The sequence below is a fragment of the Arachis stenosperma genome, chromosome 4, assembly GCF_014773155.1.
Source record: "Arachis stenosperma cultivar V10309 chromosome 4, arast.V10309.gnm1.PFL2, whole genome shotgun sequence".
Classification (NCBI taxonomy): domain Eukaryota; kingdom Viridiplantae; phylum Streptophyta; class Magnoliopsida; order Fabales; family Fabaceae; genus Arachis; species Arachis stenosperma.
In genome coordinates, this window is record NC_080380.1 from 4,174,312 (window position 1) to 4,316,430 (window position 142,119).

General features: G+C 34.2%; 13 protein-coding genes and 2 non-coding genes across 22 annotated transcripts in view; 5 read left to right on the top strand and 10 right to left on the bottom strand.

Annotated features, from left to right (window-relative positions):
- Positions 1-5,287: 5,287 nt before the first annotated feature.
- LOC130977120 (uncharacterized) lies at positions 5,288-11,747 on the bottom strand. Of its 4 annotated transcripts, none has more exons than XM_057902139.1 (14): positions 11,530-11,747; positions 11,355-11,428; positions 10,989-11,107; positions 10,595-10,675; positions 10,290-10,336; positions 9,737-9,794; positions 9,341-9,454; positions 9,010-9,126; positions 8,356-8,449; positions 7,813-7,901; positions 7,086-7,178; positions 6,738-6,934; positions 6,255-6,462; positions 5,288-5,864 (listed from the first exon to the last, which is right to left on the bottom strand). In XM_057902139.1, exons 3-14 carry the CDS (start codon positions 11,068-11,070, stop codon positions 5,812-5,814), a joined length of 1,233 nt encoding a protein of 410 aa, XP_057758122.1. In that variant the 5' UTR covers positions 11,071-11,107; positions 11,355-11,428; positions 11,530-11,747; the 3' UTR covers positions 5,288-5,811. The 4 variants fall into 4 exon arrangements, with proteins under 4 accessions (XP_057758122.1, XP_057758123.1, XP_057758121.1 ...); XM_057902140.1 differs by having other exon boundaries at positions 5,289-5,864; positions 11,355-11,487; positions 11,688-11,704; XM_057902138.1 differs by having other exon boundaries at positions 5,289-5,864; positions 11,355-11,727.
- Positions 11,748-13,047: 1,300 nt separating this feature from the next.
- Positions 13,048-15,715, bottom strand: LOC130976724 (vesicle-associated protein 2-2-like). 2 transcript variants are annotated; one of them, XM_057901644.1, is made up of 8 exons: positions 15,545-15,715; positions 15,397-15,467; positions 15,239-15,320; positions 15,046-15,161; positions 14,616-14,798; positions 14,009-14,230; positions 13,674-13,751; positions 13,048-13,301 (listed from the first exon to the last, which is right to left on the bottom strand). In XM_057901644.1, the coding sequence occupies exons 1-8, from the start codon at positions 15,591-15,593 to the stop codon at positions 13,191-13,193; spliced, it is 912 nt and encodes a 303-aa protein (XP_057757627.1). In that variant the 5' UTR covers positions 15,594-15,715; the 3' UTR covers positions 13,048-13,190. The 2 variants fall into 2 exon arrangements, with proteins under 2 accessions (XP_057757627.1, XP_057757626.1); XM_057901643.1 differs by having other exon boundaries at positions 13,048-13,304.
- Positions 15,716-25,938: 10,223 nt separating this feature from the next.
- Positions 25,939-26,631, bottom strand: LOC130974428 (secreted RxLR effector protein 161-like). The gene has a single exon (XM_057899315.1). The coding sequence runs from the start codon at positions 26,629-26,631 to the stop codon at positions 25,939-25,941; it is 693 nt and encodes a 230-aa protein (XP_057755298.1).
- A 10,147-nt stretch (positions 26,632-36,778) lies between these two features.
- Positions 36,779-39,321, top strand: LOC130973317 (acyl carrier protein 1, chloroplastic-like). Its single transcript, XM_057897793.1, has 4 exons — positions 36,779-36,967; positions 37,850-37,963; positions 38,263-38,385; positions 38,924-39,321. The coding sequence occupies exons 1-4, from the start codon at positions 36,779-36,781 to the stop codon at positions 39,050-39,052; spliced, it is 555 nt and encodes a 184-aa protein (XP_057753776.1). The 3' UTR covers positions 39,053-39,321.
- A 3,204-nt stretch (positions 39,322-42,525) lies between these two features.
- Positions 42,526-43,362, bottom strand: LOC130977040 (classical arabinogalactan protein 25-like). Its single transcript, XM_057902038.1, has one exon. The coding sequence runs from the start codon at positions 43,206-43,208 to the stop codon at positions 42,717-42,719; it is 492 nt and encodes a 163-aa protein (XP_057758021.1). The 5' UTR covers positions 43,209-43,362; the 3' UTR covers positions 42,526-42,716.
- Positions 43,363-44,353: 991 nt separating this feature from the next.
- On the bottom strand, positions 44,354-50,935 carry LOC130973354 (serine/threonine-protein kinase RUNKEL). The gene is made up of 10 exons (XM_057897837.1): positions 50,838-50,935; positions 50,638-50,727; positions 50,392-50,444; positions 49,862-49,937; positions 49,168-49,229; positions 48,942-49,020; positions 48,779-48,832; positions 47,053-48,690; positions 46,004-46,873; positions 44,354-45,591 (listed from the first exon to the last, which is right to left on the bottom strand). Exons 1-10 carry the CDS (start codon positions 50,883-50,885, stop codon positions 44,494-44,496), a joined length of 4,068 nt encoding a protein of 1,355 aa, XP_057753820.1. The 5' UTR covers positions 50,886-50,935; the 3' UTR covers positions 44,354-44,493.
- A 3,623-nt stretch (positions 50,936-54,558) lies between these two features.
- On the top strand, positions 54,559-73,727 carry LOC130973788 (chromatin structure-remodeling complex protein SYD-like). Its single transcript, XM_057898453.1, has 35 exons — positions 54,559-54,627; positions 55,248-55,362; positions 55,469-55,530; positions 56,330-56,424; positions 56,513-57,094; positions 57,666-57,820; positions 58,386-58,546; positions 58,636-58,700; positions 58,789-59,496; positions 59,623-59,840; positions 60,000-60,097; positions 60,181-60,366; positions 60,529-60,709; positions 60,813-61,007; positions 61,099-61,142; positions 61,346-61,402; positions 61,734-61,830; positions 62,268-62,440; positions 62,527-62,740; positions 62,874-62,999; positions 63,100-63,189; positions 63,834-63,950; positions 64,057-64,137; positions 64,579-64,686; positions 65,051-65,220; positions 65,588-65,666; positions 65,754-65,828; positions 66,681-66,778; positions 66,859-66,966; positions 67,601-67,658; positions 67,770-67,997; positions 68,328-69,552; positions 69,651-72,052; positions 72,128-72,205; positions 72,289-73,727. The coding sequence occupies exons 2-35, from the start codon at positions 55,258-55,260 to the stop codon at positions 73,453-73,455; spliced, it is 9,606 nt and encodes a 3,201-aa protein (XP_057754436.1). The 5' UTR covers positions 54,559-54,627; positions 55,248-55,257; the 3' UTR covers positions 73,456-73,727.
- A 17,671-nt stretch (positions 73,728-91,398) lies between these two features.
- Positions 91,399-111,179, top strand: LOC130974429 (chromatin structure-remodeling complex protein SYD-like; the record flags this gene model as incomplete). Its single annotated transcript, XM_057899316.1, is given in 38 exon segments — positions 91,399-91,538; positions 92,403-92,517; positions 92,624-92,685; positions 93,374-93,465; positions 93,553-94,146; positions 94,716-94,913; positions 95,407-95,527; positions 95,617-95,633; positions 95,636-95,679; positions 95,745-95,894; positions 95,896-96,156; positions 96,191-96,470; positions 96,657-96,814; positions 96,974-97,071; positions 97,162-97,347; positions 97,514-97,694; positions 97,810-98,004; positions 98,090-98,133; positions 98,336-98,392; positions 98,732-98,828; positions 98,977-99,149; positions 99,238-99,451; positions 99,583-99,708; positions 99,809-99,898; positions 100,518-100,634; positions 100,745-100,825; positions 101,300-101,407; positions 101,755-101,924; positions 102,299-102,377; positions 102,470-102,544; positions 103,415-103,512; positions 103,593-103,700; positions 104,272-104,329; positions 104,432-104,659; positions 104,992-106,216; positions 106,315-109,376; positions 109,454-109,531; positions 109,638-111,179. Coding segments are annotated over 38 exon segments (10,533 nt in total), but the record flags the coding sequence as incomplete, so codon positions are not given.
- Positions 111,180-111,985: 806 nt separating this feature from the next.
- On the top strand, positions 111,986-116,183 carry LOC130974006 (uncharacterized). Of its 2 annotated transcripts, XM_057898711.1 has the most exons (3): positions 111,986-112,158; positions 112,892-112,932; positions 113,017-116,183. In XM_057898711.1, the coding sequence occupies exon 3, from the start codon at positions 113,064-113,066 to the stop codon at positions 115,905-115,907; it is 2,844 nt and encodes a 947-aa protein (XP_057754694.1). In that variant the 5' UTR covers positions 111,986-112,158; positions 112,892-112,932; positions 113,017-113,063; the 3' UTR covers positions 115,908-116,183. The 2 variants fall into 2 exon arrangements, with proteins under 2 accessions (XP_057754694.1, XP_057754695.1); XM_057898712.1 differs by lacking the exon at positions 112,892-112,932.
- Positions 116,184-118,948: 2,765 nt separating this feature from the next.
- TRNAP-UGG (transfer RNA proline (anticodon UGG)) lies at positions 118,949-119,020 on the bottom strand. The gene has a single exon. It is a non-coding gene; the product is annotated as a tRNA-Pro (tRNA).
- Positions 119,021-119,363: 343 nt separating this feature from the next.
- On the bottom strand, positions 119,364-123,227 carry LOC130973859 (uncharacterized). 3 transcript variants are annotated; one of them, XM_057898544.1, is made up of 3 exons: positions 123,089-123,224; positions 120,195-122,590; positions 119,890-120,111 (listed from the first exon to the last, which is right to left on the bottom strand). In XM_057898544.1, the coding sequence occupies exons 2-3, from the start codon at positions 122,486-122,488 to the stop codon at positions 120,099-120,101; spliced, it is 2,307 nt and encodes a 768-aa protein (XP_057754527.1). In that variant the 5' UTR covers positions 122,489-122,590; positions 123,089-123,224; the 3' UTR covers positions 119,890-120,098. The 3 variants fall into 3 exon arrangements, with proteins under 3 accessions (XP_057754526.1, XP_057754525.1, XP_057754527.1); XM_057898543.1 differs by having other exon boundaries at positions 119,364-122,590; positions 123,130-123,227; XM_057898542.1 differs by having other exon boundaries at positions 119,364-122,590; positions 123,089-123,223.
- Positions 123,228-129,277: 6,050 nt separating this feature from the next.
- Positions 129,278-129,349, bottom strand: TRNAP-AGG (transfer RNA proline (anticodon AGG)). Its single transcript has one exon. It is a non-coding gene; the product is annotated as a tRNA-Pro (tRNA).
- Positions 129,350-129,451: 102 nt separating this feature from the next.
- On the top strand, positions 129,452-135,130 carry LOC130974165 (uncharacterized). The gene is made up of 8 exons (XM_057898921.1): positions 129,452-129,632; positions 129,814-130,215; positions 130,486-132,761; positions 132,847-133,116; positions 133,759-133,839; positions 134,194-134,305; positions 134,389-134,455; positions 134,647-135,130. The coding sequence occupies exons 1-8, from the start codon at positions 129,512-129,514 to the stop codon at positions 134,741-134,743; spliced, it is 3,426 nt and encodes a 1,141-aa protein (XP_057754904.1). The 5' UTR covers positions 129,452-129,511; the 3' UTR covers positions 134,744-135,130.
- LOC130974166 (uncharacterized) lies at positions 135,077-139,221 on the bottom strand. Its single transcript, XM_057898922.1, has 7 exons — positions 138,705-139,221; positions 138,143-138,292; positions 136,875-137,015; positions 136,721-136,795; positions 136,453-136,566; positions 135,851-136,344; positions 135,077-135,731 (listed from the first exon to the last, which is right to left on the bottom strand). The coding sequence occupies exons 1-7, from the start codon at positions 139,195-139,197 to the stop codon at positions 135,099-135,101; spliced, it is 2,100 nt and encodes a 699-aa protein (XP_057754905.1). The 5' UTR covers positions 139,198-139,221; the 3' UTR covers positions 135,077-135,098.
- A 1,475-nt stretch (positions 139,222-140,696) lies between these two features.
- Positions 140,697-142,119, bottom strand: part of LOC130973436 (uncharacterized) — a 5,828-nt gene continuing 4,405 nt past the window's right edge. Inside the window, exons 5-8 of the mRNA XM_057897942.1 lie at positions 141,874-141,946; positions 141,651-141,741; positions 141,496-141,575; positions 140,697-141,027 (exon numbers count right to left, since the gene is read on the bottom strand). Of these exons, the coding sequence (XP_057753925.1) occupies positions 140,890-141,027; positions 141,496-141,575; positions 141,651-141,741; positions 141,874-141,946 (382 nt within the window). The 3' untranslated portion in view covers positions 140,697-140,889. The remainder of the gene's footprint in view (positions 141,028-141,495; positions 141,576-141,650; positions 141,742-141,873; positions 141,947-142,119) is intronic.

A 142,119-nucleotide genomic window follows, 5' to 3' on the forward strand; every position in this document is an offset into this window, starting at 1 on the left:
AAAATTAAGATTTTTTAGTATGAAAAAAGAAAAACCTAGAAGCAAAAAATAGAGTTAGTGAGATAAACAACAAAAATCATTTGATTCAAAACAAAAAGGAAAAAGAAAATAAAGTGAAGGAAGTATTTTTGTTTGCATATATATGACCGAGTGGTTGTTTTTAGTACACTAAAACTAAAGTTACCAGAAAATTTTCCTATATATATATATTAGTTGACTGGTATATTTTATTTAACTATAAAATTACATGGATATGCAGTGATGAATTTTTAAAAAAAAAATTAATAGTAACATCAAATAAAATAAAAGAGAAAAGATAGTAAAGTCAAATTTAATATTATAATAAAAATAATTATATAGAATTTTTATGTATTATTTAAGATATTTTAAATTTTAGTGGGAATATTTGTGCCCACAAGTACCGGAATGTATTTATCTTTAAACATATATTAAGATTATTAAGTAAAAGAAATTTTGTCCCAAAAAAACCACAAAATTTATGTTTTTGATATATCTATCATACATTAGTTGAATTAAAAATTTTATTAATAGTAGTTTTAATTTGTGTTTTTAAGATATATTGCTAAATTTTAAAGTTGGACTAAATAAAAATGGCTTTTGACTTGCCAAACTCGAAAAAAAAAAAAAAGAACTAACTATAAGTATCTAGGATGTTGGAAGAAAGATATTATTTTTCTTATAAATTAAATAACAAGTTTAATTATAAAAGAGAGTAAATAACTATTTTTAATCATAAAAAATTTAAACGCTGATAAATATATCGACTAAAAAATAAATTTGATATTATATCTATGAATGAGTTTCGATCAATTGACAAAAATATTTCAATTCCAAAATTTTTTTTAAAATTTTTAAATTATCCATAGTTTGTGCGTGACCAAGACAATAATTAACGGAAATGCAGGGAAGCTTACATGAAGTATTGAATAAATATTGGAGTTATAAAACAAAGAATTAGAAATTCTTTGGGTATTATTAAAAAAATTTATTTTATTTTTTAATGTATTTAAAAAATTTTAATAATAAAAATAAAAATATTAATTTTTTTAAAAAACTTATAATTCATATTTTTTTTAAATATTTTTTCATTTAAAAAATTATTTTTAACATAATAAATAAATAAAAAAATATTTTTATATTACTATGTTCAAATATAGTTATTAAATAAAAAATATTTTTATATAAAATATTTAAATATAAAGTTATTTTTATTTTTTTATTTTTTTAAAAATTTACACAAATAAATTCTTACAGATAAAATTTTGTGAAAATAACGTTAATACGTAGTTGATAAATAAAGGTTTTCTAATAATAATTAAATAATACTAAAGAAAGCAACATGTTTTCCACCCTTTGAATTGCACAAAATGGTGTGTCAACGTGGGACGTGGAGAGTAGTTGAATAATAATTGGAGATTTATCAATTTATATAGAAAACAAAACATAGTGTTATTTAATTTTGAGAATTTAATTTTTATATATTATCAGTATAAAATAGTTTTATACGTGTATCTAATAATGTAATATTATTTTATCAATGTATCAAAATTAAATTATTAATTTTAAATAAATAAATATAGGAGTCAACACAATTCTAAAAGAAATAAAGACCTAGTATTGTATATTTTCTTTTAACTAGCCTATAACAAATTTCACTTCTCAATAATATATGAGAAAGCCGAGATTTGGATCCTTTCACTACGATAAATAAAAGCTTTTTTTTTTTAAATCATTTTCCTTTAGTATTATATATATAAGTTTTATGGTATTTTTATAGTTTGGATAATTTTCAATAAAAATGAAAGGCAAGTTGTGAATTCACGTCGCCACCAGCATTGTATCATAAACTCGCAACAAACTATTTATTTAAATTAAATAAAAAGACATGATAGAAATACAAGTTACAGACTTCAGAAGGCTCTCTTTAGTTTTTAATGTAAAAATAAAAAATAATACATGTAATTTAAATAATGCATTAGTTCAGTAGTGGTTATTTGAATTTGAAATCCGTGTTTGATGAATTGATGTCATCTTTCTATGCTAATTAATTAATATTGATAAATAATAATAATATTGCGTTATCTCATTCCTTTAGTTAATTGAAATATACGTGAAAAAAAAAAAGAGAAAAGTGACGTGTAGAAATTGGTAATGGACAATAGAAAATTAAAAAGAAGATACATACACATTACTATTCAGAAATGAACAAAATAGGAAGCAGAAAATATCTTGTGACATGGTTAAGACCAAAACTATATTCTCACTAAGGTCTGAACATAGCTTCTATGCTGAAAATTGAAATAACATTATTCCTATAAAAAGACAAGTTCCCTATATTATCCAATCCAATATTCTAATAATAAATTAAATTAAAGATATAGTTCGTTTTAGTTTGTGTTGATCAAATTGGAGATAAGTTAAAAGAAGCAAAGGCAATGAATAACAACTAAAAGAGAAGACAAAAGGATGGAAAGGACCACATACATGTGTATATATATATGTAGGGGACAACAGAGTTTCATAAGTATCAAGCTGATCAGAAAAGAAAGGGAACGCCATGCAACAGTTGAGACAATAATTCTATGGCGGCAATATAACTCATGAATCAATGTATCTTTCTCCCAAACCATGATGATATCTTGTCCCTCCTCTAACTCCTACTCATAGAATAATAAAACAGTATAATGTTCCTTTTTGTTTTTCGATTTTCACCGCATTCTGAATTTCATTTAAGCTGTGTTTATTTTTTAGTACAAGACATAACATTAAGACAAAAATAATAAAACGGAGACACTAAAAATTATTTTTTGTGTATTGTATTTAATACGATATACAAGATACTAATGTAATATTCTTATATTCTGTATTATATTTATATAGATATAGACAGAACTAAGATATTATATGAAATGACTAAAATAGTCATGTGATTCTAAATTTTTTTACATCAAGTACAAATTATTAAAGATTTGTTTATAATCAATAAATTATTATATGTAAAAATAAAATTTGATTTTTAATACTTATTTAACCAGAGAAATCAACTAATTATTTTGACCGATAAATTTTTGCGTATAAAAAGGTTTTCTATATTTGCTTTAAGAGACCCAACATGTGAAGCATTTACGTGATGCTATGTGGTTATTGATGCTACCTTAGAGATATTTTTGGACTATGATCATATGCATGTCCATTTCATTGCGTTAACAATTGAGTTATCCTTTTCTGGTTGTTTATAGATATATTCTATTAACTCGAATCCACTAACTCAACTCGGACTTGATGACTTCTCCTATTTTTTATTTTTATTTTTTCTCCAAAACCACCAAGTATCTAGTGTTGCTTTAAACGACTTGATATTAGTACAGTTAAACTTTTCTTGTTCATCTTGAATTATAATTATAAATATAAAAAATAATTTAAGAATTAAGGGAAAGCTTCTAAGACACTCATTCAAAGGTATCTATATTGTTAGTTTTACTTTTCCAAAAAAGACCAATTTATTCACTTTTTTCATTAGAGAAAACTCTCTAGTGCAGCAAAATCAAATCTAAATTGTGATTAAAAAAATGCAGATAAGAGGGTGAAACGCACGAAGGCGGCAGAAAGAGAAAAAGTAAGCACCATATACAGCACCTACTACTCTTCACCACCATTGGAGACGCCAGGTGAAGTAAAACCTACCATAATGTTGCATTGTGGTTTGTGGAGTGGTGTCATTATCCTGTATTCCTGTGATGGATATGGGTCAATTTCTTAATAGATTAATTTTCATGTATCAGAATGTAAATAATCTTTCTACTATCATTAAATAAAAATTATGAAAGCTATCCTGTCATAACAGATAGTGAGACAGGTACGTAAATAAATTGGCCAATTCTATGGTGCCTATGAATTTTGCCTAAATTTTGTCTAATTTATTTTTTATAGTAAATTTTGATTTTTTAAAAATTATTTATTCTTATATTTTTTAAATTAAATAATAACTTTTAACCCCTTTTAGTAAATAGGCATTACTTTTAGGCACCATAGCATTCACCAAATAAATTACCCTGACAGTTCTTTATTTTTCATTGGACACTAAACAGTATATATTGGAAATGCTTTCTTCTTTTTCCCCCAAAAAGCAGGGTGAATAAAGAGCAAAACTGGTTTCCAAGATAATAAAAAAGATATGGATCATGATCAACATATTCCCATCACAACGGACAAAAAGAGAGTCTCTTTCTGTTGTTATCACATACCATAACAGGGCCACTAATTATAATTATAATTGCTATTGGCATTTTGTCACAGCAACTACTTATCCCACCAAGCTCCCAAAAGCTTGAAAGAAGAGGAATAATTGATTCCTCATTGAATTGGAGCACCAATTCTCCACTTCATTCGAATCTTCCATGAGTAACCAAAATGTGAATATACATAGCATTTGCAGATATGCTTCTTGTTCCCCTCAAGCATGAAATTGCGCAAAATATCAACGAGCTATTGTATTATGCTTGCTTAAAGATAAGAAATCTAAGTTTTTAAAGAACTGTTATTAGTAATAATGCGTTTGCACGCATGGAGGTGTGGATGGAGTTGTGGGCTCCATTTCGGGAAAAAGAAAAAAAAAAGTAACTATGGTTTTAGGAGTTTGATTAACAAATGCCCTTTGGTACATTTGTGAAAGAAGTACTTGTTTAAGCAGTAAAATAAATAAAATAATTACTGAAAATTCAAGTTTTTAATATTTCTAATACACTTAATGCTTTAAAAATTTTAAAAGTTACTATGTTTTTTCTTTTGATGACTTAACAAATGTCCTAAAGGCACTTATTAATTAATTCCTTGTTTAAACTATGTTAAAATTAATATCAATTGAAAACTTACATTTCTTAAATACATATACAAAAAGAACTTTTTTAAATTTTAATATTCTATCTTTAATCCAAAACATCTACTGTATTCATTTAGATAAACTAATACATAGTAGCCAATTACACTGATTTAAGCATGACAAAGTGTTTGAACAACACTGATTTTATCTTTTCCTTAAATTATCAATAACCTTTTCATTCCTTTCAACAGTTTTCCATATATGGTATATATCATTCAAGCTAATGTTTATTTATCTTTTGTCTCTGAATTTTATATCTTCTGTCACAATACAATTTCCACAAAAAGCCTTACTATCTGTGCCTTGAACTGCTAATACAAAGAATGGAATCTTAAAAAGAAAAGGGGGGGGGGGGGGGGGGGAATGAGAGGAGGGGGCGGAAGGGGGAAGACAGAATCCTCCTAACAGCTCATTTAGGATATACTTTTCTGAATACTCGGAATGGTTGCAAAATTTGCTGTACTTGCAAATTTAGCAACACTTGATCCTGGATAAATCACATAGAGCATATCATCTAAAGACATAATCTTGTTTTGCTTTTGAGAATACTCTAAAAATAAGAAAATTTACTTATATTGGAAAATCTTGTAATAACATGAATGATGTCAGCGTGCCTGTTGCCACCAAGCATTCTGCCTTCCATTTTATTAAAAGGTCCAAAGTGTTATGAAGTTAATCAGATTAGAAAAAGAAACCCAACTTTCGGGAGTCAGCAACAAAATCACGAAATTTGAAGAATTAATAATTTCTTCATTTCCAACCATTATATAACAAAGGTAAGTTTCATTTACAGAGTAGATGACAGGATGCACAATTTGAGTAATTTACTCTATCAACTTCAAAAATGGAGCTAAATCCTAACCTCGTATTGGTTACCTGTACCACCTAGCAAAAAAATCCCATCGAAGTTACTAAATCACAGGAACACTCCCGTTTGGTTGTTGTATTGTTCCGAGAGGATTTCCTACAAAACCAAGCCCACGTCACTTCTATAGCATCTAAGTTTCCCATAATATTAATACAACTACTACAACTATCAAAAAATTAAAAAAAACACACACACACTCTAACACACTCTCTCACTCAAACACACTAACTATAACAACTAAATGTTATGTGGCTTATCCAAATGCAACAAAGGTGCTGCAACATATCTGTTTGCTCCTTGTCAAAGTTTGTGCTTCAAAACTAGTTACGTAATAATTAATTAGTACCAAAATGCTGTGAACCCACTTATAGCTAGAGATACTCTCTTGATAATTGCCGAATTGACTTAATTTAGCACATGTCATGATCAGCATAAGCAGCTTGGTATAACAGTAAGACCAAATAAAACAACTTAATAACATATTACCTGTGTTGCTAGCAAAAGAATAAGGTTTTGAAAGAAAGTTGCTTCTTGTCAAACCCGTATGGGTAGCTGCAGACCTTGAAACATTATCAACAAGAAACTGATTCGACAAGCCACCACTTGGCGGACCTTCTTTAAGCATGGATATTTCTGAGCTTTTTGCAAGAATCTGACAAGAATTTTGTGCCTGACACAAGGCTGGTGAATTGCTCTGTTTTCCAGGGGGAAAAAAGGAGGGAAAAAAAGAGCTTTTGGTCAAGAGCATGTGAAAAGAGAGGGTCTTTAGCATTCAAGCAGGAAGTTACAACCAGCAAGTGGAGCATACAACATAATTCCTCCTTGCTTTTAGAATGACCAAAAGATAAAACAATGATAAATGTTTACAACTATGACATTAGATTGCACCTAAGCAACATTAAGAACACAAGATTCAAAACCTGTAATGAAAAAAAATCAATATTAAATAACAAGTGAAGAAACGCACACCTCCTTGTTCGGCACATTATCCATTCTTTCAAATGAAGGGTTCATTTGACTTGAATCTTGTACTGGTGACATATTTTGACTTACATCATGATGTAATTCCTCACACATGTTCTGGAAATATAGATGACGAATTGAAGCACGCAATCGATTTCTCCTTTGTGAATAATATATCTTTGTAGCAAGGGGTGCAGGAAAATCTAATTGAACACAATCATATAAGAATAAATGGAAGCATTCAACACTGAGGAATCTCAGAGAATAAATGTTTCAGGAAAGGGCTTCCTTCCCACAAGCTACAATAAGGTTCATGAATTGGTAAACTAAAATATATTTTGTTAGCCTCTATACCATTCTTCGCCGTGAGTTGCTCATGGACCAGCCCAAGGTTTTTCTGGTTGAGGTCTTCATGTTCAGAAACAGTTCTGTCAAGCAAATCCTTGCCTGAATGGATTCAAGGAGAAAAAACATTAGGCTATCCTTCCCATGGCCAGTGTCCATATAAAAAGTTTTAGAAGGAAATGAAATTTTAGATTTGAGGGAAAATTACATAGCTAACAGATACTTTTACAAGAGACTTTTTGCAGAGTAAATTTAACTTTGATGATATTTATTGATTTTGAATAATGATTCAGGCTCTGGCATTCAATGTATTGAAGCTTGATCACATCTACCTGGCGAAAATCTAGTGCATCTAATGATAATTTGAATTCTACTGAAGCACAGTCCACATCCATATCCTTCATCAATGATTTCATGCATCACAGATAATACATTCCACAACCCCTTCCCCATGAATGGTCTCATACATTTTTAAAAACTATCATTTTCCTTGTTTGCACTAGTAGATTGAACTTTTAAACAAACTATAATAATGAAACACTGGGATGAAAACTAAAGACTTTCAACAATGCTATACAGTGGAAACAAATTTCTTAACTGTATTCTAACATCAAGTACAATTTAACTTTAAAATGATAATTTTTAGTCAAAAGCTTATGATTCTTATTGGAAAAAAACTCATTTTGATAACTATGGCAAGAACAAATGACTCCGACATGCATAGTGGCACACTTACATGTAAATCCATCTGTGAAGCTCGCAGTTTTTGTCACTCCATATTCTGTTACATGAGTTTCGGGTAAAGGTAGATATGTGCTGGCTGTCCTGCAACCAAGGTAACAATACAAGGTAATGAGGTGAAAGGAAGATGTGTAAAAAGGTAAAAGAAGAAATACTGAATTCCAAACTTAATTTTTAAACAAACATGTGAGTTATCCTTTATAGACAGGATTTTATATTCAAGGATCAAAATTAAAGACAGTTAGGGTAAAGAAGTCCCATTAATTGTAGTTTATCACTTTATGATGTTCCAAAAAGGGTGGCACACTGGTCATAAACATGGAGTTAAGATGTAAGACATGTTCATCTAGTGGGAAAAGGCTTTGCTGCTGCATTTCTCTCATATGATCCTTTTATGCCAGCAAAGATGCTCAAATTCACAAGAGTCCTCCAAACAGCATTATATTTTTGGGGCACAATATCAATTTCAACGATATCAAAATAATCAAACTGCCCAAAAAAAAAACCTATAAATGTCAGAAGAACTAAGAAAGCATACGCTTTACGACGTTTAGTTGGAGGATTCATTACAGAAGCTGGGTGATCTCTATTTCCAGGATTAGTTCTTGTATCCTCCATCATAGGTGTCGCATCTGCAGAATATAAGTGCCCTATGTAAATTGGATCTAAAATGAAGCAAGCTTTTAGCAAATCAATATTATGGCAACATAAGAAGTTAATTGTCTAAATGACCAAAATTGTAACAACTAGAGGAAAAGATATCTATGTTAAAAGATATTACCAGAGGTTTTAGGTCAAATTTTGAATGCCAAGGTAAAGCTCTTAATGCAGAAACATATTTTCATGGGAGAACACATACAAGAAAGTCAGGAGGCTAATTTTTAGTTTCATAAAAGCATTGAAATTAAAGTGCACAAGTGACTTTATTTGTTCGTTTATCGGTTCAAAATTCAAAGTGAAAGTCAACATAAGAAGTTAAAACATCAAGACATACTAACTAAAAATTGGAATAACACCAGCGTACCCTTATCTTTTCCAAACAAATCATTGATAAATTGACTTAACCTTAGGAAAACTTATTATAGATAGCAACATGGCCAAAATAAGTGAGAATCTTCGAAAAACACAGGTCAAACTATTTGTGAGAATTGCACAAAATCAGAAAAGTGGAACTTAATACAAGGGGTTTTACCTTTCGCTACATTTGAGAAGGCAGTCACTCTGACTTGACTGTTCAAGGGTGATTGTGATGCACCAGTATCAATATTATCCATAGATTCATATTTCCTCTGCTCCCGAACTGCAGCAGCTTGGTTTATTAGGGTTACGAGGCACAAAATAACTTTATGAATACCTAAGATTAGAATGGGGGCAAAATAACTGAAAAGCTCCCATTAAGAGGAAATCACATTCAAGAAATCCAGAATGCAATTTTTGAAAGATGCAATTTTGAAAATAACTGAAAATCAACAGAACATTAAGCAAACACTAAAACAATACAGAGAAGGCAAATGTAAGGATACGTGCACATGAAGTTGATAACTTTTTCTTTTCTTTCCTGGGAGGTTTTCGATTCCCTGTGCTGCCATCAAGCTCCAAGCTAGTTTGTTCTGTAAGCTTTAATGACCTACAAAGTTCTGAAAAAGAAATGAGGAAAAGGGGGTGAGAGTAAAACATAGAAAAATCAATATTAGCACTTCTATAACAAAGAGAGACCAAAAAACAAAGCGTAATTAAACAGCCAACACCATATGATGGTCTTTGTAAGTCAATGATCTAGAATTTAGAAATTAATTGCATAATATTATAAGCATTCAACAGGGCATTGTAATGTTCTGATTGCCAATACTCATCCTCATATATAACATAAAGAAATAATGAGAAGTTCTAAAACAGATGGAGAAGAGAGACCCCCAGACCTGCATGACTGGCATACTGGCTATCCTTGATTGGTTTCTTGCAAAAGTTACAGCATACCTGAAACAGGATGCCAAAATGTTAATCGAATAATTTGATATACTTTTCAGACAATGCTTGCTTATGAAGACATCTAAAAAATACACGAATAAATTCCACAATTTAGAAAGTTGGCATAAAATGGAGAAACTGTTCCATCAAACCATGTTAGATGAGCTATGTGCTTGCAATGAATAAAATATCGTCCTAAAACCATAGCAACAGCATCTTAGAGGAATTCCTAAACAATAAAAATACTAATGACTGAATAGTCTACAGCCCATAAGGCCCAAAGGACATTAACCAAAGCAAACAGTTAAAAGACAATACTGTATCTTATTGACTTAAATTACTTCAGGAATATAGAGTACTCCTAATCAATTCATACAATGCACATGCACAGAAGATAAAAACAGTTGACAATCATAACATTTTCAGGAAATATTATATATAAATGGCAGTGGGGTCATATAGTAATCAATAAGACAACACGGAAAAAGAAGTGGCAAACCTCACCAGCTGCAATAGATCAGTCATAGGACTCTGACCATACACATGCATATCTGTGCCATTAAAAAACCTTTAGGCATCAATTATATTTTTAAAACAAAAAATAAATAACTAAATAGTGAACAACAGGAAAGGCAAACAAATTATTGATTGTCATCATGAAAATAAACCAAAAGCAATAACGGAAAACTAAATTAGAACACCAAAATCAATTCAAAAGATATTGCATAATGAATTAAGTAAAATATAAAAAATAAAAACTAATATCTCTCAAGCCAATCCACGAATTGAATTTAAAAGGTCAAGACAACCTTCTTCATCAAGTAAATTTGCTTCATCTGCCTCACGTAGTTCTCTGCAAATATACTCAGCAGCTGACCTGCCAAAGTCATCTTCCAAAGCCACGCATGAACAGATGACATTGATCAGAAATTGAATACATCAGCAATACATAAATAGATATCTGAGTAAAATACATTTACACTCACCTACTTTTAGAATTGTCCCACCAATGTGGATGGTTACATGAATCAAACAGCACTACAGTACTTTTTAAATCATACTGACACATATATCCATTTTTTGTTTTTTCTTGCAATAATTTAAATTCTTGATTAAGCATATTAATTCCAACAACAAACAATGCCCAAGCATAAAGCACAATCACAACAACTATAAAAATTCAAAGGTAGGGTCTTCTTCTACCTGCAATGGTTTGGGAGAAACTCCCAGCAGCTAGAAACTTTGCCATGACTTCCATTCTTCCAATCCCAAGGGAACATACCATCGAGAATGAAAAAGTATAAAATAAAAAAGCCGCAAATCTGAACAACACAATAATTCAAATCAGTTTCAGCTTCAGCTCGTAGCTACTCTTCTGATCTAACAACAACAACGACGATAGAACAATCGGTAAAAACAGAAAACCCAACGAAACGCGAACGTCAAATGCGGAATGCGCCAGATGCATCGCCAATCAACGAATCCCTCAAGACGCAGCAAAAACAAGCGTAGGCGAAACTAACATTCGGAAATCCAGAAACAATGATCTTAGAAACAGAAGAAGGTTACCTGGATCGACGAGAACCCTAGAAACGACGGAATCGGAGCGGAATTGGGGAATGGAAGTGATCTGAGGGCAATGCCTGTGGAGAAGAAGGGGCGGGAGCTTAGGGTGATGCCATCAATGGCGGAAGAGAAAACCCTAGTAGAAGAAAAATAGAGGAAGAGGATTTTAGTATTTTACCCTCTTTCGTAGCTATTTTTGGGGGAAGAGGGAAAAAATCGCGTTCTCTCTCTCTCTCTCTCTTCTCCGCGCGGGGAGGAAGAGTGGGGAGAGAAGCAAAAATAGGAAAAACGATTTTTTATGAGAAGCGAGTTTTTGAGCTGAGCGTGGCTTTTTACATTTTCTGAAGCAGCATTCGTTGGTCTTTGTGCAATGCAATGCGATGCGATGATTCGTACGTACTACTTGCTATGCACTCTGCACCATACTCTTGCTATTTCTTGGTTTCGCTTATTTTTTTTATGGAAAAGCATAAGTAACCAACAATATTTTTGAATAATGTGAATTAATAAGATTAAAAGAGTTAATTTAAATTAATAATATTAAATTAAGATATAATATATCTTTATTTAATTGGTAATTATTCATATTGTTTAAAATAGTCATTGTTTACCTAACACTCTTTTTTTTTATTATTTAGAGATTTAAAGATAATCAAATTAAGAATTATTTTTTGGATGTATTCAAGCAAGAGATGAAGAGAAAGAGGAGCTATATACAAGAATTTTAGTTCAAGTGCTTACGTATATCGCACTTCTTCTATCTATTTAAAATTTTTAGATTATATAATTTTCTAATATGATATCAAATTTTTAATAATAAAAATAAAAATTTATTTTTTATTCATTTTTAAAAGAAATAATTAAATTTTAGATCACATTGTTAATCAAATTTAAAATATCTTAAATTTAGTTTATGTTTACATCTTCTTATATCTGTATTTAATGTACCAAATTAACGTCGAAAAAAATAAAATTAAAACATTTTAAATTTTACTAGACAAAACTAAAAAAAATTATAAAAATAGAAAAAATATTTTTCATAGAAATAGAAGTTTATTCATGCCAAGAATATTTTTATGAGATATTTTTGGGATTGTATATAAGATTTTATATGAAATCAGACAATTGACTTTTAAAGTTTTGGGCTTTTGGGTTTGGGATCTGGATTTGACTTAATTTCGTTTGGGCTTTTTTGGCATAATGAAGCATGGCTGGTCTCCTGCTGCACCATGTGGGGCTTGGTTCAATTATAGGCTGGAATTATGAGTGAGTGGTTCTTAACAATATTAACATTGGTTGGATGTAAATACCCCAAAAAAAAAATATGGTTGGATATTTTATATTTGATAAATTAAAAAAAAAAGATGTATTTATATTTTTAAGATTTTTTTTTGTGGCTACTTTTAAGATGTTTTTAAAATCAAGCAGATATGACCAAAACAAAAATCAAACAGATACTCTTTCAAAACTAACTTTTGTTTATTAAATTACCATGTAATATCATATATTGATAAATAATTAAATACGAAAATTTAAAATTTATATTCACTGTGATTATGTTTACCAAAGTCATGCGTTTTTTTTAAAAGAAAATACTATGCAAAAAGTTTGTTTGGACAGTTTGGTAGATTGTCTCCCCTCTGATTTGTTATGATTTCAAGTCAAATAAAGAAACCTATATTACAAGGCAAAAATATAAAATGAAAAAGACCTGGATAATATGATAATGTAATTCAGTTTACAATTATATTACACAAAAATGATACAAATATGGTTTCTCTTTATAATAACGTCTATTATATATACTAATATTGATATAGACAATTGCACATGATATCGTTATGGATGCACATAATATCCCACTGTCACACTGACAAGTGCAACCACGCAAACAAACAACAATGGAAACCCCACCTGAGGTCTTTTCATATTCCTTTTCCTCTTCAACATCTCCTGACAAAATAATCATGATTAAAAAATTTATTCGGTATCAAATATAGCAAGATAACTACTAACATATTTTACTTTACTTTCATGTAACACAGAGAAATTAAGCATTCATCAGAAACCTACTACATTTCTGGCAAGTAAAATGGTGTCTGCTAAGTGAAAAACAGTTAACCAGTGATCATATGTCAAGACTGACAAGTGTGTGTTGTAGTCACTTAATATGTCACGTTACTAAATTTTGACACCGTTAATAACGGAGATAAAAAAAAGGACTAATGTGACTAATTTAAAATTTTTAAAGAACAAATTTGATTAAAAAAATCTTTCAAGAGAACTAATTTGAAAAACATGTGATTTTTTCATACCACCTACCAACTCTAACTTAAGCAGATTCTTTTCTCGAGTGTTTGTGCACTTCTCTTCAGTTAGCTTCGCAATTGTTTCGTCAGCCTGAAAAGATGATAACTAATTGTTCATTGCATCCATCATTGAAGTTTCAAAGTGTTTAAAACATGTCAAAAATTGCAACCCAAGAAACAGGTTTCAGGAATTGACTATATATGCTCAAGTAAAATTGCATCAAAGTTATGTAAAGGAATAGAGGATTGTATCAGAATATAACTGAGCAACACACAGAATAGTATAACTTCAAAGCAAAGTTACTGTGATATAAACAGGTTATCTGAATTGATGAAAATTATTCTGACCTCTCTTAGCTTAGACTCCATTATACTTAGCCTTGACTTCAATTCCTCATAATCCTTGGCTAAATTCAACCGCAAATCATCCTCCCCTTGCTTCATGCCAATCTCAACCTCAATTTTACTCTGAGTCCGAGGGTCATTCTCCACATGTTTCGAAATCATGTCCTCACCAGTCGTGTCCTCCTCCATATCCTGTGTTGGTTCCAAACTTTTCTCCTCAGCAACCTATTGGAAATAAAATTAAAAAAAAAAAAAACAGATGTACACAAAATCAAAGATTCAGCACGGTACCAAGGTTAAATAATGTTTAATTTTCATTTCTAATTCTTAGTAATAATGCAGATTTTCATTTCTCAATAACTAATGTACTAACCATCTAACCATTTTCTTTATGGATGAATTTAGAGGGTTTATTAAGGCATAAAAGTATGAAACTATTCATGTGCCTTTAGTTAGCAACTTAAGCTTTTGGCAAAAACGATTCACGATTCACGATTCATGATACATACATGTAGTTATCAATGATTACACTACAATTATTACAAGATAATAGCATATTATTCCAGAGAAACTGCTACATTTCTTTAAGTAACTGAGGAAATGAACTTACTGTAAGAGAGGGAGGTAGGTTTTCAAGTCCATCCACAGTTGGAATCCTATCCTTGTAGCCAGCTAGCGAGTCGTGGTGGTAGAGATCTGAGTTCACCGGAAGCAAGACCGGCGAAGAAGGAGGACTGATGAGAACAACCCTGAGCTTCTTCTCCTCCACATAGTTGCCGGTCTCCTTAGAGAACTGCCACGAAGACACAAAGATGATCATCAAGAATGACATTATTCATTCAGATGTGCATATATATATATTTAGAAACTCACATATAGTTATCTTCATGTGAAATTGATAATTGAGAATCCTTAGACGATAATTTAGTCAAACCTGTCAAATTATCTAACGACTATCAATTATCAACTTCACGAGATTACAACTGCACGTGAGTGTTTGCCATATATATAAAAAAAGAAAGATAAAGAGAGTAGTATACGAATTGAGAAGAGATTTGATCGGGTGTTGTTCCAACGGGAACAATGGTGCTCTGAATGAGGAACTTGTCCTTGCATTGGAAATCCGGTGGTGCTGAGCGCTGAGGCTGCATAGTAACTGCATTTGCATTGATCCAAATTCAAAATAAACGAATCGGAAGAGAAAAGAGAAAATAAAGAGAAAAGAATCGTAACCGGTGAAATCACAGGAAGCGTGAGGCTTGATGATGCCAATGGTTGGTCTAACGCAGTATTTCTTAGGCGACGTCGTTTTAACCTGAATCAGAATCGTTAGTAATTAGTGATAATGACGGTGATTATGAAGAAGGTAGTGAGAATCAAGTGAAATGAACCTTAAAAGCAACATAATGAGAGGCGTTGTTGGCAAGATGCACGAGGCAGGAACTCTGTTTCTTCAATTCAACTGAGAGAGGAAACGAAGGAATATGGTGAGAGAAATGAATGCAGAGAGAAGAATGAAGAATGGAAAGAATGACTCACAGACAAAGGTGAGATGAGGGGGTTCGATTTGGAGAAGCTCGGTATCCATCGTAGAAGAGAGGGAGAGTGTGAATTGTGAAAGAAGGGAGAAGAAGAAGAAGAAGAAGAATAAGAATGAGAAGAAGAAGGAGGAATGAAGGATAACAGCGTTGGGTGGTGTCAGTTACAACGGGAGGGTGAGTGAGAGCGACTTAGTGCTTGTATTTGCCGTATGTGTTTCTTTATCAACTACTTTTGAGTGAACTTATTTAACCGTTTTTAATTAGTTAGATACTCAGATCCAGTAAATTTAATGTGAAGTGATAGTTTAGAATTTTTATGGTTGGGTTTATTTATAGTTATAAAATATCGAGATAAAAATATATAGACATAAAATATAAAAATATTATATATATATATATAGATATTGAATTAATATATTTTGTGTTAAGGAAAAATCTAGGGGCGAGTAATTTTTGTATCATCAAAATAAAAGTGAGTGATCTCCCACCATTAGATGTAATCTCACATCATTAAAAACACTATTGATAGCCAATTGATAGTTAAAAAACACCAAAATTGCTGGCCCCTGACATTCCTCATGTTAATTTTGATATGAAATATATTGAGACAATAATTATATTTTTAAATAAAAAATTGAGAATAAATTAGATTTTAATCATTTATTTTAGTTTATTATCAATTAAAATATATGAATACTAATTTTTTTGTCTTTGTCTTAGCCTATTTTTAGAATCAAATACAACTTAGATGGCAATTTAGTCAACTCTGTCAAATTATTTAACGATTTTCAATTTTTAACTTCACATGAAGTTAACTACACCTGATATGAATTTAATTTTGATACATGAATAATTTGGTTGTATTTTTTGTATAACGAAAAATATTAAAGGATTATCAAAATTTATTGTTTTTATTTTTAATTAGCCATCAATATTTAAAAGTATAGGTTAATAACTAAAACTAATAGTCAAAAATAATAAATTTTGATAATATTTTAATATTTTTTTATAACTATTTAATCATACTTATTTTTTTAGATAATTATTTACATAATTAATATATAACTAGTAATTTTTTTTACTAATTTAATGTTTTACATTTCGTAAATCAAAATTAAATTGTATATTGAAAGATAATATATTTTTTTATCCCATATATTTAGAGCACTTAATTATTACTTATTTTCTAATTTTATTACAAGAGGAACTGCACCCTTGCTTAATTCGTTCTATCACCTCTCTACCAACATTTCTAGTGGTTATCTTAATTGTGACACTTCAACCCCTTCAACTATCTTTATAACAATTTTTTTAGTATGTATTTCTTTCTATGTACATTTTATAATATCATTTTATTGCTAGATATGTTTTATATAATAAGTAAACACTATTTACAGAGAAAGATAAATATATATGATTTAAATTATGAAATAATATTAAAACAAATGATCATGTAACAACACTCGTATCATTCACACTCCAACACATAAAATGGAACCACATATTTTTTTTTACGGTTAAATATTACATCGCAATTATATATTTAACATTTATATTAATTAGTTATTAAATAATCTTTTGTTATTCTCCAAATTTATCCTAAATATCATGTGTCATTTACGGGAGATTAATAAAGCGTTTACACTTCATTTTGAAAACAAAAATAAAAAATTAAAATAAAAAATACACTTCGTTTACTTATAATGCTCATACATTAATAAGAAAAAAATAATTATTCTATAAATCTTTATAGTTTTACTAATTTAAAATTATATCTTTTTATTTTAAAAATTTATAATTAAATTCTTATAAATTTTATAAGAATAGCTGTTATTTAAAAAAATACTAATCTAAACATATTTTATTTTAGAATATTTTATAGTTTATCTTACATCAAGCACCAAATTGAATTAAAAAAAAAGACCTAATTTAATTTTTTTTATCCAATATAAATATAGGTGTATAAATTCAAATATAATCCATAAAATTTACAGTAATTATTCGTATTTGATATAAAATTGAGGATATAATTGATCCAGAGATAAATAAGATCGCATATTTTAAATATGTATTTGCAGTTTCGCAAAACATATATATAAATAAAAATATGTGTACCCTCTTTAGAATGTTGAGGTATTAAAGTTTGTATTATTACTTATTTGTTGTTGTTTGAATATTGGATAATTACAGTTGATTTTTTATTTGATATTTCTATTGTTATTCATATACATGTGGTTGTTTTATTTCTATTACTTAAGAAAATACCATTTATAGTATTTTGGAAGTAAAAAGATTAAAAGAATTTTTTGTTCTTATTTTTTTCAAATTCTTGAATTTTTTTAGTTTTTAATAAGCAGAATTTGATACCCGAATTGTTCCACAAAATTGTGGATGGAATAATATCCAAGTAAAAAATGTGAATATTCTATTTAATTCGATTCAATGTCTTTAATGTAAATCAGATTAAAATTTTTGTCATATCTAATTTAATTCGTATGGTACATTTTTAAATATAGAGATTCAATTATAAAATTTTAAATTATAAAATTTAATTATAAATTTAATAAAATTATAACCATTAACGTAGTAATTAAGTGAAAAAAAAAAGCTCACGCCCAAACAATCAAAATGCTCTATTAATATCTATATGTTTTTTTTACATACTTTTTTAATGAAGTAATTAGCTATTAAAATAATAAATTTTATAATAATAGCTAAATTTTTTCATAGATTGTAATCAAACTTGTAACCAATACAAAAAATGAATTTCTAATATTTTTTAATATTTTTAGTCATATTTTTATTATATATATAAAATATTAAAATATATTTGATTATAAAATTTGATTATATTATTTCTATATGAATACTATACGTTCATATATGTATCGCCCTATATATAAATATATTTTTCAGTAATATTAGTGAGATAATAATTAAAATTATTTTATTTAACTTAAGATTTATAATTTTATGTATATAATATCAATAATTACATATTTATTATATTTGAAATTATTTATTTATTCAAATAGTAATTAAAAAATATAAGATAAAAAAATTTAATGCTAATAAATTAAAATAATTTTAGACTGTTTTAGACTAAATTTCTATTATATATATATATATATATATATATATATATATATTGTTGAGTAAAAGCAAGTCAAAGACCTGAAAAAAAAAAATAGAGACTTCATAGTTTATTTTGAGTGTTAAGGTTGCTTAAATAGCTACATAAATTCACAAGCCAAACATGTAAATTTAGTCAAGGCCACCGAAAGGTGAGTGTGACCCTTTAAAGAATTTATTTGTACAATCTGTTATATGAGTTATAAAATGAACATCACTTATAATATTCAGAATAACCACTTTTTAGATTTAGAATTATAATACCATATCATGATACTACTCATCCTAAAAGCTTACATTGATAAAAAGATGTAACACTAATAATTATATCTCACTTTTCTCCTTTTTATTATTTCTAATTTCCAACTTTCCGTTTCATAAGTCAAAACCATTAGGGCCGAAACTGCACACGAGTCGGACTTAAAATAACTAACAAAATATATTTGTAATGTTAAAAAACTTTTAAATATTCTCTTAAATTATGAAACTTTGTAGGAAACAAAAACTTTTAAATATTCTCTTAAATTAAGAAACTAATAAAATATATTTTTAATGTTAAAAATTTCATAAAAAAAATTTAAAAACTAATAGTGACATGATATTTTTTTTAATTTTGTAGTATAAATTAATTTTTTTTCCTTCTAGAAATACTATACCTTCTTCCACTATCATTGTCTTCTTTTAAAAAAAGACAACATTTCTAATTGTGATGACAGTAATAATAGTTGTAGTTATTTAAAAGTGAAATTGATAAAAGAATAAAAAATAAATAATAATAAAATATATTTTTTGAAAAAAAAATTGATATTGATAAGAAAATAAAAAAATTATTATTAAAAATGAGATTAAAACTTAACTCAATATTAAAAAATTATTATAATTATATGAGTAAGGCATATGATAGGATGGAATAACACTTTTTTTTATTTATATTGGAAAAGTTTGGTTTTGGTTCCCGGTGGATCATGTGGATTCGAGAATTAGTGACAACTGTTTTTTATTCTATTATTGTGGAATGACAACCCTATGTTTCTTCAAACCAAATAGAGGTATTTGACAAGGAGATCCTCTATCTCCCTATCTTTTTCTTTTCTGTGCAGAATGTCTCTCCTTCTTGCTGCACAAGGCAGAATAAAATAGACTAATTCAGGATCTTCGGTTATATAGGCGATGTCCCAAGGTCAACCACCTCCTCTTTGCTAATGATTCCATCTTATTCTGTAAGGCTAATCTTGAAGCATGTTCAAACATCCTGTATTTATTGAATTCTTATAAAAGTATTAGTGGCCAGAGGGTAAATCTTAATAAATCTGTTGAATTCTTTAGCCACAACACTCCCTCCACTACTCGTACACTACTGACTAACTCTATGACTATTAATCATATTGGGGTTAAGGATAAATACCTTGGTTTGCCTTCTACAGTTTCTAAATCGAAAAAGACTTCTCTTAGTATGATTAAAGAGAAGGTTCGGAAAAGAATCCAAGGGTGGAAGCGCAATCTTCTATCGTCAGGTGGTAGACATGTATTGCTTAAGGCAGTGGGAGAAGCTATTCCTATTTATACATTGTCTTGCTTCAAGTTGCCTGATGGTTTAATTTCAGAAATCCACTCTCTACTTTCTCAGTTTTGGTGGGGACAAAAAGATTCTAAAAGGCGGATGGTTTGGATTAGTTGGGACACTATGACTCGCCCACGAAGAGAATGAGGTCTTGGATTTAAAGATCTCAGAATCCAAAATCTGGCGCTTTTAGGCAAACAGTTTTGGCGACTCGTAACACAGCCTACTTCCCTATTATCCAAAACCCTAAGAGGTAAATACTTTAGCAATGGTAATGCTATAACGGGAGAAATTGGAGTCTTACCTTATTGGGGATGGAGGAGCATACTGGAAGGTCGAAAGATTGTTGAAAAAGGTCTTAATTGGGTTGTGGGTACTTGAGAGAATATCTGAACTTTTGAAGATCCTTGGCTGCCTCTTCCGTATCCTTTAGGTTGCGTTTGTTTCTAGAGACAGGACAGAACATGACACTGAAACGGAGACAATAGGACGGAGATACTAAATTTTTTTTTGTGTATTATGTTTAGATACGATGGACAAGACACTAATATAATGTCTAGTATGATGTTTGGATACACATGGACAAGACTAAAATATTATATGAAATGACTAAAATATCCCTGTGATTCCAAATTTTCTACATCAATACAAATTAATTTAATAAAAAAGAGAGTACGTAGGAGTACAGACAGAACTTGAAAAAAATATTTGAAGAGGCAAAAAATTTTAATAAAAAAATATATTAGTATTTATATTAAAATAAAATTTATAAATATAATTATTTTATTTTAAAATTTATTATTAATATGCACGAATACATAGGGTTAAGATTAACAAAAAAAATAAATTTGAGTTTGATTAATAAAAAATTTTGTTTAAATTAATAAGCCAAATTAATTTTAAATAAAAAATCAATTTAAAAAAATCCATTTTTACATGAAAAAATAATTAGTTTTTGCATATAAAAATCTATTTTTATTTAAAAAAAAAACTAATTTTTTTATCTAGAAACTAATTTTTCTTTATAAAAAACTGATTTTTCTTTAAATTATATAAAATTTATTACAATTTATAAATTAACTTTTAACATTTTAAAAGATTAATTTTATTTTTGATAATATTTATCTTTCAAATGTTTCAAGATTAATTATTTTTGTTATTATTTTTATTACAAATCAAATAATATAATATAAGGTTAAAATGGTATTGAAGTAAAACGATAAAAAGAAAAGAATTATCTACCCCCAATAAAAAATTCTACAGAAAGGAGAGAGTACCTGAAAAAGAAAGAGATAGAGAAAGAACAGGAAGAAAAAAATATCTCTGAACAACGCAATAGAAAAAATAAGAAGGGGTAATAGTGGAAAAAAAGGAAAACAAAATTTATAAAATTTTGTCCGTGTCCACTCTTCCAAATCCCGTGTCCATCATTGTCCTTCGTGAAAGAGTGGACACAAAAGTATAAAAAACTGTTTCGGAGACAATATGTCTACTGTCCATGTCTCTACTTCCAAACACTTTTTAAACAAGTGTTGTCCATGTCTCCGTGTTCTGCCCTCGAAAACAAACGCTACCTTAATGATTTCTGATATGTCAAATAGACAGGCTATTTCTGAGTTGTTCTAAGAGTTAAAGTTCTGATTACTGAATATAGGAATTGGAATCAGAATCTCATTCAAGAATTATTTTTTCAAGACGTTGCAAACAGGATTTTGTCAGTTAAAATTCAGAAGAGTAGGGACAAATTGCAATGGAATTTGAACAAATCTAAGCAATATGATACAGCTTCAGGTTACAGAATTGGCTATTTATTTTACCATCCGCCTTTGGAGCTTTGCCCTAATTATATGCAGCAGAAAAAGCCGTAGATTGATCTATGGAAGTTGAACTTGCCTCACAAAATTAAGCTATTTATCTGGAAAGCTCTCCATGGCCGGCTTCCGGTGCTTGCTCAGATTCATCACCGCATCCCATCTATATCACCAATATGCCCCTGCTGTCATGAAGCAACAGAAACAGTTATTCATTATTTGATCGATTGCTCTAGAATTAAAGATGTATGGTCTCAGAGTTATCTTCGTGATTGTCTTCCCCCTCAGAGTCCTAACGACCTTTGGACATGGTGGACTGCATCAACAGAGATGCTTAACCCGTTGAAGAATGCTGACCGTAATCCTCAATTGCTTGCCATCATTTGCTGGAACTGCTGGAAAGCTCGCAACCAATTGATTTTTGAATGTTATACTTCAATGCCGTCTGTCATTCTAGCAAGCTCTGTCAAGTTGTTCCATAAAATCCAAAAAACTCCTAGTTTAGGTCGTCTTCTCCATGAGGCAAACTCTTAATGTCATTCAATTTGATTTATCATTCTTTCTTCGAGTAAAGACCCAATCCGATCCTTGTCCATTTTCACGAATGACAAAGCGATCCCTATAAAAAAAGGGACATTTCGGTCCTCAACCTTTTTATTTTGAGACAATACGATCCATCTGTTAAAAAAATTGTTAAATAATAATAAAAATTAATTTTGTGAAGGTTTTATTTGTATTTTGTGGGGGTTTAAAACCCCCACAAAAATCTTTTCAACAATATAACCAATTACAACCACTACTACCACCACCTTTTTCATCCTCATTATTATCACTCCTACCTCTATTATTTTTATTGTATAACCATACTTTATCATCATCATTATCACTCCTACCTCTACTGTCATCATCACCAATAATAATATTATCAACATTAAAGTTCTCTTCTTTCATTTCTTATTCGATGTTATTTTTTTTTCTTTAAAGGTATTACAATTACTTTTTTTTTGCGACATCATTTTTATCAATGGTTTTTCTTCATTTAACCATCATTGGTGAAGGAATTTTTCAAAAACAAATTTATTAATAGTTTGTGGAGGTTTAAAACCCCCACAAAACTAATTTTTGTTATTATTTAATAAATTTTTTAACAGATGGATCGTATTGTCCCAAAATAAAAAGGTGGAGAGTCGAAGTGTCCTTTTTTTTACAGAGATCGCTTTGTCCTTCCTGAAAATGGACAAAGACCGGATTGAGTGTTTACTCTTCTTTCTTCTTTAAGAATTTTCTTCGTTTTTGGATCACCCACCTTTTATTATAATGTCTTGCTTTTGTACATCTTTATATTTCATTTTTCAATAATTAATGAAATATAACCTACTATTTAAAAAAACAAAAAAAAAGTATTACATTATTTTACGCTAATTTTTTTCCTTATAGCTCGAACTTTCCTTTCTTCAATAAGTACCCTTTATGTGTATAGCTCACGAGAATAACCACCAAATAGAGATTGTTGGTTTATTTCTTTCATGGTGGTTGGGGTTTTAACTTTTAACTTTTTCAGAGTCAATTTAAAAAAAAAATTAACTAATAATCAATTAATATCAATTTTAAATTTGTAGTAATTAAATTTTGAGTTTAGCTATTAAAATAATTATTAATAAAAAATTTAAATATTTTATTTTAGAGAAAATTTTATTCTCCTCTCTAAAAGATGCTAAAATAACACTTTCTTCCCTTCCATTTATAAAATGTGCATTTCTATGATGCTTCAAATTTTTAAAAATTAAATAACTAATTATTTACAAGTTATTATATTATATTGAGATTTTATTTTTTTAAAAAAATTATTCTTATTAACAAAAATAATTAAATAGAATTTTATGATAATTAAAGTTTAATTTAATTATAACTTATTCTATTAGTTTAACTTATTTATTAAAAACTATTTTAGTAAATAAAATTTAAATTGATTTTTATAAATATTATTATTATTATTATTATTATTATTATTTGGCTTGCGCTATTAAAAAAACAAAGTTCAAAGAAAAGCCAAATATACCTTGCATGTATATATATATATATATATATATATATATATATATATATATATAAAGTATGACACCTAGGTAACTATATTCCTAATTCTTTTCTATTGGATTTAATTGGCCTTGTTCCATTTGGTTTAATGGGCCGAAGCCATAAGGAAATCAAAGGAAGAAAAATAAAGACTAATTTATATGTATACACATGTACATATATAATCATGGATCATTTTTAATTATAACACCTAATCACTTCCATTACATTAATCATCAACTTTACCTTATCTTTCGTTTCATTCACCGAGCCTTTGAAAAAAAAAAAAGAGAGAGACCGAAGCTTTTCTTGAGGAAATCGTGGTCTTCACCAAGACTTTCAACTTCGATTTCTTGAGATTCGTAACTCCAATAAAAAATTTAATCCGATAAAAATGTTCGTATTCTCCTTCTCTACATGTTAGCGTTACTTTTGTTTGGTAGAAGCTAACGGTGACGTAGTTCTCCTTCTCCTTGAATTCAGCCAATTGGAGTTCTAAGAGGTACAGACGATTTCTGACGTTTTTTTCTTCAGCAACTCAGTCAGAAAGCTTTTCCGAAATTTTTGTTGTAATTTTTGCACAGAGGTAGGATTTGGTAACTTTATAATAATTAAATGTGAATTTGATAAGTGAATGTTTGTTTCATTGATTATTGATTGAATTTAATTGAATTTATGTCGAATTTTGTGATATATTGATATTTGTGATTAGTTTGGAGTTTGGTCAGTTTAAGTACAGCCAAGAACAGAATTATTTTGATGAATTCGGGGCTGGAATGTTGTTGGTAATCAAGTGGAATTGGGAGATTTGATGATGACATTGAGATTTAATAAGAAATGAATTGATGACATACTTTGAGATATGGAAATGATTCGATTTGGGAAGCGGTTGGATTTTAATTGGTTTAATTTTATAATTTCTTTTATATTAGAAATGGTTTTGATTTATTGGAAACAATTTGAAAGAATTTGAGAATTGGTTTGGATGGGACCCAAGAAGGGTGGTAAAGCTCGAGTTTTAAGGGAGATGCTGTCGAAATTTTGTTATAAAATTTAAGACTTTGTTTGAAATATTATTTTGAAAAAGATTAGATTTGAGAGGTTCTATTATTTGATTTTTGATTTATTAAGAAAATAGTTATGTTTCGAGTTTAATTCATTTTAGAAAAGTATATGTTTTGAGTTCGATTTATTTAGTAAAGAATTATTTTACGATTTTAAATTATTTAAGAGAAGTATTATGTTTTAAAGTTGATTTAAATATAAAAAGGGCTTTGTTTTGAATTTGACTTAAAAAAATTTATTCGGAGGAGTTTAGTAAATTTTAAAAGTAATTGAATTTTGACTGAATAATTTTGTTTTGCGATGTTTTAGAAAAAGTTAAAGAATTAATTTTAAGGATGGAACTGGGATTGGTATTGGCTTTGACATTGGTTTATGTTAAAGGTGCACAAGGGGAGTGTGAGAACAGAGTAGTAGTGGAAACAGAGAGAAGAAATGAGGGTTCTTGTTTTCTTAGTGTACTGAATGATGAACCACACTTTACACTGTTACACCAATCAATCAGATATATATATTGTTCATCTAACCAACTGAGTTAGAATAATTAGGAGCTAACTAAAAATTCTGTTATAGGCTACTTGTCTAACTAACTTGTTGCTACAACTAATGAATCAATTAACTAATTGCTAAGTTAGTACATCAAGTAACACCATCCCTTAAGTTAGGAGCGTGTAAGTTGACCAGTCCTAACTTGCCAAAGAGTGTGGAGAACATAGACGGAGGCAGCGGTTTGGTCAAGAAGTCCGCAACCTATTCAATGGTAGAGATGGGAAGAAGATGAATAAGACCTTCTTGGAACTTGTCGCGTAAAATGTGACAATCGGCCTTTATATGCTTCGTGCGCTCGTGGAACACCGGGTTGGAGGCGATGTGAATTGCAGATTGCCTATCACAGTAGGTGCTAATGGGCTTAGTGAGAGGCATTCCCAAGTCCTTCAAAATGAAACTGAGCCAAATAGCCTCCTTAGTAGCAGCGGCAAGCGCTCGATATTCAGCTTCGGTTGAACTACAAGCAACTGTCACTTGCTTTTTGCTCTTCCATGAAACCAGGGCAGTGCCGATGTAGAAGCAGTAGGCTATCACAGATCTTCTTGAATCAGGACATGCTGCCCAATCGGAATCAGCAAATCCAGTGACACAGAGATCAGAGGTGGCCGAGAACATTATGCCAGTGGCAGGTGAAGCTTTGATGTATCTGAGGATTCGATGGACAGCACTGAGGTGAGAAGTAGTGGGGTGGTCAAGGTATTGACTCAACTTTCTAATGGCAAAGCTAATGTCAGGCCGGGTGTTGGTCAAATAGAGCAATTTGCCAACTAACCTTCGGTATTCTGTAGAATCTGAGAGGGGAACGCCTTCAGTTTTGCTGAGTTTAGTACTGTAGTCCATAGGAGTAGAAGCAAGCTTGCAGTTCTCAAAACCAGCATCCTTCAAGATGTCCATAGCATACTTTCTTTGATTAAGAAGAATGCCCTCTTTTGATCGCGCAACCTCCATCCCAATAAAAAAATTTCAAATCTCCATTGTCCTTGATTTTGAACCTATCATCCAAGACTGTTTTGACAGCATTAATTTCTCCCAAATTATTTTCAGCCAATATCAAATCGTTAACGTAAACCAATAATGCAGTGAATCCAAATTCAGTTTTCTTAGTAAACAAACTATAATCAGCCTTTGACTGAACAAAACCCAACTCAACCAGAACAGATTTTAGCTTTGTATTCCACTGTCGACTTGCTTGTTTTAGACTATAAAGCGACTTTTCAAGCTTGCACACTTGGCCAGCTTTGACGTCCAACCCTTGAGGTAGTTTCATGTACACCTCCTCATCCAAATAGCCATGCAAGAATGCGGTATTGACATCAATTTGCTTGAGGAACCATCCCTTTGCCGCAGCCACAGCCAAGACAACTCTCAAGCTACCGAGCTTCATCACAAGGATAAATGTGTCCCGATAATTAATCCCAGGGACTTGGGTGAATCCCTTTGCCACTAATCGTGCCTTGTAGCGTTCAATGCTGCCATCAGGGTTGTATTTCACTTTGAAAACCCACTTGTTGCCAATTGCCTTCTTGCCGGGTGGAAGTGAAGTGTGCTTCCAAGTTTGACTTTGCTCAAGATCTTAGAGTTCATTCTTAATAGCATCAACCCAACAAGATTGAGTAATTGCTTCACTGTAGTGCTTGGATTCAATGTTAGAAGATATGGCTAGAGAATATGTTGTATGTGATGCAGAAAATTTGTCATATGACAAATAATTCGATAAAGGGTACCTTTCAGATTTTCGGAGTGGAAGCCGAGGAAAGATAGCATTTAGACAATGATAGTCTTGCAAATGTGATGGTGCTCTGCGAATTCTTGTTGATTTTCTTAACAGGGGCAGTGGTGATGCATGTTGAGGTGCAGGTGTGTGATTTTGTTGCATATTTGTTTGATTAGGTGATGGAGATTGAATTGGTGTATGTGTTGAATTGAAATTTTGTGGGGCATCATTATTATTGTTGGAAGTCTTAGTGTGTGAGCGGGATGCATGTGATGCTTGATGATTAGTGTGTGCTATGTGAGTTTGAAGAATGATGTCATATGCAAAGGGGTTAGTTTTGAACTGAATAGAAGATGCAGTATGTGTGCTTTGGTCAGGGTGTGTGCTTAAGTATGGAAAATGATCTTCATAGAAGGACAAATCTCTTGAAATAAAGATCTCTCTAGTCTTTAGATCAATTAAGAGATATCCCTTGGTACCCTCCCTGAAACCCAAAAATGCACACCTTCTGGATCTTGGATCAAGTTTCTTTCGATTTGCTTAGAGTGTACTGGCATATGCCAAACACCCAAAAACCATTAAATGAAATATGTCAGGTAAAGAGTTATGCAAATCTTGATAAGGTGATAAATTGTTCAAAAAATTTGATGGTAATCTATTCATGATGTGAACTGAATATGAAACTGCATATTGTCAAAAACACTTGGAGACATTTGAGTGAAAGAAAATTGCTCTAGTTATTTCAAGAATGTGTTGATGTTTTTGTTCAACAATACCATTTTGTTGAAGAGTTTCAACACATGATCTTTGGTGTAATATACCAGTTTCATTGAAGAAAGAGTGCATCAAAAATTCAGTTCCATTATCGGACCTTATACATCTGATTTTGCTGTCGTACTGTGTTTAAACAAAATTTACAAAGAATTTAATGAGATTAGCTACTTCAGTTTTGTTTTTCATGAAAAATACCAAAGTAAACCTTGTTTTATCGTCCACTATGGCTAAGAAATATCTATGTCCTCCCGTAGAGGGAATGGCCAGCGGGCCCCAAACATCCACATGAATTAAATCAAAAGAAGTTAATGAAACTGTGCTACTATTATTGAATGATAATCTCTTTTGCCTTGCTAGGTGACATGAGTCACAAGGCTGTACATCAGTGTCACAATAAATGAATCTAAAAATTTTCTTCATTTCTTTCATTCTATGAAATGGTGCATGGCCTAACCTAAAATGCCATAACTTTGTGTTTGAAATATTCAGTATTGGCATGTCTACATGAATTTTATTTGATACCTGTGTAATTTCTGATCACGCAGCATCATAGTTCAAGGTATAAAGGCCACCACACACTCTAGCTGCTCCAATCGTCTTCTTCGAGAGTAAATTCTGTATCTCACAATCGTCATCAGTGAAACTCATTTTACAATGCAAATGTTTTGTGGCTTTTGATACTGATATCAATTTGAAATTGAAAGATGGGACATATAATGCATTTATGAGGTACAATTTGTTTGAAAATTTGATAGTTCCAGCTATATTGCTAATGGTTTGTGCACCATTAGGCAACCGAATGACTATAGGAGCTATCTTGAAATGAGTTTGAAAATCTTCTAGGCAATATGATACGTGAACAGTAGCTCTTGTATCTATTATCCAAAAACCATATTTTGATGCAGAAATGTTTAAAGCCAACACACTTGACTTAAAATGCATGATATGCACTAAGTTACCTTGATGAGGTACTTGTTCCAGGGTTTTGATTTGGTTAGCATTATGGATCTGCTTTGCCTCTCCCCTGTTGAGTAAAGCTAGTAGGGCTGATTTCTGCTCTGGAGTAAAGTCAACATTGGAAGTTCCATTTTCTTCCACACAGCCATAATCGTCAATGCCATCGCCATTTACTTCAGCACTGAAATTCACTGCTCCCAAACCTCCGTTCAAGTTCAGATTTTTCTGTTTAAGATGAGGGGAAAAACCATGTTTCTTGTAACATACTTTCACTGTGTGGCCTCTTTTACTACAGTATGAACACTGCATTCTACCTCTTTCCGTTTGTCCTCTCCCAGAGTCTTGGAATCTACCTCCTCTACCTTTTCCTCTCCCTCTGCCTTGTGAGGTCTCAGCAGTGTTGAAGGAATTGGTAGAGTGTAATAAGATCTTAGGGTCTATGGTATCATCCATGGTCTGGTTTTACCTTTCTTGTCTAGTCATCATGGAAAACACAGCCTTTAAATCTGGCAGTGGCTCCATTAGCATGACCTGAGCTCTAACATTCGCAAACTGTTCATTAAGTCCTCTTAGGAATCTAGTTGCATGATATTCCATTCTATGTTTTTGCATTTCTTCTAATCCACAAGTACACACAGATTCACAATTGCAGGGTGGAATTGGCATGAAATCATCAAATTCTTCCCACAGTGACTTCAGTTTTGTGAAGTATTGTGTCACACTCATTTCTCCTTGTCTTGTTCCGTATAGCTCCTCCTGCAGTTCTGCAATTCGAAATCTATCACCCTCATGGTACCTGTGTTTCAGGTCCTCCTATAGCTCATATGCAACCTTGTTCCACATCACGCTTCAGGTGATTTCAGGGTTCAGCGAGATTTTAATCCAGGCTAAGACATATGTATTACATCTATTCCACAGTTCAAACAATGGATCATTCTTATCAGGTTTCTTTAAACTTCCATAAACAAATTTCAGCTTGTTTTTCGATTTTAGGGCTAACAACATCGCATTGCTCCAACTACTGTAATTCTTGCCATCAAGAATGGTAGAGATGAGGGAAATACCAGTATTTTCGGAAGGATAAAGGTAGAAGTGGCTCGATGAATCTTGGCTAGGGTTGCTGCCATTCCTATTGAGGTGAGCCTGAATCGATGATATTTGGTTCAAGAACGCCGGATACCTTGATGATCGAGGCCTTGGAAGGAATTGCCTTGGTTCATTCGGAATTGCTCTGAATTTTGAGTTGGATCCATCACTAGGTTTCAGATCGTGCACTTGATGTGTGCTTCGATTTGAATTCTGAGCTTCTCTTTCCTCAATCGCTGTTCCTTCTATTCTCACCTCTTTGGGTTCCACGCTCACCGCACCATGTTGAAGGTGCACAAGGGGAGTGTGAGAACAGAGCAGTAGTGGAAACAGAGAGAAGAAATGAGAGTTCTTATTTTCTCAGTGTACTGAATGATGAATCACACTTTACACTGTTACACCAATCAGATATATATATTGTTCATCTAACCAACTGAGTTAGAATAATTAGGAGCTAACTAAAAATTCTGTTATAGGCTACTTGTCTAACCAACTTGTTGCTACAACTAATGAATCAATTAACTAATTGCTAAGCTAGTACATCAAGTAACAGTTTGGAACCTCCGATTTGTATGGTTTGATTTTGATTTGATTTAGAAACTTTATTTGATTAACTCAATTTAAGAAAACAATGGTTGTTAAGGATTTCTAATGAACTTAAAAAAATGAGATTGGTTGTTGCTCCCCTAAAGTTTAGAGCCTTTGCCGAGGGGTTTAACTAGTAAATGATTTCTCTTTGTCTTTTGAAAGAAAAATTAGTTTAAGTGGAATTGTTTTAAAGGTTCTGAAGAATGTCATAAAGAGGTGGTTTTGGTTTTAAAAGAAAAAGAACATAAAAGAAAAGAAAGAAAGAACGAGTTGAGATAATTGTCTACCTGCTAAAAACGAGCAGAAATATGGTGGTGAGTCCACCGAGATTTGATTTCCAGAAATACATCGGCCAATCCAGGGAATGGTCACACCTGTAAGACAAAGGTTGCTTACAGAGGTTATCGATACATACATTGGCCAGAGAGAGCCTCACCTGTAAGACAGAGGTTGCTTACAAAGATTATGTTTGCATACATCGGCTCAAAAGAGTCGCACCTGTAAGATAGAGATTGCTTACAGAGGTTATGACACTGGAAACCAAACTCAGACAAAGGTTGCTGAGTTATGTCGGGAATGGGTCGAAATCGACAGATGAGCTCATTACCTACACTAGGGATAGACATGCATCATACTTGTTTGCGCATATTGTGAGTGTGTTTTCTATGATTGTGTGTGCTTGTGATTGGATACTGTGTTCTATAATTGTTGAATTGGGTCGTACTTTGTTGACTGTTATTGCTGACCAAGTATATATAAAATGGATATAACTATACACCCCAACCCTACTAAGAACTCCCAAGTTCTTACTCCTTATCTCCACCCCTTTCAGATATAGGTGCGAAGGCTTATTGTGAAGCGGTGAGAGTACAGAGGAATATGTTTACGAGTTGAGTTGTTAGAATTTGTTTTCCCCTCGCCTCATTAGTTAGAGTTTTATTCAGAGGGGTAGATTCTGTAATTGCTTTTGTATATAATACTACAATGTATTATCAATATTAAGTATGTGAATATGTGTTGTTTGTTGTTGTTGGAAAGATTATAAGTTTTAGCAAAAACCATCGACATATTTATGCGTAAAGGCTCAATATTACATAGATAATAAAAGGTACTAGGTTAGTAACGCCTTGCTTTTAGTGCGATAAGGAGGTACTAAAAGTTAAGGTGTTACAATTTCCTCCCTTATAACTTTTAAAATTTTTTTCTTTAATTCATTTTAATTTTTTGTGTGTTAACTAATGTTAACTTTATCCATTTTTTAAGAAAAAATAAATTATTTTTTACAAAAATACTCTTTAGCAAAAAATTTATTTTTGTCATTAAATTTTGCTTACTAAAATATCATTTAATAGATTATTTTTTATTGATTAAATTGTATTGTTATCAAAATATTTTTAAAAAATTTTGATAATTAAATTATTTTTTTCTAAGATACCTTTCAATAATTTTTTAATTATTAAATTGTGATTTTACCAAATTTTTATTAACAATTATAGTTATATTTTACTATTAATATTTTGATATCAATATATATTATTTTAATATTAAATAAAAAATCTTAATAAAATTATTTTTCAATATTAATATATATTAATGATTATACATATTATCGAAAAATGTTGCACTTTTAAAAGTACAACATTTTCATTGACAAATTTGTGTTATTCCGCTAGTTAAAATTTCAAAGAACTCCATCATTTTATATGGTTTGAAAATTTAAAGAGATTAGAGGAAACATAATTTTTTTTTCAAGTTAAATAGTATGCATTTTTTAGTTGGTTTTGCTATTTGATTAAAAAGTTAATGCTGTTTTGCTAAGGCCTAGTTTGGGTAAATAACTTAATTAAGTTTTTTTTAAAAAAATAGTTTAAACAATAAATGACTATATTAAAAGTAGCTTATAAATAAGTTATTTTGTATTTGAGTTTTTAGTTCTAAAAGTATTTATTTTATAGAAATGTAATAAAAAATAATAGTATTATGAGAGAAGTCATTTTTTTTAACTTCTCTATAAATTTCTAAATAATTTCTTAAAAACTACAATTTGATTTTAAAAATTACATCAAACATTAATACTATTATTTTTTATAAGTTAAAAACTAAAAAAAGTTACTTTTGACATTTTTCAAACGGGCCTTAACTCGACAAGTTACTTTAAAAAAAATTCCCCTTTTTATGAGTTTTAATTTTTAGTTAATTCTTAATTCTTTCTCAGCACATATACGCACAAATTAAAATTCAAAATTGATAACAATATTAATTGGTCTAAAACCAAATCTACATTCACCTATTTGCACAGCACCAATCTGTTAGGCCACCGAATATAATGGCAAATTAGAGTTTCCAAATTAAAGCATTGATGTAGTAATGGTATTTGGTAGACAACCCAGTTTGATCGAAGGCAAATTAATTAGATAGGTACACCAAACAATCCCAGATAGTCGTTCAATAACTATATAAGTATGAAAACAAAAAACCTTCATTTAACATGAAGAAAAACTGAAAAACAAGAAGAAGTGAAGAACAAACATGTGGGGGAAAGAAGAACAGAACAAAAAAAAAAAAAAAGAATTGCGTAATAAACACGATGAGCTGGAGTTAGCCAAATCCAGTTACCCAACAAGCCAACAACGAGCGAGTAGCTAGATATTATTACACCTAATTTCATTTAAATCTGTGTCGGCGTATTTTTTTTTATTAAAGATAATGAGACTCAACCCCGCGAGCTCTTAAGTGAGTATGAAAATATTATGTCATTTGAGATATAATTCATTAGCTGTGTCGGCGTAATTTTATTTGTTATTTTTTGGGTTTATTTATCATGTATCATGTTCTAAATTTAAAAAATTAAAATTTTTTATATATTTATTTTGTATTTATTAAATAAAAATATTTAAAATTTTATAGTTTTCACTAATAATAAATTTATTATGTGTTCTAGTTAAATATTTGATTTTTATATATTCGCAATAAATACAAAAAGATTATTATAGTCATGTGGTTAAAGAATTTCAGGAATAGATATAAATTTTACGAAATTATCTATTGCAAAAATTTATACTATTATAAAAAAATAAATAAATTAGTATATATCGATATTAAATCCATAAAAAATGTCAATCATTTTTCATAACTAAGAATATCATGTATTTTAAAGATAAATATATTAATTGAAATTTCTTATAAAAAATATATAAATTTTAAATTTTTTAATATATTTATTATAGATTTATAAAATAAAAATATGAAAACTTTTATTTATAATAAATTTAACATGTGTTCTAAATATATATATATATATATATATATATATATATATATATTAGCTAAAATTTTAAAATTAAACAAGTGAATCTATGACTAACATAATTAACTTTAATTAATAGTACAACATTATACAGTATACATTAATAGCAATAATGTTGAATTTGTGCAACACGGCAGTTATATGATCCAACTTGAATTACTCGAATGGTTAACCATTAACTCATTCATCCAATTATATAAATATTGGTATTTAAATTTGTTTTGTACATATAGTAATTTATTAGTTAATGATAAATTTTTAAATTAATTACATTATATTTATATTAAAATTAATTATTAAAATTAGTTATTAGTATAAAATATATATTAAAATATAAATATATATTAAAAATAAATTATACCACACATATATTTAAAAAATATATTTTTTTATTTTTTTCAATTAAAAAATAAAATATAATATCTAATTCTTAAATATTTTTTTTTCTTATATTTTTTCTTTGTTTTACTCCTAAAATATACAATAAAAAATCACATTTTATTTTTTTAAATATAAAAAAAAATTAAGAAAATTCTATTCTATATACTTATATATAAATATATTAATAGTTGATTTTAGCATATAAATAATATTTTTATTTTTAAATAAAATTCTGATTCGTAACGAAATAATTGTTGATTTATCGAACTAAAAAATAACTTACAAAACAAGAAACAAATAGAGAAATGCTATTTGTACACTAAAATTAGCGATTAATATATTTATGTATAAATACATGTGTGGTTTAATTTATTTTCAATGTGTATTTATATTTCAGCATATATTTTATACTAGTGGCTGATTTTGATGTACACGTAGTATAGCCCAAACAAATATAGTAAATGACAACAGCAGCACTTGGACGGCGGAAAGATTATTGAAGTAAACCAAAATACACGGAAATCTCCGCTCACTGCTCTTTGTGTGTAAAGTGCAAAAAACCCTTTCTCTTTGTTTCTAACGTTGTTTGGGAACCCTATGAAGCACATGCTGCTCAATATTACAGCTACATTTCCCATCCTCAAACTTGTTTCACCTATCAATTACTACAAAATTATTTCATTATAATATCTTTGTCAAATATTACTATATATAAAATCTTACTAACTACAATTTTTTTTTTCTCGTACAAACACTCTCCCCTAAAGATGTGATTGGAGTTTTGGGTCAATTTAGAGAATGTCAAAAGATATTTGTTAAGATTTTTTTTTCCTTGTATATAGAACCTCATTTGAACCGAATTATTCAATTTCTGTTTGAATATAAAAAAAGAAAAACCTTGCAAGAAAAAAAAATGAATAATTTATCAGTAAATATAACTTGTAGTTTGAAAAGGAATTGCACTAAAAAAATATAATATGGAAAGACTCTAACTTAATTCGTATTTGAGTGTATTAATTCTGTTATAAAAATTTTTTTTTGAGTTTTTTAAATGTGCAAGTAATTCTCAACAAAATGCTTAGATCAGTTTGAATAAATAATTTAATTAAATTTTATTAAAAAAATTAAAATATAATATTTTATATTTAACTTTAGTCACAAAAAATATTGATTTTTAAAATTACAGTGATAAAGAAAAAAAACCTTATGAATCTTCCTAAACTGATTTTTAATCAATTAAGACAAAACAAACAATACAAACTCCGAAAAGAACTTGAAGCAAAAATAAATGTCAAGTAATATTCTTTGATAAAAATATTATGTACAAAAAAACTAAACCAGTAACTACAATTTATATAAATTTATGTGTTATATATATTATTTATATATTTTAATATATTTATAATTAATTTAACAACTGATTTTAGTTGAAGCAATATTAATTATTTAAGAATGAACGATAAACAGGTAATTTTTTATCTCAAAGACAAATAAGTTTTTAACTAATAAAAATATAAAAATATCATTAATTTTTTAAAATACGAAACATTTAAGGGTGTGTTTAGCAAACGCGTTATAAGAGAAGAATCACATTTAGCTTTTTTGAAAGCTTCAATTTTTGATTTGGCAAATTTTTTATTCATGAACGCAGAAGTGAGTTTGCTTTTAAAACCACATTTACAAAAGCTACAATTTTAAATTTATGCGCTTCACCAACGGGCTTTTAGCCATCAATACTCCATCTTTATTTACCTTTTACCAACTTTATCATTTATGTATATTATTATATTATTTATAGAATTCTTTTTATTTTTGTTCACATGAACTCTCTTTTTTTATTATTTATTATTTTTATTTTTTATTAATTATTTATTTGATATTATACACTTTTATAATTATAATTTTTTGTATTATTTTTATTATTTTTTATAATATGATTTATTGATTATATTAGATAAAGTAAATTAAACAAAAAATTAATTGTAAATAATAATAATAATAATAAATTATAGCATACTAAAAAAGAGTACTAAGAGTACTAAATTTATCTTTATATATTTTTAAATTAAAAAATTAGAGACTTATTTTTATTATTATTTATTTATTTATTTATTCCTTTTACAGACCAAAAAAAAAAAAAAAGAAAGGAGTAATTGGATGGAAACAAAGAGGGTGTTAAAGTCACGTGGGTGGTGTAATTGTAACATCGATAATAACGAAGGCGCCCTAACGAAATGAAAGTGCCGCTAACTCCGTCGCTATATAAAACCATTCTTAACTGCGCCTCATTTCTTCATTCTCATTACCACAAACACTCTTCTCGTGCTCTCCGTCCAAATCTCAGATCTCTCTTTCTCCCTGTGAAAATGGCTTCCTTTACAGCTACCTCCATCTCAATCATCTCTCTCGCCAAGTCCTCACTGGTTCGTAATTTTGTCTTTCATTTCATATACTTCATCTTTGCATGTGATTTTTATTCGTTTCCATAGTGTGTGATTTTTGTCTCCACTTCGGAATCAGTGTTTTTTTTAGGATTCAAGGGAAGCTTTGTTGAATTGATTAATCGGTTTAAGTGTTGTCATGTTGAGCTGGTTGAGCAAGTTGCAAAGAAAAAAGATTGTTCCTTTTTTTTTTGGTATTAAAGCACTGTAATTTGAATATTTGGGGTTTTATGATTCGTGTTTTTACTTGCATGTCTGCTTTGTTTGAAGATTTATGACATGTTCATGCTTGGAATTTGATGATGCTGTTTTCCTTCTCGTGATTTGTGAGATCAATTTTGAATCATATGAGATTGCACTCTTGTAAGGGTTCCTCCTTAGGTTTTGCCTCGGTCCGCAAGATCTTCAGCTGCTAAACGAAAAATTGTCCTTATTAAATTTTTTCTGGACCAAACCTCTAATTATCTTGTCAAAAAACCATCATAGTGATTTTATGATTGACTTTGCTTTTTTACTTTGTTTGCGACTTACTAAAAAAATATGTTTTGTATTTTCATGATTGTTTATTATTATTATTATTATTATTATTATTATTATTATTATTATTATTATTATTATTATTATACTGTCCTGATTCATTCAGTTCTCCTTGGATGCAAGTACAGGTTCCTTCAGCCAGGATCAGTAGCCCGAATTCAGTTTCCCTCTCAATCAAAGGAAGGAGATTTCCATCAATTACATTGCAGCCTACAGGACGTAGGTTCAAGTTACATGCGCGGTAGATTTTCAGCCATAGCTGGATCCTTAAACATGTTTTGCATGGTGGATGTTTTGTCATTCAGTTCTCCTTGGATGCAAGTACAGGTTCCTTCAGCCAGGATCAGTAGCCCGAATTCAGTTTCCCTCTCAATCAAAGGAAGGAGATTTCCATCAATTACATTGCAGCCTACAGGACGTAGGTTTCAAGTTACATGCGCGGTAAGATTTTCAGCCATAGCTGGATCCTTAAACATGTTTTGCATGGTGGATGTTTTGCCGTTCACCTCTGGTTCATGCTAATGAAATTTGACATTGTATTATACAGACAGTACAGTGGATAAAAACCTCTGTTCATTCTGCCTGAATTATAATTTGGTTCCTTCTACTTGTGATTCTAGATTATGTGCCTAGAATTACAGGAAGGTAGAACAAATATTAGAGACAGTACTGATGTGGTGTATGAATTTCCGTTATATTTAACAAGATTTAACTACCATGGACTTTATTATTTTGTGCAGACGAAGCAGGAGACAGTGCAGAAGGTCTGTGACATAGTCAAGAAGCAATTGGCACTGCCAGAGGGTTCAAGTGTCACTGGAGAGTCCAAGTTTGCTGCCCTTGGAGCTGATTCTCTTGACACAGTACTTTCACATTTTCTTAAACTTCATCTCTGAATTTATAATAATCCCCATTCTTGATTGTATCTTTCATCTATGCATGTCTTTGTTGAAAATGTTATATGTTATCAGTCCTTTTTATGGTACTCTTTCTCATTATGGAGGGATGAGAGGTTCCTTAAAATAAGTAACTAGTGATGGATTGATCGAGAATAAGAGGGGTTTTTGAGTACTAAGCCTTCATATTTTACAAGGGAGATTATTTTGTGTGTGTCTCACTTGATAGTTGCTAAGAGCTTCCTTTTGGATGCAAAATTCCTCAGTTTGTTTATTATGTTTGCCTTTTTAATGAAATGAGTTGGTTTGTTTAGGTGGTTTTTCTCTTCTGTTGGTTGTGTTAATCCTTTTGACATTTGACCCTGAACCTTTTTGCACCGAGACCACACTAGCAATGTTTGCTTGTTGAATTAGCTTTGAGTGTTTGCACTTACCTGGAAAGATCATAACACACAGTTTTACCATGTTTTGTTTGGTTATTTAGAGGTTTTCAAATTTCGTGTAGGTTGAGATTGTGATGGGACTGGAAGAGGAATTCGGTATCAGCGTCGAGGAGGAGAGCGCACAGAGCATCACCACCGTTCAAGAAGCTGCTGACATGATTGATAAGCTTCTCGAGAGCAAGACTGATTAAGTCCATTTTGTAGCGGTTTTCTTTTTTCCTTTTTCCTTGTTTTTTTTTGTGTGCGTGGCTATTTTGATGTCCTAAGTTTAATTTATCTTTCGTATTTTGATGTCCTAAGTTTAATTTATCTTTCGTATCTCAGTTTGATTGTTACCCAAGTAATTGCGAGATCTATCTTGGAACTGAAGTAGGATTACTATAATACTAGTTTTCTGTTTCTTAAAACATGTATTTTTCTCCTTATCATTGAAATTGGTCTTAACTCTTAAGTCTTTAAATTCGCCTTCTAAAGATTTATCATGTTGGAATGACATTTCAATAAGGCTTCTCCTTTACTTGAACACTAAAATATGAATTTAATTTTGATGGACTACAATAACCAGTTGTGTATTTACATTTTTTACTTTATCAATCTCTTTATTTTAGTTAATTTTTCCCTACATAAGTATTGTCGTTTGTACCTTAGCTATGGAGGCGACATTTTTTAAAATATTTTTATCGGTATCATAAATTAGGAGCATTTTTGGTTAGTAATTTTTAGTGGTTTACTCTTATTAATGGACATGTTTGCTTTAAAACTATATTTTTTTATATATTTTTATTCAAACTTTTTATTTATCATATTGTTAATTATTACTCCTTACTTGTTAGCAAGAGTTTAAATATAAAATAAAATAAGAGTATTCTTATTTCTCAGACCTTCTACTGTACTCTCCCTGAAATTGACAAGTGACCGATAACCTCAGTTTAATTTTAATAATTGGCTTTGTTTGAATCGGGTTAAAGCAAAAGTTGGCACTCAAACTAATTAATTATTGAAATATCAGGTTAATATTCGAACTGAATATGAAGCACAAGAAGCCAATTTGTTAATTTTTATTATACTTATAATAGTGTTTATTCATGCAAATTATCATATTCGTCACATAAACAAAATAAGAGAACAATTACATCATTATTCATTTCAGTCTATTCATCCAAATTATGGCCGCTTTAGTACCCATAATTTTGGCTTTTGAGTTTTGGTGAACCGTTGATAACTCTCATATCATATGTTCTTTTACCAAATGGAAATCACAACCAAGTGAATTAGTTAGTGTTTTTGTTCTCATAAATTAGTTGTCTTCTATTCAGAATGATAGGTTTACTATTATTTTTTATTTAAATTTTAAAATATTAATAAAATAAAATTTTAATCTTAAATTCTAAAACCCTAAGCTCTAGACCTTACAATAAAACTAACATTAAGCTAGCAAAATAAATGACACAAAATAAGAATATTCATTTGCTTTTAGAGTACATAAGAAATTTTTGTATTTAAATATCACAACTATCAAATAATAAAGTTGAATTTCTCACATTGTTTTCTTTTTCTTTCTCCAAAAAGAAGTGCTCTAAATTGTGTTTCTTTTTTTTTTTAAATTTAATATCAAAATGGACAAATTAAAAGGGGGTAAAAAAAAATTGAGTTAAATAAAGATGTGAAACAAGCATGCTGATTAATGGTGACATTAATTAATCCATAGTGCTAATATCTTAGTATGTTATTAGCACCAATCGCTTTGCACTTTGCAGGCATAATTAGCATATCCTGAACAACCATATATCTGAACAAACTAGAAATGGTAAAGAAATGAAGAGTGCCATATATTCCACCAACCTAAAAAGTTGGCTGAGAAAAAGGAGATATTAAATTGCACATGCTTTTGAAGAACTTATTGTTAGTAATTTGTTGCGGACCACATTGAACAATCACCGAAGTATCCGGTAAAACTTAGTAATTTTCTAGAACATTACCATGCATCTTCAATAAATTCTCCAAAAATATTGATGTAACATAGTTAATGGAATTGTTGACAACATCCACCTCCAGCCATAATATTTAGTAAAGCCTTGGTTTTATGAATTGCTTGGTTCATATTTTAATTTTGGACAATGTTTGATGCATCTGCAAAATGCTGAATACTATAAAAGCATGTTTAGCCTAGGGTTAAAGTATTTGAATTAAAGTATTTGAATACCTTAAATATGTTATTTAAATAATCTAGAGTTGCCTAGTAAGTTTATGTTGAACTAAGTAAAAGTGTATATTGAGACTATATATAACTAAATGTTTATGTGATTAGACACCAAAAAAATGTGTTTATGTAACTTTTTTTTAAAATTTATGCTGGCATACAAATTAAATCCAGAATTATTGTATATGAAATAAACTACTAAGTCAGTTCATACCAAATAATGATAATACAAAATATTCTATTTATACTAAAAATCAGTCCAAAAATTCGTAATTATGTATTTATAAATATTTATACATATTGATTTATATTTTTTTAACTAAATAATTAATCATCATTATAATCGAATTTGTTATTAGAATAATTAAACTTGTTTATAATAATATAATAAAAAGTTTTTTTTTATAAAATATCAAATACATATTTCTATATACTGTGACTGGCTAATTTTACACTAGATTGAATAACAATAATAATAATAATAATAATAATAATAATAATAATAATAATAATAATAACAATAATATTGCCAACAAATTATAGTTCAAATTGCATAATTTTTTATCTTCATCTAGAGGTTTTGGATTTGAATCTTACTCCTAATAATAATAATAATAATAATAATAATAATAATAATAGTGTTAGGTATATACTAAATTCATCCACTAAAATCAATTACTAAATACTAAAATCACCTACTAAAATCAATCACTAATATACAATATATATTAAAAATAAATTAAACTACATATATTTATACGTTGTATAAACAACCAAACAAAAAGTTATGATGATATTAGGAGGAAAAGTATATAAATACTATTGAAGTTTCTGATTTGATTGGCAACATATGGTTAATAATTGGAGAAAAAACAAAAAAGAAAGCACCTAATTCAAGATTATTAGGTGTCTGTCACGTGCACTTCAGCTGCATCTACAGGTGGAAAAAAATATTAGCACTTGCTTCAACCATGTGACACCACCTTACTAGAGATGACAATTTGACATGCAAACCTGACAGAAGCTGTAAGATACTCTTCATTTCAATCTTACCAGCCATGGTTCCAGCTATTGGAAGATTGAAGTTGGAAAATCCTAAAAAAGAAAACACAAGAATGGAAGAAAAGAAAAGAAAAGATAAAAAAAAGAAGGCTTTTATAAAGTTAATCATAGGTCTCTGATTAAAAAGCTAAAGGGACTTTTTTGATGCAATAGGATAGCAGAAAGAAAGGCACACCTTAATAATTACAACAGTAGAAAAATGGAGAAAAAAGAAACACAAAAAGTGTAAAGTGTAAATATATTGATTATATTGATTTCATATTTCTTTCTCTTAAAAAAATCTCAAATTTGAATTTTGTAGATTAAGCTAAATTAGTTTAAGTTCAGTTAATCTCAGAAACTAGTAATTTATAAGTTAAAAAAAAAAAATCTCAAGTCATTCAAGAGATTGATAATGTTTCATTATATATGATATGGTACAATACAATCAAAGAATAAAAAGTTTGACATACAACAATGAAGAATCTGCCTCATATACTTATTTTGCTTCTCTCATTTTCTTGCATATGTCATACCAAGTTTCTTGTTCTGCATGCTGAATCCTCTCTACTGAATTGCATATCATAATTGGAATCTATCACACCCCAGATCACTCAAACTCTCATATGCTGCATAGAACAATAGTATGCTGCTGCTAAGCCTGCAAAAGCTGCAATGGCTGCATTAGAAGCAAGAGTTCTTGGAGCAGTGGAAGAAGATTGCATTGGTGAGAATGCAGAAAGTGGGCCAGGGGCAATAATGTCATCTGGGTTTGGAGTGCTTGGGGTTGAAGGAATTGTGGGGATTTCAGAGCCAGAAGCAGGAGTAGGGAACACACCACCACCAGGAGAAGGAAAGAGTGGAGCAATATCTGGTGACAACGGTTGAAAAGGAGATTTAGTAGAAGAAGAAGAAGAAGAAGAAGAAGATGTAGGAGGATCTGTTGATGTTGCTGATGAAGAAGAAGATTGAGTTGGAATCTTGGGAATGTAAGGTTGTGAAGGTGATGAATGGAGTTTTGAGGGCATGGAGGCCATGATGATGATCATTAGTGAAATATGAACACTGCATGATGATGATGATGATGATGATGCTGATGATGCCATTTGTGATGGTGAAGAAACCAAAGTTTTGCACACTAATGCTCTGAGGATTTTGTGAAGGGGATGGAAAATGTGTGAGCTTTTTAGTGGAAATAATGATGGGAAAACCTTTAAATCTTCAATACCTTAAACACTGCAGAGGGAAAAATTCTTAGTGTTAAGGATCATGTGTATTGTGGTTACAACTAAGAAAATATCATTTATTTACTATCTAAAGATGATTTTGAAAAATGTTTTTGAATAGAAAATATAAAAGCAAAAAACAAATACATGATAGAAAAATTGTGTCTTTCTGTCTCTATTGTTTCATTTTCCCTTGCTTAAAACTAAATGGGATCTTATGTGGGCATCCATGTGGCAAGTGTTTATTGGATGATGATGAGAGGATATAGTTGGTTTGTTTGAGGTAGAGACAAAGATTGGAACAGGTTTCCCATGTGATGCGTTTGGTAAATGGTGAGAGAGAATCATTTTTCTGTCTGTGAATGTGCCCTACAGCTCTTTAATTTTGGAACAAGTTGGTAGTAATTGTTAATTGTTGTGATTGCTTTTACAAAATCCATAATTATTGTGCTTTGATCTTTCAAAGGTGAATACTAAATTACCCACCAAAAGGTTCAAAATTTTACTGCTATTTGTAGCTATTATGACAGGGAAAGCATGTACCTAATCATTGAGTGTGAGTATGTGACAGTGACACTAACATTTGACTTCACAAGAATATTTGCTAAGAAATTCAAGCTTGCACTATAATTTTGATGATGGATTAAAAGATTTAGCAGTGAGTAGACCTAAGAATATTATGATTTTAGATTGAAATGTGAAACTGATCTACTTAAGATTTGTGCTGCTTGAGCAACATTATTGGCATGTCCTTTTGCCATTTACATAACTGGCAACACTTCGGTATTCTAAATTATTGGAGAAAATGAAGGGATGGTTTGTGCAGGAATCTAATCATGCAGTTTCTTCGTTATATATGCTTGAAGTTCTTTTGTACTTGTGTGCATGTGTTTTGTTAGTTAGCCTTATTGAATTAATCAAGTATGGAGGTTGGCAATTCTATAAGAATCACATGGGCATAGAAAAAGACGAAATGAAGCGTATGCAAATCAATATCTGCCAAATTGGAGAAAATTCCTTGAATTAATAATAATATTATATTGTGTGTTTATGATAGAGTACAAATACTATACATAGAAGTACACTGAAGCCTGAGTGGAATTCACCACAACTCTTAAACTTGAATCTGAAACAGGCAATCATCAACATGATACCTACAAATTATTCAAATGCAGCGTGGCAGCCGCTGCAATTCCAAGGCAGCCAGTGCAGCAGTTTTGGCTAAACCAGGAACACCTGAACTCTTTAGTTCAGAAACAATCACTTCAATTCTTGAAATCTCTGGCATGGATATTGACAATATCATTGCATGTAGTAAGTACTGCTTGCAAGCATAACCTAGAGCATGAAGCATTCGCTGCACAATTAGGTGAGAGATTCCTCTATTCCATGATTCGAGGATCACACTGACCTTGGGGAGATTCGTTAGTAGACCGGTGGTGGCTTCTCGAGGAGCTGCCTTAAGAAGTAAAACTACGCATTTGGAAGCTATGTCAGCAATGTTGGTTTTAGCAGATGCACTCAAGGCTAGCATGACACCAACATTGCTTCCAAAGTCCATTATGTCTCTAATGCATTGTTGGGGATCAACAACACCACTCACCTCAGGAGGACAGTCACCTAAGAGTGTTGGTTCTTTTCCGCAGGTGACTGAACGTGCTAGAAATGCCATGCACAGCCCCAGAGTTGGTTCTAACAAGTCTTCCATCTCCTTTGCACATACGAATTCTAGAAAGTTGCCAATCCTCCTAACCACTTTCAATTGAGAGAGTAACTTGGTCTCCATTTCAGGAGCAGAAGCCAGAGCCAGACAAAGCTTAACATTATTCACATTTGCATTTGACAGATCACCAAGCAAAAACTCAAAGCATTGTGAAATTATCTTAAGGTGTAGAATGTCTGGAATTGTAATAAAGCTGAACTCTAGTAGCATGACAAGAAGTCTCTGCGCAAAGATGGGAATAGGATCTTCATCTTCAATAAAAGTTGGATAAAGAGGAAGAAAGCGGGTGTTTGATATGGATTTCAGATCCTTCAATCTTTGCTCTTCTTCAATTGGTTCACTTAAAAGAATAATCATGGCATCAAAAAAGATTTTAAGACACAAAAATCTAGCATCGCCATCCTTATTACCCTTATAGAGAACTGTCAAACTGGGGAGTATTTCACGTATGAAAATATCCGGATTGCCGAAAAGCACGCGAGATTCCTCTGTGACAGACTCCAAAATGCGAAGAAGGGTTATTTGGAAGTCATCTCTTCCCTGAAAATCGACAAAGGATGATGATATCAAGAGTTATTAAAATTCAACCTTGAAAACTACCATCTTACTAATCCCTATGGTAGTCTCATCAGTCATCACCAGCAAAATCATTATGTATTTGACAGACATTTTATGAGACATTAATTAGTCTAATTAATCATTATGTATTTAAGAATTTGTTAATTTGATTTGATCGAGATATATAGAAGGTTCCTAAGACCAAAATCTCATGTTTTCAGATTAACAAGTATATATCAGCAAATCAATTTATGACTAAATTAGTGACTGTGGTCAGTCAGCCAAACACCTTTATTTTATTTTTCAACAAGCAGCGAGTCAAGGTCCATGAAAACAATTAAACAATAAAACATATCATTAAAAGGATAACAGCGACAATGGTTGAGTCACTAACCTGAAACGGTGTCTCAATGAGTTTAATTAGATTGGCCAGCTGCCGTAGGACTTGAATTGTAACCACTTTGTGTTTAAATGTTGAACTGCTAACAAGATGAAGGACAACCGGAAACAAATGAATGTTGGTTTTTGGAGCAGATCTGCTGGTAAGAGCCGAAATGTGTCCATGGCGCCTTCCACCCATCATTTGTTGGATGTCTCCAGTTATTATATCTAGCAAACCGGGAATAGTAGATGCCACAATGTTGACAAATGCATCTAAACACTGCCGCACATATGTATCCTTTTCTTTTCCTAGCCTGTCCACCACAGAAAGTAGCTTTTGGCTACAAAAGAAGTGTGGAAGCCACCTCCTACCATGCTTACAAAGTAGAGCCACAAAGAAAAGTGCCTTTCCTTTTAGAATTTCACTACCCTGCTCAACGAGAGACAAAAGACTTGGGATCAAATTTTTGTCCTCTGCAAGAGGTATGAGGTATCTTCCAATATTTGTCAACATGTGACTTCCAAGCATTGCCATGTTAAGGAGATTTAGGCTGACTTGCTGCTCTCTTGGACTACCCTTGACAAGGGATGAAGCAAGGTCCTTGAATGACAGTTTCTCCGCAACCAACTGAATGCTAGGAGGGTTAAACCGAACTAAGCGCACTAAGCATGATCCTGCAGTAAGCCTCATGCTCTCTTGTTTCCCTGCTGCCCTATAGATATAGCAAAGATTGCTAATGACATCTTGACTGCTTAAACGTCCCACCCACGACCCTCCTTGACTGAAAATATTCTCAATTGTTCTCAACGCATACAGTTGAGTTATATCATCCTCACCCTTCCTCAGCATTGATGACACTAATGATAATAATGCATTTGGAACCTGCAGAAAGGTAGAAATAGTTTAACCATGAAATTTTTTGTACATCGAGATATGATACCATCTTGCAAGCAACATATCTAGGATGAGAAAATTGTAGAATTTAATATAGTAAATTAGGCTTCAAATGTTCTTGGCAGATGGACAAATGAAGATCATAAGCAACAAGAATAGAAGCTAACCTGCCAGCCACATGTAGTCCTATTGTCCTTTGATGGAGATTCAAGTGGAATGTTATCCTTACTGCAATCGCCATTTTGAGTGGATATGTAGAATAGCAACTCGCCTAAAGCAGCCATGGAAAACCTCCTCACTTTTTCCTGCTTGTCTCTAAGGCCATCAGTCAATGAGCCTAAAATTCCAGAACTTGCCAAACTGTCATCAACGACAGTAGAATGCCGAATCAACAGACCAATCAGTGAAGCAAGTTGAACACGAAGAGCTGATGCCTTGGATTGACGAAGAAATTTCACAAGCATGAGCATTATCGGGCCATTGGTCAATATATTAGCTGCATCAGCATTACTACTTAACCTCTCAAGATACCTAATCACATTCTGTTTCTCCCCAATGCTTGTATTCCCGTTCAGAATGGTTATAATTCGGTTTTGGACTGCCTCCAATTGCTCTTTTGGCATCTTGACAAAATCAGCTGCTTGCAAAGTTTCAAAAGGAAGTGAGGGAATAGTTTCTGAGACTTTATCAACTTTTCTGCTCGGCATTACTGGTCTAACTGAGAGATCAGATGCATGCCAAAGAACCTGGGAAAGGTTGTTAGATGGCCTTGAAGAATCTGAGTCAAGACCAGATCCTGCGTCATCTTTAACTCTATGCTTCTTCACCTGAGGGCTTACACTAGGAGAAATAACAGATATGTCAGGATGCGCAGGGGTTGACTCGTGATCTAATGATCTTGGATCATTTGAGACAGGTGTGTCAACAACGGGTGAGGCATCCAGGTGGTTAATATTGCTCTCAAACTCCTCTGCTTTCCCTTGATTCTCATCACACACAGTTGTATGTTCGGAGCCATCTGCTTCTTCCGGTGCATCTTCTTCTGTACTCTCATTAAAATCAAGTTCCATGTCAGTGTTCTCAATTTTGACTTCAGAATCATTCTCAGCATTATTAGGTAAGGGACGCCTGTAATTTTCCTTGTCATTTTCTTTATGTAGATTTGATTTTGCTATTCTTGACAACCTCAAAATATTCACTCTTTTGCCAATATTGGAAGGATCCTTTTGCTTCACCTCAACTGTTCTGCCAGAACCCTTTGTGTGTGTTCTATGGCTATTAGGTGTTGCCCTATTTGGTGTTTCCATGCCTCTAGACCCTGAAATTGAATTCTCATCCTTCTTCACCGCCCCCTTTACATCTTTTTCACGATATTTTGGAGGGGTCCTGTTATGAGAGGACTTATCACCGTTTCGCTCTGATAAGCATGGTTTAGCATGTAGCTCTATCATATCATCAAATGCCGGTTGAGCAGGCAAGGGCATCAAAGTGTATTTGGTTCTCCAAAAAGCGTGTCCACAAAGCTCAGGCCATTGTATTCTCTCAGCTGGATCTTTCACCAGCAGAGAATTAATTAAATTGACAAATGGTCGACTTGGATTACCAGGGAGAGGAGGAGTTGGATCCAAAAGGATGGACTTTACAAGCTGAGTGAATTCTCTTCCCACAAAAGGAGGTCTCCCAGCATAACATTCATATAATACACAGCCTAGGGCCCAGAAATCAGAAGCATAAGAATGGATTCCGCCATCCTCAAAAAGCTCTGGAGCCATGTAAGAGGGTGTTCCACGTTTGGCTTGAGGCAACTGAAAATGTATAAATAACACATGCACATTAATAAATAAGTTATGAAGCAAAACAACCAGTGCAGTAAAAAAAAAAGGTCTTGCATACCGCAGAAGCAACTTTTATATCTTTCACCTTTCTAGCCAATCCAAAATCACATAACTGCATCAATGAAGTAGAAAATACACAGTTACAAGCTCCCTCTCAGTTATAGTATTTAAACATCTAAGAATACCAATCAATATAGCAAGATGGCATGATAATTATATACCTTTGCACACCCATTTTCGTCTAGTAGGATGTTTGATGGTTTAAGGTCACAATAAAGTATTCCATTTGAATGTAAAAACCTGCATTGTGTATCTGGTTTCAGTGCATATAAGAGCAACACAACTGATAATAAGAAGTCTCTTCCCACTAGGTGGTGTCACCAAGTAACAAGACCAAATGGTTGGCTTGAAAAAAAGAAAAAGTGAAATTAAGAGTAGTGGATATACTGCAAAGCCTTGACTAGATTGTAAGCAAGATCATGAACTGAATCTTCAGGAAGTCGGTTATCCTGCAGGTCATCCACACAATCAACATTAAACAAGAAACTAATATTGTGTAAACACTGCACAACAGCACAAGTTCACAAAATGAAAACATTTACAATTATTACAGATACATTAGACATCACAAGAAGGAAACAAAAATATTCAGAGCATAGACAAATGCAATAACCTAAAAAGTCAATCACTTAGGTTTTTAAGGCAAACAAGAAATTTTCACTAAGCAGTCAGAGAACTGTTCTACACATTCTTATGAATTTTTGGATGCCTGACTAGCAGAAAAGATGCCATCCTGCCACAAATGAAATAGTGATAGGTAAAAGTACTCGGTGATGACATGTGTATCATACTACTATGTTGTCAATCAGTATCCAACAAAGAATAACCCCAATTCCCAACTTAAAAAAGATTTCTAGATAAATATCCATATATCATCTCTAGTAGTGACATTGACATATCAAGATCCAAAGAAAAAGTGTGATCAGTTTTGCAAAGAAGTTACTGTTATCTGAAAAGACAGCATATAATTGAGAAATTTTACAGAACAATGTCCCACAGTAAATGTAGACAACCATACCTCTATGCTCACAGCTCAATTAAATAATGAAGGTACAATACTAGCAGTGCAAGTGCTGGTTACCTGCCGTAATATAGAAAGTAAATCTCCTCCAACGCAATACTCCAAGATTAACCATAAGTGAGCAGAAGTTTCATACCTATAATGACTAAAAGCATAAGTTAACAACCCTTAATATACTTTTAAGGAATTAGAGCATGTAAGAGTGAAAAACTACAAAGGAACAAAAGGCATAGCCATCCAAATCATCAATTTAATTTAAGCAGATAAAATATTTGTATTGCATTCCCTCCCCTCCCACTGTCTCTTTCTCTACCTTTTCTTACAATTATTAATCATTAATGATCATTGTTTCCAAAATTGAACTATGTGAGTTGCATTAAGTGCAACTATCATTAATCTTATGTGCATAATCAATAATAACCACTTCATTCTTTTAATACAAAGTATAACACTTGTTAGCTAAGCATGCTATCCTCGTTTTGAATCTCCATTTTTCCCATGGCATAATTAACAGGTAAACAGGGTTTCCTCATATTTGTATCATCCCAACCCAATTAGGCAAAATTAATAAGTAAAAAAATAGACCTCACCACTCATAAAACTTGAGCACGTTTTGATGATCTAAAGAGTGAAGAATCTTTACCTGCAGAAAGAGAAAGCAAAAAATAAAATCACACAAAAACGAACAAAAATAAATACTAATTATCTTAAGATTCCAATCCAGTTCGCACGACACAGCTCGGATAGAATCTGCTAAAATGGAGTAACTAAAGTTACTATTCTTAATCATATTGAGCTCATTCGATCTATTTTTTGAAACAAACGAAAAGACTTACTTCGTGAAGAACCTTGCTTCTCTGCGACTTGTCTACGCTTTTGATGGCGTAATACTCAATGGTCTTCTTCTTCCTGCCTTTGTACACGGTCTGCAAATCCACAAGAACAAAGAAAGATTAATAAATCTGCATAATTTAGTTCGATTCAAGAAAAGTTTAACACGAAAAAAAAATAGAAGAAGGAAATGGAAGAAGGTTACTGAGTATTTTCCGCGACCAATAGCTTCGTAAATATGGTACTGGTTCATGGTGACGGTGGATCTTGCTAGGGTTCTAATTTAATTTTTATTTTTGTTTGAAGATTTAAAATGTTTGCTCTGTGCAACGGAGGAACGGAGAGAAAGAAGGGAGAAATGAAATGAGAGAGAGAGAGAGTATCTGGGGAACTGTGCTAACGGGCGGGATGTTGTAGTTCAAATTTGTAGGCAGTATTGCTATTTTTGTATCCCAAACAGAACTTTTAAATAAAAAATAAAAAATGAAAAGAATATCATGATCTCGGGATGAAAATCAGAAAATGCAAAGGGGAATATACTTTTCACCTTTTAGTCCAACTTTTTCCAATATATTATTCGGCGAAAACTCAATTACAGTCGACTTTCATTTGAAATTGGTATTTGAGAGTCATTAGATGATTTAACTGATTTGACTAAATTTTTATCTAATAACTCTCAAATATCAACTTGACATGGAATCACTTTATTTAAGTTTTCACCGTTTTCTTTTTTTGGTTTTTTTTAGAAGTTGATACTTGATAGGGGTTGGCAAGTGGAGAAAAATAATTTGACTAAAAACAATTTTTAATCAAATTTATTTTTAAAATATTTTAAGTTAATTCACGTTAGTCCTCTTATATCTTTTTACCGCTTATGAAAGCAAAATTTTTTGAGACATGAAACGAACTTTTTTTTATATTAGCCCATTAGGTGCGATTGTCTAAAAAATGAGTCTATTGGCGTGATTAAGCGTTTTTGACAAACGAAAAAATAGTGACGTCGTTAACTGCAAAACGTCGACGACATTTTGTTGTCTCATTTTTTTTTCTTTGATTATTTTTAGCTCTTCAACAACAACAACAACAACAACAATAACAGCACTTTTAAAATTTTTGCTCGTCACTTTACCATTGAAAAAATGTTCCTGCTGGAATAAATTTTTTTTTGACATTTTTCTTATTTATGGCTTACAAAAGCTACTTTCTACCTGTTGACATATGAAACAATATCGTTTTTAAGTTAGAAGGAAAATTAAATTAAAAATTGAAAAATACTTTAAAAAAAAAGGGACTTAATCACTGAAAATGTTCTCGAATTATTTAAATATTGACAAAAATATATTCGAATTTTACTATCGATAAAAATACCTTCAATTAATTTAAAAATACAACAAAAATACTTAATAATAAATATATATTTTCAAAAAATATCTTAGAGATTGAATTTTGATGCAATTTTTTACAAAAATAAGATATTATTAACTTAAAATTTGGTAATTTTTTGTTGAGTATATATTTTTTTATAATATTTTGTTGACAAACAATGATACTTTAAAAAAATTACAAAATAATATATACTTAACAAAAAATCACCAAATTTTAAAAATAATAATATCTCATTTTTTTAATCATGCTTATAAAAAATCGCATCAAAATTCAATTTCTAATGTATTTTTTGAGAAATACATATTTAATATTAGTTTTTTTTGTAAGATTATCTAACATTAAATATGTATTTCTCAAAAAATATATTAGAGATTGAATTTTAATACAATTTTTTTAAAAATATAATAAAAAAATGAGATATTATTATCCTTATAATTTAGTGATTTTTCGTTAAGTGTATATTTTTTTGTAATTTTTTTATTACTAATAATACTTTTAAAAAACCACAAAAAATATATACTTAGAAAAAAATTACCGAATTTTAAGAATAATAATATCTTGTTTTTTCAATTATGTTTGTAAAAAATCACATCAAAATTTAATCTCTACGACATTTTTTGCAAATATATATTTACGGTTAGATATTTTTGTCGCATTTTTAAATTATTTAAAGACATTTTTGTCGATAGTAAAATTCGAATGTATTTTTGTCTGCGTTTGAATAATTTGGAGACATTTTTAGTAGTTAACCCTAAAAATAATAGAAAAATTAAACATTGACTTTGGGGGAAGGATCTTCCTTCTTCTTATGGAAAAAACATAATTGAAAATTGATCTTTGTTCTACTGCTCTCTTGTGAAATAAATCAAAATTTTCATCATTTACTCAATTCCATTTTTTCTTTTGCCTCTTCTTTATTTTGGTTTCTCTTCAAAGTTCAAATTTCTGTGAGGCATTCTCTTAAACATTTTATCGCATCAGTAATCTACCTACGTTTTGGATACTAGCTAACAACAACGGTCATGACAAACAAATTGTTTTCACAATCATTAGCAATCATCAATCTATGAAACTCTATCCATTTTAAAATCCGATTTCTCACCATAAAGTAACAGAAAGTAAGTGAAATAGTAGACAATAGCCTTAACCTAATTAGGCCTCGTCATATAGTAAACTCTCAAGGCTTCATGCTGAGAAGAATTTTTTTGGACATTCTTTGAGCATGGTGTGGTAAAATATATCGAATTTGTCGTGGTCATCAATAGTGTAAATTTTAAGTAATTTTGGTATTATTTTATTTTATAAAGTCAATATGGTCTTTTAGTATGTAATTCACTTTTTACATTTCAAATCATTATATTTAAATTCTAGTATCATTTTAAATAAATTTCGATACTATTTTTATTTTTGACAAGTATTCAATCTAATAACTGTGAACCTATATTCATTTAACTAAATAAGATTGTAATACAGTACTGACATGTTCATTAAAATATAATATAAAAAGTAATACTTCTTAGAAGATGTAAGAGTAACAGAAAAAAAAGGAAGAATAATAAGAAAAAAATACAGTATTAAATGAGAGATTTACATATTTTTATAACGAAATGTCAATATCAAAATTAAGAAATTTTTATATTATTATTTAAGAAATTTTAGTGCTATTTTTTTTTTCATTCGTATTCTTCTTTTTTATCTTCTCTTTCTTATTTAATTTTTTCATAATTTTTTTATGTTACTCTTTTAAGAGGAATAAAAAAATATCAAATTAAAAAAATTAACAACAGTAATAATATATGAGGAAGAGAAGAAAAAGAAAAAATAAAAATAAAACACAACAACACACATTACCAATAGAAGAAGAAGGAGGCAAAAACATCGAGCGAAAAAAGAAAAAAGAAAAAAAGAAGTAGTACATGATTTTATATCCATATTATGTGAATGTGTTTTATTGAACTTGAATCAATTTAATTAAATTTATCTGTCAAAAAGACTTAGATGCATAACAAAACTAAAAAGATTAAACTTAAAGTTCAATACCACCTTAGGTACATAACATAAAGAGAATCAGGTGTCGACATCTATCACCTGTACCAAAAGTAGGGGCAAATAATAAGTTGTTAAGATATTAACTTAGAATTTGTTCTTAAAATAAAAAATATTATTTATTTATTAAAATCAGGCTAAAATTAGTAATTATGTATTTATATAAATACATGTATAGTTTAATTTATTTTTAATAAATATTTTGTATTCTAATATATTTATATATATTTTTAGTGTATATTTTATGGTTGTGGCTGATTTTGCCGAACACATGGTTCTAAAATGAATTATATATTTGTTTATTTTTATATTTTTGGTAAGAATTCTAAGGGTTTTTTTTAATTAAGAATGGATTGGGCCCAGTTTCACCCAAAACCAAGATGTAGGATCCAAAAAAATTCCCGCAAGTATTGACCCAAAAAAAGAAAAGCCCAAAAGGAAAGCACCGTAAGCACGTGCGACGGTGTAGAACCGCGTTTGAGGGGTTTCGTTCTTTCATTGCTCAGTGCAAAGAACGGAAAGGGAGCGTTTGGAGTACACTCTTCTTCTCCTTCTCCGATCAGGTATTTCAAACAATTCCTATCAAATTAAATCTAACATTATAAAACATAGTCTTTGTTTTGTTTTCCAGAATTTTGTTCCGGATTGATTTTTCATCTCAATTTCAGGTTTCAGCTTCTTCAGCTGGCATTCTCGTTATCTCTATTCTATTATGCTTGTTCCCTGTAGAAAGTTAGGATTCCCAGTTAGATTTGTGGGTCAAAGTATTAATTTAGTTGTTAGTGTGTTTCTCACAAACACTGGATTTCTATTTGTGGGGTTTTATTTTCAATTTTTTTAAGTCGTGGAATAACTAAGAAAACAGGCTTAATATATTTGATGGTAGGTTGGTGGATTAACAATTAGTTTTGCAATGTTTATGATTCGGTACATGGGGGAAGGAAAAAAAGTTGGAGTGTAGGGTATTAGTTACTTAAATGCCTCGTGATGTTGTTGTTTGGTGAATATATTCCTTGACACCGTGATATAGCTTATTAGTTTCTGATTGTGATCTTATTGGTTATGCCACTACTGTAAATTGGTCCAGATAATATCTTAATTTGCACTTAGACTGTTTAAAACGTTTTAGTGATTTTGAGTTTATCCTGGTATGATAACATTAGCTTTTTCTTGTATGCTTCAGGATAAATGAGATGGCCTCGTCGCAAAATGTTGAGTTGGAGGCAGCTAAGTTTCTGCACAAACTCATCCAAGATTCTAAAGATGAGCCAGCTAAGTTGGCTACTAAACTCTGCGTGGTGTGTGACATTTTCTTATGAACGGACTTTTTTAATTAGTCCTCGTCACTCCTTAGTTCTTGGTACGGATTTAGTATGCTTGTAAGTAACTTGGTATCTGTTTCAGATACTACAACACATGAAATCAAGTGGGAAGGAACATTCAATGCCATATCAAGTGATATCAAGGTAGAATACCTGCAATATATAGTGCTCAAATAAATGTATACATAGATATCCATAGTCAGTTATTGAGCCCCTTTCTGCTTGAGGTTGATTTTGACAATCATGATGTGTGCCTTGTGGGAGTAAGAGTAAGCTGTGGCATAAGAATATATGGTTTCACATGTACTCCTTCACTTATGGTAATTAAGATATTAACTAGCACTAGCATTCCTGTGATGGTAATAAAGTAACAGGAAGATCATATTTATTTAATTATTTGTGGAAGTGGATGGAACTTGGAAAGATGATAAGCATTTGTTGCGTTTTGGTGCCACTTTCTGAGCAGCATGGCGGGGCCTGTTTATGTGCTTTTAGTGAATGGGTTTGAGACATATACTCATATGCACCATGCTGAAGTAGCTGAGGGTATAACAACCCGAGTATTTCTAACAACTTAATTTGTTTATGATTTTAGTTCGTGACAGTGTTATAGACTCATCCTTACTCTTCTCACTCCTTCTATTATGTTCAATTTACAAGGGGATTATCATGCTTTTTGTGTAAGGTTTATCCATATAGGTGTTGGTTGCTGATTTGTTATTTTTTTGTTTGGATTCCTTAACTTCGTTTATACTGTTATCTTGCCTTGTCGTCTAATAAAAATTTGTTTTCTTTTAAAAAATCTTGAAGTTCAAGTCCCATCACTGGTAATTGATGATTATAAGGAGGGTTTTACCTTTTCATACATAGCATTGGAATAAACTTCACCAGTCCTTCACTTAATGCAAATTGGCTTCATTTCCAACTTAACTTGTCATTGTAGGGCAATGGAGACTGTCATCAATCAGCATAATCTTGATATTGAAGCATTGAAGTCTTCACGTCCTCCTTCTTCTGGTGCTGGCAGTTCTCAAAGAGGTAGTTTTTGTATATTTTCATGTTGCAGGAAAAAAGTTCATAATAATTTCCCTATAAGTTTTGATGTTATCGATTGTAACTTGTGCAGGAACTTCACAGGCAGTGGGTGTTGCTACGGATTCAAGAGCGGGGTTGCCTGAAAATGTGATGCCCAAAATAGATTCCTTTGCTTCTGGCCGGCCACCATTTTCCCCAAGTATTGGAGCACCTGATCATTATCAAGGATCTGCGGCTCAGAGGAGCGGTCAGTCTTTTGATCATGGAAGTCCGTCTAGTTTAGATTCTAGGTCTGCTAATTCACAATCACGGGATAGACGAGATACTACTAATTTGGACAAACAGGTGAATCAAAAGGATGGTAGAAAAGCTACCTCAAAGAGGAAGAGGGGGGATACATTGTCACCTGCAGAACCACACGTTGACATTCCTTCTCATCTTGATCAGCGAAATACTGCTAATACGAGGAAGGGTAAAATGACCAAGGCTGAATCATCAGATGGTCTTCCAGTTAGAAGTGGAGAGCTGACTAACTTTAACAGGGTTCCAAGTAGTAGTCAAATGCAAAGGGCCAACCAAGAAGGCCCAACAAAGATTGGCAATCAAGTGCCATGTGCTTCGAATTCTAAATATCCAGAAGATACAGAGGTTTCCTCTGCTCATATTGCTTCTGGTAAACTTCAAGGTGGTTCTCATTATGTATACATGATTTAAATATCTTTGACTCAGAAAAAATATGTATTAGCTTTTCAAACATCTCAGATTCCCTTGTTTTATTTGTCTTGTTCCTGATGACGTGATAGATGAAATTCCAACTTATCTGTAAATGCTCCCCTTCCCAGGTTCAAGAAATGGATTCATAAATTGTGCTAGGGTCATCGTGTATATTATGAACCTCTGTTTTTGGGTTTGAGATCTGCAAACAATTTGAATTATTTATGCATAAAATAGCAGTGACAACTCCAGAAGTTAGTGGAAAACAATGAAGAAAGATTGATGAGTGTATGCATAAATATAAACTATGGGAATCCAAGAATTTAATAGAATACACTTTTTTCATTTTTTTTTATTTCACTTCTGTGATGATGACAGTTGAGCTTTCTATGTTTCTGGGATACATCTTTTCTATTTTTTTTTTAAATGTTCTTGCAAATGCCAAATTACTGTTGGAAAATGAGTTAGGAAAATATATGTTTTTACATGTTTGGTATAATAATTACATTATCAATTTTGCTAAATTTCAGGTGCTCATCCTATGGTTCATGGAGGGATGGGGGTTGCCACTAGTGCATACCCAATGACTGAATCAGTTCTCTCGAGTTCAATGCGGCATGGTGGGATGCTTGGGCATTATAGTGGAAGTTCTACTCCTTCAGCTGATGAACCTAAAATAGGCCTGGTATTTGTCGTATACTTGTATATAATGCTGGAGCTCAGGATTTCTTATTTATATGATGGGTGAAGTATGCCCTTTTTGCTCCAATTTTTCTGATCAATACATGTGTATTGCCTGTTCAATCTCAACTATCACGCCAGATTTTTGGAATTGATGTTTCAACTGAGGAATCTCTATTATTACTGTTTATTTACCGGACATGGTGCCATTTTGTCGTTTTGAAACTTGGAGGAGGAAAAATAAAATAATAAATAAAAATTATAGTGGCTTTAATAATTGCAATAGAGATGAACAATTAAATGTGTCCTTAGTTTCTCGTGATTGCCTGACATTAATTTTTTTGTTCATAATGACTTTAAGCTTTTCTCTTTCCATTTTATTTTTATTTTTACTAGTTACTATAATTTCTATAATCATATGACTTTAGTTGACAGTATACGGGGATGTCCATTATTCTAAATTAAAACTTAAATTACTTGCTATTTATATAAGTCAAGTTTTTGCTTTTTTTTTTTTCTGAGGGTGTATGAGTCAAGTTGATTGCTTTACCAGATAATTTTATTGACAGACTGACAGGCATAGTAGTAACTCAGAAATAACTATGCTTAGACAAGGGGTTCCTCCCAGAGATATGGCAAGATCCACGATTGGTAGATCATCTGGTGTGCCTTTCAAAGAACAACAGTTGAAACAGCTCCGAGCTCAGTGCCTTGTTTTTCTAGCATTTAGGTAAAAACGTAACTTTGCTACCACTGTTTAAATATGAAAAGATCGAACCAAGTTTCATTATATTTTCATATATTGTTTTGAATGTGCAGAAATGGTTTAGCACCAAAGCAACTACATCTTGAAATTGCTCTTGGAACCGCTTTTTCTAGAGAAGGTGACTGGTGTTTATTTAATTGTTAAATAATAAATTATTCTCGTCACCTAACTGGTAACTGATGGGAAGATATATGATTGAAATTCAGGAAAGGATCATACTGACCACAAAGGAAAGTCACAATCTTCTGTTGAATTGGGTACCTCGTCAGGGGCCATGATGCCTTTTGGAGGTCTGAACAATATGAGACAACCTGATAATAATAACTCTTCAGGGTCCCCTTCTGCTGGAAAATCTCTGGAAGCTACGTCATTCTGCAAGGGAACTGAGAGTGCAATAATAACTGGGGACAAAGGTATTCTTTCTGAAGAAAGGAAACATCTCCTAGCTGTCAAAAAAGTAGAGCATGAAAAGCAAATTCAAGAAAGAGCTGGTGCACAAGCTTCGTCAACTACTTCTTTTCAGCAGCAAGATTCCTCTAGTACAAAGGGTGATGTTGACAGTGGTAATCTTCAGGTTGGACTGTCCAACCGACCTTCCTCTGTCATTGGGCTGAATAAGCAGATGAATCCTGAGATAAATGGCTTTACTGGATTTGCTAGTTCTGATGAGGCTTCAGAAGGACCCTCGCAAGTCTCTTCTCTTCAGCATGAGTTGCCAATAGAAAGAAGAGATAATGTTGTTAATCAGTTTCAAAATATGGTTAACAGTGGTGGTTCTCGAAACCATCATTCTGTTAACCACTTGACATATGCTTTGAAAGAGCACTGGAAACCTGTTCCAGGGACTGGCATTGATCCCCAGGGAGCAAGCTTGATGAAGGATGCAGATTTATTAGCGAAAAATGTTTCTTCAGGTAAGACCCTTAGTTTTAAAACCATGGGATTGAAATCAGTTTCTTTGATGAACATCCTATTGATTTCCGAATTATTCCTGTCCCAATAATTTACACCTTTCTGACATCAAGTGAAAGTAATTGCAGATGGGTTCAAAACAGTTCCTGTTAATGATGCATCAAGACATGATGCCACTTTTTCTACAGACATAGAAGGGAATGGGAGGTTACCTCCTCCAAAATATACAATGTCAGGAAGGTGGATTATGGATCAGCAGAAAAAGAGGCTTCTAGTTCAGCAAAACTGGGTACAAAAACAACAAAAAACAAAGCAAATAATGACCACATGTTTCCTCAAGCTAAAGGTTTGTTTTTAACCGGCTTCCTACTAATTTAGTGTTGAACATGTTATTCTTGTACATATGATCTGATTCATTTGTGCACCCTAGAAAATCGGCATTCAATTGGTTCCAAATTAATATTGGATAGATCTTATAGCCTGCGGTACATTAATTGTATTGCAGGAAAATGTGAGCTCATCTGAGGATATATCTGCTAAAACAAAAAGCGTCATAGAGTTGAAGAAACTTCAATTATTAGACCTCCAACGCCGTCTCCGCAGGTACTTGGTGTTCTTAAATGAGTGTTTAAGTTTTCTTTGATGATTGATAAGTGTGACAATATCCTTTTTTCTTTTGTTTGCAGTGATTTTCTGAATGATTTTTTCAAACCAATTACAACTGAGATGGAACAGTTGAAATCGGTTAAGAAGCATAGGCATGGTAGAAGGGTCAAACAACTAGAAAGGTATGAGCATAAAATGAGGGAAGAGCGTCAAAAAAGAATCCGTGAAAGACAGAAGGAGTTTTTCAGTGAGATAGAAGTCCACAAGTATGTACCTTTTTCTTTTTTCTGATTTCTTTTATTTGGTGAAGAAATATAGCTATATAGCTTTTTCTTTTTTTAAATTTTTATTTTTAGTTTTTATGTTGACTATAGAAATATTACTTTTTATATCGTTTCCTTAACTCAATACTTGTTTTATTAATTTAGGGAAAAGCTTGATGATGTGTTCAAAATCAAGAGGGAACGGTGGAAGGGTGTCAATAGATATGTGAAAGAGTACCATAAAAGAAAAGAGCGCATTCATCGTGAGAAGATTGATAGGATCCAGCGGGAGAAGATTAATTTGTTGAAAATAAACGATGTGGAAGGTTATCTACGGATGGTTCAGGTAGGTTGCTGTACTTAATATATGTTAATGGTTTCTAGACTTGCATAGAAGTGCCAATGCTCAATAGCTTTTTCTCAATCATCAACCTCAATTATTTCATTAGGATGCGAAATCTGATCGTGTGAAGCAACTTCTTAAAGAGACCGAGAAGTATCTCCAAAAACTTGGTTCCAAGCTACAAGAAGCAAAGACTGCAGCAGGTCGCTTTGAACATGATATTGATGAGGCACAATGTGGCAGTTTTCTTGATAAGAGTGAATCTACTCTTGAAAATGAGGATGAAGGTGATCAGGCCAAGGCAAGTTTCCTTTCCGAAATTGCACATCTCTTTTTTAAGTTTGGGTATTAATAATTATATTGCTTATTTCTTCCAAAATTCTGTTCTACAGCATTATCTGGAAAGCAATGAGAAATATTATATGATGGCACACAGGTATAGCTTTTGTACTTGCGGTTTTCTTATCAGGGTTTAATAGTTTTTGAGTTTGGTTTATTTATATTCCATTACAAAAATTTAAAAAGAATCTCTTTCTCAATGGATTTGTATTTTGTGTCCAATAATTTTTGCTCTTTTTTGGATTTCCTACTCTGTTGAGTAATTCTTTTGCTCCATTCTAAGTAATTTTCTTGCTGCAGTGTAAAGGAGAGCATTGCAGAGCAGCCATCTTGTTTGAAGGGCGGAAAATTGAGGGAGTATGTTACATTTACATTTGGTTTAATTGGTTTATATTTGGATTTTGTGAGGATCAAAGCATGATTGTCCCTAGTTCTTCTTTCAGGGAGGTTTTCTTTGGTTCTTTTGCATGTTATTTTTTCCTTCAAGGTTGTGTTTTGATAGGGGGTAAAATGAAGGGGTAAAATTTCCTGGATGATCTTGATATGTAACATTACCCATGGAGTTCATCCACGAAAAGGTTACCCTAGATATACCCCTAAGTAAATTCACCAAAAATTTTGTTAACTATTGTTGTTTTAGCATGGAGTTTGGCTTTATATTTATTTGTTTTTCAATTTTCGTCATTAGGTATCAAATGAATGGCCTGAGGTGGCTTGTTTCCTTATATAACAACCACTTGAATGGCATCCTTGCTGATGAAATGGGACTGGGTAAAACTGTTCAGGTAAAAATTTATTTTCTTCTAATTTTAAAGTTTTTGTTGTGTTAATGAGTCATTTGGCACATCACATATTTATGAGAATAAGACAGAAAGCTTTTGTATGATCTATGGTCATGTGAGAAGGAGGTTCCATCGAGGAAAATTGACAAAATGTTAGATTGTCCAGTTAGGGGAGTAGAAAAGACACCATTAGCAGAAACCAGTGAAGTTGGGACTCTAAATTGGTCTTACCAAAAGTTAACTAATGGAATAAATATTGGTTATATCTGTTTTAACATGTCTTGTTCTGTCTGTATAATTGGTCTTCTGTGGGTTTCATGAATATGTTCAAAGGGAACATATGCAAGCTAAACATTTTGATTAAAAAGAGGATCCAAAGAGCTTGTGTATTAATAAAATCTTAATGCTCGTTTTTCTCTGTGCTGTTTTTTTATTGGAAGGTTATTTCTCTAATTTGCTACCTGATGGAAAGTAAAAATGATAGGGGGCCATTTCTTGTGGTTGTGCCCTCTTCTGTTCTACCTGGTTGGGATTCAGAAATCAACTTTTGGGCTCCTGATGTACATAAAATTGTCTATGCTGGACCACCTGAGGAGCGACGTCGGTTATTCAAGTAATGGCGCTTTCAAAAATTGATATGCAACTCAATGTTTTGTTACGATACCTTGTATGATTCTTATCACTTGTTCTGTGATTTAGGGACAGGATTGTTCACCAGAAATTCAATGTCCTCCTGACAACATATGAATATCTAATGAACAAGCATGACAGACCAAAGCTTAGCAAAATACACTGGCATTATATAATAATTGATGAGGGCCACCGCATAAAAAATGCTTCTTGCAAGTTGAATGCTGACTTAAAACACTATCAGAGCTCTCATAGATTGTTGTTAACTGGAACTCCATTGCAGGTTCACTACTATTTTAACTTCTATTGCAGCTTACTTTGTATTTTGCCTGTATATATTTAATTTATTTAAAAATGGTTTTAAGACATATAGGTGATACTATTATTTAGTGCTGGTTTATTTATATTTTCTGCAGAACAATCTTGAGGAACTATGGGCGCTACTTAACTTCTTGTTACCTAACATATTTAATTCATCTGAGGATTTTTCTCAGTGGTTTAATAAGCCATTTGAGAGTGCTGGAGATAACTCGCCAGATGAAGTAAGCTATGGATAATGTTTTAATCTATTGATATTTGAAGTCTTCATGGTTAACTGTCAACCTCATTATTCTGTTTGTCTGATTTCAAACTTATAACAAGGCCTTACTATCCGAGGAGGAGAACCTCTTGATCATCAATCGTCTGCACCAAGTTCTGAGACCATTCGTACTTCGGAGGCTTAAACACAAGGTTCCTTAATAAGTCCAACTGCCTAGGATTACTATGCTACTGCTTCTAAGTTTTGTTTTTCTGCATACTATGATCTTGTTCTATTCCTTTAAAAAAAATTATAAAAAAAATAAAAAAACAAAATGAAGGAAAAATTATGTGGCTTCTTATTTTTGTTATGGTTCATATACTCATTAAATTCATTCTAATTGCTTCTATGAAATAAAATTATGAAGATTTGTGTGTTCATCTTTTAGCTACTTATATATTCAGTTATTCATCTTTCTTTACTAGTTTCTGGTTGGTGTCTAGTTGTCATTATATATTCTCCTTCATGAGAATCCAAGAAGTTAGAATTTGAGAGCACCATAGCTTTTCACTGGTTGAGGACATATGCAGGGAATAAGAATTATATTCTATTCTTACATTGTGACATAGGCACCAAGATAAAACCAAGTTCCTAAAGAGTTGTCTAGTGTTTTTATAACTGTACAATATGATATTTAATAGAATCAGTTTAGGATTTCAGTATTGTTAGCTCTGAGAATTGGGATGTTTCTTTGCGGCATTGCCTCCTTCAATGAAATCTTGTCTCTTAAAGTATGCTAGCTTTTGCAGTCATTGAAATCAAGTTCTAATGGTCTTGCCTTTTGAATTTACTGTAGGTTGAAAATGAACTTCCTGAAAAGATTGAAAGACTCGTAAGATGTGAGGCATCTGCATATCAAAAACTTTTGATGAAGAGAGTGGAAGAAAATCTTGGCTCTATTGGCACAACAAAGGTTTTATTTTCTTGTACTTTCTGTTCCTTCCTCTCATTCTTTCGGTCTCTGTGTGTGTTTAAATGAAATTTTCTTGGGTGATCTAATTGGAGCACTCAATTGTTAGGGACGGTCGGTACACAACTCTGTCATGGAGCTTCGTAATATCTGCAATCATCCATATCTCAGCCAGCTTCATGCAGAGGAGGTATATTCTTAATTTCTCAGAGAGGAGTTTATGTCTTTTGAATTATGATTTCAACCACAATTTGCTTAGATTTTACGAGCTAAAGAAAATACAAACATTATACTTACATTTTCCTTGTGAGATATAAAGACCGAGGAATACATTGGATTCCACCAATCACCTACCTTCCATATCATTTTCTGAACAATTTTATGGATAAACCGGACAACTAAGAAAGCAAGATCACAAAGTTTTAAAAAAAGAAAATAAAAACATTTTTATCAGCAAGATTTGTCTATATTCTATAATTTCTGACTCTTTATCATGCAGCCAGAAATGTAAGTAATTAAACACTGTTGGTAGGCTATAGCTTATTCTTTTAAATAGTCTTATTTATTTATTTATTTTTAATTCCATATGTTTACTTCTCTGTATGCTACAATTTGACTTTGCTTTTTTTAGGTGGATAACTTTATACCTAGGCATTATCTGCCCCCAATTATTAGACTTTGTGGGAAGCTTGAGATGTTGGACCGTATTTTACCTAAATTGAAGGCAGCAGATCATCGGGTATGGTATCCTTTATAACTGTTTCTGAAGCACTGTGTTTTAACTCCCTTCACTTGCACTATTGTTGTAAGTGGCCATGGGTTTGGAGAATGATGCTTGGTCAAAGTACCAAACTTCCCTTCCTTTGTTATTTTTTTAAAATTTTAATTTTAATTTTAATTTTAATTTTAATTTTTTTGATATTCTGCTTGGATTCTTTTTGGCTGTTAGCTTCTTTGGATACTGAATTTGACATTTCCTTATTTGTTTCTCTCGAGCATTGGAACCGAACTATATTTTACTTATCTAGTATTTGGTCTTAGTACATCGTTTTTAAAAGTAAAATTTAACTCTAAATATTTGGTGTCAAATAATGCTGTTACAGGTTCTTTTCTTCTCAACAATGACTAGGCTTCTTGATGTTATGGAGGAATACTTAACTCTTAAACAGCATCGGTACCTTCGGTTGGATGGACATACCTCGGGAGGTGATCGTGGGGCCCTAATAGACCTGTTTAACCAACCTGCTTCTCCATATTTTATATTTTTGCTCAGGTAATTCCAATATTTACTTGAGCATTATGTCTGAATGCGAAATAGTTTGATGATTGGATTGGAGGTGAGAAAGGGAATTTTTTTGTATTCCAAAGGATATTTCCACTTATTCCTTTCTTGCTTCTCTTTTTACCCTAATTTGGCAAATAAGGATACTCTGTTTAATGGTAAGAAATTGTTAGGCCATTGTATTCACGTTTTTTACCCTAATTTGGCAAATGAGGATAGTCAGTTAACGAGATTTCTTTCATGATTTCATGATATAACCCTTAGGTCATAACAAGGTAGGTTCTATTTTCTTTTCAGAATGAGATTTATCGTTTTATATTACCTTCAAATTTGCTGATTTTTATCTGTTGGTATTTAGCATTCGAGCTGGTGGCGTTGGAGTGAATCTTCAAGCTGCTGACACAGTGATTATATTTGACACTGACTGGAATCCACAGGCAATTATATTTCTTATGAGTTTCGTTGTGAAGTTGTTTGCTTTGTGCTGATTATTTATGATTGTTTTGGTTGTGGTATATGTTCAGGTTGACCTGCAAGCACAAGCAAGGGCTCATAGAATTGGTCAGAAGAAGGATGTTTTAGTACTTCGATTTGAAACAGTTAGTACTTTTTTATCTCTTTTACTGATGGGTGGATAAAATTGTATATATTTGATTTTGAGAAACTCAAATATCAAACATGTTGACGAGATTGGAAAGCTTTGATAAGTTTATAGCTTTTTCTCTTGCTTCTCGTCCTGTTTATTTGTATCATCCTCCCCTTCTCAATAATACTGTTTTAGTTTATTCCAAAAAAAGATCTGATTTGAATAGCAATATTTTTTCCTGATTCACAATAATATTTCCTCCTTGCTGTTAGTAATAGGATGTCATTCTTTTGTGGTTATGGTTTTCTTTTTTGGGGGTGGATAGTTGGGTAGTTGTTTATCTTGCGAGCTAGCGTTGACTCTACTGTTAGTATGTCTACCAACAAGAATATTTTAAATAATATCAGAGTTGGAAGTCATGGTTATAATTCCATTTGAAACCGATTTTGTTGTCTGTTTCTTTGGAGTTTATTCTATTTGGCTTTGAAAAAGAAGAAATTTATAAGATAAGCAAGGGAAAGATGCAGACAAGACTGCTGGATAAAAGATGGAGTTTAGTTTTTACCCTGACAATTATGGGTATCTGGATTTTTAGTGAGATTTATGACTGGGAAGTAAGCATACCTTCTGTACAAGGCTAACCTTGGATCACTGGAATCTTTATCTGCATATTGTTTGCTGCATCTTGATACCATAAAATCCAAGATACACTTCTAATCTTAAGCATTGTTTGGATGAACTTATCATTTAATTGTCTCTGATGCTAATAAGGCCACGTTTGTGCCAATGTGGAAACGATACTTTAAATATTGTGCCAAATTGTCATGTTTACCAAAGTATCTAATTCCGCATTTGGTGTAAAAAGGTTCAAACTGTTGAAGAACAAGTCAGAGCTTCTGCTGAGCACAAACTGGGAGTTGCTAATCAGAGCATTACTGCTGGGTTTTTTGACAATAATACAAGGTTGACCTCATACATTTGATCTTTAGTTCATCACAGAATTTGAATCAGCTCTGAAGTTTTATTTTGCCTATGTATTACAGTGCTGAGGACCGAAGAGAATACTTGGAATCCCTCCTGCGTGAGTGTAAGAAAGAGGAAGCGGCACCTGTATTGGATGATGATGCTTTAAATGATCTCTTAGCACGCAGGTACTTGGTTTCTTGAAAATTACGCCATTTTCTGTCTCTGAATGATATTTCTTGATTCATCGGATAATAAATTGGGTTTAGGATTTACTCTTTCTAGGTTGTACTATAACTTGATTTGCTGATTGGGAATGATTAGAAGTCTTGGCAATATGTGTTTGCCTCATGTCAATGACCAACTCTCCTAAAATCTTATTCTTGGCAATATTGCGTTAGTGTACATGTACTTATATTTTTTGGCTGGTGACTATTCTTATCCAACATAACTTTTTATGCTGTTAATAAGTTATGCTTCCTGATTTATGGTTGTCATTCCAGCATTCTACTCTCTCCTCTGTTTGCTGATTTAAATGTATTGTCTAAATGCAAGATTTGTTGCACTATGTTATTTTAGGATCTTTTAGCATGACCCAAGAACTGTTCTTTTATGATTGCATCTCAAGCCCGGTTATATGCCATGCTCATTCATATTGGCAGTTTTGCACTATAATAGCTTTATTGTTTAGTTAATCAATACTTCATCTATTCTCTTCTTTGTTCCTCTTGTGTACACCCTAACCATGTCAAAAAGGGAAACTAAGAGGAAAGAAACTTGAGGGATTTGCTTATTAATTTATTTTAAAATTCTTGTTGGCAGTGAAGCAGAGATAGATGTGTTTGAGGCTGTTGACCAAAAAAGGCGCGAAGATGAGATGGTATGCTACTGTCTATTTTATTGAGATTTTTTCATTTGCATAATTATTGCTTATACTTTTTGTGTGACAAAGAATCTTGATTTCCATGTGGGGGTAAAAAAATCTTTGCAGGCTACATGGAAGAAGTTGGTATCTGGGCCAGCAACTGATGGTTCTGAGCCTATTCCTCCACTTCCTTCACGTCTAGTTACAGATGAAGACTTGAAACAATTATATGAAGCGATGAAGATATCCGATGTGCCCAAGGATGAAGTAGCATCTAACGGAGTCAAGAGGAAGAGTGGAACTCTTGGGGGCCTTGATTCTCAACATTATGGAAGGGGAAAACGTGCAAGAGAGGTTTCTCTATATATTCAATTGGTCAATTTAATTTTTCTGAGTCATAAATGTGCTGTGTTCACCTTTTGCTCTTAACCTTTTATTGCATAAACCTGACCTACATCGCTATACCCACATGCATATCCCCTTCGGGGATTCTAGTTGACACATGGTGTAGAAAATTTCATTCCCTGGCCACCTGTAGGAATATGTTTAATAAGCTCCCAAAAAAGAGAAGGAAAATGAAGTTGAAGATGTAGATTTATATCCTAGTGTTGTGTGTTATCCTTGTAGTGAATATCAGTTACCACATTCTAACTTCTTATTGCCTTTTCCATATGCTTTTCACAGGTGCGTTCCTATGAAGAACAATGGACAGAGGAGGAGTTTGATAAGATGTGTCAAGCTGAATCTCCTGGATCACCGAAAGTAATGGAAGAAGTGACAGAGTCAAATTGCAAAACAAATGCTTCTAGCTCTGCTGCAACCGCTTCTGTCACGGAGACTGCAGTGGTGCCTCCGGTGGCCCCTGCAACATCATCTCTTGGGAGTTTGCCTCTGCATAAAGTCAAAGATATAACACCACCTGTTAAACGTGGACGTGGCAGGCCAAGAAGGAAAACCTCAGATAAGTCACCTGTTACTGAAGTCCCTCTGGGTACTTCTGGAACTGTTGAAGTGGACATGCAGGTAAAGAAAGGAACTTTGCTTGGTCAAGTAGTATCGTCAGCTCCCGAATCTATTGCTCATTCTTCTGAAGTTGGTGGTGTGAGTGGACCTGCGCAGCAGTCTGATACTGGTATTTCTCCTAATCTGACTACTCCACCCAACTCTCAAGCAGAGGGTACTACTGTTTCTGTGCCAATACAAACAAGAGGACAAGGCCGGAAATATCAAGGTGGAGGGGAAGCAACTAGACGTAGAGGGAAGAAGCAGGTTCTGGTGCCGCCTCCTGTACCTGGGGTTTCTATTGGTCCTGATTTAAAGATGAATGAGCAGTTGGAACACAAACCCCTGAATCCATCTGCTGGTGAAGCTATGTCCCAAGGTGATACTGTTTCCTCCAGTGCTACGGTACAACATTCATGTAGAGAACAGGGTTCTGTGACTTTTAGCAGCGTAGGTAATAATAAATCTGGTGTTGGGATTGCTCTGAGTTCTCAGCAGCCCCTTCCTTTGTCCTCTGTTACTCCTTTGCCGCAAACTGTTCCTACTTATCCTTCTGTACCTATACAAAATAATGGGCAACATCAGAAGCCTCAAAATGGATCAGGAGCTCCCCGAAGTAGGGGAAAGAAAAAAGCAATGTTATTGCCTATTCCAAACGTTTCAGGTAGTCAGAATTTGCACCTTACTTCCAATCTACAAGGCTCATCTGGCAATGTATTACATGATAAAGCCACTGAGTTGAAAAGCTTGCAAGATAGCCTTGTTCAGGAATCACACAGTGTTGTCCAAGATCATGCATTACATAGCATTGGTGATAAGGATTTAAAATCAACTGAGGTATCTGGTGATATAGCCAATAAGGCATTGGTTGAATCAACAACTGAAGATAATACCAAAAGATCTCCTGGTGGGTATATTTTGAATGTCAACATTTTAATATTAACATTTTAACCTTCATACAGAAAAAGGCTTAGGATGTGATCTAAAGATTTTACACTTTTGCAGGGTTGGAAATAGAGAAGGTTCAGAATTCTGATATGCATGATTCTGCTTCCAACAATTTATCCAAGACTGCTGTTCTGGAGAACTTGAGGAACAAAAGTTTCTGTGGCTCAACACTACCTGTTACAGAGGTTACAAGGGACCAACAATTGGAGGCCAAAACTCATCATTCTGATGAAGCTTCAAAAGCTGATACTTCTCCAGTCCATTCTACAAAAGAATCAAAAGGATGTTCTAATCAGGCTATAGAACCTATGGCTGCTCAAGCAGTTCCCAATGCATCAGACAATGTTTATCCTTCCATATCAGCCTCTGAATCCATTCAGCCATGCCCACCTGAATCCATGTCAGTTAAAAGGCAAGGCCGTAAAACTCAAAATAGAGTGGAGCCACCCCGGCGTAGGGGGAGAAAATCATCTTCAGCATCTCCTGTTGTTTCTGATTCCCTTGCTAACCAGGATCCTAATTTAAATAATGATTTTCAGAAGTCATCAGTAGAGTCATCGGCAGGTAAAGTCGCTACAGATGTCGCTCAAGCTCAAGCATTTCAGATCCTTTTGCCCACTGGAGGTGCTGCTCATGATTTAAACACAAAAGAGGGAGCTGCCAATTCTTCTCTAAACAAGCAGCACAAAGTTGCGCCAGCAAGGGTTGATAGTGATCCAGTATCCTCAGATAAGATTTCTAATTTTAGCCGAATGCAAAATGTCAATGATGTTGCTAGGGTTATGAAAGAAGTTTTCTCTGGAACTTGCTTACCAAAGCTTAAAGCAGCAGATTCTGCTGCTGTCGAACTTGCAAAAACTAATATTACAGTTGATTTCATGAATACCCAGTTGAATGCTGATAAAGCAGGTTATGATATAACCAATACGGAAGCAGCATGTCTAACTCCAGGCATTGCTGTGAACATACAAGAAAAACAGTCAGAGGGGGAATTCAATAATAAAAAATTGGAGGATAAAGCAAGTTCAGATATACCAACTACTGTGGCAGTGGATGTCTCCAATAACATGTGTTTGCAGGATAAAGCAGGTTCTAATATGTCAACTACTGGAGCAGGGGATGTGTCAAATATACAGTGTAAGGAGGATAAAGCAGATTTGGAACATGACAAGCAATCTGAAGAGACATCTAATATGCAGATTCTTGAGAGCAAAGAAAATTCGGAGATGCCAACTACTGGAGCAGTGAACAGAAATGAAAGACAACTAGAGGAAACATCCACTACTCTGTATCTTGAAGTTAAAGCAGCATCAGACAAGCCAACTACAGGAGCAGTGGATGCCTTCAATTTTCGGTGTTCAGAGAATAAAACTGATTCTGATATGTCTCCTACTGGAGCAGATTTTTTAATTTCAGACCTTCCTGTGAATATGCATGAAAAGCAATCTGTGGAAGCATTGAATATTCAGAATCTGGAGGATAAAACAAGTTTGGATATACTAACTACTGAAGCAGCCTTCCCAGACTTGGACCATATTCAACATTGTACTGAAACTTATTCTAATCAGAGTGAAGTGAAGAAGGCTCATGATGCAACTCCGCTTAGTTCTGCTGTAAGGACCGAGAGTCTGTCTGAATCATGTACAAAATCTTCACCTCTTGCTTCTTCTGGTGAAAATATGTCTGATCAACCACAAGTGATCCCATCCTGTCCTGTGGGAAATGATTCTCAAAATGCATTAGAACTTGTTATAGAACAAAATGCTTTATCACCTTCGGAAACGGAGGCCCCCAATGTTGCATTAAGTGGGAAGTATTCAGATTCTTTAAAACATGCTGAGTTGCATGAGAATCCATTAGTTAAGAGCTGTTCACAATCCCTCTCTGAGGGGGAAATGAACATGGGGAATTCCATATGTGAACAACCTGTCTCTGCTGTTGATAAATCTTCTAATATTGACCCAGTTCCCGAGGAAAATGTGATATCCCCAGCAGCTATTGACGATACCAATGTTGATTCTTCTGAGGCTTGCCCAATGGACATTGACACATCTGTGAGTAACCAAGTTACAATTGTGCAGGACAATGAGGTTGTGGCAAAGAGTTCTCCGCAGAATGTAGATACGTTCTTAGCAGATGAGGGGGGAAAAATCATAGATCAATCTCCTGATGAACCTGTTGATAGGTCAGTCTTACAACAAACATCAGGTTCAAAAGCTGTGGCCAATTCTTCAGTGGATGCTTCTCAGTCTGTCCTTGTGGAAGAGGGAACCATATCTGAAACTGCAATTTTGCCCTCGTCATCTTTTAGCATAGAGGATAACAAGGTGTCATCCAGAACCTGTGCAATTAGTAACTCTGAAACTCTGGAAGAGTCAATGGAGGAGGGTGCGACTGACCGCTCTGAATTCCTGCCCCCAGAGAAATGTGCAGAGGAGAGCTGTAGGAATGCCACTGAGGTAAGTCTTGTTGCACATACTAGCAAATCTAATAGATATATTATACCTTGAATTCAACAATTTTTTTTTCTGCAGGTTCCCTGTACAGTTCCGTTGCTGCTTCAGGAATCAACTGATTCTGAAGGTGACCACGGTGATCATTGCAAGTCACAGGTCAGTTCCTCCTCTGCACACTATCCAAATCTTGTGTTGGTCTTACATGTCTTAATTGCGTAACAACATTCTGTGTGTACCAGGATGGCGGGATACCTGAAAATCACGAAACTGGAATCCTTGCTGCTCCTAAAACATTTGAAGGGGGAAATGAGGTTGAGACCTTTTCTGATAAAGGTCCACAAGGATCCTCTGAAGCACAAGTTGAATCAAAAGGATTAGTTGATATGGAGAATCAGGCAGAAGCCATTCAGAACCGTGCTGCTGAGATGGATGTCCCATGTACATCTGTATCAGGGGACAAGGCGGGGGGTGAATCTAAAGAATTAGCTGATATGGAGAATCAGGCAGATGCCATTCGAAACCGTGCTGCGGAGATGGATGTCCCGTGTACGTCTGCATTAGGGGACAAGGCCGAGGGTGAATCTAAAGAATTAGCTGATATGGAGAATCAGGCAGAAGCCATTCAAAGCTGTGCTACCGAGATGGATGTCCCGTGTGTGTCTGCACCAGGGGACAAGGCCGAGGGTGAATCTAAAGGATTAGCTGATATGGAGAATCAGCCAGAAACCATTGAGAGCTGTGCTGCTGAGATGGAAGTGTCATGTTCCTTTGCATCAGGGGACAAGGCAGAGGGGGAGAATGTTTTAGTTGGCACCAAGCAAAAAATTCAGGTGTCAGGAGACACTGAAGCTGTTGCAGTTGATGAAACAGATGTTTCTAATGGCGTTCCAGCTGCGCCCGAAACAGCATCAGCCAATGGGGCTCCACTTCCATGTTCTTCACTGACAGTGGGTGAACCTATGGGGGAGCATGATACTAAAGGAACTGAAACTGGTGTCGCCAACCAGGATAATCAAGCCATACGGCAAAATGCTCTGAAAGATGCAGAAGAGTGCTCTTCTTCTGCGGCCGCTGAGATAATTGAAGAGAGCTTACCTCAGAAGGATGTCATTGAATCTGATGGGGTTCCACCTCCATGCTCTTCAGTTGCTGAGGGCGAACATGTAGAGAGTTTGTCAGATGAGGCTTTGGTTGATTCTGCTGTGAAGCTTGGTACTAAAGAATCTGAAACTTCCCAGGATAATCTAGTTTTGCAAGAAAAGGCATTGAACGAAATGGAGGAAACCCTTCCTTCAGCAACTGAGGATAGAGTTGCAGTGAGCTCACCTGAGAAGGATAATTTAACTGCTTGCTCAGAAGCACCCCAGGAATTGGAAGAGTGTGAAAATGTGCAAGGACCGGTCTGAGGAAGAACCTGGCCAGTTTCCGTGGCTGAAGAAGCCAAAAAAGACTGAAACTAATTGTTTGGCCATGGGGCAAGTCTATAAAAAAAAGAACCCATCCTTAAAAACGCCGTCCATATGTAACTTAATATGTCAGGTCAGCAGTCAGCTTTTGTTAATGCTGTGATTGCCGTGAATACCAAAAAAAAAAAAAAAGGCTGTGGTTGCCGTCATTAAGGGAAATAACAAAATAACAAAATGACTAACATGTCTAACTGAAAATTTTTTTAAGCACAGATTGGATTAAAAATCAATGGGGACAAATTTGAAAAATGAGTGATATTTTAGAGTGAATTTAACTATTTACCAAACAGGGGAAGGATGAGTGAAATGCACACACATGGGATAGGGTAGGGTAAAACAGAAAGAAAAATTGCACCAAGGGCTGTTAAGATAGTTCAACTTGATTTTTGGAGTTGCATAAATTGGACTATTTGATTTATTTTTGACAAAATTAAGAAAATGTATAATATTAAAATTTGACTTTTCAATTTTTATTTCTTATAAAATTAAATAATTTATCACATCGAAATTGGACATTCAGGATTTTTCGTTTTACAAAATTTAAAATATTTAAAATTACAAAATCGAATATCAATTTGTTGAATTCTGAATTAAAAAAATTGCAAAGCGCACATCCAATTTTTATTTTTGCTTAACAAAATCCCATATTTTGGGGAAACGCCAAAAATGGCCATATATATGAAAATAACACATTCTGAACGATAAGACAGTTACACTCCTCCCCTGGCATTCCAGTTCAAATACTAGTTTGTGAGGTAGCTTACTCTGAAACTTGCTCATGTCATGCGTGAAAAAATTGGTAAGAGTTAGGATCATGCCTTGCCCGCGATAGGCCTCCCTTGAACTTCCTCTGAATTTAATGCCATTATCGGCTGTTTCAAACTCATTGATTTCTTTTTCCTAAAGGAGAGCGGAATCCCTTCTAGAAATGTTTAGCCAAGTAGCAGCTAAGAAAGTATTCGCTTTTCGGCTGAAATCGAAGCTGCGGATAGATGGCCATGGTTCCCCGCAGCCCCTCACCACTCCAGTCACTCGATCGTCAATAAAACTAGAATATGGATGCCCTAACCCACCTTTCGACATCAACGAATAGAGGTACGAACAAGACCTTCGGTTCCTCGAACCAAGCTTAATCTCAATGTAGTCTCTGAAGTTGCACTCGAGCCTCATAGTAGTCCCTGAACTTAAAAGTTCTTCAGAATCATCCCCGAATTTGTACTCCGAGACTCAAAGTGGTCCTTCCGGCAATTTCAGCACACGTGGCGCAACCGGAAAGCTTAGCTGGCAGCGTTAGTGACACGTGGGACTCACAACGGCTAGCTGATGTGGCAGAGTAAATTCTTCCGACTCAATTTGGTCCCTCAGGTGAAGTTAAAACCCTAATCCCCTTTTTTGAAGGCCACATTGTTCACTCTGCTGTCTCTTTGTCGGTGCTGTGTTCTTCTGTTCTGCTTCTCTGAAGCCCGAAGGTTATGGCTAGCACGAGTAATGCAGCTAGGAGCTCGAATAACCCACGATCATTTGGAAGCATCATGAGGAGAATGAACAGAAACAAAGAGAAGCTCGTTTGCCAAAAATGAAAAAAAAAAATCATGGAAAGCCTGGTTTCTCTGAAAGAGGTAAGCCAAAAATGAAAAAAAATGTGGTTCCTCTATTTTTTGATATTGTTAATCTAATATTCACAAAAGTTCAGGCCGTTTTTTTCGATTGTAATTGGTGGGTATGAACGCCTCTGTTCTGTTCTCTGTGCTAGGGTTTGATCACTACTGGCTTTCGTAGTGTTTGGCCAAGAAAATTGTAGAGTAGGAGTGTTTCTTGTGTTTTGATTATATGAAAACGTGTTCTTTATGTGTTAGGATTTACTGCTTTTGGTGGAAGAGTTTCCAAACTGTTAATATGTTTCAAGACAATGACTCTGATCAATGAATTTGTTAAACAGAGTTTGCATGATCACAGTAAAAGTAAAGATCTTTTGGGAGTTAGAAATTTTTTATAACTCTGATAATGGATTCTGAATTTGACTGATTACCTAATTGCCTTTCTTTGTATTGGGTTGGTGTTAAACTGAATGTAATATGTAATGCTGTTTAGTTAAACTGAGTGTGTGATCATAAAGAATTCTTGCATACATAAGTTAGAGTAATATAAAGTAAGTTTTGCAATTGCTAATGAAGTTAACTTAGCTATTGGAATAGTCAAATTGTTTGATGAATTTGGTCTGAACTAGTGGATTAGTTGTGGGAAAGGGTATGTAAATTTGAATGGTTTGATCCACCAAGATTGAAGTTAGTATCTAGAGAACTGCTATCCTTAGTTACACCAAAATAATGTTCTTGATTTCACACTTTCTTATGTTCACATGACACAAATTATTAGCAACATGATCAAAATAAAGGTGAAATATCATATAATTTAACAGTTAACAACTAACAAAGTTAGGCACTCTATTTAATACCCCGGTCCACAATAACCTTTTCTAATAAAAATTTTGAAAAAGAAAACCACAAAATAATAGAAGACTTAACTTATATTGTTAATTTGAATATAGTGATAATATAGCATAGTGAAATATTAGAGGGAGAAGGAGAAGTAGAAAAGCAAAGGAGTGGTGCTTTTGTTGCCAACTGTCAAGTAATAAAAAGGAGAGAGTGAGAGTGATGATGAAAATGGTAGAAGAAAATTAGGACTGAATCAATGCTATGATATGAAGAAGATAACAGATGTCATTTAATGAGCTTTCATTAACTACTATTTACCATTACTATTTCTAAATGGTTTTTCTTGTTTCATCTCCACCTACAGTGTCGTATATTATTTTATTATTTTTTAACCTCTCTAGTTAACGATTACTTTAGCTCCAAATTTGGCAGATTTTCTTTATTTCTGTGTGCCTTTTTTTGTTGATAGTAAGTTGTAGTTGTATATATATATTTCCCTCATTTGCAAAAGAAAAAAAAAAGGTCTTGGTCTTGGGTTTTGTGGGAACTACACGGAGAGTGAAGTTTGATGTCTGTCCTTGTAATTTATTTACCAGTTTGATTTAAGGCACATATTGCTGACTATATATGCTGAATTAATCATGGACTGATTATATGATGTTAATACAGCAGAGTGAACAATGTGGCCTTCAAAAAAGGGGATTAGGGTTTTAACTTCACCTGAGAGACTAAATTGAGTTGGAAGAGTTTACTCTACCACATCAGCTAGCCGTTGTGAGTCTCACGTGTCACCAACGCTGCTAGCTAGCTTTTCCGGTTGCGCCACGTGTGCTGAAATTGCCGAAAGGACCACTTTGAGTCCCGGAGTGCAAGTTCGGGGATGATTCTGAGAAACTTTTAAGTTCAGGGACTACTATGAGGCTCGAGTGCAACTTCAGGGACTACATTGAGCCTTATCTCCATTCTGAACCTTTATTAAAAGTTTTTAACCGTGTCTATCCGGCAAAGTTGTCAATAAAGGGGGGGGGGTTAATATTCTATTATGTAAACCAAGTTGGGTTGGTCTAGTGGTTAGTTCATTAGTCTACTTAAGCAAGTGTCAAACCCTTAAATGGAGCTCCTGTCGGGTTAGAGGATATTATAGGAAATAAAAAAAATTCTATTACGTATTTTTTCACATTTTTTGTCAATAACTTTTTTGTTTAAAAAGAAAAAAATATTTTTATGAAGTTAATTAAAATAAAAAGAAAATTAATAATTTAATAATCTATAAAAAAATAAAAAATAAAAACGGAATTAATTAATTTGGGATTTATATGCCTTTAAAATGGATTAAGTATAAACTTTTAGTTATTGCAGAAAAAAATTGGCAGACACCTGCCAAATCATCCCATCAAAACCAATTTTGTCACTTAATTTTAATCAATCTTTATTAACAGTAGAAAAAAATGTTGTCTACTATTAATTCATCTAAAAGTTAGTTCTATATGGATTTTCATATTAATTCATTGTTCTAAGAACTGAAGATGAAGATGTTACATGCAATTCGGTTTATTGCAAAGAAAAACCTCTTGTAAAATGCATTTGAATTTTGTTGGCAACCTTTTCTACTTTTCTTATATGCTGCGAGATACATTTCACAAGATTAATTGAGAGAAATTTGAGATGATATATTTATTTAATAAAACTCTATATCTAAGCAAAATACTTAATTAAGTCTAACCAAATTGTTATAACAAATTTTTAAATTATGCACCTCCTTCTCTTTCTCCTTCTCCCCCAATATTGCGTCTTCTTCTTTTTCATTATCGTCATCACCAATAACAATAACATTTTTCAAACATCTTTATTAGTTTTGATTTTCATCGTTAAAAAATTTTGGTTCGTTTTTTAATTTATTTCGATTCATTTGTTTGTTAATTAAGGTTCATTTGATACTGTTGATAAATATTGACCAAATTTTTTATTCCTTAAATAATTTTGTTTCATTTCTTTGTTTAATTGAGGTTTATTTATATCCAGAAATGAATTTGATGTGTTTTTGTTAATGATTGAATCTTTTTTATTGTTTGTTCAAATCTGAACTAATTTCGATCCATTTGTGTGCTAGTTGAGGTTTACTTGATGCTGTTGATAAGCATTGACTAAATTTTTTATTTCTTAAGTAATTTCAGTTTATTTCTTAGTTTAATTGAGGTTCATTTGGATACAAAAATGAATTTGATGTGTTTTTTTTTTTTTTACAGCTTGATGAACCTCAATTAAAGGGAGGAAAAGAAAAAACGCAACAACAACAACAGCAATAAAAGAATGACGATTGAGAAAAAACACGCGAAGAATAAGGAGGACGACAAAGAAAAAGAAGAAGGAATGCAAAGACGAAGAAGGAGGAAAGCGAATAAGGAAGAACGCGAAGACGAAGACAAAAAAGAAAAATGATATGTTTTGCGTTATTAAAACGCGCGTGTGTACATACTAGTGTGATGAAAGTGATTTTTGTTGAGTTTGGGCCAACATTGGTTGGACTTGGTTGCCAAAAACACTTGGATGTGTAGCGGGAATAGATCCTCTCAATTGTTAAAAAAAATTGAATGAGTAAAGTGTAATCTCTAACCTTTTATTACTCTCTCATTTTTTTTGTCCCACTTATAAAATTAATGGTGAAAGATAGCACTTTACTCTCTTAATTGTTAAAAAAATTGGAGTAATTACCCAAATCAGTCCCCCAAAGATTTTAAAAATGGACATTTTAGTCCCCAAGAAAAATTCATACACAAATCAATCCCCAATATTTTGTTCCGCCAGACAAATTAGTCCCCAATTTATTTTCCGGCAGAGTAATTACCTAGATCAATCCCAAGAATTTTAAAAACAGACATTTTAGTCCCCAAAAAAAACTAATGTACAAATCAATCTCCAACGTTTCTCTCTATTAGACATAACAGTTCTTCGTCCAAAAATAAAATAAAATAAAATAAATATTATTATTAATTACACAATAATATTATACTATAATTTTTTGTATTTTTTAGATAAAAATAATGATAAATTTATTTATTAGATTTTTTTATATATAATTATATACATATATAGTCACTCATATAATAATAATAATAATAATAATAATAATAATAATAATAATAATAATCAATAAAATTATTAGAGATTATTCTACATAAAATTCAAAATTAAAATTATTTGATATTTTTGTATTTAATATAATAAAAAGATGTCCTATTTAAAAAAATGTTTGTATTAAAAAAATATGTATTAAAAGAAAATATTTTAATTTGGATTTATATTAAATACATGTTTCTTTTAATACAACATGTTTTTTTAAAATAGTACATTTTTTTATTATATTAAATACAAAATTATCAAATAGTTTTAACCTTAAATTTCTTGTAAAATAATCTCTAATAATTTTATTATTATTATTATTATTATTATTATTATTATTATTATTATTATTATTATTATTATTATTATTAGTGAATATATATATAAATACACACATAAAAATCTAATGAATAAATTTATTATTATTTTAGTCTGAAAATACAAAAATTTATAGTACAATATTATTATGCAATTAATAATAATAATAATAATAATAATAATAATAATAATAATAATAATAATAATAATAATAATAATAATAATAATAATTTTATTTTATTTTATTTTTAGACGGAGGACTGTTATGTCTAACGGAGAGAAACGTTGGGAATTGATTTGTATATTATTTTTTTTAGACTAAAATGTTTATTATTAAAATCTTTGGGGACTGATCTGGGTAATTACTTTGTCGGAAAATGAACTGGGGACTGATTTGTTTGTTGGAGTAAAACTTTGGAAATTGATCTGTGTATTAAATTTTTTTAGACTAAAATATCAGCTTTTAAAATCTTTGGAGACTGATTTGGGTAATTACTCAAAAAATTGAGAAGATACATTCCGATGCTTAGCTGGTAATTAATGTTTTTTTTAGTTAAAATAACTTTTTTGATTTCAATTATGGCAATTAATCAATAATTTTCGGTAGATGTTTTAAATATTAAAAATCATATTTAAAAATATATTCTCATAAAATATTATATTGGATATTGTAAAAGATTTATTTATTTAGTACTACAAATGGTTGGAAATTACTTTTAGTATTTTCAAGAACAATTTACAAATATATTTCTTCATTATACATATTATTAGAAATAAATTCTGACTTTTCAAAATATCTCTAATATCAATAAGAGAAAAAGTCATTTAATAAAGGAATAGATAATGTCATTCAATATCACTTCTTATTTATTAAAATTTTAATTTTTTTTAAAATTATCCCTATTTTTTTTTTTTTTTGTTCAAGAAAATCATCCCTAATTTTAAATTAGCATACAATTCAACCAAAACAATCTTGATATTAAAATACCAAAAGTAGAATCCAAATTTATTTCAACTTCTATCATATGTTTCACTTTTATTAGCTTCCAATCTCTCTTGAGTATCTTTTAAACTATAGATAATTGTAGCAATATATATGTTACGGTGGGTAACCGGAGATTAATAGAATGGATGGCGTTGGTTGGCCCAATCGTCTACGGACGGTAGTCTCCGAGCTGGTTTGCACGCTGGAGCCTCCTTCCGATTTGTGTGCGTGAGTGAATGGGGGGTGGTACCTGCAAAGACACTCCGATGCCTAAGTTAGCAAGGGTGTTAGCAGGTCTAGAGAGTATTGGGCTTAGAGATACCTGAGGGGTGTCAGTGTATTTATAGTGGTGAGCCAATAACCACCGTTGGAGTAGTGCCATATCTTTTGGGTGTTAACCGTCCCACGATCTTAGGGAGGTTAAGATATGGCTTGATGAAGCGGTTAGAGAGATTTTAGGGGTGGTTACTCATTTGAATGAGTGTTTATCTGCCAGCTAATCTCGTGCCCGACTTCTTTAAGACAAGTCGTAGTCAGCACGGACTTCTTGACACCAAGTCGGTGCGTAGTAAGGCTCAATCTTATGGACTAAGCCTTTCTTTTGGACCTGGGCCTTTATTATTGGGCCAGGGTATGAACAGTGCCCCTACTTGAGCCCAAGATCTCTATAAGACTTGGGTTCGAGTATCTTACTCGGGTTCGTAGCCGACTTTCTTGGAGGAGACGCGGGTTTTTAAACCGACGTGATTGTCGCGACCTTTTTTTTCTGACAGTTACGTCTATTCAAGCGTCGTGTCCGTTAGGGATGCACTTGGGGATTGATGGCTTTGGTAACGGTGCATTCTCATTAATGACTGCCCCGTTTTTACCATTATGCCCTTGGAGTATTTATAAATACTTTTCCCTCTCTTTCATCAACTTCTTTCTACGATTTTTCTAAAAAAAATTTTCCTCGTTCGTTCTTCATTTGCTCGTGCTGCATTCTTGTGCTTCGGAGATTTCTGCTTCTTCCGGCCTTCATTTTTAAAAAGAGGTTAGTTTCTTTTTATCTTTCACAACTTTCGTATGCCTTTACATTGTAGATAAGTAGGTTTGTAGACTTTTGCTTGGTTCCTTTTTTCTCCCCTCTAGAGACCTTTGTTTTTGATTTTTTCTTTTCTTTTTCCCTTTGTAGGTTTCCTCATTTTCCTTAGAAAAAGAAGATGGCCTCCGTAGATTGGGTCGATGTTACTGTTCTAAGGGAGGAGCCGTTGGTTGATGCAGAGTTTATTACTCATCTTCGCACTCACCACCGGCTCTGTACTTCGGATGAGGATGAGCCTAAGTATGAATTGCTTATCCCATGTTCAGAGGACCGAGTTTGCCATGGGAGGGCCAACGAAACGGCTCCTCATTTCTTCTTTATGTATGAGTGCATGATCACCCGTCTGGGCGTTTTTCTACCCTTTTCAGATTTTGAGACGTCTGTTTTGCAGCATTGTCGGGTTGCCCCTACCCAGCTTCACCCCAATTCTTGGGGTTTCTTGAAAATTTATCAATTTATTAGCCATGCTCTGGAGTTCCCGACCTCTCTGAAAATCTTTTTCCATCTTTTTCATATGACCAAGCCCTTTAGTGGGCTAAACAATAAACAACAATGGGTTTCCTTCCGAGCCATACAAGGTCGGAGAATTTTTACCCTTTTTGACGAATCCTTCCACGACTTTAAAAATTACTTTTTCAAATTGCAAGCTGTAGAGGGTCACCACCCCTTTTTCCTGGATGATAATTCCTCTCCTCGCTTTCCTTTATACTGGCTGGAGGCTTCTCCTTGTGAGAAATATGGTCTGGATGACCTGGATGAAGTAGAGGCTGCCATTGTGGGGTTCCTTCGAGAAGTGTGGGGGAGGGCCCCATATTTGGATACTAAAAAGTTTCTCCAAGGGTCTCCGACCTTTATTCAAGCACAGCTAGGTAGCTTTCTCTTGTTTGTTAGATTCCCGACTTGTTAACTGATTTTCCGACTTGTTTAATTCCTATCGTTTTCTTTTTCAGAAATGGCGAAGACGAATGCTCAGGAATCTTACCAGAGGGTCCAAGAGGCCAAAGCCAAGTCTCGCGCCCGGACTGGTGGTGCCAGGGTTATCTCTCCTCCTCCTCCTCCTCTGAACGTTGGGACTCTTTCCAAGCCTATTATGATTTCTTCTTCAGCTCCCTCTCAGCCACCCCCCGTCGTCCGACCCTCCCCTGATCCCAAGAAGCGCAAGACCTTAGAGTCCGGCTCTTCTGGTGAGGTTAAGGCGGATGCTCTCGCGTTCGTCCGAAAGAATATCTATCCCCATGCTCGTATAAGCATGGATGATATGTCTGTTCAGAGTCACCTTACCACTATGATTGAGGAGAGCCTTAAGGCGGCGGGGGTCTGCGGCAAACTCTTGGATATTTTTGAGAAGGCTCCTCTCAGCTCTTTGGGGATGACCTCGAGGGTCGAGGAGCTGGAAGGAAGGCTTCGCTCATACCAAGAACATGAGGGAGAGTTGAAGAAGGAAATCGCCAAGCTGAAGGAGGAGAGAGATACCCTTTGGGAGAAAGGGAAGGTTTTGCAGGCCCAATGCAACATGGAGATGGATTTGAGGAAAACAGCACAGGCCAGCTATCAAAGTTTATTCAATGACCTTGTGTCTGTGAAGAATGACCTGCTGAATTCTCGGAAGGCATACGACGAGTTGGAGGACTCTATTGCCGATGGCGCCGAGGAGTCTTGGAGGATTTTCCTGGAACAAGTCAGAGTTATTGCTCCCGACTTGGATCTTTCTCCTTTACATCCTGACAAAGTTGTTATCGACGGGGCCATAGTTGATCCTCCTGTCCCTGTGATCGTTTCTAAATCAGAGTTGAAGACTCGAGGGCAAAGGATCATTGAGTCTCCTCCTCATGGAAAGGATGCTCCGAGTTCTTCAGTAGTTCCTCCCATTTCATCCTCATCTCCCATGGATGCCTCTGGTGGCGCTCCTCCTAACTCCGGTGGTGGTGATCCGTCTACTCTTCTTCCTAAAAAATGATTCGTGGCTATTTGGGGGCCCGGCCTGTGGGCTCCCCATTTTTAAACTCTTTTATTTATTTTTGGTTGGTTGTGTGGTTTGAACAAATTCCTTTGGCCTTTTAAGGCCGTAAACAAAATATTTGAAAAATACCCTTTTTAATAAGGGTTTTTAAGTTAACAAAATGAATACCCTTTTTTGGATAAGGGTTTAGATTACCTTATGCGTGTATGCTTTTTTGATTTTTCAAAGTCCCCTTGATCTTTTCCTGAAAACCTTTCGCTTAGGCTTGTTTGTTTTTCTGAGCCTTTTGTTTAAGGACTTTTGGGACAGCCTTTAAACTTTTTCCTAGGTTTTTCAATCTCTTTTTATTTATCCCTTATACTCAACTTTGTTTTAGTGAGTTCTTGTGACTTAGGTTATTTTTGCGATTCGTTTTTCTTCTACTCGGTCCTTCACTCCGATTTACGGGTTTGAAGTATTTCCGAGCTTTTCTACTCGGGTTCTCATTTCGACTTATGAATCAGATTGTTCCCAAGTTTTCTACGATCAACTCGTATAACCTCTTTACACCGACTTGTACCTCGTCGTTTTATCCTGACGACCATCTAGGTCGGTTCATGGGATTTTCACGTTTTGTCGAGCTTAAGTCGGCGCGTTTCGTAGAAAGACTTAAAAAATAAAAAGGATTTTATAAGAGATACTGTAGATGAAAAAAGATCTTTATTAATTGGGGAGGTACCTTCCTGCTACTAAGGGTTTTAATAGCATTTCTTCCCTTAGCCTCTACTATGATGCCTCGTTAAAAACCCTTCTCCAGAAAAAACCCTTTGATTTTGGAAAAAAATCATGAAGTTGGGAAAAGAGTACATCAGGGAGTAGAGTTCGCTTTTAGCTATAGTACCTTTTCATATTACAAGCATGCCACGACCTCGGGAACTCAGTGCCGTTTAGGTCGGTCACTTTATAATAACCTTTTCCTAAAACTTTATTGACTTTGTATGGTCCCTTCCAATTAGCGGCAAGTTTTCCTTCTCCTGATTTGTTGACTCCAATGTCATTTCTGATTAGTACCAAGTCATCTGGGGCAAATGTTCTTCGAATGACTTTTTTGTTGTACCTTGTAGTCATCCTCTGCTTCAATGCTGCTTCTCTTATCTGGGCATCTTCTCAAACTTCGGGGAGCAGGTCGAGCTCCTCTTTGTGCCCCTGTATGTTTCCGATCTCATCGTGGAGAATTACCCTTGGGCTTTGCTCACTGATTTCTATTGGTATCATTGCTTCCACGCCATAGACTAGTCGGAAGGGCGTTTCTCCAGTGGCGGATTGGGGCGTTGTCCTGTAAGCCCATAGTACTTGAGGGAGCTCTTCAGCCCAAGCTCCTTTTGCTTCTTGCAATCTTTTCTTTAGCCCTGCCAGTATGACCTTGTTGGCTGCCTCGGCTTGCCCATTGGCTTGTGGGTGCTCCACCGAGGTGAACTGGTGTTTGATTTTCATACTGGCTACTAAGCTTCTGAAGGTAGCATCGGTGAATTGGGTTCTATTATCTGTAGTAATGGAATAAGGTATCCCATATCTTGTGATGATATTTTTGTAGAGGAACTTCCGACTTCTTTGGGCGGTGATGGTGGCCAATGGTTCTGCTTCTATCCACTTTGTGAAGTAATCTATTCCCACGATCAGGTATTTGACTTGTCCTGGCGCTTGGGGAAAAGGACCTAACAAATCCATTCCCCATTTTACAAAGGGCCATGGAGAAGTGATACTGATGAGCTCTTCTGGTGGAGCTACGTGGAAATTTGCATGCATTTGACATGGTTGACACTTTTTCACAAATTCTGTGGCATCTTTCTGCAAGGTCGGCCAGTAGAATCCGGCTCGGATTATTTTCCTGGCTAATGACCTCGCTCCGAGATGGTTTCCGCAGATCCCACTATGTACTTCTTCTAATACCTCGGCAATTCTTGAGGTCGGTACGCATTTCAACAATGGTGTCGATATCCCCCTTCTGTAGAGGATATTTCTCACCAAGGTGTAATGTTGTGCTTCCCTTCGAATCTTTTTAGCTTCTTTTTCCTCTTCAGGGAGGATGTCGAATTTCATGTATTCGATTAAGGGGTTCATCCATCCGAGGTTTAAACCGACTACCTCAAGTACTTCTTGTTTGTCTTTTATTACTGAGGGTTCCTGAAGGGTTTCTTGGATCAGGCTTCTGTTGTTCCCTCCTGGTTTGGTACTTGCTAACTTGGATAGGGCGTCCGCTCTGCTGTTTAGATCCCGAGTTATGTGTTTGACCTCGGTTCCTGCAAAGCGCCCAAGGTGCTCCAAAGTTTTCTCCAAGTACCTCTTCATATTTGGGTCCTTTGCCTGATACTCTCCACTTATCTGGGAGGTCACCACTTGTGAGTCGCTGTATATCATCACCTTTGTAGCACCGACTTCTTCTGCTAGTTTTAATCCAGCAATCAAGGCTTCATATTCTGCCTGATTATTTGAAGCTGAAAATTCAAATTTTAAGGAAACCTCTATCTGGGTTCCTCTTTCATCTACCAATATTATGCCTGCGCCGCTTCCTGTTTTGTTGGAGGATCCATCTACATAGAGTTCCCATGTAGTTGGTTTTTCCTCCTGATCCCCTGCGTATTCTGCAACGAAGTCGGCGAGGCATTGAGCTTTGATCGCCGTCCGAGTTTCATATCTTAAGTTAAACTCGGAGAGCTCTATTGCCCATTGAACCATTTTCCCTGCAACATCCGTCTTTTGGAGGATTTGCTTCATGGGTTGGTTCGTACGGACTCTTATGGTGTGAGCTTGAAAGTAAGGCCGTAGCCTTCGTGAGGCTACTACTAAGGAGTAGGCAAACTTTTCTAGTTTGTGGTACCTTAGCTCAGGGCCTTGTAGAACCTTACTGATGAAATAGACTAGATGTTGTCCGACCTCATCTTCTCTTATCAGGGCTGATGAGACAGCCTTGTCTGCCACGGATAAATACAGGACGAGGTCTTTTCCAGCTACTGGTCGGGTCAGAATAGGAGGTTGGCTTAGAAACTTTTTGAACTCCTGGAACGCCTCATCGCATTCAGGAGTCCATTCGAACTGGCATCCCTTTCTTAAAAAGGAGAATAGTGGAAAGGATTTTAGTGCCGATCCTGCCAAGAATCTGGAAAGGGCTGCAAGTCGGCCATTCAGTTGTTGGACTTCTCTCAAACAAGTCGGACTTTTCATTTCTAGGATGGCTCTACACTTGTCGGGATTGGCTTCGATCCCTCTTTGTGTTAGCATAAACCCTAGAAATTTCCCTGCTTCTACCGCGAAGGCGCACTTTGCGGGATCTAGTCTCATCCCGTGCAGCCTTATGGTGTCAAAGACTTGAGAGAGGTCTGACAAGAGGTCGACTTCCTTTTTGGTCTTTACCAGCATATCGTCGACGTATACTTCCATTAGACTCCCCAGATGAGGGGAAAACACTTTATTCATCAACCTTTGATATGTGGCTCCCGCATTCTTTAATCCGAATGGCATGACCACGTAGCAGAAGTTAGCTCTAGGTGTGATGAATGATGTTTTCTCCTGGTCTGACTCATACATCGGGATTTGATTATATCCCGAGTAAGCGTCCATAAATGATAAATATTGGTACCCCGAGCTGGAGTCCACTAGGGTATCAATACTTGGCAGGGGATAAGGGTCCTTGGGACATGCCTTATTTAAGTCGGTATAGTCGACACACATTCTCCATTTGCCATTCTGTTTTTTGACTAGCACTACGTTGGCTAGCCATGTTGGGTACTTGACTTCTCTGATGAAGCCAGCCTCCAGGAGCGCCTGCACTTGCTCTTCTACTATTAGGGCTCGTTCTGGACCGAGCTTGCGTCTTTTTTGCTGTACAGGTCGGGACCCTGGATAAACTGAGAGCTTGTGGGACATGAGCTCGGGGTCAATCCCAGGCATATCAGAGGCCTTCCAGGCAAAGAGGTCGGAATTATCTCTTAGAAGCTTAGCCAATCCTTGTTTTAGAGTTTCCCCTAGGTTGGCTCCTATATGAGTATTTTTCCCTTCCTCTTTACCGATCTGTATCTCCTCGGTTTTTCCTCCCGGTTGTGGTCGCAATTTTTCTCTGGCCCTTGCGCCACCGAGCTCTATTGTGTGAACTTCTCTGCCCCTTCCTCTCAGATTTAGGCTTTCATTGTAGCATTTCCTCGCCAATTTTTGGTCTCCCCTTACCGTTGTTATTCCCGCTGAGGTCGGGAATTTCATGCAGAGGTGGGGAGTGGATACCACTGCTCCGAGCCGATTAAGGGTAGCTCTGCCGATTAAAGCATTATATGCTGACCCTACATCAATGACTATGAAGTCTATACTCAGAGTCTTTGATTTTTCCCCTTTTCCAAAGGTGGTGTGAAGGGGCAAAAATCCTAGTGGTTTTATTGGCGTGTCCCCTAATCCATATAGGGTGTCGGGGTAGGCTCTTAATTCTTTCTCATCTAACCCTAGCTTGTCGAAAGCGGGCTTGAAAAGAATGTCCGCCGAGCTTCCTTGGTCTACTAGGGTTCTGTGGAGATGGGCATTTGCTAGGATCATAGTTATTACTACTGGATCATCGTATCCAGGGATTAGTCCTTGCCCATCTTCTTTTGTGAATGAAATGGTAGGGAGATCGGGTGACTCTTTCCCGACCTGGTAGACTCTTTTGAGATGTCTTTTGCGAGAGGATTTGGTAAGTCCCCCTCCCGCGAACCCCCCTGAGATCATATGGATATGTCTCTCTGGAGTCTGCGGTGGTGGGTCTCTTCTATCCATATCATCTCGCTTTCTCTTTCCATGACTGTCCGACCTTTCTATGAGATATCTATCAACCCGACCTTCTCTAGCTAGCCTTTCTATCACATTTTTAAGGTCGTAGCAGTCGTTTGTGAAGTGACCATATATTTTATGGTACTCGCAGTAATCGCTGCGGCTCCCCCCTTTTTTATTTTTAATGGGTCTAGGGGGTGGCAATCTCTCTGTGTTACAAATCTCTCTGTATACGTCCACTATAGAAACTTTCAGAGGCGTATAAGAGTGATATTTTCTTGGCCTTTCGAGACCGAGTTCTTCCTTTTTCTTGGTTTCCCTTTCCCTCTCTTTTGTTGAGGGAGGGGGCCCAGGTCGCCAACTCAGGTCTCTTAATTTGGCGTTTTCCTCCATGTTGATGTACTTTTTAGCTCTTTCCTGTACATCACTCAAGGAGGTGGGGTGTCTTTTGGATATGGACTGCGAGAAGGGACCTTCTCTAAGCCCATTGACTAACCCCATTATTACTGCCTCAGTGGGCAGGTCTTGAATCTCCAAACATGCTTTGTTGAACCTTTCCATATAGGCTCGTAAAGATTCTCCGACCTCCTGTTTTATTCCAGGAGGCTCGGTGCATGTTTCACTTTGTCCTTCTTGATCGAGAACCTCATCAAAAACTTTCTTGAGAGGTCTTCAAAGCTAGTAACCGACCTCGGGGGAGGCTATCGAACCATTTCATCGCTGCTTTCGATAGAGTGGTCGGGAAGGCTTTGCATCGTGTAGCGTCGGAAGCATCGGCTAGGTACATCCGACTTTTGAAGTTGCTCAGATGATGCTTTGGATCCGTGGTTCCGTCGTAGAGGTCCATATCAGGGCTTTTGAAGTTCCTTGGAACTTTTACCCTCATTATGTCCTCGCTGAAAGGATCCTCCCCACCTAAGGGCGGCTCTTCTTGTTCGTCACGGGAGTTGCGACTTTTGAGGGAGGATTCCAACTTTAAGAGTTTTCTTTCTAACTATTTTCGTCGTTCCATCTCCTCTTTTAGGCTCTTTTCAGTTTTCTTTTGTCGCTCCCGTTCTTGTTCCAACTGTTCCAGGCGGCTGTGGACTAATCCCATGAGTTCAGTCACATGGGAGGGTCCTTCTTTTTCTGACTCGCGCCCTTCTGAAGAGTTTACCTTCGGGTTTTTTACTCCTGAGGTGCCTTCTCTGTGTTGATTATCAATTTCCTGGTGGAGGGTAAAGTCCGCATCGTTATTGCCTGTGTCCAGATTCTCTTGCTCAGAATTCGTCTCCACATGGCCTTCTTCGTGGGATCTGTCCGCCATCGATGGATGATCTCTCGGGTCCCCGGCAACGGCGCCAATGTTACTGTGGGTAACCGGAGATTAATAGAATGGATGGCGTTGGTTGGCCCAATCGTCTACGGACGGTAGTCTCCGAGCTGGTTTGCACGCTGGAGCCTCCTTCCGATTTGTGTGCGTGAGTGAATGGGGGGTGGTACCTGCAAAGACACTCCAATGCCTAAGTTAGCAAGGGTGTTAGCAGGTCTAGAGAGTATTGGGCTTAGAGATACCTGAGGGGTGTCAGTGTATTTATAGTGGTGAGCCAATAACCACCGTTGGAGTAGTGCCCTATCTTTTGGGTGTTAACCGTCCCACGATCTTAGGGAGGTTAAGATATGGCTTTATGAAGCGGTTAGAGAGATTTTAGGGGCGGTTACTCATTTGAATGAGTGTTTATCTGCCAGCTAATCTCGTGCCCGACTTCTTTAAGACAAGTCGTAGTCAGCACCGACTTCTTGACACCAAGTCGGTGCGTAGTAAGGTTCAATCTTCTGGACTAAGCCTTTCTTTTGGACCTGGGCCTTTATTATTGGGTCAGGGTATGAACAATATAAATTACAAATTTGTAGTAATATAAAACATGTGTTTCGAGGTTAGAAATTATTCTCAAAAGCACTCACACAATTTTATACTCCAAAATTTTTAATCTTAAATTAGTTTCTATATATTTTCTTTCATATTTTTACATTATGTTATAAATTCTGCATTTTACATTCATAAAGTTTTAACTATCCTACAAATTTAATTTTAGTCATTTTGTATTTCAAGTTTATTTTTAATTCCTTTTATTTACTCTTGCAATAAGCTTTATGTTCAATTAAGTTTTATTTGCATTTCAATATTTAATTTCACAAGTTGATTTTATTTTAATTCCTTAGTTAATCATTTAAAAAAATATACATATAAAAAAAAATTATTTCTTCGTCATGACAAAGCGAAGAACTTTGATGTATAATAAACTAATATCTACAAAGACAAACATATTTTGCTTTCAGAAATTATACATTGAACCAATCCAGATAATTTCACAATAATTAAATTCAGTTTGCTTTGATTTGTGAAAAATTTGGAAAACACTTAATAATTAAATTTTAAAATTTCAATATAAGAATAATATCTTTCCATAAACAATTACAAAAATAAACTAAAATTCTTTGAAACAAAACGATCACTTATTTTCTTCTTCAATTGCATTTCCCCCCAATATTTCTTCTTTCTAAGATTTTGATTATGGGTAAAGTACTAAATTGATTCACTATGTTTGAATAAAAAAAAATTTCATTTAGCATCAATTTAGTCTCACAGTGAGGTCAAAGTTAAATAATTAACGGAATATCCTACATAACAACAATATAAAAACAAAATCGATAATCTGGAGAACAAGTACAAGCTTCAGAGATACAAAATCAACCGTTGGTGCATCAATACATTTATTTATCATTCTTTTTAGTTCTATAAAAAATATTTTATTTATATTATAAGAAAAATAATAAATAAATATATTGATGCATCAACGGTTGATTTTGTGTCATTGAAACTTGTACTTGTTCTCTAAATTATTAATTTTGTTCTTGTACTGTTGTTATGTAGGACATTCCGTTAATTATTTAACTTTGACCTCATTGGGACTAAATTGATGCTAAATGAAACTTAAAACTAAAATAGAATTACGCCCAAATATATGAGACTAATTTAGTACTTTATCCATTGGATGGATCGGGCCGGGTTTCATCCGAAATAAAAGAAGTAGGGCCCAAAATAATTCGCCAAAAAAATTGACCCGGAGAAAAAAAAAAGAAAAGCCGAAAAGGAAAGCACGGTAAGCACGTGCGACGGTGTAGTGGAACCGCGATTGGGGGTGTTCGTTCGTTCGTTGGTCAGTGATGCAAAGAAGGGAAAGGGTGCGTTTTGTTTCGTTTCGTTTTCATCGCAACGAAACCTCTTTTCATTTCTTTATGTAGCTTAAAGAGCCTCGCTCACTTCTTCATCTTGTTTGGAGTACACTTCTCTTCTTCTCCGATCAGGTATTTTAAACAATTCCTATCAAATGAAATCTGATATCATGAAACCTACTCTTTGTTTTGTTTTCCAGAATTTTGTTCCGGGTTTGATTTTTCATCTCAATTTCAGCTTCTTCTGCTGGCATTCTCGTTATCTCTGTGCTATTATGCTTGTTCCCTGCAGAAAGTTAGAGTTTCCAGTTAGATTCGTGTGTCAAAGTATTAATTATGTTGTTTCTTAGTGTGTTTTTCACAATATACTGGATTTCTATTTGTGCGGTTTTCTTTTTAATTTTTTTAAGTCGTGGAATAACTAAGAAAACAGGGTTAATGTATTTGATGGTAGGTTGGTGGATTAACCACTGGAGAAGCGGAAAAAAGATGGAGTGTAGGGTATTAGTTACTTATATACCTTGTGATGTTGTTGTTTGGTGAATATATTCCTTCACATAGTGATATAGCTTATTAGCTTCTGATTGTGATCTTAGATACCAAAGTACTCATTCATCTCTCCCCTGAACTTTTCATGCTTCTTTCCTTTTGTTTTTCTGGAATCTTGTTGGAATCTCCAGTGGAAAGCATAGCCTTGCAGTATCTGCACGTCTTTGTTAGTTCCTTTTGAGTTTTGCTGCCTTAACAGTTGGTGTAGAATTGCCACTGCATAACGTTAGTGGTCGGGTTTATGGAGGGTATCATAAAACTTTGACACATTTATAGGGTTTATTATGTCGGATGTTGGACTTTAAGTATTTGGGTTGAGCTTGGTTATGCCACTACTGTAAATTGGTCCAGATAATATCTTAATTTGCACTTAGACTGTTTAAAATGTTTTAGTGATTTTGAGTTTATCCTGGTATGATAGCATTAGCTTTTTCTTGTATGCTTCAGGATAAATGAGATGGCCTCTTCGCAAAATGTTGAATTGGAGGCAGCTAAGTTTCTGCACAAACTCATCCAAGATTCTAAAGATGAGCCAGCTAAGTTGGCTACTAAACTCTACGTGGTGTGTGTCATTTTCTTATGAACGGACTTTTTTAATTATTCCTCGTCACTCCTTAGTTCCTGGTATGGGTTTAGTATGCTTGTAACTAACTTGGTATCTGTTTCAGATACTACAACACATGAAATCAAGTGGGAAGGAGCATTCAATGCCATATCAAGTGATATCCAGGTAGAATACCTGCAATATATAGTGCTCAATTAAATGCATACATAGATATCCACAGTCAGTTACTAATCCCCTTTCTGCTTGAGGTTGATTTTGACAATCATGATGTTTTTGTGCCTTGTGGGAGTAAGAGTAAGATGTGGCGTAAGAATATAAGGTTTCACATGTACTCCTTCACTTATAAGATATTAACTAGCTCTAGCATGCCTGAGATGGTAATAAAGTAATGGGAAGATCATATTTATTAAATTATTTGTGGAAGTGGGTGGAACTCGGAAAGATGATAAGCATTTGTTGCATTTTGGTGCCACTTTCTGAGCAGCATGCCGGGGCCTGTTTATGTCCTTTTAGTGAATAGGTTTCAGTCATATACTCATGCACGATGCTGAAGTAGCTGAGGGTTTAACAACCCAAGTTTTTCCGCCTAACAACTTAATTTGTTTATGATTTTAGTTCATGACAGTGTTATTGACTCCGTAACAAGTGGTTAGAAGTGTGATCCTTTCTGTTCTCACTCCTTCTATTATGTTCAATTTACAAGGGGATTTTCATGCTTTTTGTGCAAGGTTTATCCATATAGGTGTTGGTTGCTGATTTCTTATTTCTTTTTGTGGATTCCTTATCTTCTTTTATACTGTTATCTTGCCTTGTCGTATAATAAATTTTCGTCCAACTTAACTTGTCATTGTAGGGCAATGGAGACTGTCATCAATCAGCATAATCTTGATATTGAAGCATTGAAGTCTTCACGTCCTCCTTCTGGTGCTGGCAGTTCTCAAATAGGTAGTTTTTTTATTTTTCATGTTGCAGGAAAAAAGTTCATAATAATTTCCCTCTAGGTTTTGATGTTATCGATTGTAACTTGTGCAGGAACTTCACAAGCAGTGGGTGTTGCTACGGATTCAAGAGCAGGGTTGCCTGAAAATGTGATGCCCAAACTGGATTCCTTCGCTTCTGGCCGGCCCCCAGTTTCCCCAAGTAGTGGAGCACCTGATCACTATCAAGGATCTGCGGCTCAGAGGAGTGGTCAGTCTTTTGATCATGGAAGTCCGTGTAGTTTAGATTCTAGGTCTGCTAACTCACAATCACATGATAGACGAGATACTACTAATTTGGACAAACAGGTGAATCAAAAGGATGGTAAAAAAGCTACCTCAAAGAGAAAGAGGGGGGATACATTGTCACCTGCAGAACCACACGTTGACATTCCTTCTCGTCTTGATCAACGAAATACTGCTAATACGAGGAAGGGTAAAATGACCAAGGCTGAATCATCAGATGGTCTTCCAGTTAGAAGTGGAGAGCTGGCTAACTTTAACAGGGTTCCAAGTAGTAGTCAAATGCAAAGGGCCAACCAAGAAGGCCCAACAAAGATTGGCAATCCAGTGCCATGTGCTCCGAATTCTAAATATCCAGAAGATACAGAGGTTTCCTCTGCTCATATTGCTTCTGGTAAACTTCAAGGTGGTTCTCGTTATGTATACATGATTTAAGTTGTTTGACTCAAAATGAATATGTAAGCTTTTGAAACATCTCAGATTCCCTTGTTTTCTTTGTCTTGTTCCTGATGATGTGATGGACGAAAATTCCAAGTTCCAACTTATCTGTTAATGCTCCCCTTCCCAGGTTCAAGTAACGGATTTGTCAATTGTGCTAGGATCATTGTGTATATAGATGAACCTCTGTTCTTGGGTTTGAGATCTGCACACAGTTTGAATTATTTATGCATAAAATAGCAGTGTCAACTACAGAAGTTAGTGGAAAACAACGAAGATTAACGAGTTTATGCATAAATATAAACTATGGGAATCCAAGAATTTAATAGAATACACTTTTTCTTATTATTTTTTATTTTATTTTATTTCACTTCTGTGATGATGACAGTAGAGCCTTCTATGTTTCTCGGATACACTTTTCCTTTTCTTTTTTTTAGTTCTTGGAGTGCCAAATTACTGGTGGAAAATAAATTAGGAAAATATCTGTTTTTACTTGTATGGTATAATAATTACATGATCAATTTTTCTAAATTTCAGGTGCTCATCCTATGGTTCATGGAGGGATGGGGGTTGCCACTAGTGCATACGCAATGACTGAATCAGTTCTCTCAAGTTCAATGCGGCATGGTGGGATGCTTGGGCATGATAGTGGAAGTTCTACTACTTCTGCTGATGAACATAAAATAGGCCAGGTATTTGTCGTATATAATGCTGGAGCTCAGGATTTCTTACTTATATGATGGGGAAGTATGTCCTACTTAGCTCACTTGCATGGAACATCTCCCTTTTTGCTCCATTTTTTCTGATCAATACATGTGTAATGCCTGTTCAACCCCATCTATCACGCCAGATTTTTGGAATTGATGTTTCAACTAGGAATCTCTATTATTACTGTTTATTTACTGGACATGGTGCCTTTTTGTCGTTTTGAAACTTAGAGGTGGAAAAATAAAATAATTAATAAAAAAGATAGTGGCTTTAATATTTGCAATAGAGATGAAGAATTAAATGTGTCCTTAGTTTCACGTTATTGCGTGACATTAATTTTTTTTCTTCATAATGACTTTAAGCTTTTCTCTTTCCATTTTATTTTTATTTTAACTCGTTGCCATAACTTCTATAATCATCTAACTAAAGCTTACAGTATATGGGTATATCCATTATACTAAATTAAAACTTAAATTACTTGTTATATTATATATATATATATATATATATATATATATATATATATATATATTACCCAGAGATATGGCAAGATCCACGATTAGTGGATCATCTGGTGTGCCTTTCAAAGAACAACAGTTGAAACAGCTCCGAGCTCAGTGCCTTGTTTTTCTAGCATTTAGGTAAAAACATAACTTTGCTACCACTGTTTAAATATGAAAAGATCGAACTAAGTTTCATTATATTTTCATATATTGTTTTGAATGTGCAGAAATGGTTTAGCACCAAAGCACTACATCTTGAAATTGCTCTTGGAACCGCTTTTCTAGAGAAGGTGACTGGTGTTTATTAATTGTTAAATAAATTATTCTCGTCACCTAACTGGTAACTGATGGGAAGATATATGATGGAAATTCAGGAAAGGATCATACTGACCACAAAGGAAAGTCACAATCTTCTGTTGAATTGGGTACCTCGTCAGGGGCCATGATGCCGTTTGGAGGTCTGAACAATATGAGACAACCTGATAATAATACTCTTCAGGGTCCCCTTTGCTGGAAAATCTCTGGAAGCTACGTCATTCTGCAAGGGAACTGAGAGTGCAATAATGACTGGGGACAAAGGTATTCTTTCTGAAGAAAGGAAACATCTCCTAGCTGTCAAAAAAGTAGAGCTTGAAAAGCAAATTCAAGAAAGAGCTGGTGCACAAGCTTCGTCAGCTACTTCTTTTCAGCAGCAAGATTCCTCTAGTACAAAGGGTGATGTTGACAGTGGTAATCTTCAGGTTGGACTGTCCAACCGACCTTCCTCTGTCATTGGGCTGAATAAGCAGATGAATCCCTGAGATAAATGGCTTTACCAGATTTGCTAGTTCTGATGAGGCTTCAGAAGGACCCTCGCAAGTCTCTTCTCTTCAGCATGAGTTGCCAATAGAAAGAAGAGACAATGTTGTTAATCAGTTTCAAAATATTGTTAACAGTGGTGGTTCTCGAAACCATCATTCTCTAAACCACTTGACGTATGCTTTGAAAGAGCACTGGAAACCTGTTCCAGGGACTGGCATTGATCCCCAGGGAGCAAGCTTGATGAAGGATGCAGATTTAATTGCAAAAAATGTTTTTTCAGGTAAGACCCTTACTTTTAAAACCTTGGAATTGAAATCAGTTTCTTTGATGAACATCCTATTGATTTCCGAATTATTCCTGTGCCAATAATTTACACCTTTCTGACATCAAGTGAAATTAATTGCAGATGGGTTCAAAACAGTTCCTGTTAATGATGCCTCAAGACATGATGCCACTTTTCCTACAGACATAGAAGGGAATGGGAGGTTACCTTCTCCAAAATATACAATGTCAGGAAGATGGATTATGGATCAGCAGAAAAAGAGGCTTCTAGTTCAGCAAAACTGGGTACAAAAACAGCAAAAAACAAAGCAAATAATGACCACCTGTTTCCTCAAGCTAAAGGTTTGTTTTTAACTGGCTTCCTACTAATTTAGTGTTGAACATGCTATTCTTGTACATTTGATCTGTTTCATTTGTGCACCCTACAAAATCGGCATTCAATTTGTTCCAAATTAATATTGCATAGATCTTATAGCCTGCGGTACATTAACTGTAATGCAGGAAAATGTGAGCTCATCCGAGGATATATCTGCTAAAACAAAAAGCGTCATAGAGTTGAAGAAACTTCAATTATTAGACCTCCAACGCCGTCTCCGCAGGTACTTAGTGTTCTTAAATCTTAAATGAGTGTTTAAGTTACCTTTGATGATTGATCATTGTGACGATATCCTTTTATCTTTTGTTTGCAGTGATTTTTTGAATGATTTCTTCAAACCAATTACAACTGAGATGGAACAGTTGAAATCGGTTAAGAAACATAGGCATGGTAGAAGGGTTAAGCAACTAGAAAAGTATGAGCATAAAATGAGGGAAGAGCGTCAAAAAAGAATCCGTGAAAGACAGAAGGAGTTTTTCAGTGAGATAGAAGTCCACAAGTATGTACCTTTTCTCTTTTTTTTTTTCTGATTTCTTTTATTTGGTGAAGAAATATAGCTATATAGCTTTTTCTTCTCTAAAATTTTTATTTTATTTTTTATGTTGACTATAGAAATATTGCTTTTTATATTGTGTCTTATCTCAATACTTGTTTTATTAATTTAGGGAAAAGCTTGATGAAGTGTTCAAAATCAAGAGGGAACGGTGGAAGGGTGTCAATAGATATGTGAAAGAGTACCATAAAAGAAAAGAGCGCATTCATCGTGAAAAGATTGATAGGATCCAGCGGGAGAAGATTAATTTGTTGAAAATAAACGATGTGGAAGGTTATCTTCGGATGGTTCAGGTAGGTTGCTGTACTTAATATATGTTAATGGTTTCTAGACTTGCATTGAAGTGACAATGCTCAATAGCTTTTCTCAATCATCAACCTCAATTATCAACCTCAATTATTTCATTAGGATGCAAAATCTGATCGTGTGAAGCAACTTCTTAAAGAGACTGAGAAGTATCTCCAAAAGCTTGGTTCCAAGCTACAAGAAGCAAAGACTGCAGCAGGTCGCTTTGAACATGATATTGATGAGGCACGATGTGGCAGCTTTCTTGATAAGAGTGAATCTACTCTTGAAAATGAGGATGAAGGTGATCAGGCCAAGGCAAGTTTCCTTTCCAAAATTGCACATCTCTTTTTTTAAGTTTAATAATTATATTGCTTATTTCTTCCAAAATTCTGTTCTACAGCATTATCTGGAAAGCAATGAGAAATATTATATGATGGCACACAGGTATAACTTTTGTACTTGCGTTTTCTTATCAGGTTTAATAGTTTTGAGTTTTGGTTTATTTATATTCCCTTACAAAAATTTAAAACGGATCTCTTCCTCAATGGCTTTGTATTTTCTGTGTTCAATAATTTGTATTCTTTTTGGATTTTCTACTCTGTTGAGTAATTCTTTTGCTCCATTCTAAGTAATTTTTTTGCTGCAGTGTAAAGGAGAGCATTGCAGAGCAGCCATCTTGTTTGAAGGGCGGAAAATTGAGGGAGTATGTTACATTTACATTTGGTTTAATTGGTTTATATTTGAATTTTGTGAGAATCAAAGCATGATTGTTCCATGCTCAGTAGTTTTTGTTTCAGGGAGATTTTCTTTGGTTCTTTTGCATGTTATTTTTTCCTTCAAGGTTGTGTTTTGATAGGGGGTAAAAGTGAAGGGGTAAAATTTCATGGATGATCTTGATATGTAACATTGCCCATGGAGTTCATCCATGATAAGTTTACCCTAGGTATACCCCTAAGTAAATTCACCGAAAATTTTGTTAGCTATGTTATTTTAGCATGGCATTTGGCTTTACATTTATTTGTTTTTCAATTTTCGTCATTAGGTATCAAATGAATGGCCTGAGGTGGCTTGTTTCCTTATATAACAACCACTTGAATGGAATCCTCGCAGATGAAATGGGACTGGGCAAAACTGTTCAGGTAATAATTTATTTTCTTCTATTTTTAAAGTTTTTGTAGTGTTAAGGAGTCATTTGGCACATCACATATTTATGAGAATAAGTCAGAAAGCTTTTGTATGATCTATTATCTTAATGCTCGTTTTTCTGTGGGTTTTTTTTTTTGCAAGGTTATTTCTCTAATTTGCTACCTGATGGAAAGTAAAAATGATAGGGGGCCATTTCTTGTGGTTGTGCCCTCTTCAGTTCTACCTGGTTGGGATTCAGAAATCAACTTTTGGGCTCCTGATGTACATAAAATTGTCTATGCTGGACCACCTGAGGAGCGACGTCGGTTATTTAAGTAATGGGGCTTTCAAAAATTGATATGCAACTCAATCTGTTTTGATACATTGCCTTGTATGATTCTTATCACTTGTTCTGTGATTTAGGGACAGGATTGTTCACCAGAAATTCAATGTCCTCCTGACAACATATGAATATCTAATGAACAAGCATGACAGACCAAAGCTTAGCAAAATACACTGGCATTATATAATAATTGATGAGGGCCATCGCATAAAAAATGCTTCTTGCAAGTTGAATGCTGACTTAAAACACTATCAGAGCTCTCATAGATTGTTGTTAACTGGAACTCCATTGCAGGTTCACTACTATTTTAACTGCTATTGCAGCTTACTTTTTATTTTGCCTATATATATATTTGATTTAAAAATGGTTTTAAAACATATAGTTGATACTATTATTTAGTGCTGGTTTATTTATATTTTCTGCAGAACAATCTTGAGGAACTATGGGCGCTGCTTAACTTCTTGTTACCTAACATATTTAATTCATCTGAGGATTTTTCCCAGTGGTTTAATAAGCCATTTGAGAGTGCTGGAGATAACTCGCCAGATGAAGTAAGCTATGGATAATGTTTTGATCTATTGATATTTGAAGTCTTCATGGTTAACTGTCAACCTCATTATTCTGTTTGTCTGATTTCAAACTTATAACAAGGCCTTACTATCCGAGGAGGAGAACCTCTTGATCATCAATCGTCTGCACCAAGTTCTGAGACCATTTGTACTTCGGAGGCTTAAACACAAGGTTCCTTAATAAGTCCAACTGCCTAAGATTACTATGCTACTGCTCCTAAGTTTTGTTTTTCTGCATACTATGATCTTGTTTTATTGTTTTAAAAAAAAAAAAGAAAAGGAACGATAATTTTTATGTGGCTTCTTCTTTTTGTTATGGTTCATATATTCATTAATTCATTCTAGTTGCTTCTATGAAATAAAATTATGAAGATTTATGTATTCATCTTTTGGCTACTTATATATTCACCTTTCTTTACTAGTTTCTGGTGGATGTCTAGTTCTCATTATATATTTTCCTTCATGTGAATACAAAAAGTTAGAATTTGAGAGCACCATAGTTTTCACTGGTTGAGGACATATGCAGGGCATAAGAATTATATTATTCTCTTACATTGTGACCTAGGCACCAAGATAAAACCGAGTTCCTAAAAGTTGTTCTAGTGTTTTATAACTGTACGATATGATATTGTATAGAATCAGTTTAGGATTTCAGTATTGTTAGCTCTGAGAATTGAGATGTTTTTTTGCGGCATTGCCTTGTTCAATGAAATCTTGTCTCTTAAAGTATGCTAGCTTTTGCAGTCATTGCAATCAAGTTGTAATTGTCTTGCATTTTGAATTTACTGTAGGTTGAAAATGAACTTCCCGAAAAGATTGAAAGACTTGTAAGATGTGAGGCTTCTGCGTATCAAAAACTTTTGATGAAGAGAGTGGAAGAAAATCTTGGCTCTATTGGCACAACAAAGGTTTTATTTTCTTGTACTTTCTGTTCCTTCCTCTCTTTCTCTGTCTGTGTGGGTGTGCGTGTTTAAATGAAATTTCCTTGGGTGATCTAATTGGAGCACTCAATTATTAGGCACGGTCGGTGCACAACTCTGTCATGGAGCTTCGTAATATCTGCAATCATCCATATCTCAGCCAGCTTCATGCAGAGGAGGTATAATCTTAATTGTTGCCTTATTGTGTTGCTTTTCAGAGAGGAGTTTATGTCTTTTGAATTATGATTTCAACCACAATTTGCTTAGATTTTATGAGCTAAAGAAAATACAAACATTATACTTACATTTTCCCTGTGAGATATGAAGATTGCTGAATGCATTGTGTTCCACTTCCACCAATCACCTATCTTCGATATCATTTTCTGAACAATTTTATGGCTAAACCTGACAACAAAGAAAGCAGGATCACAAACTTTAAAAAAAAAAGAAAAAGAAAATAAAAACATTTCTGTCAGCAAGATTTGTCTATATTCTATAATTTCTGACTCCTGATGATGCAGCCAGAAATGTAAGTAATAAAACACTGTCGGTAGGCTATAGCCTATTCTTTTAAATAGTCTCATTTATTTATTTATTTTTAATTGCATATGTTTACTTCTCTTTATACTACAATTCGACTTTGCTTTTTTTAGGTGGATAACTTTATACCTAGGCATTATCTACCCCCAATTATTAGACTTTGTGGGAAGCTTGAGATGTTGGACCGTATTTTACCTAAATTGAAGGCAGCAGATCATCGGGTATGGTATCCTCTATAACTGTTTCTGAACCACTGTATTTTAACTCCCTTCAGTTGCACTATTGTTGTAAGTTGCCATGTGTTTGGAGAATGATGCTTGGTTAAAGTGCCAAACTTCCCTTCCGTTGTTCTGAAATTTTAAATTTGCTTTTTTATTTTTTTGATATTCTGCTTGGATACTTTTTGGCTGTTGGCTTCTTTGGATACTGAATTTGACATTTCCTTATTTGTTTCTCTCGAGCATTGGAACCGAACTATTTTTTACTTATCTAGTATTTGGTCTTAGTACATCGTTTTTAAAAGTAAAATTTAACTCTTAATATTTGGTGTCAAATAATGCTGTTACAGGTTCTTTTCTTCTCAACAATGACTAGGCTTCTTGATGTTATGGAGGAATACTTAACTCTTAAACAGCATCGGTACCTTCGGCTGGATGGGCATACCTCAGGAGGTGATCGTGGGGCCCTAATAGACCTGTTTAACCAACCTGGTTCTCCATATTTTATATTTTTGCTCAGGTAATTCCAATATTTACTTGAGCACTGTGTCTGAATGCAAAAGAGTTTGATGATTGGATTGGAGGTGAGAAAGGGAAACTTTTTTTTTTTGCTATTCCAAGGGGTATTTCCACTTTTTCCTTTATTGCGTATCTTTTTACCCTAATTTGGCAAATAAGGATGCTCTGTTTATTGGTAAGAAATTGTTAGGCCATTGTATTCACGTTTTTTACCCTAATTTAGCAAATGAGGATTGGCAGTTAATGAGATTTCTTTCATGATTTCAAGATATAACCATTAGGTCGTAACAAATTCGGTTCTGTTTTCTTTTCAGAATGAGATTTATCATTTTATATTACCTTCAAATTTCCTGATTTTTATCCGTTGATATGTAGCATTCGTGCTGGTGGCGTTGGAGTGAATCTTCAAGCTGCTGACACAGTGATTATATTTGACACTGACTGGAATCCACAGGCAATTATATTTCCTATATGAGTTTCTTTGTAAAGTTGTTTGCTTTTTGTTGCTGATTATTTATGATTGTTTTGGTTGTGGTATATGTTCAGGTTGACCTGCAAGCACAAGCAAGGGCTCATAGAATTGGTCAGAAGAAGGATGTTTTAGTACTTCGATTTGAAACAGTTAGTACTTTTTATCTCTTTTACTGATGGGTGGATACAACTGCATATATTTGATTTTGAGAAACTCTAGTATCAAAGATGATGAGGAGATTGAAAATCTTTGATTCGTTTAAAGCTTTTTCTCTTGGATGGAGGATATTCTTCTCGTCTCGTTTATTTGTATCATCCTCCACTTCTCAATAGTACTCTTTTTTGGTTTATTCCAAAAAAAGTATATTTGATTTGGATTGCAATATTTTTTCCTGATTCACAATAATATTTGCTCCTTGCTGTTATTAATAGGATCTTATACTTTTGTGGTTATGATTTACTTTTTCGGGGTGGATAGGTGGGTAGTTGTTTATCTTGCGAGTTAGCATTAACTATACTTTTTGTATGTCTACCACCACCAATATTTTAAATAATATCTAGAGTCGTAACTCTTGGTTATAATTCCATTTAAAACCGATTTTGTTGTCTGTTTCTTTTGGAGTTTATTCTATTTTGGTTTGAAAAAGAAGAAATTTAAAACATAAGCAAGGGAAAGATGCAGACAAGACTGCTGGATAAAAGATGGAGTTTAGTTTTTACCCTGAAAATTATGGGTATCTGGATTTTTAGTGAGATTTATGACTGGGAAGTAAGCATACCTTCTGTACAAGGCTAACCTTGGATCACTGGAATCTTTATCTGCATATTGTTTGCTGCATCTTGATACCATAAAATCCAAGATACACTTCTAATCTTAAGCATTGTTTGGATGAACTTATCATTTAATTGTCTCTGATGCTAATAAGGCCACGTTTGTGCCAATGTGGAAACGATACTTTAAATATTGTGCCAAATTGTCATGTTTACCAAAGTATCTAATTCCGCATTTGGTGTAAAAAGGTTCAAACTGTTGAAGAACAAGTCAGAGCTTCTGCTGAGCACAAACTGGGAGTTGCTAATCAGAGCATTACTGCTGGGTTTTTTGACAATAATACAAGGTTGACCTCATACATTTGATCTTTAGTTCATCACAGAATTTGAATCAGCTCTGAAGTTTTATTTTGCCTATGTATTACAGTGCTGAGGACCGAAGAGAATACTTGGAATCCCTCTTGCGTGAGTGTAAGAAAGAGGAAGCGGCACCTGTATTGGATGATGATGCTTTAAATGATCTCTTAGCACGCAGGTACTTGGTTTCTTGAAAATTACGCCATTTTCTGTCTCTGAATGATATTTCTTGATTCATCGGATAATAAATTGGGTTTAGGATTTGCTCTTTCTAGGTTGTACTATAACTTGGTTTGCTTATTGGGAATGATTAGAAATCTTGGCAATATGTGTTTGCGTCATGTCAATGACCAACCCCTAAAATCCTATTCTTATCCAACAGAATTTTTTGAACTGCTAATAAGTTATGCTCCCTGATTTATGCTTGTCATTATATCATTCTACTCTTTCCTTTGTTTGCTGATTTAAATGTATTGTCTAAATGCAAAGATTGCACCATGCTATCTTAGGATCTTTTAGCTTAACCCAAGAAGTGTTCTTTTATGATTGCATTTGAAGCCCAGTTATATGCTTTGCTCATTTATGTTAGCAGTTTAGCAACATAATAGCTTTATTGTTTAGTTACTCAATACTTGATCTATTCTCTTCTTTGTTCCTCCTCTTGTGCACACCATGTCAAAAGGCGGAACGAAGAGGAAAGAAATTTGAGGGGCTTACTTATTAATTTATTTTAAAATTCTTGTTGGCAGTGAAGCAGAAATAGATGTGTTTGAGGCTGTTGACCAAAAAAGGCGCGAAGATGAGATGGTACGCTATTGTCTATTTTTTGAGATCTTCATTTGCATAATTATGCTTTTACTTTTTGTGACAGAATCTTGATTTCCATGGGGGTTAAAAAAATCATTGCAGGCTACATGGAAGAAGTTGGTATCTGGGCCAGCAACTGATGGTTCTGAGCCTATTCCTACCCTTCCTTCACGTCTAGTTACAGATGAAGACTTGAAACAATTCTATGAAGCGATGAAGATATTCGATGTGTCCAAGGATGAAGTAGCATCTAACGGAATCAAGAGGAAGAGTGGAACTCCTGGGGGCCTCGATACTCAACATTACGGAAGGGGAAAACGTGCAAGAGAGGTTTCTCTATATATTCAATTAGTCAATTTAATTTTTCTGGGTCATAAATGTGCTGTGTGTTCCCCTTTTGCTCTTAACCTTTTATTGCATAAACATGACCTACATTGCTATAACCCCATGCATATCCCCTTTGGGGATTCTAGTTGAAACATGATGTAGAAAACTTCATTCCCTGGTCACCTGTAGGAATATGTTTTAAAAGCACCTAAAAAACAGAAGGAAAATGAAGTTGAAGATGTAGGTTTATATCCTGGTGTTGTGTGGTATCCTAGTATTGAATATCAGCTACCACATTCTAACTTCTTATTGCCTTTTCCATATGCCTTTCATAGGTGCGTTCCTATGAAGAACAATGGACAGAGGAGGAGTTTGATAAGATGTGTAAAGCTGAATCTCCTGGATCACCGAAAGTAATGGAAGAAGTGATAGAGTCAAATTGCAAAACAAATGCTTCTACCTTTGCTGCAACCACTTCTGTCACGGAGACTGCAGTGGTGCCTCCGGTGGCCCCTGCAACATCATCTCTTGGGAGTTTGCCTGTGCATAAAGTCAAAGATATAACACCACCTGCTAAACGTGGACGTGGCAGGCCAAGAAGAATAACCTCAGATAAGTTGCCTGTAACTGCAGTCCCTCTGGCTACTTCCGGAACTGTTGAAGTGGACATGCAGGTAAAGGAAGGAACTTTGCTTGGTCAAGTAGTATTGTCAACTCCCGAATCTATTTCTCATTCTTCTGAAGTTATTGGTGTGAGTGGACCTGCGCAGCAGTCTGCTACTGGTGTTTCTCCTAATCTGACAACTCCACCCAACTCTCAAGCAGAGGGTACTACTGTTTCTGTGCCAATACAAACAAGAGGACAAGGCCGGAAATCTCAAGGTGGAGGGGAGGCAACTAGACGTAGAGGGAAGAAGCAGGTTCTAGTGTTGCCTCCTGTACCTGGGGTTTCTATTGGTCCTGATTTAAAGATGAATGAGCAGTTGGAACACAAACCCCTGAATCCATCTGCTAGTGAAGCTATCTCCCAAGGTGATACTGTTTCCTCCAGTGCTACGGTACAACATTCAAGTACAGAACCGGGTTCTGTGACTTTAAGCAGTGGAGGTGATAATAAATCTGGTGTTGGGATTGCTCTGAGTTCTCAGCAGCCCCTTCCTTTGTCCTCTGTTACTCCTGTGCCTCAAACTGTTCCTACTTATCCTTCTGTATCTATACAAAATGATGGGCAACATCAGAAGCCTCAAAATGGATCAGGAGCTCCCCGACGCAGGGGAAAGAAAAAAGCAATGGTATTGCCTATTCCAGATATTTCAGGTAGTCAGAATTTGCACCTTACTTCCAATTTACAAAGCTCATCAGGCAATGTATTACATGATAAAGCCACGGAGTTGAAAAGCTTGCAAGATAGCCTTGTTCAGGAATCACACAGTGTTGTCCAAGATCATGCATCACATAGTATTGTTGATAAGGATTTAAAATCAACTGAAGTATCTGGTGATATAGCCAATAAGGCATTGGTTGAATCAACAACTGAAGATAATACCAAAAGATCTCCTGGTGAGTATATTTTGAATGTCAACATTTTAATGTTTACTTTTTAACGTTCATACAGAAAAAGGCTTAGGATGTGATCTAAAGAATTTATACTTTTGCAGGGTTGGAAATAGAGAAGGTTCAGAATTCTGATATGCATGGTTCTGCTTCCATCCATTTATCCAATACCCTTGTTCTGGAGAATTCAAGGAACAAAAGTTTCTGTGACTCAACCTTGCCTGTTACAGAGGTTACAAGGGACCAACAATTGGAGGCGAAAACTCATCACTGTGATGAAGCTTCAAAACCTGATACTTTTCCAGTCCATTCTACAAAAGAAACAAAAGGAAGTTCTAACAAGGCTGTAGAACCTATGGCTGCACAAGCAGTTCCCAATGCATCAGACAATGCTTATCCTTCCACATCAGGCTCTGAATCCATTCAGCCATGCCCACCTGAATCCATGCCAGTTAAAAGGCAAGGCCGTAAAACTCAAAATAGAGTGGAGCCACCCCGGCGTAGGGGGAGAAAATCATCTTCGGCAGCTCCTGTTGTTTCTGATTCCCTTGCTAAGCAGGATCCTAATTTAAATAATGATTTTCAGAAGTCATCAGTAGAGTCATCGGTGGGTAAAGTCGCTACAGATGTTGCTCAAGCTCAAGCATTTCAGATCCTTTTGCCCAGTGGAGGCGCTGCTCATGATTTAAACACGAAAGAGGGAGCTGCCATTTCTTCTCTAAACAAGCAGCAAAAAGTTGCACCAGGAAGGGTTGATAGTGCACCAGTATCCTCAGATAAGATTACTGCTTTTGGCCGAATGCAAAATGTCAATGATGTGGCTAGGGTTATGAAAGAAGTTTTCTCTGGAACCTGCTTGCCAAAGCCTAAAGCAGCAGATTCTGCTGCCGGCGAACTCTCAAAAACTAATACTACAATTGATTCCATGAATACCCAGTTGAATGCTGATAAAGCAGGTTATGATATAACAAATTCGGAAGCAGCATGTCTAACTCCAGGCATTGCTGTGAACATACAAGAAAAAGAATCAGAGGGGGAATTCAATAATCAGAAATTGGAGGACAAAGCAAGTTCAGATATACCAAATACTGGAGCAGTGGATGTCTCCAATAACATGTGTTTGCGGGATAAAACAGGTAAGGAGCATGACAAGCAATCTGAAGTATCTGACATGCAGATTCTTGAGAGCAAAGAAAATTCCGATATGCCAACTACTGGAGCAGTGAACAGAAATGAAAGACAATTAGAGGAAACATCCACTACTCTGTATCTTGAAGGTAAAGCAGCGTCAGACAAGCCAACTACAGGAGTAGTGGATGCCTTCAATTTTCAGTGTTCAGAGAATAAAACTGATTCTGATATGTCTGCTACTGAAGCAGAATTTTTAATTTCAGACCTTCCGGTGAATACGCATGAAAAGCAATCTGTGAAAGCATTGAATATTCGGAATCTGGAGGATAAAGCAAGTTTGGATATACTAACTACTGAAGCAGCCTGCCCAGAATTGGACCATGCGGTTAACAAATATGACAAGGAAGTAATGGAGGCATCGAATATTCAGATTTTGGAGGATAAAGTGAATTCCGATATGCCAACTGCCGGAGTAGTGGTTACATCGAACGACCAGTTTTTGGAGGATAAAGCTGGAATGGATGAACCTACTTCTGGAGCAGCTTGTCTAACTTCAGATCTTTCAATTAATCAGCGTGAACAATTGGAGGAAGCTTCCAGCATTCAGAAGCCGGATGTTGAATCAAGTTCAGATGTGCCAGCTACTGGGGGAGTGAGTGCCTCCAATATCCAATGTTCAGAGGATAAACCATATTCTGAGATATCAGCTGGTGAAGATGGATGTGCGACTGTGGACCTTGCAGTGAACGGGAAAGAAAAACAATCAGAGGAGGAATCCAATATTCAGAATTTGGGGAATAAAATAAGTTCGGATATGCCAACCACTGGAGCATTGTGCTTGACTCCAATCATTCCTACAGATGGGAATGTGCAGCTATCTGAGCCTCCATCTGATCAAGAAATAACTGCTTTGAATGAGCCCCTACCTAGTGCTATGGAGGTTGACACCCCCATTTGTGATGATATCAAAGAAAAGCAAGACCATATTCAACATTGTACTAAAACTTATTCTAATCAGAGTGAAGTGGAGGCTCTTGATGCAACTCCACTTAGTTCTGCAGTAAGGACTGAGTGTCTGTCTGAATCATGTACAAAGTCTTCACCTCTTGCTTCTTCTGGTGAAAATATGTCTGATCAACCACAAGTGATCCCATCCTGCCCTCTGACTCCCACCGTTTCTAAGGAATTGGTAAATTCTCCTATTTCTAAATCTTGTGAAATCAATTACAGAAATGAAGTCAATTGTTCAATGCAAGATTCTGATTTGCTGGAGCGAGAGTCTCAGATAACAGTTGGAAATAATTCTCAAAATGCATTAGAACTTGCTATAGAACAAAATGCTTTATCACCTTCGGAAACGGAGGCCCCCAATGTTGCATTAAGTGGGAAGTATTTAGATGCTTTAAAACATGCTGAGTTGCATGAGAATCCATTAGTTAAGAGCTGTTCACAATCCCTCTCTGAGGGGAAAATAAACATGGGGGATTTCATATGTGAACAACATGTGTCTGCTGTTGATAAATCTTCGAATATTGACCCAGTTCCCGAGGAAAATGTGATATCCGCAGCAGCTATTGGCGATACCAATGTTGATTCTTCTGTGGTTTGCCCAATGAACATTGACACATCTGTGAGTAACCAAGTTACAATTGTGCAGGACAATGAGATTGTGACAAAGAGTTGCCGACAGGATGTAGATACGTCCTCAGCAGATGAGGTGGAAAAAATCATAGATCAATCTCCTGATGAACCTGTTGATAGGTCAGTCTTACAACAAACATCAGGGTCAAAAGCTGTGGCCAATTCTTCAGTGGATGCTTCTCAGTCTGTCCTTGTGGAAGAGGGAACCATATCTGAAACTGCAATTTTACCCTCATCGTCCTTTAGCATAGATGATAACAAGGTCTCATCCAAAACCTGTGCAATTAGTAACTCTGAAACTCTGGAAGAGGCAATGGAGGAGGGTGCGACTGACCGCTCTGAATTCCTGCCCCCAGAGAAAGGTGCAGAGGAGAGCTGTAGGAATGCCACTGAGGTAAGCCTTGTTGCTCCTACTAGCAAATCTAATAGATATATTATACCTTGAAATTCAACCAAAAAAAAATTCTGCAGGTTCCCTCTACAGTTCCAGTGCTGCTTCAGGAATCGATTGATTCTGAAGGTGACCACCGTGATCAAGGCAAGTCACAGGTTGATTCCTCCTCTACACAACATCCAAATCTTGTGTTGGTCTTACATGTCAGTAGTTTTGTGTTAGTTTTAAGGTAATTGCATGACAACATTCTGTGTGTACCAGGTTGGTGGGATACCTGAAAATCATGAAACTGGAATGCTTGCTGCTCCTAAAACATCTGAGGGGGGGAATGAGGTTGAGACCTTTTCTGATAAAGGTCCACTAGGATCATCTGATGCTTGGGATGAATCAAAAGGATTAGCTGATATGGAGAATCAGACAGAAGCCATTCAGAACCATGCTGCTGAAATTGATGTCCCATGTACATCTGCATCAGGGGACAAGGCCGAGGGTGAACCTAAAGGATTAGCTGATATGGAGAATCAGGCAGAAGCCATTCAGAACCGTTCTGCTGAGATGGATGTCCCGTGTTTGTCTGCATCTGGGGTTAAGGCCGAGGGTGAATCTAAAGAAGTAGCTGATATGGAGAATCGGGCGGAAGCCATTCAAAACTGTGCTGCTGAGATGGATGTCCCATGTACATCTGCACCAGGGGACAAGGCCGAGGGTGAATCTAAAGGATTAGCCGATATGGAGAATCTGGCAGAAGCCATTCAAGATTGTGCTGCTGAGATGCATGTCCTGTGTGTGTCTTCACCAGGGGACAAGGCCGAGGGTGAATATAAAGGATTAGCTGATATGGAGAATGAGGTAGAAACCATTGAGAGCTGTGCTGCTGAGATGGAAGTGTCATGTTCCTCTGCATCAGGGGACAAGGCAGAGGGTGAGAATGTTTTAGTTGGCACCAAGGAAAAAATTCTGGTGTCAGAAGACACTGAAGCTTTTGCAGTTGATGAAACAGATGTTTCTAATGGCGGTCCAGCTGTGCCCGCAACAGCATCAGCCAATGGGGCTCCACTTCCATGTTCTTCGCTGAGAGTGGGTGAACCTTTCGTGGCGCATGATACTAAAGGAACTGAAACTGGTGTCGCCAACCATGATAATCAAGCCATACGGCAAAATGCTCTGAAAGATGCAGAAGAGTGCTCTTCTTCTGCAGCCGCTGACATAATTGAAAAGAGCTCACCTCAGAAGGATGTCATTGAATCTTCTCCGTTGCTGCCGCTGGAAACATCTGTTGATGGGGTTCCACCTCCATGCTCTTCAGTTGCTGAGGGCGAACGTGTAGAGAGTTTGTCTGATGAGGCTTTGGTTGATTCTGCTGTGAAGCTTGGTACTAAAAATTCTGAAGCTTCCCAGGATAATCTAGTTTTGCAAGAAAATGCATTGAACGAAATGGAAAAAACCCTTCCTTCAGCAACTGAGGATAGAGTTGCAGTGTGCTCACCTGAGAAGGATAATTTAACTGCTTGCTCAGAAGCACCCCAGGAATCCGAAAAGTGTGAAAATGTGCAGAACCGGTCTGAGGAAGAACCTGGCCAGAGTTCAGTGGCTGAAGAAACCAAAAAAGACTGAAACTAATTGTAATCAACTAATCATTATTGCACAATTTGAATATAACTATATTTTGATATTTAAAATATCCATCAATTGATAATCATTTTTTTATATAATTCAAATACTGAATAGATTATAAAGCTGAGTATAAAACTTTCTAACATTAGCTTATGAACCATATTGTAATTGATGAGTCTAATATGTAATAAACTAAAATGATAATCTATTTAGAGAAATAGATCATATCTTATGTTGTTTAGAAAATAATACGTATACCATACAATTCTTGTGATTCATTATACTTGAAAGCAGCATGCTCTACATTTTTTGTGTCTCTTTATTTTGGGCATCTACTTTGTTTTACTAGATAGTTTTGGGTTTATTGATCCATTGGTGCTCAAAATAAGAGATATCATGCATTGGAATTGGCGTGTTGATTTTCGTTTGATTATGAGAGATGCAAATACGGTAGCAGATATTATGGTAAAGATGGCGATGAAGTTACAATTTTCGCATGTGGAACTTCTTTCACTTTGGGAGGAGTTTGAGAGTAGTCTTAAACGGGACTGTCCTCTATTTAAACAGTTCCTTGTTTTGTTTGTTTTGTTTTTCTTTGTTTAATTTATTTCAGTCACCAAAAAAAATATAATATTACAACTTTTAAAAGAAAAAAAAAGACTACAGATTTTGAAAAATTATAATACCAAACTGAAAATAAGATTTAAGTGATGAGGTGAAAATGGGAAAGAATAAAGATGAACAGTGAATATGCAAGATTTGCTTCTGAATTTTGTCCTATTCCTATATACTCATTTCTACTTCCAAAGACATCACTTGTGTGTGTCTCAGATGAAATTACTACTATACCCTCATCATGGTTACCATTTTTTAATTTTCCCGTTTCCATTAGGGAACACAAATTGGCATAAAAGTCATTTCAACTCTACACATTGGAGAGTGAACCCTAGAAAACCGAATAAATAAAATAATATACCAAAAAGAAAAACATTTACGATAATTGCAACCCAATAGTTGAAACTTGAAAGTGGCAAAGTGGGAAGAATCGCTTGGGAGAACAAGAACAAGCATGCTATTCTTCTGTCACCTCCTCTCTTTCTCTTCTTGTTTGTAGCCGCTGTTTCTGCTTCGTTCTCCTCACTTCACCTCTTCATTCACAACCCACAAGGTTCGTTCACCTTCTCTCTCCGAAAATACTTGTTTTTTCATAGTTTCCCCCATTTTAGGGTTTTATCAATTTTGCCCCGCATTTTACATATTCAAAATTACTTAATTACATTTGCTGACCTCCACTTGTTCGTTAATGGTCCCTAATTGTAATTGTAAACTGTTGGGGCTTTTTATGTTTTGGGCTGCTGGTTCAAGCTTTTGTGGTATTTATGTCTTCTATTTTTTGGCCAACCTTTCGTTTACTTCGTCATGAGTTCGGTTTCGTTTCTCATTTGGTACTATGGTGGGTTTGTAGGAGAGCACTGTGGTATTGTTTAAGATCTGTGCGGTTTGTGTTATATTCATTTCCCCCTTGATTTGTAATGTTCTGGATTTTTAAATGGTCCTCACGAACTTCAAATCGAGTTTTGGGTTGTGGAGTTACCGTTGTTTGGGAAATTTTGTCCCAGCTAATTTTCGAGTAGGATTGCTTAAAAGAAACCCTAAGGCGTACAGATTGGGGGGGGGGGGGGGGGATTCTTCCTGTTTGATTCTGCTTGGTTTGTGCCTGAGAAGTTCATAGGTATACAGATTATGGTTGTGGTTGGATTGCAACTGTTCTATTGAAATTTATTACTTTTTTATGTCTTCATATCTGTTTCTTATACCAACAACTCCTCCATCTCAGCATTTGTTACAAAATTTTGTTTGGAATTTGGATCTAATTATTAAAAGCCATACAAAATATGCAGGGTCAATTTGAATGTAAGGACTGCAATCATTTTGTTGAGTGGTGGGTATTGGAAGATTTATTTGAAAGATTTAAATTTGGTCAATCTGTTCGGACGTTTCAAACTAAATATAGCTTGTTTGTCAGATTGCCTGGCTACAGCATCACTGTCAGGTTTGAAGTCTGTTCTTTTGATGGAATGCAATAAAGAAGAGGCCTTTAGGGCTAAGGATATTGCTATAAAGAAGTTGGAAAGCAAGGATTTTCCAGTGGCTCATAAATTTGCTCTTAAGGCTCAGAAGTTATACCCTGATCTGGAGAATATTGGTCAATTGCTTGCTGTTTGTGATGTACATTGCTCTGCAGAGCAAAAATTGTATGGTAATGAGATTAACTGGTATAAAGTTCTTCAGATTGAGATGACGGCTGATGAGGTAACAATTAAGAAGCAATACAGAAAGTTTGCTCTCCAACTTCATCCTGACAAGAACAAGTTTGCTGGTGCAGAAGCTGCATTCAAGCTGATTGGGGAAGCACAAAGAGTGCTTTTGGATAGAGTAAAACGATCTGACCTTGACAGAAAGTGCAGGGTTGCAATGAACAATGCTACTATGCCATCTCGCCAACAACAGAAAGCTCACATGAATTTTAAACCTACAGTGCAGAACACTGTCAAGCCGAATTTTATGAACACCACCACTTGGCAGGGGCAACAGTCTAGGCAAACATCTCAACAGGAGCTTAATGGTGGCCGCCCTACTTTTTGGACTATATGTTCCTTCTGTTCTGTTAGATATCAGTATTACAGGGAGGTTATGAATAGATCCCTTCGCTGTCAACAATGCAATAGGGTCTTTTTTGCATATGATGTTGGTAGTAAAGGTGCAACTCCAGCAACTAATCCAAGTCAGCAAGCTTCTGGCCAGCAGAATAATGGTTTCAATCATGGTGCTTCCAATGTAGGTGTTGGGTCTCAAGGTAATGTTCATGCTAACAAGTTCAATACAGAGTCTAGGGGGAAAAAACGTGCTACTTCAGATGTCTCGAGAAAGCCAATTGGAAAGAGAAGGAAGCAGGAGTCCAGTGAAAGTGCTGATTCGGTTAGCAGTGATTCAGAAGATGATGTCGTTGTTGAAGACAATGGTTTTACTGATGTACAAAAGAATACAACTTCTAGAGAAAAGCAGCCACGCAGATCTACACGACAAAAACATCAGGCTTCAAACAAGGTGAATGCAAGTGCAAGTGACAGTGACAATGATGATGACGATGATGAATCATTTCAACCTTCAAGTAGGTATAAGAGGAATGGATCATCATATCGTGCTGGTGAAATGAATAATCAGAATGGTTTAGCTTCGGAAAATGAGGATAACAAGGAGGTGAGGAGAAAGGAAGGTGCTGGAGATTCAAACATAGATGAAGCATCAGCAGATCTTGTCTACCCTGATCCACAGTTTAGTGACTTCGACAAGGACAAGAAAGAGGAGAATTTTAAAGCTGAGCAGGTTTGGGCTATGTATGATACTACAGATGGCATGCCTAGATTCTACGCCATGATAAAAAAAGTTCTATCACCGAGATTCAAGTTGCAGATAAGATGGTTTGAGTCGGATCCAGATGATGAGGATGAAATCAATTGGTCAAATGAGGAATTGCCAATTGCGTGTGGGAAATATAAACTCGGTAAAACTGAAATTTATGAATCTCGTGAAGCATTCTCCCATCAGATTCTTTGGGAAAAGACTGGCCGCAACACTTTTAAAGTGTACCCTAGAAAGGGGGAAACTTGGGCTTTGTTTAAAGACTGGGATATTAAATGGTATGTGGATGCAGAATCTCATCAGAAGTATGATTTTGAGTTCGTTGAAATCTTGTCGGATTTTGTTGAAGGTGAAGGAGTAGATGTTGCACACTTGGCTAAGTTGAAAGGTTTTGTGAGCCTCTTCTATCCAATTATGAAGGAAGGTAATTGGTCATCCCGAATACCATCGGCCCAGTTATTCAGATTTTCGCACAGGGTGCCTTCTTTTAGGATGACTGGTCAGGAAGGATTAGGTGTTCCTGTGGGATCTTTTGAATTTGATCCTTTATCCCTGCCTATGAATCTGGAAGAAGAGATTGATCTTCCGCAAGATTTAAAAGCAAAATCTTGTCACAGTCCTTCTGTTGGGGTGAGCACAAGGTCTTCAGATGCTATGAAATTCAAAATGAAATCTGACAGTGATGCATCTCCATCTAAGGTTAATTTGGAAAGAAGAAACTCAGCATTAAAGAACAAGGCTTCTGTTGATCATATTGATGATGGTGTTGGTCCTTCTGATTCAGTCACAACAGCTGTTGGAATACCCGATTCTCAGTTCTTCAATTTTCATGCCAAGAAGTCCCCTGAAAATTTTCAGATTGGCCAGGTTTGGGCATTTTACCGTGAGAATGATAGAATGCCGAGGTACTACGGTGTGATTATGGGTGTTGGGACTAGCCCTGATCTTGATGTGCGTGTTACTTGGCTTACTAATTACTTGCCACCAAAGGATGCCGTTAAGTGGGAAGACGAGGACATGCACATTTCCTGCGGGCAATTTAAAACGGCAACTGGAGCTAGTAGTTCCATTGTCTGCAAAAACACCCATTCTTTTTCTCATGAGTTGCATCCTGTTGCTATTGAGGGTAATGGTAAGAATAAGAAATATACTATTCTCCCGAGAAAAGGTGAAGTTTGGGCATTATATAAGAAATGGTCTGCTAAAATCAGAAGCTCAGATTTGTCAAACTGCGAGTACGACATAGTGGAAGTTGTTGATGAAGATAATAGCTCAGGGATAAAGGTTTTATATTTGGAGAAGCTAAGTGGTTTTAATTCAGTTTTTAAGGGCAAAACCGGTGGAAGATCATCTGCAACTATACCTTCCAAAAGATTTCTCATGTTCTCCCACCAAATCCCTGCTTTCAGATTAACAGAAGAGCATGGCGATTTGGCAAGTTTCCTTGAACTTGATCCTGCAGCTCTACCAACTCATTATTTTAGCTCTAAATGATAGATTGATAAATTAGAATCCTTAGACTACTTCTGAGTAGGAACATTAGTACTCTATTTGTGTCATATTCTGTAACCAAGGAGCAAAATTTGTTGACCTGATGTCATTTTTTGGACTAATCCTTTTTCTTCCCCCTTTTCGGGTTGCGAAATTAGATTAAAACCATGTATCTGTATGACTCTAGTGTTATGCATCACAGTTCCCCCCTTTTTAAGGCATTGCCATTGTTGTTGATGCCTTTTGAAGTAAAGAGGGTATGCTGGTTACTTTGTTAAAGTTCTTGGTTCTGCTTCTAAGCTTCTTAGACATTAGATTATTAGTTGCCTTGCAAATTGATTAGTATCATGCTACAAAACTACTGATTGCATGTTTGGATTTTGCATCTTTAGCCCTCAAAGCATCATTATAAAAGTTGTGCTGATTGAAAAACATTAAAAAGCTTTCTATGTAAAGAAGCCCGATAATACATAATGTGAACTTTCATTTTGCACTACAAAATGTTAGGGTGTGGTTGGTTTATAATTGTTTTTTGTTTTTATTTTAGTATTTTATTTTTAGAATTTTGTGAATTTTCTTAAGAATGTTGCGTTTAAATTCTTTTATCAATGCCTAATATTTGATAATTAGTTATATCATAATTCATAAGTAGCCATGGTTAGGTCCAGGGGTGTTTACGGGTAGATATATCTAAATATAAATGAGGTCTTGATCAATTATCTTAAAAAAGTTATACTAATAAGCATTAACCAATTACTGTGTTGTGTTTAATCAACCTTTTTTTCTAATATACCCTAAAACTCGGCCATGGTATGCATTTGCGTATCTATAAACTTCAACTAAGTACTTCATTCTTTTAAAATATAGCATATTTTAGTCTTTTAAATTACAATTTCGTCCATAGCCACTAAGAAATATAGCATATATTAGTCTTTTTAACCTTTTTTAATTTCTTTTGAATTGCTACGTAGGGATAAATTTTGAATTTTAACATTTATTTAAAAAGGCGAATAAGCTAATTATTCCATCAATTTATATTTCTCAAGATTTATTTAATTTTTATTTGAAAATAAATAAATAATCATATTGGGTCGAGTAGGTATTCGATCTGATATAGTCCAACTCATACCTTATACATATTTTAAAAAAAGACCATCATACTCTTTGTATAATTACAGTTATTATACCTTTGTTGTATTGGAATGATCGGGTTAATCTATTTATTCATTTAAACAAAAAATTTTTTCGTGAACTAAACGGACGACCCTTTAATTTTTTGGATTTATAAAAAAATTAGTAGTTTGTCAATATTTTCATAATCCAATTCATTTCACTTAAACTTTTTTTATTTAAGTTTTTTGGCCAAAAAATAATTTTTTAAAACAATAAAAAAAAACAGATCAATTCGTTTAATTCATTGGACTAACCATGAATATTCCAAATTATATTTTTGATCGATGAATTAGACTTCATTCCTAAGTATCACAATTTACAAACTCATACACACTACACACTTATACACACATGTAAGAATTTTATTTACTATTTGAATATTATCAAGGTTTAAATTCCGATACAGTATATTAACAAACACCATATATTATCACTCAACCAATCTTTATAATTCAGGGGTTTAGACTGGCTAAGTTTAAATAAGGCTTACTTTTATGTTTGGTAAATTAAAAAGATATGTTTGTACTTGCAGTTTTTAAAAATTATGAGTACTTTTAAAAAATACTTAAAAAAGAGTTTTTTAAAGTTAGCTTGTACTTATCAAAATAAAAAAAATCTTAATATAACCATATAATAAATATTCAAAATTATTCTTATTAATTATTAACACCAAATTTCGTTTATTTTTTTTTGTACACACTTTCTGTTAGAGTCCTTATATATTTCTAATTTCTTACTCTAATCTTCACAAGTTCTACACACATCACACACTAAGTATGAACTTCTTCTATTTGTTTTTTTTTTTAATTTTTTTGTGCCTCTTTTTTATGAGAAAGTTAAAAATACTAAAGAAATTAAATACAAGAAAAAAATTAGTTGTTTTTTCATACTTGAGCTAATGGATAAAGATCTAATCCTCTTTTAGAATTACAAGTTTAATCTTAAAATATAAGGTAAACATTAGGTTAGTGTTGAAGCAATATAACGAAGCGATCACATTTTACAATTGAAAAATTATTCATTATTTCTCATGATTTTTTTTTTGCATGTTACTTAATTTATTCTATTGCTCCTCTTGTAATATATTTTAATTTTTGTAATGTTATTGACCTACTAGAATAGAATAATATTTTATGTTTATTAGTCTTATTAAATGATAAGTCCATTATTCAATAACACATAATATAATAAGTATTTAGGCATACTTGACATAAAAATTTATGATTCTCTTTGTTTTCAATCTTTCAATTCTTGTATGAGCTTATAGAATCATTTTTCAATATTTATATTATATGAAATTCTAAAGTTTGAAAAAAAATAATTATTCTTTATGATAGATATGTTTATTATAATCTTTTCTTTTATTTTTAAAAATAGCATAATTATAGTGCTAGTACTAAAGTCTTTTTTTATTTTACCAAACACAAATTGCAGCTTTTAAAAAATTGTCTTTAAAAAAACAACTTTTACAAGTTAGTTTAGATTTAGTTTGGTAAAATTTTATTTTTTAAAAGTATCTTATAAAACTAACTTTTAAAAACTAACTTTTTTAAAAATTGTAACATCTGTATTTGATAAATTAAATGAAAAATGACTTTTATTAAACATTAACAACAAGTGTATTTAATAAAGTAATTTTTAAAATTTAAAAATATTATAATAAATATTAATGTAAAAATTAAATTTAAATATTAATTAATATACAAAATTATATTAAACTTTTTAACTTTGATAAACACGAATCGACTTTAAAAAATTCTCCACTTTAAAAAGCTTTGGATAGGAGAAAAATATATATTATATATAAAGCAAAGCTAATACCCAGAAAAATATTTAACTTTTTATCAACTTTCAGCAAAACTCTTACAAATGGGGCATTCCGAGAATCGAACTCGGGACCTCTCGCACCCAAAGCGAGAATCATACCACTAGACCAAATGCCCACTTGACATTCTTTTTCCTACAAAAACTTTCTGACTAATAAAAATATGGACCCCGGAAGTGTCACCACATTGAAAAAAACTAAAACCATAATAATACCAGAAATTTTTTCCCAACAGCGGTAAATCATATATTTTGAATATACAACAAAATCATAGGATATAATGCAAGCATCATATATGTGGTACAAAATTAATTAGGAAAACACACTTGGTAAGTGAAGCCAATGCGTTAACAAGTGGTTGGTTTAAAGTTTAAACTTGGTTCCAACATAGCATGCTTGATTTTTCTTTTGCATTTTTACATGTCAGAGCTACAAATGAAAAATCCAAACATGCACTTCACTTGTAGCGCAACCCAAATCAAATTGACAATGCACCTCAAATGCCCTTATACTGCAGGTTCAGGTGCTGTCATGCACATATAAATAAATATCTAAAATCTTCACCTAATTACAAAGCGGGAAAAGGTGGGGGAAAAGAGTCTAAAAATGACATCTGAACAAATTTTACACCATGGTTAAAGTAGTAACATAAATAAAAGCAGTATTATTCCCATTAGCCTAAAGATTCTTAGCTTACCCCTCATCTATCGGTTAAATAATTAGCCGGCAGAGCTCGCGGACTAATTTCGAGGAAACCTTTCAGATTGCCATGTCTTTCTGTGAGTCTGAATGCTGGGATTTGGTGGGAGAACATGAGCAATTTTCTGCTAGGTATTCTCTGGGTTGCAGGTGATCTCCCATTTGATTTGCCCTTAAAGACTGAATGATAACCACTCACCTTCTCCAAAGGCAACACCTCTATCCCCAAACTATTATTATCTTCTTCAACAACTTCCACTATGTCATACTCCATCTTTAACAAATCGGCTCGCCTGATTTTAGTTGTCCATTTCCTATACAATGCCCAAACTTGACCTTTCCTTGGGAATATTATGAACTCCTTATCCCTGCCATTACCATCAGTAACAGGATGCAGCTGATGTGAAAAAGAATTTGTGTCCTTAAGAATAGAGACAACAGGACTTTGTATAACCCGAAATCGTCCGCAAGGAACGATCATTTTCTTGTCATCCCATTTAACAGCGGTATCTGGTATCCAGCAATTAGTAAGATTCAAAACATGCACCTCAAAATCTGGGCTAGGCTTAATCAATATAATCAAACCATAATACCTTGGTGCTCCATCCTGTCCACCATAACTTGCCCAAACCTGACCAACGCCAACCTTTGATCTCTCCTCATCAAAATTGAAGAACTGCTGTTTGGGTACTTGAATAGCTGCTGCCACTGAAGCTGAAGGAGCACTACCATTAGCAATATGATCAACAGGAGCCTTGGTCCTTAGTGTTGAATTTTGACCTTCCAAGTTAATCTTAGAAGTAGATGCATGTGTGTCAGATTTCATGGAGAATTTTAAGGCATCTGAAGACCTTGAACTCATCCCAACAGATGGACTTTGACTAGTTTTCCCTATTAATTCTCCAGGAAGTTCAATCTCATCCAGATTCATAGGCAAGGATACAGGATCAAGTTCTAAAGATCCCATAGGAACACCTACTCCTTCCTGACCAGTCATCCGAAAAGACGGAACCCTGTGAGAGAATCTGAACAACTGTGTTGATGGTATTTGAAATAATGGCTTACCGTCCTTCAAAATAGGAAAGAAGAGACTCACAAAGCCTTTCAACTTCCCCAATAATGCAACAAATACTCCGTCACCTTCAACATAATTTGACAAGATTTCCACAAACTCAAAATCAAACTTCCGATGGGATTCTGCATCCTTATGCCATTTAATATCCCAGTTTTTAAAAAGAGCCCAAGTTTCTCCCTTTCTAGGGTACACGTTGAAAGAGCTCCGGCCAACCTTTTCACAAGTAATCTCATGCGAGAACGTCTCATGGCCTTCAATGATGTCACTGCTACCAAGTTTATACTTCCCACATGCAATTGGCAATTCCTGATTCGACCAGCTGATTTCATCATCGTCATCTGGATCTGGTTCGAGCCATGTTATCCGCAACTTGAACCCAGGAGACATAACTTTTTTTATCAAAGCATAAAATCTTGGCATGCCATCTGCCATATCATAAATAGCCCAAATCTGCCCAGCAGCAAAAGAATCCTCTTTCTTGTCCTTGTCAAAGTCACTAAACTCTGGATCAGGATAGACATCATTCTCTGAAGCTTCATCTACTTTTGAATCTCCCACTACTTCTTCACCCCTCACTTCTTTAATTTTCGCATTTCTATTTACCAAGTCCTCTTCAGAGTCTCGCTTTACAGCTTTTTTATTATCTTTCAGACCAGAGGCTAAACCATTTTGATTATTCATTTCATTAGCAGGGTTTGATGATCCATTCCCCGTATTGATTCTTGAAGGCTCAAATGATTCATCATCGTCGTCATCACTTGCATTCTCATTGTAGGAAACCTGATGCTTTTGCCGTGTAGACCTCCGCGGATGCTCTTCTCTAGAAGCCGAATTCTTTTCCAAATCAGTAAAACCATTATCGTTAGCAAACATGTCGTCAGAATCACTGCTAAACGAATCAGAACTTTCACTGGATTCAACCATCTGCTTCCTGCTCCTCTTTCCATTTGGCTTTTTGGAGACATCAGAAGTAGAGCCTTTGTTTGCCCTAGACTCTGGATCGGACTTCTTTGTATGCAGATTAGCTTGAGCTCCAAAATCCACCTTCACGGCACCATGATTGAGGCCATATGTCCGCTGGGTGAAAGTTTGCTGACTTAGATTAGTTGCTGGGGTTGTACCTTGAACATCGACATCATATGCAATAAAGGGCTTATTGCAATGTTGACAGCGAAGAGATCTATTCAAAACTTCCCTATAATACTCATATCTAACCGAACAAAATGAGCATGCAGTCCAAAAGGTAGCGCGGTCACCATTGATCCCCTGTTGAGATGTTTGAGAAGGCTGTTGTTGCTGCTGCCAAGGATTAAAGGTCGTAAAATTAGGCCTCACAGTGTTTTGTGTTACAGAATTATAATTCATCTGAAACTTCTGTTGATGATGAGGTGCCATAGAAGGCCCGTGCATTACAACCCTGCACTTCCTGTCAAGCTCAGAGCGTTTTTCTCTATCCAAAAGAATTCGTTGTGCTTCCCCAATCAGCTTGAATGCTGCTTCTGCACCGGCATACTTGTTTTTGTCAGGATGAAGTTGGAGAGCAAACTTCCTGTACTGCTTCTTAATTGTGGCCTCATCAGCTGTCACCTCAATCTGAAGAATTTTATACCAGTTCATCTCATTACCGTACAATTTTTGCTCTGCAGAGCAATGCACATCACAAACAACAAGCATCTGAGCAATGTTCTCCACATCAGGAAATAACTGCTGAGCCCTGAGAGCAAATTTACGAGCACCTGGGAAATCCCTGCTTTGCATCTTCTGTTCTGCAAGAACCTTGGCCCTTAAGGCCTCTTCTTTATTGCAATCCATCAAAAGTTCAGATTTAAAACCCGACGTTAGTGGTATGGATAGGCGATCTGACAAACAGGCTACATTGATTAATTGATTACAGTCCTCGCATTCAGATTGACCCTGCAGATGATTTTCTACAGTTATATCCAATATCATTATATCAACCAAAATTTTCTACAAGATGAAGAACTGCACAACAAACAGATTTCCAAAGAAATATTGCTTCTCCGGTCAACACTACATGTATCCACTTTTTGCTAGGAGAAAACGAACCATGTATGAAACAAGCAACAAAAATATTAAACAATTCCAGTGAAATTTGACACCTTTCTACCGCAATCCCACACAAAGTAGCTAAATTCCTCGCCCCAAAAACAAAATAAATAACAGTAATAAACAAACAAACAAATAAGACCCAGAAATTAGTCACCATTAAAATTAAGCAATCCACAAACGAACAAAGAAACCTACTTGTATTCAAGTCAAAGTCAACAAATGCAACAGTAATATTGAAGGAGTAAGATTGGGCAAAATTAATATAAACCCTAGAATTGGGAACCATGAAGAAGAAAATAAACTAAGTATATTGGAAGAAAAAGAAGAAGATAGTAAACGAACATGCAGGGTGATGAAGAATTGAAGTGAGTGAGTATAGCTACCAAAAAGAAGAGAGGGAGAAAATCTGCAAAACCATGCGACTGCTGCGTTATTTTCTTCCTAATATTTTCTTCTTCCCAACTGTGTTGAACTGTCTTTTTTTCTTTATCCCTTAAATGTAATTTATATTTATTCAATTAGTCTAGGGTTCATTTTCTAATGGTATTTGATGTGAAAAATTTTGATCCAAGGGTCCATAATTAGTTATGATGCACTCACATAATACGGAAGCTAATTTTTTTTATATTGATTAAATATATGTAATACATTGTTATTAGAAAATTAGGTATTTTTATATGGTATTTTATATAAATCAGACGGTCCAATTTATTTGAAAAAAAAAATAAACTACAAATTGGAGGTCTGATTTGTATGGTCTAATTTTAACATTAAAATTTTTTATTTTCGAAATCACAAATTAAACCGTCCGATTTGTGATTGTTTGTTTGAAAAAGAAAATAATACAAACAAATCGGTGCCTCCGATTTGTATATCCCATGCCAGTGTGAAACACAAATGGATTTTTTCCAGTTTTTTTAACACTTGAGAAAATGCAGTGTGATCTCCCACCGTTAAATTTATAAGTGGGGCCAAAATTAAATATAAAAGAGAAAGCATTGAAGGGTGAGAGATCATAATTGACACCATCCAATTTTTTCTTTACTGGAAAAGATCCACTCCCCACCTCTCCTCACAGCTTCTTGTTATACTCATCTCTCTCTCACATGAAAAATAATAAGCGTAATACGGAACACAATACAGAATATGTGAATACACAAATCTAAAGTTTTTATAACACACGGTATATATATAAAATATAAAATATTTTTTAGATAAATTATAATAATATTTTTATATTTATTAATATTAAAATATAAATTAATTTTTTAATTATATAAAATATTTAAAATATTTTTTATTTTAATAATATATAATATTTTTAAACTCATTTCAAAAGTATATATTAAAATTATAAAAATAAAACTGAATATATTGACACATAATAATATTTAAATGTGTCCAAACGTATTTGAAAAAAAAAAGATTTAATAAAACACAGTAATATATCAATAAATTAAAAAATATCCAAAATATATTCAACACCTAAATACAATAAACTAAAAAAATATTCATACTCTAAATAATTAGTATTTTAGAAAAGAAGTTTAATTTTCTCTAATTTTTACTTCTCAATCCAATAACTTCTGTCACCAAATTAGGGCTATAAGACATATCAATAATCAAGAAAAATAATTATGTCTATGATATACTTTATTATTTATAAATACAAATTTTAATATCATAAAAGTCATTAATTTTATGAAAATATTTGATGACGATGCCCTTAGTATTTCTCATTGGAATACAAGTTTTCATCAACATAAAAGTCTAACCTGACATTAGATAAAAAAAAAAATAAAAAAAAAAACTCAATATTCTTATTATATGTAATTTAAACTATTCTATAATACGGTCTTTAATCTAATTTGATTTCAACGTCTTAATTAAAATTGTTTATCATTATATCCTTTTTTTTCTATTTATCTTATAAATAGTAGGGATGACAATGGATAGAATTGAATAAAAATTGTATCCAATTCTAATTTTACATGTAGATTAAAATTTTTATATAAATTTAACTTTATTTTGTTTGTAGATTGAGAATATCTCAACTTATAATGTACTGACACAGATACAAGAACACAACATGACACAAGATACGTGGACACACGAATTTAAAATTTTTATAAGATACAAAGTTACGATATATATAAAATATAAAATTTTTTTAGATAACTTATAATGATATTTTAGTATTTTATTTGTATTAATTATATAAAATATTTAAATTATTTTTAATTATATAAAATATAATGTCTTTTTTAATTATATAAAATATTTAAAATATTTTTTGTTTTAATAATTAATAATATATATTCTTTCTAAACTCATTTCAAGAATACATGTTAAAAATAAGGTGGACACGCCGACACGTGAGGTATTTAGGTGTGTCCTAATGTGTCTGAAGAATAATATTTTATTTTTTATTAAGATACAATTGGACACAAAAAATACGCATGTTGAACGAGTGTTGAGGAGTGTCCTGTTTAAAATGTGTCTGATACAAATCAAAGAAGTGTCCGTACTTCATAGATCCCAACCCTAACTTTACCGTTCTTAGCCCGCGGGTTACCAAAAAAATGTAACATTCTTATATAACTTGATGATAATTTAAAATAGAACTGATTTTTATGTAAAAAAAGGTAGTAAATTATCAATTAATGATCTTCTCTTAGTGGCTACAGATCTTTTGCATTTAGTAAGAGATCATTGGTTCAACATTCATTCTTACCCACACCCTACCCTACCTGCTGCGGATTGGGTTGAGTACCCACGGGTAGGGTATATGTTGCCATCCCTACAAATAGAACATTCAGGAAATAATCCCGCTGGGTGAACAATGAGAAATGCGAAAAACATGAACAACGGGCCGCGTTTTCAAGCCTAATATTCAGTCAAAACATCCCAAATCCAAAATTCACTTTCACCTTTCAGCTACTCCATAACCCAATTTCACCCACACCAAAACCCTATTTTTTACCGCAGCCTCCTAAAACGCATAAACAATCGAACCGCATTCCACCGTTGCTGCACTGTTGCATCTCCACTGCGTTGCCGCCTCTTCATCGCCGTCATCGGGCTGTATCATCTCCACCCTCCGCTAACTCTTCGTCTGCCTCGTGCCCTCGTCATCGCCGTTGAAAACGGATGTCAGCACAGCCACCGTCGGCCACTGGAATAACTCATCTCATGCCATCGCTTTCTCCGTAGAACTAGATTCATCTCGCCGTTAGTCCTAAGCCGTCCTCAACATCCCTGATAACTATTCTTCCTACCATTTCTTTTGAACTTTTGCTTGAATTCTTCAATTGTTTGAACTTGGTTTCTGAGTATTCCTTAGCTTGAATTCTATTTTTAGTTAGCTACCATATATTTATTTTATAAATCAGTGGATGTTACTTTTAGTTTGAATTAGTGGATTTTACTTCCTGTGAATCATTGTAGATGTTTGAATAATTTGTTGTAACTGAAAAAAACATATGACTCTTGCTGATTTGCTTAGTTTCTTTTTTTTTTGTGATACTATATGTTTCTTATTTTGGATGGGTAGTTTTTAAAAGAAAAGATAAAAAAGTTACTGCTCAACTTGATCTTGGTTAAATTGACGTTGAAAAGTTACTGCTCAACTTGATATTGTTTCTTATTTTTTAATGGAGTAAACACTCAATCCAGTTTCTCTCCATTTTAAATTAGGACAAGGTGATCCCTCGCAAAAAAAGTCACCCAAGTCGGTCCATGTCCGTCCATAATATAATCCATTGCGCCCCCTCCCTTTTATCCCATGTCCATACTTGATGAAAAAATCTGATCTGCCAATTACCGATGCTGATCTGGATGTTATTTCAGAGTTAAGTGCCAACGTGGATTAAGAGAAATGGATAGGGGTTGATTTGTCCCCCTATCACATTTAAAAACGGCGTCGTTTTTGGGTTAAAGAGGGAGGAAACATCGTTATCACCCATATAACCCCCCAAATCCTAACCTGTGTTTACAGAATAACCAAAACCTTGTAACATTCTTCGCGCGAAAGGACAGATAGTTGTGGAAGTAGCTAGTGTTGGTGCTGACAAGGCCGCTAAGAAGGACTCGGACAATGCTTCTAACTGCGCAATTGACGGAGTCGCTAATGTCATGGAGTGGAGGTAGCTTTTGTCGCCGTTCAAGTTAGTGACGAATTTGACCATCTCAAAAATTAGCAATATCCAATCTCTATTCTTAAATTGCATGTTGGTGTTGGAGTATTCAATGATGTTGAAATGGTTTGCCTGGTTGTGCTTTTTTAAAAATGTTTTCGTGAATAGAATTTAAAGCTTTTTAACTAATTTGTTAAATAAATAACGTTGCTTGTCAGTAGTTTAGATCACTGGCACAGTGAGATAAAAGGTCATGAATTGAATTTTGATTAGTAGTAGTAATTTGCATATGGATGAGTTTGAAGTAGTTCCTGTTTTTTATCATAGAGAATATTTTAAGAGGAATTCACAGGGTAATTTGAATTATGTTGATGGAAAAGTGAAGAAATGATCACCTTTAGACATTGATTTGGTGAACTTCTTTGATTTTGAAGCATTACTGAAGGAGCTGGGTTACACAGAGTACAAGACTATGTTTTGTTTTGATAGTATGGCACCTGACTTAGAGGCTGGCTTACATGTAATGAGGGGTGATGCTGAGATAAATGATACGAGGAATAACAAGAGTAAAAACAAGGAGACAAATGAAATTTACATCTATTCTGATCATTCGGTTAGTGTGCCTAAAGTTGTGGATGAGGAGTTTGAGTGACTCATCATTCTCAAGTGATGGGTATGAAATAACTGAGGACAAGCCATACAAGTCACATCCTCTGGGATATAAAGATACAAATAGCAGTGAAGATAGTGAGGAACAGAGAACGAAGGAGAGATTGAAGAAAAAGAAAAAAAAATGGTATCACCAAGGAAGAGAGCTAGTCAGGACCCAAATGGTGAGGTGAAGTCTAGCCCAATTAGGGAATTAATTAGAGTGGCCCACATAGTAGGGATAAGGCTGGACCAAGTAAAAGTGGTCCCTCTTTAACCCAAAAATAACGCCGTTTTTGAATGTGACAGAGGGACAAATCGACCTCTGTCCATTTCTCCTAATCCATGTTGACTCTTAACTCTGAACTAACGTCCAGATTAACACTGGTAACTGCTAGATCATATTTTTCCGTCAACTATGGACGGGGGATACAAAGGAGGGGGTAATGGGTTATTTTATGGATGGATAGAGATCAACGTGGATGATTTTTTTGTATGAGGGTCGCCTTATCCTAATTTGAAATGGATAGGACCAGGTTAGATGTTTACTCTTTTTTAAAGAGACGTTATTTGAATTTGTTGGAATAGTGGATGTTTATTCTTCTTTTAAACCATTTTACATGCGTGGATATGTGGTTTCAACTGATTTACACCATGCTACTACGTATGATTTGATTAGTTTTTCTAAGCAGAATGTTTATTCTAGCATGTATGTGAATGGTTATTACAATTCAAAAGAGAGGATGTTTATTCAAGTAATACCAATAGTCCCTGACTTGATTTTCTATGTAGCTTGGGAGTTAATTAAACAATTAGTTCAGACTTAGTTTAGTTGTTCCTGATTTTACCTAATTAAATCAGTTTTAATAGTATGTATTCATTATATTTTTCTAATTAAAATGTATTGTTGTTCTATTACTAGTTGGATGCTTGTTTTTAAATTAGATTGTAAAGTTTGGATTGTGTGAAATCTAACCCTTTGTTGGTTCTTAACAGTTTATAAACCTACCTGATTTATGTTTCGTACAACACACATTTAACTGACGCTACTAACCTCTCACTCGCAACCAAATTTACCATATAGAATATCCTAAAGTCATTCAGATTGGAATTGATGCTAGACATCGTTTTGGGTCCTAAAAATTCATTGGTTGATCAAATACAAAAGGTGTTGAAAGACCAAGCTGAACTTCTGCGCCGCAACCATCCAAGAAACAAGTATAAAGAGGTGAGAACACCATTCACACCACTAAACACGAGAACCATGATACAATGGGCTGAAGGATTACCCATAAAAAAGAATGTCAAGGGAGAAAAACAACAGTCGAAAAAATTTGAATTGTAGAAACCTCTTTGATATGTTTTATTTGTTAAATAATTGGAATCGAAAAAATTTGAATTGTAGAAACCTCTTTGATATGTTTTATTTGTTAAATAATTGGAATTTTTTTATAAGACACAGTGTGATGTTTTTCAGGTACAAACATACGGATGCTTCGTTCTTTTTCAACTTGAATGATTCTATTGTTGTAAAATCAGTCAAAATTATATTAAATCTAATTCAAATCAAATAAACATCCAAATTAAAATGAAAATAACTATCTGGGGTCTATCTAGTAAAATGAACCTCTAATTTAATCAATTTTCGATTTGAATTAGAAGTTCTTGTGTTCTCACCGATACATTGCCTAATTCAATGTACAGGCCCATAACCACAATCAATTTATAAAAGGAGAAAACTAGAATGGGGGCATTCCGAGAATTGAACTCGGGACCTCTCGCACCCTAAGCGAGAATCATACCACTAGACCAAATGCCCTTTGTTTGATCTTATGTCAATTAAAATTTTAATTTAATCAGGTAACCGCCAATTTTTCCCCTCCAAAAAATTTGGCACAGAACCCTTATTCTTCGCGCTCCACTTCTCTTTCGATGATGATGAACCATTTTGTGCCCTAATTTGAATAGAGATTTTGCAGCAATGGCTTCTTCTAGGGAAGACAAGAACAAGAACAACAACACATACAGCAGAGACACTTCGATTCATGAAGAATTCGACTTCCTTGATACTCAGCCACTCGACATTTCTCACTCTCCCTCTTGTGGGTTCTCTTTTTCCGTCTTCACTTCTTCCATTACTCTCTTCAAGCTCACTCTTTTCTCTATTTGTTGCTTTACATTAACCGCATTTTTTCCCATATAATGTTTTATTTATGTTTTTTTTTGTTTTTAATAAAAGTTTAAATTTGACATTTTTTGGGGATTTATTGTTACTGTGTTCAGGTGATGATGAATCGCGCTACTTCGAAGACACAGAGCCTTTTGATGATTGCGATGGTGATAATATGGAAGCTGAGCCGATGAACCTCGCAGGCGAGACTCAGGTGTTGGATTTCGCAGGTGAGACTCAGCCGTTGGATGATTTTGACGGTGCTGCTCTTGTTGATGACTGCACACAGTTGCTGAATGAAGAAGGGGATGTTGGATTTGAAAGTGGTGGTGAAGGTGAAGTCGAAGGCTTAGATGGAACTCAGGTTTTAGAGGGTGGGGATGATGATGCGGATGTCTCCGACGGTGGTGATCGTCAATCTGCGTATAACAAGCAGGAGGAAGAGCATGAAAGATTCTCTGATGAGAAATCGTTTGGGAATATTGATTCTATTGAAAATGAACTCAACAACTCAGGTGAACCCCTTGAACTTTTCTTTTAGGTACATTAACATTGGTGTATATTTGGGGCATTTGATGGATTATTGGGCATATGATATCACTGTCACAAATCTGATCTTAGAGTCTTGGTGCTGATGCCTTTTTGAGCTGAAACCTCATTGGCAACTGTTTGGTGTATACAAGTGTGGTGTATCATTGTTTCTCCTGTTCTACACTGTTTTGTATATAAATTTAATGTCACTGTTCTTTTGGTTGCGCTGGTAAAGTTTATTTTATTTATTACAGGTTTGAAGCCACCACGATTTACTTATCTGCGTGTTGAATCTTTAAGGAAAGCTGCTTTAGCTGCTCGCAATGTGGCTTCGAAAAAAACTTCAAATGGGACCAGTTCTGACAAGGGCAATAGCCAGTCTTGTCAAGAGCATATGGTTGTAAAGGATAATGATGAATCCTTTCCCAAATCCTTTCCCAGATGTTATGGGAAAGTTGAAGAAGTTAATCGGGAATGCAGTGGTGCGAAATACAGCATGGAGATAGAGGGACAGAAGAACAAAAATGCAGACAAGGTTGCTAGCTCAGCAGTGAGGAAACTTTTCAATGATGCTTTGCCCATTGAAACTAATGAACCTTCTCTTGAAAGCAATGATTTTGATGGAGTGGATGAGTTGCCTATCTGCCATGATGGGTTAAGCTATGTCAACTCTCAAGAACCTGGAGAGTTGTCGCAGCTTAATGCTCTTGATTTTGTAGATAGGTTTCTCCACGATAATATCATGGAGTTTGATCAAGATACTAACCGTGTTAAAAATACTACAAGAATAACAACCACCACGCCTCTTTCCGCTAACTGTGCTAAGAATGTGGAGGAAAAATCAAAGTCAGTGGCCAATGGAAAAGGGCAACAAAATTTGGCCAAGAGAGTTACTGATAGGGGCAAAGATGCAAAAGCTGCAGTCTTTGACTGGGATGATAGCCGTGAGGATGAAGGTGGGGGAGACATATACCTTAGAAGAAAGGAGGACTTCTTTTATTGTGAAACTCGTGGATCAAAATCTTTGCCAGTATCCCAGAAGACCAAAGTCTGCAGGCCAAATAATGATAAAGATGCTGAGGAAAAGTTAAATATCCCTAGTAGGAAAACTCGTGCAGTTCACTCTGATTCAAGGTTAGGGAGGCATAATCAGAGAGTATGGGATAATAATGTAGAGGAAGCAACAAGAAGAATAACAAGGAACCTTGCTAAGGAGTTGGGTGAACAGCTTGATGCCAATTGTTCTAGAGGAGAGATGGAACCCAAGGCTAATGCAGATGTACAGGAAACGATGGATGTAGGTCTTGATACTCAAATGGCTGCTGAGGCTATGGAAGCTTTATGTGGTGCTGAAACTCTTGCTAATGATACTATTTGTAATACTAGAAGCAGTTCAAAAGGTCAACACAATCCTGTTGGATCTAGGGATAGTTCAAGGCAGTTTGACAAGAAAAGGAAAGCTGAAGTTAAGTCAGATTTGCAAACTTCAAGTTTATCAAAGAAATGTACAGAAGTCGGACAGTGCAAAAAGGGCAATATTGTTACAAGATCAAAGATGACTAAGCTAAATGCAGAAGCCATACAAACCTCAGGTGCTAATGAGAATGGAAGAAGAGGGGTTTTGTCTCCAATGGTTGATCAAAGAAAATCAACAGGTGCTTTGAAAATACTTGATCATGGTGAATTAAAGATTCATGATAGCAATGACACAGTAAGTGGAAGGAGTAGAGTTAATGAAAAGCACTTACAGGATGAGGTTTATCATTGTACACCAATCGCTCGTAGAACTAGACAGTCTTTAACAGTAAATCAATTTAGTGGTAGGATTGGTTCCCTTGAGAAGACTAATGGGACTGTCCTCCATGCAGATGAATCACTGGATCCTAATTCTACTCCAAAAGCAAGTACTGCAGGCATTAGCAATGAGATTGAAATGGATGCATTAGATTGTCCTAGAAGAAGGAGATCACTTAGGATTAGGAAGTATTCTGATCATGATAAAGGATCTGAGAATTTAGTAGATTCATCTAAATCATCTGTGGCGCCCAAAGGAAAATCTAGTGCTGGAAATAAACAATCAAGTATTCATTCTAGGAGTCCTATTGATTGTAATGTTATAGCTGAGAAGGATGAAAATCTGAAATCGTATGGAAAGAATATTGCAGCTGTCCGGTTGTCTAGCAATAATTTTGAAGTCACCAATTCAGATGAGTCGCCAAAAGATTGTCACAAATCGTCTGACTTGGCTTCTGCGACAACGCAAGCTAATTGTAAGACACCAATGAATGATGCTTCACCTGTTTGTATGGGAGATGATTATTACAAGCAATCTTGCAATGGAAATCTTTCAAGGTCATGCCTTCACAAAGTTTTCCATAAGGAGCTCCAAAGAGAACTCCGTAACTTGAGTCCCGTTAGCCCGGAATTAACAACTCCGTCTAAAGATTCAAGGAAGAGGAGGGATATGACTGATGTTCGAATTCTGTACAGCAACCACTTAAACGAAGATATTATTAAGCATCAGAAGAAGGTAATGATGTCTTACCTTCGATACTGTCAGTGTTACTGAAATATAGTCGGGTTTTAGTTTAATTTTGTTTATGGACTTATTACAGATTTTAGCACGACTCGGCGTTTCTGTAGCATCCTCCATTGCAGACGCAACACATTTCATAGCTGATCAATTTGTACGTACAAGGAATATGTTAGAAGCTATTGCATTTGGCAAACCAGTGGTCACACACTTATGGATTGAGAGCTGCGGACAAGCTAGTTGTTTTATTGATGAGAAAAATTACATATTAAGGGACGCAAAAAAGGAAAAGGAGTTTGGTTTCAGCATGCCAGTGTCACTTGCCCGTGCATCCCGGCATCCACTTCTAGAGGTGAATGAATCTATGGAACCAATTAAGTCTTTTAACCATTAATTCATGCATGTGGTTCACTGGTTAAGATTTGAGCAAGCTTATTATTCTAACTGTTTTGTACAAATATCTGTTGGTTATGTATGTGGGCATGCATGCATCTGCACTTGTGTATGTTAGAACAACTCTAGCAATTTTTTCGTTCAAGTTCTACTTGCAATAGCTATGACCCGATAGTTTTCAACTTGATAGTGTTAAAGTCCCCTGTTTAGTTGTTCGTGTGACAATCATTTGTGACATGGCATTGTGCTGCATTGTCTGCATAAAAGCATTGCCTGCAAACAAGGGCATGTCATTAAATTAAAAGCTAACTCTGTGATAAATAAGCTTGTGTCACATCCGCAAAGGTATAGCTTCCCCTATTTCTGGTTGACAAGGGACTTAATTCCTTGTAACTGAACCATATAAACAAATTGCTTATGGGTTAAAATAATTACTTCAAAATTAAGTGAATCATAGTTGAACTTTCAGAAGACTTGGAGGCACAACAACAACAAGAAAGTCTTATCCCACTAGACACAAAAGCTTAATTAATCAGATTTAAAAAACAAACAGGCAGTTTTTGGCTTGTTCCCCCTGCTAAATGACCATTACTTTCTGCAGGGTCGAAGAGTATTGATCACCCCAAATACTAAACCTAGTAAAGAGATTATTTCAACTTTAGTGAGGGCAGTTCAGGGCCAGGTATGAATCTCTCTCTTTAAGCATTTACCTTGTTTATACCCCTAAGTCGTCAGGGGATAAAAACTGTCTTTAGAATTTGGATAGTTCCTTGTTGCCGTGAATTTTCTTTTGTTTCTATCTCACTGGCAAAGAAATTACTTGATAACTTAATTGTAATTTTTCATTTTATTATTAATACTTATTGGAGTTCATTGATGATTTTTAACCATGAAATTGATGGGTTATTCCCTCTTCCCCACCCTCTTTTCTGAAATATATATCGACATTTCTATGCATGCAATTCAACTAGTCCATGTTTTGACTGCAACCTTTGGCTTGATTCATCTTAATATCTTTTTCTTGTAATTCTTGTAGGTAATGGAGAGGATCAGCAGATCTGTTTTGAAGGAAAATAAAATCTTAGATGATCTACTGATCCTATCTTGTGAAGAAGATCATGCCTCTTGTGTGCCTTTTCTTGAAAAGGGTTAGAATCTGTCTCAATTACCTTCAAAAAATTATAATCTGCCTAAAAGCCAAAATAAAAAATAACATGTTCTGCACATGCAGGGGTAATGGTGTACAGTTCAGAACTATTGTTGAATGGCATAGTTATTCAGAAGTTAGATTATGAAAGGTTGGATTTTTGTTTCTTCCGCTCTTGTATATTCAACTTAAATCTCTCTAGTGGGAGAAATGTTTTCTGCTTCTGATGACTAATGTACTGCTACAAATTACGTTCCCAATATGATGGGTCTTATGATTATTATGTGTCCCTGTAAATGGCATTTCATTAATTCATTCCTCTTATGCACTTTTTGGTTGCAGGCATTGTCTCTTTGCAGAGCAGGTGAAGAAAACCCGTTCCACCGTATGGCTGAGAAAAGATGACAGAACATTTCTTCCTGTTACAAAGTGCACTTAACTTTTTAACTTAATTTTTGTTATGATCATGTATAGAATTTAGGTCTTGTAACTATTTTCCAAACATTTTTTTCATGTAGGATAGATGTTGCCCCTTTATATTTCATCCTGCTGCTGTAATTTTGTGTGATGCTCATAACGGACGATGTCAGTGGTAACCATGGACCTGGGTTGTGTATGCACGATGAGATGTACTAGTATATTGAATTACTAGTATTGTTTTTAGTTAAAAAAAATCCATTGCAGTTCATCTTAAACTCTATCTAACAGCAGAAGTTCCTGATCTGGACCCTATCTAGTAGCTATAGTTTATTGTTCAGCATTTATCAAATTACAAAGTAAATAAATATCTTTAGCTAATGATGATGGTCAGGTAAGTAGTTAGGCAACACCTTATAGCTGCGCTGAGGAACCTTCCGAAGCATAGCCAAAGCCAGATCAATGTAAAGTGGGAGTTGGACTAGTGCGAAAAATGACACAGGCAAACAAGTTGCAGCATATATGGGGAAAACTGCATATTTCAGTTCATCTTCAATGATGAAGTAATGCCCTGCACAGAATGAGATCAACACCGATGCTATCGATGCGAAGAGTGTTGTCAGCCCCACAAGAAGCTTTCTTGGCAAATCAACAACAAAATCCTTCTCTTGGAACCGAGATGTGAGTACTGAGAGAAACAAAACAAGGGATGTGACAGAGGAACAGAGTGCAATGAGTGATGCTACAGCAAAGACGTGGAATGCAGGTCTACCCCTTAGAAGTGGTATACCAGTGTTTTGATCAGGACCACCTGGTATAGCTGTTGAGGTTGTGAATGCCACAGTTGCAACAAGTGCTGCAACCACTGAGCATGATTCTGCAGTTTTGGTGAGCCATTTACCACCTTCTTTCACAAGTTGCCCATGTGTACTAACAAAGACTTGCTTTGCTGTTTGCCCCTTCCTATTGTAGCGTTCATAGAAATTTGGAGGCATGGAGTTCTTAACAAGCTGCAAAAGCCACAAGGATCATGAGTCATTGTTTCAATGCAACTTTGAATTGTTGTTAAACTATTATTTGCCAATGAAACATAATATTATCTGACCAGCAACATTCTAATTTGCATTACCTTATACCATTTATATTCCCACTGCATTTGCATTGCAGCACCAGGGACACGCCAAGGCTTATGGCTTCTATATGTAGCAGCAAGGTGCAATGCACTGTTACCCTGGCTGTCTACTTGGCGAAATGCGCTCTCCTTGGTTATGTCAGACTTATTCAACATATTATACACATGGGGCTGCCGATTCTCTATAGCCAAAAGAACAACATTCTTGTTATCGGAATCCACATCCTGTATAGCCACTGGAAATATATCCAAGATCTTCTCAACCATCTCAGTTATTCCCATTTTTGCTGCAATCAATATAGGTGAGTCTGTTCTCCTTTCTGCATAAATTCCATTCTGCATACCACTATCTGTTTTCCCTTTTCCCTGAGGAGTTCCTCCATTATATGTGTACTTGTATAATGAAGCGCGCTGAATCAGTTCATTCATCACTTGTTTTGCCCACATGTGCCTCGCCTTCCTCCTTTGGATTTTGTCTATCCAAGATGATCCTGCAATTTGCCACTCAGTGAAAAAAGGGGTAGCAACTTGTTTTCTTTTTCTTAATTTCTTGTGAAACAACTTATGAGAACTCTAGTGCTTGTGGATATATATATTACCTACACCACAGATAAGTAGCAATGCCTTTATTGTAACTGTTAGAATCCGGATAATGGTTTCCCAATTTGGTGGAAACCGGTTATATTTCGTTTCTTTCTTTGTCATCTCTTTCTCTGCATGTGTATACACACACTAGATGTTAGGAAATGAGTGTAAAATGCCCAAAAAAAACACCTAAAGTTGAACCAGCTGCAACTGTTAACATTTAACATGCAAGCCACAAAAACTGTGTGATTAGTAAAAGATTAAATTTGCTGTAATCAATACCATATCTGATGTAGGATTTTCTTGAGAAATTCTCTTCATCATCAGTTTCAGCTTTATGACTATGTTTTCCAAAGGCTGTGTCACAGTGTAAATTGACAAATTAGTACAGTTAAACTTGGCATATGCATATACTAGACATGGTTGATTAACTCACTCAGAGCTTTAGCTGCACGCATAAACAAAGACACAAAGCTCATGCATGTCTTGTAGTTCATTGGATACTTAGTTTTCTGCTGATCTCTCCGATTGTTATGTATTTCATTTGCTTCCTCGCTGACATCATCAACAATCAAACCTGACAGGATCACGGTTTATTAGAGAGGAAAACTAAATTTCATAATTTTATATTACTTTTTTATGTTTTCATTCTCATTCATTTTTTTTTCTAACTTTTTTTTTTAATTATTTACAAACTAAAGAATGAAAAGATGTAGTTTTGTATAATTCTAATATAAAAATATAAATGAATTCAAATCCCTAAAACAATGAACTATAATTTGTATAATATTTTAGTTGAATAATTATACAAAATTATATACAAGTTGTCAAATAAATATTCTGTAAAATATTTTTAATATAGAACACTTCAAATTTAATATTAGTTTATATATTATCTAATCAATCTCTAAATAGTAAAACACTTATTAAAATATACTATATAGTATAATTGATTTATTTTTTCGAACATTGAGTGGGTCTCACTCTAGTTACTATGATTAGAATAAAGGTAGGTAATCCACCTTATGGCTAGAAAATTTACTTGTAGACAAATAGGGGAATTTGTATGTTAGGCTGCGTTTGTTTACAGAGATAATGTGTTTAGGAACACTGATTAGTGTATTTTGTGTCCATCCTAACAGGAAGGACACGGAAATATTAACAAGGGACACAACTTATTTTTTCAGTTTTTCTTTCATTATTCTTGTTAATTTTTTATAATTATATTTTTTATTATTATATTTTCCGTCTCAAATTTTTTGAATGAAAAAAAATGAGAATAAATTAGATTTTTATAATTTGTTCTAATTTATCACCAAAATAGGATATAAGAACACAAAATTTTATGTCTTTATCCTTTATGTCTTATTCTCAATGTCTTGTTTTATCCTATTCTTAGAAACAAACACAGCTTTAATAACTGTAGATTTCAATTATTCTATTGATGAACTTAATCAAAGAAATTTACATCGGACGTACATTTAAATTTAATCTTTCATATTTCTATTTCTAATTTATTATATATGTAAATATGGAACAAATAAGGTCTAAACATTATGTGAAAAAATTTATTTTAAATATGGAATATTAAAGCCATTAAGAATTTTAAAAGTAGAAAAGAAATGCTTAAGATTCTTAAAATCATTTAGTTTTGATAAAGAAACAGAATACTATAGAAGTGTGTAAGAACGTAAGTGTTCTCACAATTATAGACAAAACGATCTAAAAACTCCATCCTGGTGCTGCTTTTGAAACAATTAGGCTTCATGGCAAGAATATGCAGAGGTGACCACCCATCCTGGTTTACAGAATCCGCAAGGTTTGGGTACAAGTCAATTATTTTAAGTGCTAATCCTGTCAAATTCATCAAAACTTTAAATATATTCAATGAAATACAAGTGCTAGATATGATCATGAAATGTTTTTAACATGATGTGTATAAATAATATACTAGTTGATATCAGTATATCCAATGTTATCAAACTTGACTTGAGCATTTACGAGTTAACTCGAGAGTTCGATAATGTGGATCACCATTTAACAAGTGTGGATCAAGTTTGGATCTTAGTTATACAAGTGTTAGCTGTGATATTAATAAAATTGTATCTAGATTTTGGAGTACCAAAAATTTAGGTAACCAAATGAATACATAAATGATATTTAATTTTAGTATGTTGATTAATAAAATCAAAATGAGTATGCATAACTAACAATAGTTAATATGATCAAACATGACAAAATTGATGACAATGCATGGGATACTTACCAAAATATTCACTTGAGATGGTGCAATGAAGAATGGTATTTCCATTGTTCTTTCTGCAAAGTGAGTAGTCATCTTTGTTTTGTTGGTGGCCATAGAGACAAAAGAATGCATCCTTCTTACCATGAATCGCTGCCAAGAAGAGCGGCGTCTCGCCTTGGAAGTTGCGCCAAGAAATGAGTGTAGGGTCCCTTCTAGCTATATTGTAGCAAATTTCCATATTTCCAAGCTCAGCTGCAAGATGCAGAGGAGTGTTTCCCTTTGAGTTCTGCAACTTTAAGATTGCAAGACACACTTCTTCTGTGATATTATCCAAAAGGGTTGTCACAAAATTGGTTTGGCCTACATAAACAGCAATGTGTAACACTGTATCTTCTGCTCTTGTGATCTTTGCTTCTAATGTCAATTGGTTCTTCTCATAAACCTCTAAGACCTCTCTAATCTGACCCTTAGTGGCATAACGAAACAAATTTTCAACCTCAGAATTCTGCTCCATTTTTTCTGGTGTCAAAATAACCTATCTATGTCCCTCTAAGTTGGAGTATATTATCAATATCAACAAGCTTAACAAAGGTTATGTTAAAGTTACATATATACATGCAGTCCCTTTGCTTATTATTATAATATTGATTTTCCTATTTGTTAAATAATGATTTCTAAGTTAGCATCCAGGAGGAAGCAAAGACACTATATATTGCAATTAAAGCACATGGAATTCAACTAGTCCCAAAATTTTGGTGAGAATATAAACTGAACAAGTAAAGAAGAAGTGGAAGCATGATAAGAAATAAGGTTTTATATTAATACAGTAGACATTTACAGTACATATTCCTGCATAATATCAAAAGCAATGCATGTCTTTTCCTGAATTTCATATATTATCAACTTGCTTTAGTCCATTTGTTTCTGCTATAACAGAAAAACTTCCATTTCTTTCTCTGCAAGATAAGCATTTTGCTGTCATGAAGGAAATATATTCCAATGTACTTTAAACATGTCTAAGTTGATTAAAGTTTATTAGTTATTGTAAAAGTGGCACATACTTGTTAAGATCGTTATATTTATGTTGAATTAGGTACTTCAAAGTTATTATTTATTTCTGAAAAAGAACTGGGGGGATGAAGAAAACATGTAGCTAGATTTGCTTTTCTAAACTTTTATAGTTGCAACCAACCCACTCTGACATACCAATACCATCAAATTAACTTGTAAATTGTTGTGTTTAGATCCCTTCCTTAAATCAAGGTTACAAGTTGAATTTGATGATTCAAATTTTCCTAAACTCCACAAATCTATCTATCTATCTATATAAAAGTTGATACCTATATTTTCTTGTAACTAAAATGACATTTCTTCTACTTATTCTATTGTCACATAAGTTATTTTGTCAGTTATAATTTTTATAGAATTTTAAATTAATTTTTTTTATTACCCTTTCTCATTTAATGACATTATCTAGTATATCTCTTAATTAATAATAAATTTAATACCATTATTAGTTTATTTTCTAAGAAAAAAATGTCATATTATTTATTTATCATTAATTAATTCTATTTATTAAAATATTATCCTATGTATTAAAAATTATACTTAAACAAATACTTTTATACATATATATATAGATTGATAGAATTAATTTTTATTATACTACAGAATTTACTATGATATAATGTTTTGTTTTAAGAGTTAAAAATATTACTTAAGCAAATACTTCAATATATATAAAAATATTATCAGTGTAATATACTATAAAACTTATTATATTTGTTTTAACAGCTATGTAGATTATTTTATAACTAATTAATTCTATTTATTAATTAATTATTGATGCTATTTATTAAAATATTATTCTATTATTCAAAATTCCTCTATTATCATTTTAGTTATCTAAAATAATTTATACAAAAAGTTTATAATATTAGTTTTTCACATATTGTGCGGATCTAAATCTAGTTTAGCCAAATTCTAGAGTTTGATAACCTTGAGTTAGAAACAAGTTAACATTTTGATTCTCTTACTTTCCTGAATATACACTTCATGAGATTTATTTAGCAACAAATATATCATATGGTAAAGGTCCAACAGGTAATAATACTACTACAACAAAAGTTTAAAATAAAATCTTGAAGGTCATCATGTCATTTAGGTACATAGAAAATCCATGAAGCTGATTCACTTCTTAGGAGATTCAAACTGGAAGGTTATCACTATGAGAGACCTGAAGTCTCCAAGTAACATATTGGATATATAAATAGTTGAGGCTCATAGCAATTCCAAAACCCAAAACTGATGAAAGTAGTATTGCATAGATGGCCTTCAAATGCAACTGCAACAAAAGGTCACAAAGCTTTATTTAGCACATCATAGGTACACTGTAAAAGTTAAAAATTTTACCTAAACATAATGTTGTAACTTCTTACATGCAAAATGTATACAGGTTATAAATCAGAAAACATCACTTGCTATTCTATCATCTATATGCATTATGCATTCAACAAATCTCTTCATCCCATTTTGGCACCAAAGCAAAGGCTTTTACAATTTCTCCCCCCCCCCCCCCCCCCCTTTTTGCCCTTGTCTTAAACAGTACTGTAACTACATTATTTTAAAAGACAAGCATGCACCATCAGAGACCATAGGATAACTAAATACAAATAAATGCAGTCTTTTCTACAAAATCTAATACTTTCATTACTGCAACCCAAGAAATATAGCCATTAGCAGGCATTTCATTTGTCAATCCGGCCAATATTACTAGGAAATTATTACCAAAATTATGAACATTCTCACTCACCATGGTATAAAACAGATGCACGGTTATAGCCACAAGAGCGAACTCAAGAGCAGCATATGTCCATATATACTCTCTAATTGCTGCACGTAACACAGGTAAAATTAAATTAACGTTCAACAATAAACCGATTTCAGTCTGAAGATATGAGTTTTTACCAAGGATGACTGCAAAAATAGATGCCAGGAGGCCCAATGTAAAGGCAAATGGTGCTGCTATTATGATGGCTTGAGTCTTCAACTCAGGAAGCTACAAAAAGGAACATAGAATCAAATAAAATATGCATATATATTTACTAGACTATGAATATAATGCATTCTGGACTCTATCTAAGGGGTTAGAAGTTCACTTATAGTATTCTCTTAAAAGATGTAGGCATACCAGGAGCTGTTCAATGAAGAAAAAGTAGCATATTGTGCTTATCAGGACGAGCACCACAAAGTCTTGCCAGGCACTGAAAAATGGAAATCAAGGTCAAGCAAATAATAATAATATTAATAAATTTAAGTGACTTATTTGGAAAAGACTAGAACTGGAATATTTGAATGATTAAATGTTTGGGAATGCACATAACTCAAATTTATCCTGAATAAGTTTCCAAACTGAACTATCTTAGCAGCAATATTA

Coding starts and splice junctions, on each gene's coding strand:
- LOC130977120 (XM_057902139.1), bottom strand. CDS start 11,070: ATGGTATGTTCCCTTGGGATTGGAAGAATGGAAGTCATGGCAAAGTTT. Junction 10,337..10,594: donor AAATTTACTTGATGAAGAAG/GTTGTCTTGACC, acceptor TTAATGGCACAG/ATATGCATGTGTATGGTCAG. Junction 9,795..10,289: donor TGACTGATCTATTGCAGCTG/GTGAGGTTTGCC, acceptor ATCCTGTTTCAG/GTATGCTGTAACTTTTGCAA.
- LOC130976724 (XM_057901643.1), bottom strand. CDS start 15,593: ATGGATACCGAGCTTCTCCAAATCGAACCCCCTCATCTCACCTTTGTC. Junction 15,162..15,238: donor CGCTTCCTGTGATTTCACCG/GTTACGATTCTT, acceptor ATGCAAATGCAG/TTACTATGCAGCCTCAGCGC. Junction 13,305..13,673: donor ATCTGCTTAAGTTAGAGTTG/GTAGGTGGTATG, acceptor TTATTTTGTCAG/GAGATGTTGAAGAGGAAAAG.
- LOC130974428 (XM_057899315.1), bottom strand. CDS start 26,631: ATGGACATCTTGAAGGATGCTGGTTTTGAGAACTGCAAGCTTGCTTCT.
- LOC130973317 (XM_057897793.1), top strand. CDS start 36,779: ATGAAAGTGCCGCTAACTCCGTCGCTATATAAAACCATTCTTAACTGC. Junction 37,964..38,262: donor GGTTTCAAGTTACATGCGCG/GTAAGATTTTCA, acceptor TATTTTGTGCAG/ACGAAGCAGGAGACAGTGCA. Junction 38,386..38,923: donor GAGCTGATTCTCTTGACACA/GTACTTTCACAT, acceptor AATTTCGTGTAG/GTTGAGATTGTGATGGGACT.
- LOC130977040 (XM_057902038.1), bottom strand. CDS start 43,208: ATGGCATCATCAGCATCATCATCATCATCATCATCATGCAGTGTTCAT.
- LOC130973354 (XM_057897837.1), bottom strand. CDS start 50,885: ATGAACCAGTACCATATTTACGAAGCTATTGGTCGCGGAAAATACTCA. Junction 46,874..47,052: donor GGACTACATGTGGCTGGCAG/GTTAGCTTCTAT, acceptor ACCTTTCTGCAG/GTTCCAAATGCATTATTATC. Junction 45,592..46,003: donor TCATTGAGACACCGTTTCAG/GTTAGTGACTCA, acceptor GTCGATTTTCAG/GGAAGAGATGACTTCCAAAT.
- LOC130973788 (XM_057898453.1), top strand. CDS start 55,258: ATGGCCTCGTCGCAAAATGTTGAGTTGGAGGCAGCTAAGTTTCTGCAC. Junction 55,363..55,468: donor TGGCTACTAAACTCTGCGTG/GTGTGTGACATT, acceptor TATCTGTTTCAG/ATACTACAACACATGAAATC. Junction 55,531..56,329: donor CCATATCAAGTGATATCAAG/GTAGAATACCTG, acceptor TTGTCATTGTAG/GGCAATGGAGACTGTCATCA.
- LOC130974006 (XM_057898711.1), top strand. CDS start 113,064: ATGGAATGCAATAAAGAAGAGGCCTTTAGGGCTAAGGATATTGCTATA.
- LOC130973859 (XM_057898543.1), bottom strand. CDS start 122,488: ATGGATTGCAATAAAGAAGAGGCCTTAAGGGCCAAGGTTCTTGCAGAA.
- LOC130974165 (XM_057898921.1), top strand. CDS start 129,512: ATGGCTTCTTCTAGGGAAGACAAGAACAAGAACAACAACACATACAGC. Junction 129,633..129,813: donor CATTTCTCACTCTCCCTCTT/GTGGGTTCTCTT, acceptor TACTGTGTTCAG/GTGATGATGAATCGCGCTAC. Junction 133,840..134,193: donor TGAGGGCAGTTCAGGGCCAG/GTATGAATCTCT, acceptor TAATTCTTGTAG/GTAATGGAGAGGATCAGCAG.
- LOC130974166 (XM_057898922.1), bottom strand. CDS start 139,197: ATGGAGCAGAATTCTGAGGTTGAAAATTTGTTTCGTTATGCCACTAAG. Junction 136,796..136,874: donor GCGTGCAGCTAAAGCTCTGA/GTGAGTTAATCA, acceptor ACTGTGACACAG/CCTTTGGAAAACATAGTCAT. Junction 135,732..135,850: donor GGGAATATAAATGGTATAAG/GTAATGCAAATT, acceptor TGGCTTTTGCAG/CTTGTTAAGAACTCCATGCC.